Source organism: Oncorhynchus tshawytscha, linkage group LG07 (assembly GCF_018296145.1).
Source record: "Oncorhynchus tshawytscha isolate Ot180627B linkage group LG07, Otsh_v2.0, whole genome shotgun sequence".
NCBI lineage: Eukaryota > Metazoa > Chordata > Actinopteri > Salmoniformes > Salmonidae > Oncorhynchus > Oncorhynchus tshawytscha.
In genome coordinates this window covers 84,885-229,063 of record NC_056435.1, presented here as the reverse complement: position 1 = coordinate 229,063, position 144,179 = coordinate 84,885, and the positions used below count along the sequence as shown (strand labels likewise).

The 144,179-nt window shown below is 42.8% G+C and overlaps 3 protein-coding genes across 8 annotated transcripts in view; all 3 read left to right on the top strand.

Moving 5' to 3' along the window:
* Positions 1–35,089, top strand: part of LOC112236046 (collagen alpha-1(VIII) chain-like) — a 56,385-nt gene extending 21,296 nt beyond the window's left edge. Inside the window, exons 2-4 of one of the 2 annotated variants that reach the window (XM_042323749.1) lie at positions 24,617–24,819; positions 30,939–31,341; positions 32,784–35,089. In XM_042323749.1, coding sequence (XP_042179683.1) covers positions 30,942–31,341; positions 32,784–34,732 — 2,349 coding nt within the window. In that variant the 5' untranslated portion in view covers positions 24,617–24,819; positions 30,939–30,941 and the 3' untranslated portion in view covers positions 34,733–35,089. The remainder of the gene's footprint in view (positions 1–24,616; positions 24,820–30,938; positions 31,342–32,783) is intronic. The other variant, XM_042323750.1, reaches the window with a different exon arrangement.
* Positions 35,090–38,851: 3,762 nt separating this feature from the next.
* Positions 38,852–42,596, top strand: LOC112236045 (protein jagunal homolog 1-B). The gene is made up of 3 exons (XM_024404622.2): positions 38,852–38,983; positions 40,769–40,878; positions 41,430–42,596. The coding sequence occupies exons 2-3, from the start codon at positions 40,790–40,792 to the stop codon at positions 41,890–41,892; spliced, it is 552 nt and encodes a 183-aa protein (XP_024260390.1). The 5' UTR covers positions 38,852–38,983; positions 40,769–40,789; the 3' UTR covers positions 41,893–42,596.
* A 14,101-nt stretch (positions 42,597–56,697) lies between these two features.
* Positions 56,698–129,051, top strand: LOC112267660 (adhesion G-protein coupled receptor G7-like). Of its 5 annotated transcripts, none has more exons than XM_042323746.1 (17): positions 56,698–56,925; positions 58,026–58,775; positions 61,092–61,196; positions 61,311–61,420; positions 63,334–63,477; positions 63,614–63,699; positions 65,442–65,575; positions 65,915–66,028; positions 66,243–66,412; positions 66,738–66,890; positions 81,603–81,715; positions 81,904–82,235; positions 82,489–82,570; positions 83,134–83,292; positions 83,862–84,021; positions 84,248–84,391; positions 87,070–87,248. In XM_042323746.1, exons 1-17 carry the CDS (start codon positions 56,889–56,891, stop codon positions 87,073–87,075), a joined length of 2,799 nt encoding a protein of 932 aa, XP_042179680.1. In that variant the 5' UTR covers positions 56,698–56,888; the 3' UTR covers positions 87,076–87,248. The 5 variants fall into 5 exon arrangements, with proteins under 5 accessions (XP_042179680.1, XP_042179678.1, XP_042179679.1 ...); XM_024404621.2 differs by lacking the exons at positions 56,698–56,925; positions 58,026–58,775; positions 61,092–61,196; ... (12 more) ...; positions 84,248–84,391; positions 87,070–87,248 and adding exons at positions 101,361–101,979; positions 104,309–104,422; positions 107,001–107,297; ... (12 more) ...; positions 126,970–127,129; positions 127,357–129,040; XM_042323744.1 differs by lacking the exons at positions 84,248–84,391; positions 87,070–87,248 and adding an exon at positions 127,357–129,051.
* Positions 129,052–144,179: the final 15,128 nt, after the last annotated feature.

The following is a 144,179-nucleotide window of genomic DNA, read 5'->3' as shown; positions in this document are numbered from 1 at the left end:
CTACTGCTGTTCATATTGATAACACCTCCACTACTGTTCATAGTGATAACACCTCTACTACTGTCCATAGTGATAACAAATCTACTACTGTCCATAGTGATAACACGTCTACTACTGTTCATAGTGATAACACCTCTACTACTGGTCATAGTGATGACACCTCTACTACTGGTCATAGTGATAACACCTCTACTACTGTTCATAGTGATAGCACCTTTACTACTGTTCATATTGATAACACCTCTACTACTGTTCATAGTGATAACACCTCTACTACTGTAGAGTGATAACACCTCCACTACTGTTCATAGTGATAACACCTCTACTACTGTTCATAGTGATAACACCTTTACTACTGTTCATATTGATAACACCTCTACTACTGTTCATATTGATAACACCTCCACTACTGTTCATAGTGATAACACCTCTACTACTGTCCATAGTGATAACAAATCTACTACTGTCCATAGTGATAACACCTCTACTACTGTTCATAGTGATAACACCTCTACTGCTGTTCATATTGATAACACCTCTACTACTGTTCATAGTGATAACACCTCTACTACTGTACATAGTGATAACACCTCTAATACTGTCCAGAGTGATAACACCTCTACTACTGTTCATATTGATAACACCTCTACTACTATAGAGTGATAACACCTCTACTACTGTCCAGAGTGAAAACACCTCTACTATTGTCCAGAGTGATAACACCTCTACTACTGTACATAGTGATAACACCTCTAATACTGTCCAGAGTGATAACACCTCTACTGCTGTCCAGAGTGATAACACCTCTACTACTGTACATAGTGATAACACCTCTACTACTGTCCAGAGTGATAACACCTCTACTACTGTCCAGAGTGATAACACCTCTACCACTGTAGAGTGATAACACCTCTACTACTGTCCATAGTGATAACACCTCTACTACTATGGAGTGATAACACCTCTACTACTGTCCAGAGTGATAACACCTCTACTACTGTCCAGAGTGATAACACCTCTACTACTGTACATAGTGAGAACACCTCTACTACTGTCCAGAGTGATAACACCTCTACTACTGTAGAGTGATATCACCTCTACCACTGTAGAGTGATATCACCTCTACCACTGTAGAGTGATATCACCTCTACCACTGTAGAGTGATAACACCTCTACTACTGTCCATAGTGATAACACCTCTACTACTATAGAGTGATAACACCTCTACTACTGTACATAGTGATAACACCTCTACTACTATCCAGAGTGATAACACCTCTACTACTGTCCAGAGTGATAACACCTCTACTACTGTACATAGTGATAACACCTCTACTACTGTCCAGAGTGATAACACCTCTACTACTGTAGAGTGATATCACCTCTACTACTGTCCAGAGTGATAACACCTCTACTACTGTTCAGGTGATAACACCTCTACTACTGTAGCGTGATAACACCTCTACTACTGTTCATAGTGATAACACCTCTACTACTGTTCATAGTGATAACACCTCTACTATTGTTTGTAGTGATAACACCTCTACTACTGTACACAGTGATAACACCTCTACTACTGTTCAGGTGATAACGCCTCTACTACTGTAGAGTGATAACACCTCTACTACTGTTCATAGTGATAACACCTCTACTACTGTTCATAGTGATAACACCTCTACTATTGTCCAGAGTGATAACACCTTTACTACTGTTCAGGTGATAACACCTCCACTACTGTAAATAGTGATAACACCTCTGCTATTGTCCAGAGTGATAACACCTCTACTACTGTCCATAGTGATAACACCTCTACTACTGTCCATAGTGATAACACCTCTACTACTGTCCAGAGTGATAACACCTCTACTACTGTTCATAGTGATAACACCTCTACTACTGTTCATAGTGATAACACCTCTACTACTGTTCATAGTGATAACACCTCTACTACTGTACATACTGAAAACACCTCTACTACTGTTCAGGTGATAACACCTCTACTACTGTTCATAGTGATAACACCTCCACTACTGTTCATATTGATAACACCTCTACTACTGTAGAGTGATAACACCTCTACTACTGTACATAGTGATAACACCTCTACTGCTGTCCAGAGTGATAACACCTCTACTACTGTCCAGAGTGATAACACATCTACTACTGTTCACATTGATAACACCTCTACTACTGTTCATAGTGATAACACCTCTACTACTGTACATAGTGATAACACCTCTACTACTGTTCAGAGTGATAACACCTCTACTACTGTTCATAGTGATAACACCTCTACTACTGTCCAGAGTGATAACACCTCTACTACTGTACACAGTGATAACACCTCTACTACTGTCCATAGTGATAACACCTCTACTACTAGAGAGTGATAACACCTCTATTACTGTCCAGAGTGATAACACCTCTATTACTGTCCAGAGTGATAACACCTCTACTACTGTCCAGAGTGATAACACCTCTACTACTGTCCAGAGTGATAACACCTCTACTACTTTCCAGAGTGATAACACCTCTACTACTGTAGAGTGATATCACCTCTACCACTGTAGAGTGATAACACCTCTACTACTGTCCATAGTGATAACACCTCTACTACTATAGAGTGATAACACCTCTACTACTGTACATAGTGATAACACCTCTACTACTATCCAGAGTGATAACACCTCTACTACTGTCCAGAGTGATAACACCTCTACTACTGTACATAGTGATAACACCTCTACTACTGTCCAGAGTGATAACACCTCTACTACTGTAGAGTGATATCACCTCTACTACTGTCCAGAGTGATAACACCTCTACTACTGTTCAGGTGATAACACCTCTACTACTGTAGCGTGATAACACCTCTACTACTGTTCATAGTGATAACACCTCTACTACTGTTCATAGTGATAACACCTCTACTATTGTTTGTAGTGATAACACCTCTACTACTGTACACAGTGATAACACCTCTACTACTGTTCAGGTGATAACGCCTCTACTACTGTAGAGTGATAACACCTCTACTACTGTTCATAGTGATAACACCTCTACTACTGTTCATAGTGATAACACCTCTACTATTGTCCAGAGTGATAACACCTCTACTACTGTTCATAGTGATAACACCTCTACTACTGTTCATAGTGATAACACCTCTGCTATTGTCCATAGTGATAACACCTCTACTACTGTCCATAGTGATAACACCTCTACTACTGTCCATAGTGATAACACCTCTACTACTGTCCAGAGTGATAACACCTCTACTACTGTTCATAGTGATAACACCTCTACTACTGTTCATAGTGATAACACCTCTACTACTGTTCATAGTGATAACACCTCTACTACTGTACATACTGAAAACACCTCTACTACTCTTCAGGTGATAACACCTCTACTACTGTTCATAGTGATAACACCTCCACTACTGTTCATATTGATAACACCTCTACTACTGTAGAGTGATAACACCTCTACTACTGTACATAGTGATAACACCTCTACTGCTGTCCAGAGTGATAACACCTCTACTGCTGTCCAGAGTGATAACACATCTACTACTGTTCACATTGATAACACCTCTACTACTGTTCATAGTGATAACACCTCTACTACTGTACATAGTGATAACACCTCTACTACTGTTCAGGTGATAACACCTCTACTACTGTTCATAGTGATAACACCTCTACTACTGTACATTGTGATAACACCTCTACTACTGTCCAGAGTGATAACACCTCTACTACTGTAGAGTGATATCACCTCTACTACTGTCCAGAGTGATAACACCTCTACTACTGTTCATATTGATAACACCTCTACTACTATAGAGTGATAACACCTCTACTACTGTCCAGAGTGATAACACCTCTACTACTGTCCAGAGTGATAACACCTCTACTACTGTCCATAGTGATAACACCTCCACTACTGTCCATAGTGATAACACCTCTACTACTGTCCATAGTGATAACACCTCTACTACTGTTCAGGTGATAACACCTCTACTGCTGTAGCGTGATAACACCTCTACTACTGTTCATAGCGATAACACCTCTACTGCTGTTCATATTGATAACACCTCCACTACTGTTCATAGTGATAACACCTCTACTACTGTCCATAGTGATAACACCTCTACTACTGTCCATAGTGATAACACCTCTACTACTGTAGAGTGATAACACCTCTACTACTGTTCATAGTGATAACACCTCTACTGTTGTCCAGAGTGATAACACCTTTACTACTGTTCAGGTGATAACACCTCTACTACTGTAAATAGTGATAACACCTCTACTATTGTCCAGAATGATAACACCTCTACTAGTATCCAAAGTGATAACACCTCTACTACTGTCCATAGTGATAACACCTCTACTACTGTCCAGAGTGATAACACCTCCAATACTGTTCATAGTGATAACGCCTCTACTACTGTAGAGTGATAACACCTCTACTACTGTTCATAGTGATAACACCTCTACTACTGGTCATAGTGATAACACCTCTACTACTGTTCATAGTAATAGCACCTTTACTACTGTTCATAGTGATAACACCTCTACTGCTGTTCATATTGATAACACCTCTACTACTGTTCATAGAGATAACACCTCTACTACTGTTCAAAGTGATAACACCTCTACTACTGTTCATAGTGATAACACCTCTACTACTGTTCAGGTGATAACACCTCTACTACTGTTCAGGTGATAACACCTCTACTACTGTAGAGTGATAACACCTCTACTACTGTTCATAGTGATAACACCTCTACTACTGTTCATAGTGATAACACCTCTACTACTGTTCATAGTGATAACACCTCTACTATTGTCCAGAGTGAAAACACCTCTAATATTGTCCAGAGTGATAAAACCTCTACTACTGTAAATAGTGATAACACCTCTGCTATTGTCCAGAGTGATAACACCTCTACTACTGTCCATAGTGATAACACCTCTACTACTGTCCAGAGTGATAACACCTCTACTACTGCTCATAGTGATAACACCTCTACTACTGTTCATAGTGATAACACCTCTACTACTGTTCATAGTGATAACACCTCTACTAGTGTTCATAGTGATAACACCTCTACTACTGTACATACTGAAAACACCTCTACTACTGTTCAGGTGATAACACCTCTACTACTGTTCATAGTGATAACACCTCCACTACTGTTCATATTGATAACACCTCTACTACTGTACATAGTGATAACACCTCTACTACTGTACATAGTGATAACACCTCTACTACTGTCCAGAGTGATAACACCTCTACTACTGTCCAGAGTGATAACACCTCTACTACTGTTCACATTGATAACACCTCTACTACTGTTCATAGTGATAACACCTCTACTACTGTACATAGTGATAACACCTCTACTACTGTTCAGGTGATAAGACCTCTACTACTGTTCATAGTGATAACACCTCTACTACTGTCCAGAGTGATAACACCTCTAATTCTGTACACAGTGATAACACCTCTACTACTGTCCAGAGTGATAACACCTCTAATTCTGTACACAGTGATAACACCTCTACTACTGTCCATAGTGATAACACCTCTACTACTAGAGAGTGATAACACCTCTATTACTGTCCAGAGTGATAACACCTCTACTACTAGAGAGTGATAACACCTCTATTACTGTCCAGAGTGATAACACCTCTACTACTGTCCAGAGTGATAACACCTCTACTACTGCCCAGAGTGATAACACCTCTACTACTGTAGAGTGATATCACCTCTACCACTGTAGAGTGATAACACCTCTACTACTGTCCATAGTGATAACACCTCTACTACTATAGAGTGATAACACCTCTACTACTGTACATAGTGATAACACCTCTACTACTGTCCAGAGTGATAACACCGCTACTACTGTACATTGTGATAACACCTCTACTACTGTCCAGAGTGATAACACCTCTACTCCTGTAGAGTGATATCACCTCTACTACTGTCCAGAGTGATAACACCTCTACTACTGTTCATATTGATAACACCTCTACTACTATAGAGTGATAACACCTCTACTACTGTCCAGAGTGATAACACCTCTACTACTGTCCAGAGTGATAACACCTCTACTACTGTCCAGAGTGATAACACCTCTACTACTGTCCATAGTGATAACACCTCTACTACTGTCCATAGTGATAACACCTCTACTACTGTTCAGGTGATAACACCTCTACTACTGTAGCGTGATAACACCTCTACTACTGTTCATAGTGATAACACCTCTACTACTGTTCATAGTGATAACACCTCTACTATTGTTTGTAGTGATAACACCTCTACTACTGTACACAGTGATAACACCTCTACTACTGTTCAGGTGATAACGCCTCTACTACTGTAGAGTGATAACACCTCTACTACTGTTCATAGTGATAACACCTCTACTATTGTCCAGAGTGATAACACCTTTACTACTGTTCAGGCGATAACACCTCTACTACAGTAAATAGTGATAACACCTCTACTATTGTCCAGAGTGATAACACCTCTACTACTGTCCATGGTGATAACACCTCTACTACTGTCCATAGTGATAACACCTCTACTACTGTCCATAGTGATAGCACCTCTAATACTGTTCATAGTGATAACACCTCTACTACTGTACATAGTGATAACACCTCTACTACTGTTCAGGTGATAACACCTCTACTACTGTACATAGTGATAACACCTCTACTACTGTTCAGGTGATAACACCTCTACTACTGTTCATAGTGATAACACCTCTACTGCTGTTCATATTGATAACACCTCTACTACTGTTCATAGTGATAACACCTCTACTGCTGTTCATATTGATAACACCTCCACTACTGTTCATAGTGATAACACCTCTACTACTGTCCATAGTGATAACACCTCTACTATCAAATCAAATCAAATCAAATCAAATCAAATTCAAATCAAATCAAATCAATCAAATCAAATCAAATCAAATCAAATTTTATTTGTCACATACACATGGTTAGCAGATGTTAATGCGAGTGTAGCGAAATGCTTGTGCTTCTAGTTCCGACAATGCAGTAATAACGAGCAAGTAATCTAACTAACAATTCCAAAAAAACTACTGTCTTATACACAGTGTAAGGGTATAAAGAATATGTACATAAGGATATATGAATGAGTGATGGTACAGAGCAGCATAGGCAAGATACAGTAGATGATATCGAGTACAGTATATACATATGAGATAAGTATGTAAACCAAGTGGCATAGTTAAAGTGGCTAGTGATACATGTATTACATAAGGATGCAGTCGATGATATAGAGTACAGTATCAACGTATGCATATGAGATGAACAATGTAGGGTAAGTAACATTATATAAGGTAGCATTGTTTAAAGTGGCTAGTGATATATTTACATCATTTCCCATCAATTCCCATGATTAAAGTGGCTGGAGTAGAGTCAGTGTCATTGACAGTGTGTTGGCAGTAGCCACTCAATGTTAGTGGTGGCTGTTTAACAGTCTGATGGCCTTGAGATAGAAGCTGTTTTTCAGTCTCTCGGTCCCAGCTTTGATGCACCTGTACTGACCTCGCCTTCTGGATGACAGCGGGGTGAACAGGCAGTGGCTCGGGTGGTTGATGTCCTTGATGATCTTTATGGCCTTCCTGTAGCATCGGGTGGTGTAGGTGTCCTGGAGGGCAGGTAGTTTGCCCCCGGTGATGCGTTGTGCAGACCTCACTACCCTCTGGAGAGCCTTACGGTTGAGGGCGGTGCAGTTGCCATACCAGGCGGTGATACAGCCCGCCAGGATGCTCTCGATTGTGCATCTGTAGAAGTTTGTGAGTGCTTTTGGTGACAAGCCGAATTTCTTCAGCCTCCTGAGGTTGAAGAGGCGCTGCTGCGCCTTCCTCACGATGCTGTCTGTGTGAGTGGACCAATTCAGTTTGTCTGTGATGTGTATGCCGAGGAACTTAAAACTTGCTACCCTCTCCACTACTGTTCCATCGATGTGGATGGGGGGGTGTTCCCTCTGCTGTTTCCTGAAGTCCGCAATCATCTCCTTAGTTTTGTTGACGTTGAGTGTGAGGTTATTTTCCTGACACCACACTCCGAGGGCCCTCACCTCCTCCCTGTAGGCCGTCTCGTCGTTGTACTACTGTCCATAGTGATAACACCTCTACTACTGTAGAGTGATAACACCTCCACTACTGTTCATAGTGATAACACCTCTACTACTGTTCATAGTGATATCACCTCTACTACTGTTCATATTGATAACACCTCTACTACTGTACACAGTGAGAACACCTCTACTACTGTTCAGGTGATAACGCCTCTACTACTGTAGAGTGATAACACCTCTACTACTGTTCATAGTGATAACACCTCTACTACTGTTCATAGTGATAACACCTCTACTACTGTCCAGAGTGATAACACCTTTACTACTGTTCAGGTGATAACACCTCTACTACTGTTCATAGTGATAACACCTCTACTACTGTTCATAGTAATAGCACCTTTACTACTGTTCATAGTGATAACACCTCTACTGCTGTTCATATTGATAACACCTCTACTACTGTTCATAGAGATAACACCTCTACTACTGTTCAAAGTGATAACACCTCTACTACTGTTCATAGTGATAACACCTCTACTACTGTTCAGGTGATAACACCTCTACTACTGTTCAGGTGATAACACCTCTACTACTGTAGAGTGATAACACCTCTACTACTGTCCATAGTGATAACACCTCTACTACTGTTCATAGTGATAACACCTCTACTACTGTTCATAGTGATAACACCTCTACTATTGTCCAGAGTGAAAACACCTCTAATATTGTCCAGAGTGATAACACCTCTACTACTGTAAATAGTGATAACACCTCTGCTATTGTCCAGAGTGATAACACCTCTACTACTGTCCATAGTGATAACACCTCTACTACTGTCCATAGTGATAACACCTCTACTACTGTCCAGAGTGATAACATCTCTACTACTGTTCATAGTGATAACACCTCTACTACTGTTCATAGTGATAACACCTCTACTAGTGTTCATAGTGATAACACCTCTACTACTGTACATACTGAAAACACCTCTACTACTGTTCAGGTGATAACACCTCTACTACTGTTCATAGTGATAACACCTCCACTACTGTTCATATTGATAACACCTCTACTACTGTAGAGTGATAACACCTCTACTACTGTACATAGTGATAACACCTCTACTACTGTCCAGAGTGATAACACCTCTACTACTGTCCAGAGTGATAACACCTCTACTACTGTTCACATTGATAACACCTCTACTACTGTTCATAGTGATAACACCTCTACTACTGTACATAGTGATAACACCTCTACTACTGTTCAGGTGATAACACCTCTACTACTGTTCATAGTGATAACACCTCTACTACTGTCCAGAGTGATAACACCTCTAATTCTGTACACAGTGATAACACCTCTACTACTGTCCATAGTGATAACACCTCTACTACTAGAGAGTGATAACACCTCTATTACTGTCCAGAGTGATAACACCTCTACTACTGTCCAGAGTGATAACACCTCTACTACTGTCCAGAGTGATAACACCTCTACTACTGTAGAGTGATATCACCTCTACCACTGTAGAGTGATAACACCTCTACTACTGTCCATAGTGATAACACCTCTACTACTATAGAGTGATAACACCTCTACTACTGTACATAGTGATAACACCTCTACTACTGTCCAGAGTGATAACACCGCTACTACTGTACATTGTGATAACACCTCTACTACTGTCCAGAGTGATAACACCTCTACTACTGTAGAGTGATATCACCTCTACTACTGTCCAGAGTGATAACACCTCTACTACTGTTCATATTGATAACACCTCTACTACTATAGAGTGATAACACCTCTACTACTGTCCAGAGTGATAACACCTCTACTACTGTCCAGAGTGATAACACCTCTACTACTGTCCATAGTGATAACACCTCTACTACTGTCCATAGTGATAACACCTCTACTACTGTTCAGGTGATAACACCTCTACTACTGTAGCGTGATAACACCTCTACTACTGTTCATAGTGATAACACCTCTACTACTGTTCATAGTGATAACACCTCTACTATTGTTTGTAGTGATAACACCTCTACTACTGTACACAGTGATAACACCTCTACTACTGTTCAGGTGATAACACCTCTACTATTGTCCAGAGTGATAACACCTTTACTACTGTTCAGGCGATAACACCTCTACTACAGTAAATAGTGATAACACCTCTACTATTGTCCAGAGTGATAACACCTCTACTACTGTCCATAGTGATAACACCTCTACTACTGTCCATAGTGATAACACCTCTACTACTGTCCATAGTGATAACACCTCTAATACTGTTCATAGTGATAACACCTCTACTACTGTACATAGTGATAACACCTCTACTACTGTTCAGGTGATAACACCTCTACTACTGGTCATAGTGATAACACCTCTACTACTGTTCATAGTGATAGCACCTTTACTACTGTTCATAGTGATAACACCTCTACTGCTGTTCATATTGATAACACCTCTACTACTGTTCATAGTGATAACACCTCTACTGCTGTTCGTATTGATAACATCTCCACTACTGTTCATAGTGATAACACCTCTACTACTGTCCATAGTGATAACACCTCTACTACTGTACACAGTGATAACACCTCTACTACTGTTCAGGTGATAACGCCTCTACTACTGTAGAGTGATAACACCTCTACTACTGTTCATAGTGATAACACCTCTACTACTGTTCAAAGTGATAACACCTCTACTATTGTCCAGAGTGATAACACCTTTACTACTGTTCAGGTGATAACACCTCTACTACTGTAAATAGTGATAACACCTCTGCTATTGTCCATAGTGATAACACCTCTACTACTGTCCATAGTGATAACACCTCTACTACTGTCCATAGTGATAACACCTCTTCTACTGTCCAGAGTGATAACACCTCTACTGCTGTTCATATTGATAACACCTCTACTACTGTTCATAGTGATAACACCTCTACTGCTGTTCATATTGATAACACCTCCACTACTGTTCATAGTGATAACACCTCTACTACTGTCCATAGTGATAACACCTCTACTATCAAATCAAATCAAATCAAATCAAATCAAATCAAATCAAATCAAATCAATTCAAAAATCAAATCAAATCAAATCAAATCAAATCAAATTTTATTTGTCACATACACATGGTTAGCAGATGTTAATGCGAGTGTAGCGAAATGCTTGTGCTTCTAGTTCCGACAATGCAGTAATAACGAGCAAGTAATCTAACTAACAATTCCAAAAAAAAAAACTACTGTCTTATACACAGTGTAAGGGGATAAAGAATATGTACATAAGGATATATGAATGAGTGATGGTACAGAGCAGCATAGGCAAGATACAGTAGATGATATCGAGTACAGTATATACATATGAGATAAGTATGTAAACCAAGTGGCATAGTTAAAGTGGCTAGTGATACATGTATTACATAAGGATGCAGTCGATGATATAGAGTACAGTATCAACGTATGCATATGAGATGAACAATGTAGGGTAAGTAACATTATATAAGGTAGCATTGTTTAAAGTGGCTAGTGATATATTTACATCATTTCCCATCAATTCCCATGATTAAAGTGGCTGGAGTAGAGTCAGTGTCATTGACAGTGTGTTGGCAGTAGCCACTCAATGTTAGTGGTGGCTGTTTAACAGTCTGATGGCCTTGAGATAGAAGCTGTTTTTCAGTCTCTCGGTCCCAGCTTTGATGCACCTGTACTGACCTCGCCTTCTGGATGACAGCGGGGTGAACAGGCAGTGGCTCGGGTGGTTGATGTCCTTGATGATCTTTATGGCCTTCCTGTAGCATCGGGTGGTGTAGGTGTCCTGGAGGGCAGGTAGTTTGCCCCCGGTGATGCGTTGTGCAGACCTCACTACCCTCTGGAGAGCCTTACGGTTGAGGGCGGTGCAGTTGCCATACCAGGCGGTGATACAGCCCGCCAGGATGCTCTCGATTGTGCATCTGTAGAAGTTTGTGAGTGCTTTTGGTGACAAGCCGAATTTCTTCAGCCTCCTGAGGTTGAAGAGGCGCTGCTGCGCCTTCCTCACGATGCTGTCTGTGTGAGTGGACCAATTCAGTTTGTCTGTGATGTGTATGCCGAGGAACTTAAAACTTGCTACCCTCTCCACTACTGTTCCATCGATGTGGATGGGGGGGTGTTCCCTCTGCTGTTTCCTGAAGTCCGCAATCATCTCCTTAGTTTTGTTGACGTTGAGTGTGAGGTTATTTTCCTGACACCACACTCCGAGGGCCCTCACCTCCTCCCTGTAGGCCGTCTCGTCGTTGTACTACTGTCCATAGTGATAACACCTCTACTACTGTAGAGTGATAGCACCTTTACTACTGTTCATAGTGATAACACCTCTACTGCTGTTCATATTGATAACACCTCTACTACTGTTCATAGTGATAACACCTCTACTGCTGTTCGTATTGATAACATCTCCACTACTGTTCATAGTGATAACACCTCTACTACTGTCCATAGTGATAACACCTCTACTACTGTACACAGTGATAACACCTCTACTACTGTTCAGGTGATAACGCCTCTACTACTGTAGAGTGATAACACCTCTACTACTGTTCATAGTGATAACACCTCTACTACTGTTCAAAGTGATAACACCTCTACTATTGTCCAGAGTGATAACACCTTTACTACTGTTCAGGTGATAACACCTCTACTACTGTAAATAGTGATAACACCTCTGCTATTGTCCATAGTGATAACACCTCTACTACTGTCCATAGTGATAACACCTCTACTACTGTCCATAGTGATAACACCTCTTCTACTGTAGAGTGATAACACCTCCACTACTGTTCATAGTGATAACACCTCTACTACTGTTCATAGTGATATCACCTCTACTACTGTTCATATTGATAACACCTCTACTACTGTACACAGTGATAACACCTCTACTACTGTTCAGGTGATAACGCCTCTACTACTGTAGAGTGATAACACCTCTACTACTGTTCATAGTGATAACACCTCTACTACTGTTCAAAGTGATAACACCTCTACTATTGTCCAGAGTGATAACATCTTTACTACTGTTCAGGTGATAACACCTCTACTACTGGTCATAGTGATAACACCTCTACTACTGTTCATAGTAATAGCACCTTTACTACTGTTCATAGTGATAACACCTCTACTGCTGTTCATATTGATAACACCTCTACTACTGTTCATAGAGATAACACCTCTACTACTGTTCAAAGTGATAACACCTCTACTACTGTTCATAGTGATAACACCTCTACTACTGTTCAGGTGATAACACCTCTACTACTGTTCAGGTGATAACACCTCTACTACTGTAGAGTGATAACACCTCTACTACTGTTCATAGTGATAACACCTCTACTACTGTTCATAGTGATAACACCTCTACTACTGTTCATAGTGATAACACCTCTACTATTGTCCAGAGTGAAAACACCTCTAATATTGTCCAGAGTGATAACACCTCTACTACTGTAAATAGTGATAACACCTCTGCTATTGTCCAGAGTGATAACACCTCTACTACTGTCCATAGTGATAACACCTCTACTACTGTCCATAGTGATAACACCTCTACTACTGTCCAGAGTGATAAAATCTCTACTACTGTTCATAGTGATAACACCTCTACTACTGTTCATAGTGATAACACCTCTACTAGTGTTCATAGTGATAACACCTCTACTACTGTACATACTGAAAACACCTCTACTACTGTTCAGGTGATAACACCTCTACTACTGTTCATAGTGATAACACCTCCACTACTGTTCATATTGATAACACCTCTACTACTGTAGAGTGATAACACCTCTACTACTGTACATAGTGATAACACCTCTACTACTGTCCAGAGTGATAACACCTCTACTACTGTCCAGAGTGATAACACCTCTACTACTGTTCACATTGATAACACCTCTACTACTGTTCATAGTGATAACACCTCTACTACTGTACATAGTGATACCACCTCTACTACTGTTCAGGTGATAACACCTCTACTACTGTTCATAGTGATAACACCTCTACTACTGTCCAGAGTGATAACACCTCTAATTCTGTACACAGTGATAACACCTCTACTACTGTCCATAGTGATAACACCTCTACTACTAGAGAGTGATAACACCTCTATTACTGTCCAGAGTGATAACACCTCTACTACTGTCCAGAGTGATAACACCTCTACTACTGTCCAGAGTGATAACACCTCTACTACTGTAGAGTGATATCACCTCTACCACTGTAGAGTGATAACACCTCTACTACTGTCCATAGTGATAACACCTCTACTACTATAGAGTGATAACACCTCTACTACTGTACATAGTGATAACACCTCTACTACTGTCCAGAGTGATAACACCGCTACTACTGTACATTGTGATAACACCTCTACTACTGTCCAGAGTGATAACACCTCTACTACTGTAGAGTGATATCACCTCTACTACTGTCCAGAGTGATAACACCTCTACTACTGTTCATATTGATAACACCTCTACTACTATAGAGTGATAACACCTCTACTACTGTCCAGAGTGATAACACCTCTACTACTGTCCAGAGTGATAACACCTCTACTACTGTCCATAGTGATAACACCTCTACTACTGTCCATAGTGATAACACCTCTACTACTGTTCAGGTGATAACACCTCTACTACTGTAGCGTGATAACACCTCTACTACTGTTCATAGTGATAACACCTCTACTACTGTTCATAGTGATAACACCTCTACTATTGTTTGTAGTGATAACACCTCTACTACTGTACACAGTGATAACACCTCTACTACTGTTCAGGTGATAACACCTCTACTATTGTCCAGAGTGATAACACCTTTACTACTGTTCAGGCGATAACACCTCTACTACAGTAAATAGTGATAACACCTCTACTATTGTCCAGAGTGATAACACCTCTACTACTGTCCATAGTGATAACACCTCTACTACTGTCCATAGTGATAACACCTCTACTACTGTCCATAGTGATAACACCTCTAATACTGTTCATAGTGATAACACCTCTACTACTGTACATAGTGATAACACCTCTACTACTGTTCAGGTGATAACACCTCTACTACTGGTCATAGTGATAACACCTCTACTACTGTTCATAGTGATAGCACCTTTACTACTGTTCATAGTGATAACACCTCTACTGCTGTTCATATTGATAACACCTCTACTACTGTTCATAGTGATAACACCTCTACTGCTGTTCGTATTGATAACATCTCCACTACTGTTCATAGTGATAACACCTCTACTACTGTCCATAGTGATAACACCTCTACTACTGTACACAGTGATAACACCTCTACTACTGTTCAGGTGATAACGCCTCTACTACTGTAGAGTGATAACACCTCTACTACTGTTCATAGTGATAACACCTCTACTACTGTTCAAAGTGATAACACCTCTACTATTGTCCAGAGTGATAACACCTTTACTACTGTTCAGGTGATAACACCTCTACTACTGTAAATAGTGATAACACCTCTGCTATTGTCCATAGTGATAACACCTCTACTACTGTCCATAGTGATAACACCTCTACTACTGTCCATAGTGATAACACCTCTTCTACTGTCCAGAGTGATAACACCTCTACTACTGTTCATAGTGATAACACCTCTACTACTGTTCATAGTGATAACACCTCTACTACTGTTCATAGTGATAACACCTCTACTACTGTACATACTGAAAACACCTCTACTACTGTTCAGGTGATAACACCTCTACTACTGTCCAGAGTGATAACACATCTACTACTGTTCACATTGATAACACCTCTACTACTGTTCATAGTGATAACACCTCTACTACTGTACATAGTGATAACACCTCTACTACTGTTCAGGTGATAACACCTCTACTACTGTTCATAGTGATAACACCTCTACTACTGTCCAGAGTGATAACACCTCTACTACTGTACACAGTGATAACACCTCTACTACTGTCCATAGTGATAACACCTCTACTACTAGAGAGTGATAACACCTCTATTACTGTCCAGAGTGATAACACCTCTACTACTGTCCAGAGTGATAACACCTCCACTACTGTCCAGAGTGATAACACCTCTACTACTGTCCAGAGTGATAACACCTCTACTACTGTAGAGTGATATCACCTCTACCACTGTAGAGTGATAACACCTCTACTACTGTCCATAGTGATAACACCTCTACTACTATAGAGTGATAACACCTCTACTACTGTACATATGGATAACACCTCTACTACTGTCCAGAGTGATAACACCTCTACTACTGTACATTGTGATAACACCTCTACTACTGTCCAGAGTGATAACACCTCTACTACTGTAGAGTGATATCACCTCTACTACTGTCCAGAGTGATAACACCTCTACTACTGTTCATATTGATAACACCTCTACTACTATAGAGTGATAACACCTCCCACTACTGTCCAGAGTGATAACACCTCTACTACTGTCCAGAGTGATAACACCTCTACTACTGTCCAGAGTGATAACACCTCTACTACTGTCCATAGTGATAACACCTCTACTACTGTCCATAGTGATAACACCTCTACTACTGTCCATAGTGATAACACCTCTACTACTGTTCAGGTGATAACACCTCTACTACTGTAGCGTGATAACACCTCTACTACTGTTCATAGTGATAACACCTCTACTATTGTCCAGAGTGATAACACCTTTACTACTGTTCAGGTGATAACACCTCTACTACTGTAAATAGTGATAACACCTCTACTATTGTCCAGAATGATAACACCTCTACTAGTATCCAAAGTGATAACACCTCTACTACTGTCCATAGTGATAACACCTCCAATACTGTTCATAGTGATAACACCTCTACTACTGTACATAGTGATAACACCTCTACTACTGTTCAGGTGATAACACCTCTACTACTGTTCAGGTGATAACACCTCTACTACTGTAGAGTGATAACACCTCTACTACTGTTCATAGTGATAACACCTCTACTACTGTTCATATTGATAACACCTCTACTACTGTTCATAGAGATAACACCTCTACTACTGTTCAAAGTGATAACACCTCTACTACTGTTCATAGTGATAACACCTCTACTACTGTTCAGGTGATAACACCTCTACTACTGTTCAGGTGATAACACCTCTACTACTGTAGAGTGATAACACCTCTACTACTGTTCATAGTGATAACACCTCTACTACTGTTCATAGTGATAACACCTCTACTACTGTTCATAGTGATAACACCTCTACTATTGTCCAGAGTGAAAACACCTCTAATATTGTCCAGAGTGATAACACCTCTACTACTGTAAATAGTGATAACACCTCTGCTATTGTCCAGAGTGATAACATCTTTTCTACTGTCCATAGTGATAACACCTCTACTACTGTCCATAGTGATAACACCTCTACTACTGTCCAGAGTGATAACACCTCTACTACTGTTCATAGTGATAACACCTCTACTACTGTCCAGAGTGATAACACCTCTACTACTGTCCAGAGTGATAACGCCTCTGCTATTGTCCATAGTGATAACACCTCTACTACTGTCCATAGTGATAACACCTCTACTACTGTCCATAGTGATAACACCTCTACTACTGTCCAGAGTGATAACACCTCTACTACTGTAGCGTGATAACACCTCTACTACTGTTCATAGTGATAACACCTCTACTACTGTTCATAGTGATAACACCTCTGCTATTGTCCATAGTGATAACACCTCTACTACTGTCCATAGTGATAACACCTCTACTACTGTTCAGGTGATAACGCCTCTACTACTGTAGAGTGATAACACCTCTACTACTGTTCATAGTGATAACACCTCTACTATTGTCCAGAGTGATAACACCTTTACTACTGTTCAGGCGATAACACCTCTACTACAGTAAATAGTGATAACACCTCTACTATTGTCCAGAGTGATAACACCTCTACTACTGTACATAGTGATAACACCTCTACTACTGTTCAGGTGATAACACCTCTACTACTGTACATAGTGATAACACCTCTACTACTGTTCAGGTGATAACACCTCTACTACTGTTCATAGTGATAACACCTCTACTGCTGTTCATATTGATAACACCTCCACTACTGTTCATAGTGATAACACCTCTACTACTGTCCATAGTGATAACACCTCTACTACTGTCCATAGTGATAACACCTCTACTACTGTATAGTGATAACACCTCTACTACTGTTCATAGTGATATCACCTCTACTACTGTTCATATTGATAACACCTCTACTCCCGTTCATAGTGATAACACCTCTACTACTGGTCATAGTGATAACACCTCTACTACTGGTCATAGGGATAACACCTCTACTATTGTTTGTAGTGATAACACCTCTACTACTGTACACAGTGATAACACCTCTACTACTGTTCAGGTGATAACGCCTCTACTACTGTAGAGTGATAACACCTCTACTACTATTCATAGTGATAACACCTCTACTATTGTCCAGAGTGATAACACCTTTACTACTGTTCAGGTGATAACACCTCTACTACTGTAAATAGTGATAACACCTCTACTATTGTCCAGAGTGATAACACCTCTACTACTGTCCATAGTGATAACACCTCTACTACTGTCCATAGTGATAACACCTCTACTACTGTCCATAAATCAAATCAAATCAAATCAAATTTTATTTGTCACATACACATGGTTAGCAGATGTTAATGCGAGTGTAGCGAAATGCTTGTGCTTCTAGTTCCGACAATGCAGTAATAACGAGCAAGTAATCTAACTAACAATTCCAAAAAAAACTACTGTCTTATACACAGTGTAAGGGGATAAAGAATATGTACATAAGGATATATGAATGAGTGATGGTACAGAGCAGCATAGGCAAGATACAGTAGATGATATCGAGTACAGTATATACATATGAGATAAGTATGTAAACCAAGTGGCATAGTTAAAGTGGCTAGTGATACATGTATTACATAAGGATGCAGTCGATGATATAGAGTACAGTATCAACGTATGCATATGAGATGAACAATGTAGGGTAAGTAACATTATATAAGGTAGCATTGTTTAAAGTGGCTAGTGATATATTTACATCATTTCCCATCAATTCCCATGATTAAAGTGGCTGGAGTAGAGTCAGTGTCATTGACAGTGTGTTGGCAGTAGCCACTCAATGTTAGTGGTGGCTGTTTAACAGTCTGATGGCCTTGAGATAGAAGCTGTTTTTCAGTCTCTCGGTCCCAGCTTTGATGCACCTGTACTGACCTCGCCTTCTGGATGACAGCGGGGTGAACAGGCAGTGGCTCGGGTGGTTGATGTCCTTGATGATCTTTATGGCCTTCCTGTAGCATCGGGTGGTGTAGGTGTCCTGGAGGGCAGGTAGTTTGCCCCCGGTGATGCGTTGTGCAGACCTCACTACCCTCTGGAGAGCCTTACGGTTGAGGGCGGTGCAGTTGCCATACCAGGCGGTGATACAGCCCGCCAGGATGCTCTCGATTGTGCATCTGTAGAAGTTTGTGAGTGCTTTTGGTGACAAGCCGAATTTCTTCAGCCTCCTGAGGTTGAAGAGGCTCTGCTGCGCCTTCCTCACGATGCTGTCTGTGTGAGTGGACCAATTCAGTTTGTCTGTGATGTGTATGCCGAGGAACTTAAAACTTGCTACCCTCTCCACTACTGTTCCATCGATGTGGATGGGGGGGTGTTCCCTCTGCTGTTTCCTGAAGTCCACAATCATCTCCTTAGTTTTGTTGACGTTGAGTGTGAGGTTATTTTCCTGACACCACACTCAGAGGGCCCTCACCTCCTCCCTGTAGGCCGTCTCGTCGTTGTTGGTAATCAAGCCTACCACTGTTGTGTCGTCCGCAAACTTGATGATTGAGTTGGAGGCGTGCATGGCCACGCAGTCGTGGGTGAACAGGGAGTACAGGAGAGGGCTCAGAACGCACCCTTGTGGGGCCCCAGTGTTGAGGATCAGCGGGGAGGAGATGTTGTTGCCTACCCTCACCACCTGGGGGCGGCCCGTCAGGAAGTCCAGTACCCAGTTGCACAGGGCGGGGTCGAGACCCAGGGTCTCGAGCTTGATGACGAGCTTGGAGGGTACTATGGTGTTGAATGCCGAGCTGTAGTCGATGAACAGCATTCTCACATAGGTATTCCTCTTGTCCAGATGGGTTAGGACAGTGTGCAGTGTGGTTGAGATTGCATCGTCTGTGGACCTATTTGGGCGGTAAGCAAATTGGAGTGGGTCAAGGGTGTCAGGTAGGGTGGAGGTGATATGGTCCTTGACTAGTCTCTCAAAGCACTTCATGATGACGGATGTGAGTGCTACGGGCGGTAGTCGTTTAGCTCAGTTACCTTAGCTTTCTTGGGAACAGGAACAATGGTGGCCCTCTTGAAGCATGTGGGAACAGCAGACTGGTATAGGGATTGATTGAATATGTCCGTAAACACACCGGCCAGCTGGTCTGCGCATGCTCTGAGGGCGCGGCTGGGGATGCCGTCTGGGCCTGCAGCCTTGCGAGGGTTAACACGTTTAAATGTCTTACTCACTTCGGCTGCAGTGAAGGAGAGACCGCATGTTTCCGTTGCAGGCCGTGTCAGTGGCACTGTATTGTCCTCAAAGCGGGCAAAAAGTTATTTAGTCTGCCTGGGAGCAAGACATCCTGGTCCGTGACTGGGCTGGGTTTCTTCCTGTAGTCCGTGATTGACTGTAGACCCTGCCACATACCTCTTGTGTCTGAGCCGTTGAATTGAGATTCTACTTTGTCTCTGTACTGGCGCTTAGCTTGTTTGATAGCCTTGCGGAGGGAATAGCTGCACTGTTTGTATTCAGTCATGTTACCAGACACCTTGCCCTGATTAAAAGCAGTGGTTCGTGCCTTCAGTTTCACACGAATGCTGCCATCAATCCACGGTTTCTGGTTAGGGAATGTTTTAATCGTTGCTATGGGAACGACATCTTCAACGCACGTTCTAATGAACTCGCACACCGAATCAGCGTATTCGTCAATGTTGTTGTCTGACGCAATACGAAACATCTCCCAGTCCACGTGATGGAAGCAGTCTTGGAGTGTGGAGTCAGCTTGGTCGGACCAGCGTTGGACAGACCTCAGCGTGGGAGCTTCTTGTTTTAGTTTCTGTCTGTAGGCAGGGATCAACAAAATGGAGTCGTGGTCAGCTTTTCCGAAAGGGGGCGGGGCAGGGCCTTATATGCGTCGCGGAAGTTAGAGTAACAATGATCCAGGGTCTTTCCACCCCTGGTTGCGCAATCGATATGCTGATAAAATTTAGGGAGTCTTGTTTTCAGATTAGCCTTGTTAAAATCCCCAGCTACAATGAATGCAGCCTCCGGATAAATCGTTTCCAGTTTGCAGAGAGTTAAATAAAGTTCGTTCAGAGCCATCGATGTGTCTGCTTGGGGGGGGATATATACGGCTGTGATTATAATCGAAGAGAATTCCCTTGGTAGATAATACGGTCTACATTTGATTGTGAGGAATTCTAAATCAGGTGAACAGAAGGATTTGAGTTCCTGTATGTTTCTTTCATCACACCATGTCACGTTGGCCATAAGGCATACGCCCCCGCCCGTCTTCTTACCAGAAAGATGTTTGTTTCTGTCGGCGCGATGCGTGGAGAAACCCGCTGGCTGCACCGCTTCGGATTGCGTCTCTCCAGTTAGCCATGTTTCCGTGAAGCAGAGAACGTTACAGTCTCTGATGTCCTCTGGAATGCTACCCTTGCTCGGATTTCATCAACCTTGTTGTCAAGAGACTGGACATTGGCAAGAAGAATGCTAGGGAGTGGTGCACGATGTGCCCGTCTCCGGAGTCTGACCAGAAGACCGCTTCGTTTCCCTCTTTTTCTGAGTCGTTTTTTTTTTTGGTCGCTGCATGTGATCCACTCCGTTACACTGGTTGTAAGGCAGAACACAGGATCCGCATCGCGAAAAACATATTCTTGGTCGTACTGATGGTGAGTTGACGCTGATCTTATATTCAGTAGTTCTTCTCGGCTGTATGTAAAGAAACCTAAGATGACCTGGGGTACTAGTGTAAGAAATAACACGTAAAAAAACAAAAAACTGCATAGTTTCCTAGGAACGCGAAGCGAGGCGGCCATCTCTGTCGGCGCCGGAAGTACGACCCTAGTGATAACACCTCTAATACTGTTCATAGTGATAACACCTCTACTACTGTACATAGTGATAACACCTCTACTACTGTTCAGGTGATAACACCTCTACTACTGGTCATAGTGATAACACCTCTACTACTGTTCATAGTGATAGCACCTTTACTACTGTTCATAGTGATAACACCTCTACTGCTGTTCATATTGATAACACCTCTAATACTGTTCATAGTGATAACACCTCTACTGCTGTTCATATTGATAACACCTCCACTACTGTTCATAGTGATAACACCTCTACTACTGTCCATAGTGATAACACCTCTACTACTGTCCATAGTGATAACACCTCTACTACTGTAGAGTGATAACACCTCCACTACTGTTCATAGTGATAACACCTCTACTACTGTTCATAGTGATATCACCTCTACTACTGTTCATATTGATAACACCTCTACTCCCGTTCATAGTGATAACACCTCTACTACTGGTCATAGTGATAACACCTCTACTACTGGTCATAGGGATAACACCTCTACTATTGTTTGTAGTGATAACACCTCTACTACTGTACACAGTGATAACACCTCTACTACTGTTCAGGTGATAACGCCTCTACTACTGTAGAGTGATAACACCTCTACTACTGTTCATAGTGATAACACCTCTACTATTGTCCAGAGTGATAACACCTTTACTACTGTTCAGGTGATAACACCTCTACTACTGTAAATAGTGATAACACCTCTACTATTGTCCAGAGTGATAACACCTCTACTACTGTCCATAGTGATAACACCTCTACTACTGTCCACAGTGATAACACCTCTACTACTGTCCATAGTGATAACACCTCTAATACTGTTCATAGTGATAACACCTCTACTACTGTTCATAGTGATAACACCTCTACTCCCGTTCATAGTGATAACACCTCTACTCCCGTTCATAGTGATAACACCTCTACTACTGGTCATAGTGATAACACCTCTACTACTGGTCATAGGGATAACACCTCTACTACTGTTCATAGTGATAACACCTCTACTATTGTTCGTAGTGATAACACCTCTACTACTGTACACAGTGATAACACCTCTACTACTGTTCAGGTGATAACACCTCTACTACTGTAGAGTGATAACACCTCTACTACTGTTCATAGTGATAACACCTCTACTACTGGTCATAGTGATAACACCTCTACTACTGTTCATAGTGATAACACCTCTACTCCCGTTCATAGTGATAACACCTCTACTACTGGTCATAGTGATAACACCTCTACTACTGGTCATAGGGATAACACCTCTACTACTGTTCATAGTGATAACACCTCTACTATTGTTCGTAGTGATAACACCTCTACTACTGTACACAGTGATAACACCTCTACTACTGTTCAGGTGATAACACCTCTACTACTGTAGAGTGATAACACCTCTACTACTGTTCATAGTGATAACACCTCTACTACTGTACACAGTGATAACACCTCCACTACTGTACACAGTGATAACACCTCCACTACTGTCCAGAGTGATAACACCTCTACTGCTGTTTATAGTGATAACACCTCCACTACTATAGAGTGATAACACCTCCACTACTGTATACAGTGATAACACCTCCACTACTATAGAGTGATAACACCTCCACTACTATAGAGTGATAACACCTCCACTACTGTACACAGTGATAACACCTCCACTACTATAGAGTGATAACACCTCCACTACTATAGAGTGATAACACCTCCACTACTATAGAGTGATAACACCTCCACTACTATAGAGTGATAACACCTCCACTACTGTACACAGTGATAACACCTCCACTACTATAGAGTGATAACACCTCCACTACTATAGAGTGATAACACCTCCACTACTGTACACAGTGATAACACCTCCACTACTATAGAGTGATAACACCTCCACTACTATAGAGTGATAACACCTCCACTACTGTACACAGTGATAACACCTCCACTACTATAGAGTGATAACACCTCCACTACTATAGAGTGATAACACCTCCACTACTGTACACAGTGATAACACCTCCACTACTATAGAGTGATAACACCTCCACTACTATAGAGTGATAACACCTCCACTACTGTCCAGAGTGATAACACCTCCACTACTGTACAGTGCTGTATGATGGCCAAGTTGGGCAGGGCAGTGAGATGGAAATGGCAGCTCAGTGTTAAAACCCCAGCTGTCTGAGAAAAGTCATGGTGCTCCAGGATCGCTCATTCATCATGTTCTGTTGCAGGGCCCTAGACTGCACTGCACTGCACCGCAACTTATCGGACCTGTGGCCAGAGTCACATGCAGTCTCATGCCTCGGGAAGCCCCCAACTCCAACACCACCAAAAACAGAGGGAAAGTACAGAGACCTGCAGGCCAAAGGACAGAGTGAGAGGTTAGGTCGTCATCGCGACAGGCCCTTGGGTTTGAGGAGAGGAGACACTAAGGGTAAGAGGAGCAGGATTTTTCTGTTTGTCAGGTCATGAGGTTAGCAGGTCATGGAGGAAGGAAATGGACGTGCGTAATTGTTCAAAAAAAAAAGAGACAGTCACAGACAGACAGACACATTCGATGTCTGAAGGGTGTTATGTAGAGTACAGATTGTTCTCTGTACTAGTGCCTTTTCTCCTCACACCTGTAGCATGATGTTGATGGCAACAATATCTAAGCGTCACAGTTTTGCTTCCGTCCCTCTCCTTCCCCCAACCTGGGTTTAAATCATGGACCCTCTGCACACATCGACAACAGTCACCCTCGAAGCAACGTTACCTTTCCACAAAAGCTGCAGTCCTTGCAGAGCAAGGGGAACAACTACTTCAAGGTCTCAGAGTGAGTGACATCACTGATTGAAATGCCCCACAGCGCGCCCGGCTAACTAGCCAGTCATTTCACAACGGTTACACAAGTGTAACTAATCTTTCCACAATAGAACAACTTGGGAGGTTATTTCAGCAGGCAGAATAAACATCTTCTCTCCATAAGTCAATGCTTTGATCTCAGCGCTCAGCGCGGCTGAGAGAACAGTAAAGAATACCGTGAGGGAAGCTTACATACATTCACACCTTACGTTTATTATTGCACCGATCACCTGGCAGCATTGTACAAATCTCCTGAGACGTGGTCCATGTTTAAAGGAGTAGTGCGGCCCAGCGGAGTGCGGTGTTGGGTCCACACACACACACACACACAGAAACACACACACACACGCAGAAACACACACACACACACACAGAAAACACACACACACACACACAGAAACACACACAGAAACACACACACACACAGAAACACACACACACACACACACACAGAAACACAAACACACACAGAAACACACACACGCAGAAACACACACACACGCAGAAACACACACACGCAGAAACACACACACATACAGTCACGTCCTAGGTTCCTGTCTCTAATCATCTCCCATTTAGCAGCATGTGCTGTCTGTGTGGAACAACTCACTCTGAGGGGAAACGTGACTCTCTCTTCCTTACTCAGCAACGAGCCGGCGGAGAGAGGAAGGAGGAAAGGAGGGGATTGAGGGAAGGAGGGAAGGATGAGAAGGATGGGAAAGGTAAATAGAGGAAAGGAGGAATGTACACACATCCAGGGTGTGGAGGGCGTTTTGGTTTGGCCTTCTATGGAAGCGTGTGTGTATGTGTGTGTGTGTGTGTGTGTGTGTGAGCTTATTGGCCACAAATTGTTTTAAAAAAAAACAAATCCTAACAAATTCTCAATTCTCCATAATCACAACTTGCCATAACACAAGGTACAAATGCTGTTTTCTCATGATGTGTTCACCACGTCTGTAAGTGTGGTACTGATTTCTGCCCCCTCGTGGTGAATGTAGGATATTAGTTAAAGGGCGTGATATTGGTATCAGGGGTATCTTCTCCACTCCTGTAGATGTGTGGAGAGTGAAAGGATTGGGCGTAGCGCCCTCTTGTGGTCAAAGAGATTACATCAAATCAAATTTGATTTGTGACATTCATCGTAAACAACAGGTGCACACAAGCAGTGAAATGCTTACTTACCGGTCCTTTTAAAACAATGCAGAGTTTAAGATAAAGATAACAATTTCATTAAAACTTTGAAATAGTGACACAAGGAATAAATACACACAACCAAACATATTAGACACACACACACGCATGTACACACGCACACACACACACACACACACACACGGGCACACGCACACACACACGGGCGCACACACACACACACACACACACACACACACACACACACACACACACGGGCACACGCACACACACACACACACACACACGGGCACACACACGGGCGCACACACACACATGCACACACACGGGCAAACACACGGGCACACACACACACACACACACACACACACACACACACACACACACACACACACACACACACACAGTTGAACTTTCCATCATTTTGTAGAAAGAGCAGAAAGAGAGGAGAAGGACATATCAGACAACTTGTGTTTATGAGATCGTGCTGCAACCCAGAACCAGAGTGTTTTAGTTTAGGTTATTCTGACAGGAAAGACAAGTGAAAGACACAGTGCAGATCAAAACAAGTTAAGAGGTGTGCAGGTGAGTGACCACAGAGGTTACATATACAACACCTAACTGGACCCTGAATCTCACGTGATCACAAAAACACACCTTTGCATGTGATCACATGTGATCTTATGTTGATTTGATGTGAAATCCTGTTTTTTTCTGTGAGGGTAATCCACACCGTTTGTATTTTTGCTGTGCAGATCAGTGTTTCTCTTCACACAGCACAGTGTAATTACAGCGGATAGGAGGTCGTCGATGGAATGAAGCGAATGGACGTAGCTCCACTCATGTTGTTGCTCTGAGAATGAACAGAGTGAATATTACAGGCCATTCTTCCTCACAGTCTCTGGTCTGCTCTACACTGACATGTGGCACAGCCTCTTGATGCTTCCTCCATGGACTTATTGTAATTGTATTATTTTAATATTGGTGGTTGGAATAAGAGAGGTATTATTCCCATGACTTCTCGTGTGTTATTCATCAACCTAATGACTGCTATTCTGGCGAGGAGAATCCATCCAGCGCTGCTTTCCAAAACCAATTCCAAACTCTAACAAAATGGCTGATGTTGCTATAAAAACACTAAAGCAAAATTAGCATTAGCAGAGGGAAATAGAATAATTGAATAAGTAGTCACCAGCCTACAGCACACGTCCCCCCACAATGCAACAGGTTATGGATGTGGTGAGTTACTGTACACTATAGGCCTACAAATGTTACCCATTAATACAGTCTGGCAGTCTATAGAGTGATAACATCAACCATATTCATGTGTCTACAGATCCACTACTTACACTATACACAAAGAATTTGTAGCTGAAATTGGAATGTCTGCTGGCTGAGCCAATGTTAGCTGACACAACACTGACATTGCATTAACAGTAAGCGGGTGGACTGTGTAACACTGTCGGCAGCCCTCTGATTTGTGTGGCTCCAGCAGCCTACCCACATGAAAAACAACTATAGTGTATACCATGGTAGGAATACTGTTGTATTCACTGTATTGTTTCTGTGGACTTTATTGTAGCATTCACTGTAGTGTTTTTGCGACTGAAGTATACTCTAGTATTTACTATAGTGTTTTAGTTGAATTATCTTTGACAAAGAGCACATTTTCCATAGCATGTAGGTAGAATGGTTGGACTGGGGTCTGAACAGGTAATTCACAGTTTCTGCTCTTTTCAACAGCCATACGGAACACAATATAATTATGGTCTGTACTTGGCATGTAGGTTTCTCACTTATGGCTGGCACAAATTGGGATATGGGGGTGGGGAATGGGCAGGGTATATGCTAATTAAATACTGTGGTATCTACTATAGTTTTTAAAGTGTTTTTGCTGTCATTTCTATATTATTTACTATAGTATTTTTTTGCAGATAACACTAGTATTTACTATAGTATACTACAAAATTCTACACTAAGTGATAACTCTTTCATAGCTTGGTAGTTGGCAGTGTTAAGGAACAGTGTGGAGTGATCTTGGTGTTTATGTGTTTTTCTTATTTCGCACTGGCTCATGGGATACATCAATTCCATCAACAAGTTGTTCCTGGTATGCTCCTACAGTGGTTGTAAATGAGAAATTATGCTTAATTCTACCAGTAAACATTTTAAAGATGTTTGATCAACAGGACCGATGACATTAGTGAAATTTGGAAAACCCTGAAAGTCAAAGTGTTCCGTAGCTTTGATTAGGTCCAATGTGCCGACCTCCTGTTTCTATGCAGTCTGTCACAACCAAGACTTGATAAAGTCAGCATTGAAGCTTTTTTAGGGCATTTAATTTTGGCTGAGCATTAAACCAAATGTTATCCTGTTCCCTTGCTTCCTGCTTGTTTTCTGAGACATAATACATCTGGCATGTGGGCTATAAATTGATTCACTGCTGTTCTCTGCTGTTCACAGCCTGGCCAGACTGATTCTTATGAAAGCATGGAGAATCACAACCTTGACTTGGACAGAGTGAGGTCATTTTATCCAGTGTTGAGCACTTACAAATGGTTACTGCGTAGACAAACTGTGCATTAAATGGTTAGTGAAAGCAGAGATGTTTTTGCCAAGTCAAACCATAAATGACTTGATTCAGGTGGTATGGTAGTCTGTGGTCCATGCTGATGTCTACAAGAACCACACATGCCAATTGTCCATTTAGTCATTGCTTTTCCTTTGGTCTGAGGAGGTCCCTTAAATTCCATGTCAGTGTTGTACTGCATGTACTTAGCATATACTGACAACCCACTGTGCACAGACATCAGTTCAACAGTCTAGTTTTGATTTCCATTTGGTTGAGTTGTCAATTAACGGGAGTTCAACGTGAAATCCACAAACAGTGTCACCATGCCATTGGATTTAGGTACACATTTGGGTGAAAAAATGTAATTCCCTTACACTGATGAGCAAATCCAATCAGTTTTCCATGTTGCTTCAACGTCATCACATGATTTATTTGGTTGAAATTATGTGAAACAACGTTGATTCAACCCGTTTTTGCCCAGTGGAAATAGATGTGCTGTGAAGACTGTCATGTTTAGACTCTGCCATGTTGCATCTAACTCCTCACCTTTCACAGTTGTTTTGTCCAGGTGTCTGGAATGAGACTAATCATAATGTATGAACAGCACAGGAGGTTGGTGGAGAACGGGCTCGTGGTAATGCCTGGAGCCGAGTCAGTGGAATGGTACTGTATCAAATACATCAAACACATGGTTTCCATCTGTTTGATGCCGTTCCATTGGCTCCGTTCCAGCCACTATTAGGAGTCGTCATCCCCTCAGCAGCCTCCACTGATCAACAGTAATCTTACAGCTAGCTCAGTGTCCCTCCAAATGTACTCTAACACCTTGTTTGAACCAAATGTTCTCTTTAAAACCCAAACAAGCATACTGTAGTGTTAATACTCTTCTTTTGGTATTTCTTTCATTAGTCTGTGGTTGATATTATCCCAAAATGTTTTGCGTGTCAACAATCAGGTTTTCAAGATATATAACTTTCAAAATAGAGAAATAGAGTCGTATGATGAATCACCTCTTCCCTCGTTACACTGGGGTAGGCCCACTGGATCAATAACAACTGTACTGTGTGAAGCTTCAAAGTAATGCGTTGGATTATTTTCAGTTCGAATTTTTGCACATTCGCTTCTCAATGATGCAAAACACATCTCTTCATTAGAGCAGGAACTGACATCCACAACAACGAGCCCACTCTCTTTTCCTACACACCCAGTAACTCAAAACCCCACCTCTGATAAAGAGTGTTGTGGTTTCAGAGCAAAAAATGTCTGCCCTTGAAGAGTGGCCTGGCTGTCCACCCTGGCAGTATCAAACTCAAATCCATGTGATTTAACTTGTCAGAATTATTAATTATCTGTTCCACAAAAAGATGGCTTTTAAAATGTTTCAGAGTACAGTATGATCAGAAAATTTAGGAGTCCCTCGCTGTGTAGAGTCATATGGTTATAGTGCGCATCCTGAGTCCTCGCTACAAAATGTTAAATAGCACACTTATCTTAGCACTCAGGATTCCGAGAAACTTCGGCGAGGGGTTATTGTACTGCCATACATTTTCTCTAATGTATCTGTCAGAATACCTCTGTTTAACTCATTCTATGGTCTTGAAAATCTCATCTGTTTAACTCATTCTATGGTCTTGAAAATCTCATGTTTAACTCATTCTATGGTCTTGAAAATCTCATCTGTTTAACTCATTCTATGGTCTTGAAAATCTCATCTGTTTAACTCATTCTATGGTCTTGAAAATCTCATGTTTAACTCATTCTATGGTCTTGAAAATCTCATCTGTTTAACTCATTCTATGGTCTTGAAAATCTCATGTTTAACTCATTCTATGGTCTTGAAAATCTCATCTGTTTAACTCATTCTATGGTCTTGAAAATCTCATCTGTTTAACTCTTCTATGGTCTTGAAAATCTCATCTGCTTAACTCATTATATGGTCTTGAAAATCTCATTCTGCTGACCTGCCCTCTCTCTCTCTCCTATAGGACATGGCCAAGCCCCTCCCCTCTACTCATCTATTGGTGGTGGCACTCCAGCTGTGTCTAGTACTACGCCACCATGCCCGTACGGCGGCATATTACGGGCACAAGCAGCCGCAGCACCCACAGCAGCACCTTCCCCAGCAGCACCAGCCCATGCAACAGATACCTCACATGCCCCTAGGGAACGGGTATGGGAACGGGAACGGGAACGGGAATGGGAATGGGAACGGGAACGGGAATGGGGACGGGCTGCCCAAGCAACAGTACGGGAAGGAAATGCCACAACATATGCCATACGGCAAAGAGATGCCATATGTGCTGCCACAGTATGGGCAAGAACTTCCACAGATGCTTCCACAGATGCACGAACAACCCCAGATGCCACCCAATAAGGGCAAGGGAAAAGGTGAGATTTTAATAGATTGTCTACATCACAAAAATGTACACGCTTAGAAAAAAATAGGTTATTTGGTTGTCCCCATAGGAGAACCCTTTTGGTTCTACATGGAACCAAAAAGGTTCTACTTGGAACTAAAAAGGATTCTTTAAAGGGGTCTCCTGTGGGGACAGCTAGAGAACCATTTTTGGTTCTAGATAGCACCTTTTTTTCTAACAGTGTAGGCTAAACAATAGTATATTTGAACCATATTTAGATTTGAAATTGGATCATGGCCATGGCCACCAATGTGGGTTTGAAGGGAAAGCCAACATGGACAGTATGGTACAACCCGAGGTTCATGGTGCAGTGCTGACATGAAACCATTACCCCGTCTCTGACATGTTAGTTCCATTCAAAACACCTCTCAACTGGTTTTCCAAGATTCTTCTCATCTGTCCTAACATCCACAGGAAATCAGATCCAGCTCATGGGTTATAAAAGCATCATTGACAAATCACATGTTAAGCAGGCAAAATACACTGTTGTTTCCTCACTGTGTATGTCTGTACTGTGTTCTCCACATAGCTCATCCTAATATAGCTACTACTATACAAACCATTTTCCTTCCAAATGATATACTGTCTACAAACACCACGTATTTATTTTCTGGATTCTGACGCATGCTCATTCTAATATATCTACCACTGGATTGTTAATTGGACTCATTCTGCTATTTCTTGTTTAGATGTTTTATTATTTGTATTGTATTTGCGAGTCATTCTATTGCACTTTTGGAGCTAGCATCCTAACCATTTCGCAGCACCTGCTAGAACACTTGCAAATCTTTGTAGGTGACCAATACACTTTGATTTGAGATACGGCATATTGCAGATACTGTACACACTGAGAAAAAAGGTGCGATCTAGAACCTAAATGGGTCCTTTGGCTGTCCCTATAGGAGAACCCTTTGAAGAACCTTTTTGGTTCCAGGTATGAACCTTTTTGGGTTCCATGTAGGACCTTTTCTACAGAGGGTTCTACATGGAACCAGAAAGTGTTTTCCCTGGAACAAAAAAGGGTTCTCCTATGGGAACAGCCGAAGAACCCTTTTGGAAACCTTTTTTCTAAGAGTGTAAGACATTTCACATAAATGTGTATTTTGACTGTTTTAACAATCAAGCAAGGAATCAGAGAAGGCGGAAAGAAAGTATGTTCGATAACTAAGAAATGTAACATGCTTTTAACATCCACTATCAGCATCCTGTGTCCAAGGGGGACATTAAAGCCAGCTTTTGGCATTCATTTTCAAATATAATCATTTGGCCCATCATCTACGGATGAAGGTCCATTGGGCTTACCCCAATGTCCATGCATATTAATTGGTCATGTTCCTATGTGCTCGATGAGATACTCAAGTCACGAACTCCAGTCAGTAATTCATGATAAATGCTAATTGATGTCATCCACAGGTCAGTCATATCCCAGTAATGGGAAAGGCCTTGGAGGCCCACCACCTGATGATAGGGGACTACAGGGTCCTGGTCCCGAGGGGCCACCAGGAGCCCAAGGGCCTCCAGGACCACAGGGCCCTCCAGGGATGCTAGGTCAAGGGATGCCCGGCCCCCATGGAAAACCAGGCCCTCCTGGTCCCCAAGGGTATCCTGGGATAGGGAAACCCGGAATGCCGGGAATGCCCGGTAAACCTGGTGGAGGCGGCCAGCCAGGTCCGAAGGGCGACCTTGGTCCTGGTGGTGATGTAGGACCAATGGGGATGCCTGGGGGGCCAGGTCTTCCAGGGCCACCAGGCCTGCCAGGCATCGGGAAGCCAGGGGGTCAGGGACTGCCTGGGCAGCCTGGGCCTCGAGGGGAGCCTGGACACAAGGGCATACCTGGACTGCCTGGTCTTCCTGGGCCCAAGGGAGACAAAGGGATTGGCTTGCCAGGATTGCCAGGTTTGAAAGGACCTGGTGGACCACCTGGGCCTCCTGGTCAAGGGGGTTTGCCAGGGGTTGGAAAACCAGGTCTGAATGGACTACCAGGATTGCCCGGGGGGGCAGGAAAACCAGGCCCACCTGGAGAAGGAGGACTTGCTGGTCCACCAGGTGAAGGAGGAGAACCAGGACCACCAGGGCTACCAGGTATTGGCAAGCCCGGGCAAGATGGTTTGCCAGGACAACCAGGGTTCCCAGGTGGTAAAGGGGAATCAGGCCCACCAGGTTTGCCAGGGGGCCCAGGCCTACCTGGTTACGGAAAGCCAGGATATCCTGGACCAAAAGGAGACAAAGGACATGGAGGTTTTCCTGGAGCTCCAGGCCCAAAAGGTGACAAAGGTCATGGAGGTCTCCCAGGGCAGGAAGGCCTTCCTGGACCCAACGGGCCACCGGGCCTGCCCGGTTCCATTGGGCCACCTGGGGGTCTTGGTTTCCCAGGTCCGAAGGGAGAAGGTGGCAATGGAGGGCCAAAGGGGCTGCCAGGTCCTAAAGGTGAGCCAGGGCCTCCAGGGCTTCCTGGACAGGGTGGGTATCCTGGAGAGGGTGGTCAACCAGGACCGAGAGGTATACCAGGGCCACTGGGTCCGAAAGGGGATAACGGCCACAAAGGGTTACCTGGCCTCCCTGGAGCTCCTGGAATGCCCGGTTCAAGGGGAGAAGGTGGAATGCCCGGAGAAAAAGGTCACCAGGGACCCAAGGGAATCCCTGGAAATTTTGGTCCAGGTGGGCCACTTGGTCCTCCCGGTCTTCCCGGGCCAAAAGGCGAGCTTGGTCCTCCAGGGAAACCTGGCTACCCCGGCGAAGGTAAACCTGGTGTTCCAGGCGCTTTAGGGCCCCAAGGGAAACCTGGCAACGGTGGACCCCCTGGTCAACCTGGACAACCAGGACAACCTGGTCCCCCTGGCCCACCCGGACCCCCCACCCAACCACCTGGTCTTGGTGAAATCCTCCCTGAGCTGGGTCCTGGTCTGGACGGTCTTAAACAAGGCGGTTACAAGAAACCAAATAATGGAGGGGACAGGAACGGCCTGGAGATGCCAGCATTCACGGCTCAGCTCACCAATCCTTTCCCCCCCGTAGGCTCCCCTGTGGTCTTCGACAAGCTCCTGTACAATGGCCATCAGGACTACAATCCCCAAACCGGCATCTTCAGCTGTACGATACCGGGAATCTATTACTTTGCTTACCACGTCCACTGCAAAGGAGCTAATGTGTGGGTGGCGCTGGTCAAGAACAATGAGCCTGTGATGTACACATATGATGAGTACAAAAAGGGCAGCCTGGACCAGGCGTCAGGGAGCGCTGTGCTCCCCTTACAGCAAGGAGACACTGTGCATGTACAGCTTCCATCTGACCAGGCAGCAGGACTTTATGCCGGTCAATATGTCCACTCTTCATTCTCCGGATATTTATTGTACCCAATGTAAAGATCAACAACAAAAAGGGCATCCACACCACAACTCACTACATAGCTGTTTTATTAGTGTTTTATTCATTTTAAACTGTTGACCTCAATAGTGACACAATGATGACAACAGTGAAAACTACTACTCGGCTCGGAAGTATCCAATGACTGTGTGAGTGCTACAGCTATAGAATGTTTCTGCCTTTGTATTGCAGTATTAGATGGGTGAGAAAAAACAACATAAATCAATCTCTCTGCAATACATTTCATTTACCCCAGAAATTAATTTGGCAAAACCCTCAGATAAATTATTTGAGATGTCTGTATGTAGATATTCAGATAATTATGCAAATTACAATTTCTGTTGGTTAGTAGGGGGTGGAAATGTTGCAAATGATTGAGAATACTGACTATCCCAGTTGTAGCAATGTCATCCACCTCACGTGATTGACTGTGTTTATAGAGAAAACATGGTTGCTGACATGCTATGGCGCTACTGTGGATAGCAGCATATTACAATGGAAACAATGTGTTATTTTTTTATTAAAGAGAACTATTTTAGGATGTAATTATTACATTTGCCCAACATGTTCTTCTCCTTATGTGAATATATAGCATTTGTTTGTATTTTATATTTCCATATCAGATTTATGTTATGTGCACTCAGTATATCCGTTCTTTGCATTCCAACAGCCATATGACGCCACTAAAGGGCAAGCCGTCTACCGCAGCTTTCATAAGCAAGCATCAACGCATCTGCTTTATCTGTCATGCATACCTAATGTTAGTACACAATTATTCTTCAGAGGTCATTCTTCCATGTGTGGACTTTTCAGAAGACATTCTAACGTCTTTATTTCATGCCAGATTATACTTTTGGCATATAAGTAACACTGTTACATTCACAGTATGTTTTACCATACATTGTTCCCCTTTAACAACATGATTTTCCCGATCCCATAGTTCCTCCACGACAGATTGATTTCTTTTTTATCATCCACTTATTCACGTTGTTCCAGATTATGCAGAAGTGTCTACCATTTTATTTATTGATATCAGATTTGGAAATTAGATTGTTTCATGGTTTGGAACCTAAAATAAAATTCAATTGATATGCAACATAGTGAAGACATTTGGTTGTAAGCTGCCCATTTCATCTGTTGTGCATTAATAAATAAATGAGTTATGGGAGTTTGAAGGGGTGTATAGTCAACATTTCCAATATGCACATTAAGTTAAAAAGTCAACCACACTTCTCTAAGGTATGTGGCAGTATTCCTCTCTGTCATTTATTTGTTTAACTACTGATTTTGTCTGAAATTGTAAATGTGTATCCCTGTTGAGACTGCCTTGAAGGAAAAAATAAATGTTACCTGACAATGGTGCTAAACATATAACCAAATGAAGAACTTAGTATAATGTTTTTGGCACTATTGTTGTTTTTCTAAATAAAGATGAAGTGATTAAAACAATGTGTTGTCTTCTTTGATTGCTACTTGTTGCATTGGGCCTGCACACAAGCTGTGTTCACATTGGGCCTGCACACAAGCTGTGTTCACATTGGGCCTGCACACAAGCTGTGTTCACATTGGGCCTGCACACAAGCTGTGTTCACATTGGGCCTGCACACAAGCTGTGTTCACATTGGGCCTGCACACAAGCTGTGTTCACATTGGGCCTGCACACAAGCTGTGTTCACATTGGGCCTGCACACAAGCTGTGTTCACATTGGGCCTGCACACAAGCTGTGTTCACATTGGGCCTGCACACAAGCTGTGTTCACATTGGGCCTGCACACAAGCTGTGTTCACATTGGGCCTGCACACAAGCTGTGTTCACATTGGGCCTGCACACAAGCTGTGTTCACATTGGGCCTGCACACAAGCTGTGTTCACATTGGGCCTGCACACAAGCTGTGTTCACATTGGGCCTGCACACAAGCTGTGTTCACATTGGGCCTGCACACAAGCTGTGTTCACATTGGGCCTGCACACAAGCTGTGTTCACATTGGGCCTGCACACAAGCTGTGTTCACATTGGGCCTGCACACAAGCTGTGTTCACATTGGCAGTTTGAAATGACTCAAATACTATGTATTTGTATATCAGATTTTAATTGATTATTTTTCCTGCCAACTGAACTGCCAAAAAGCACATGGAATCAGATATATCAAGCCACATTTCAAATCATCTTCGTAGGTGGTATGAAATCAGATACAAATCTGAGTCATGGCCATGCGACTTGAGTCTGAGCTGTCTAATCTGACTTATTTTTAAACTTATTTGGCATATCTTGTTGCTTGCTGGCCACTCTGACAGTTTGACAAGAACATGTGGTAGCCAACTTGCTTGTTAATTGTTTACAAGCAAATTAGTGAATGTGCTACCTAGCGAGCTAGTTGACTGCTATGGCCATCCAAAAAGGACTTGTTTTTAAAGTTGAATCATCTTATCCTTTGAGTTCTTACACTATGATTTCGAACATTTAAAGCAACTAGTAAACGTCCATGGCAGGCATTGTTGTCACCTTAGCCTGTTACATAACTTTTGAGCGATAGGAACCAGGAGCACCACCACCAATCAGCCTACACCACAGCGCACACACCTGTCATTACTATGACAACTGCCATAGCCATGTCAGCAAATGACTGCTGTCTGAACATACACATATCCCATTTGGTTACTTGTAACTTGCTGTTTGTACAGCCAGTATTCCAAAACAGATTTCAAAAACAAAACTGATTTGAGCATTAAGGCCTGCAGTGTGAATGAGGGTCCAACACATGCTATTGTTGGTTACTCACTGTTTTCAAGAAGATCATCATCATAATTTTTGTCAATACCTGTACAACACTGCATACACTCACAAAATTCAATATAATGCATTTGTTGCAAATGTTTACATAAAGAATCATTTATATTTGACAGACCACTAATTATGCATCTCTCATATACCATAGAATACACTGCAGTGTTATAGGTGTCACATTTATGGGCAGGTTGCAGCAGTGTGTAGGAGGGATAATTCAAGATGTGGGAAGTGTGAAGGAGGATGTGGGAAGTGTGAAGGAGGACGTGGGAAGTGTGAAGGAGGACGTGGGAAGTGTGAAGGAGGACGTGGGAAGTGTGAAGGAGGACGTGGGAAGTGTGAAGGACGACGTGGGAAGTGTGAAGGAGGACGTGGGAAGTGTGAAGGAGGACGTGGGAAGTGTGAAGGAGGACATGGGAAGTGTGAAGGAGGACGTGGGAAGTGTGAAGGAGGACGTGGGAAGTGTGAAGGAGGACATGAGAAGTGTGAAGGAGGACATGGGAAGTGTGAAGGAGGACGTGGGAAGTGTGAAGGAGGACATGGGAAGTGTGAAGGAGGACATGGGAAGTGTGAAGGAGGACATGGGACAGAGCAATGTGTAGTTTCGATGGGAAAAAAATGTGTGTCAACTGTGCCCATGTTGCGGAGAATTGGAGGTGTCCGGTGTGAGAGAGGCAGGTTGAGGTGGCCAGGGTCATAGTGCAGAAGATGTCCTATTATGAGGCAGTAAAGAAAGTAGAGGAGGGTGGATCAAGGGTAAGGGATTCTGAGAGGATCCCTGTGAATAGTAGATCTGTGCCAGAACAGAGGGATAGGCCAATGAGTGATATATCGTATGTTTCAGTAAGGTTGGCTCCTTAGCAATGGTTATCAACTGTACCATGGTGATGGAATGTAAAGTCACAGAAAATATATGTTGTGGTGGCAGCTGCAGAAAAGTACTTGGGGGTACGAGATTTAACTTCAGAAGAGTTACAGGGTGTGTTGAGTGGTAGTGTCCCGTCCTCTCAGGTCGTTGGCCTGGGGTAGAATCATTTACGGTTAAAGTAGTGAAATAAGGTGGTGGGTTTTAATGAGTGTTAATGAGTTTTAATGAGTTTAATAAGGTTAGTTGGTAGGGTAATTAAAAATATTTTGTATTTTTCCCGTTTCCCCTTTTCCTATTTTGTATCACAACGTGTAATGGATTTATAATATTGTTCAATGGATTTATAAAAGTTCAATCAACAAACTTATTTCGAACCTCACGAAGAAGAAGATCATAGCCTGTCGCAATGAGCGTTTCTGTTTCCAACTGTTGTATAACTTTTTGGATTGTCCCTCACTACCCTCCGTTCAGTCATCTGTCCAATCACAGACTGAATAGTCAACACTTCCGTATTGCACATGTCTACGGGAGAAAGGAGGAATGTCCACCGAGTTTCGTCATTGAACGTGTAACAACTACTGTTGTACTGATCATACAGTAAGTATTACATTAACGTATGTCTAGCAAACTAAACTTTAGCTGCAGTTTGTTCTTGCAAGGTGTCTACGCCAATGAGACTTAAGCTAGCAGTACCACTAAGTTGGCAAGCTGGCTAGTTTAGTACAAACAGCTGGTCGATTTAGAAACTGCCTACTAATAGCTGATGATGCTAGCTAGCTTGGTAACTTTAAAATTGTCTGGGTGACTTTTTACATTTTGACTTGTAACGTTGCATTGTCATGCATTTCCCCATTCACAGTCCAGGATGAACTGTGAGCATGCTTGTTTAGTTTACAAGCAGCTGGTCGTTTTAAAAACTACATACTAATAGCTGATGACGCTTGCTAGCTAACTAACTCTGTCTTAAAAAAACTGTATTGGAATCAGGCCTGTTGATGAATGTTTTAACACAAGCGCCTTTGTGTTCTTTCTAAATAGCTCACCGGGGGGATTTAAATATTTTACTGGCTAACTAGAAATCATCCTCGCCTGGCCTGGCGTTATCTGATAAGCCAGCAGAAGGGGACAGGAAAGCAGAGGGTAGCCAAGCTAGTGTTAATCCACATGCCCATGATCCTCATGTGTCCACTGTCAAGTTCACTGGGTAACCTTTAGGAAAACTAGGAGGATCAGCTATGCTTTGGACAAGTCATTTCTGTATTTATGCCTCAACTAATCTATTAGCCTAATGCATAGACCTTATTCACCCAAGTCATAGACTGTTATCTGTACTACCGCACGGCAGGCGGTACCTACTGCCAACAGGACCCTGAACAGCATCTACCCCTTAGCCATAAGACTGTTATCTGTACTACCGCACGGCAGGCGGTACCTACTGCCAACAGGACCCTGAACAGCATCTACCCCTTAGCCATAAGACTGTTAAATAGTAAACAAATAGCTACCTTTTGAGTCATCACATACGCTGCTGATACTGCTTATTATCTATCCTGTTGCCTAATCACTTTACCCCTACCTATATTTAAATATCTACCTCAATTACATTGACTTGGTACTGGTACTCAGTTTATATAGTTTTACAGTTATACAGTTTATATATACTCAGTACTGGTACCCCATGTATTTTGTCATGTTATCATCGACTCAGTACTGGTACCCCGTGTATATGGTCATGTTATCATTGACTCGGTACTGGTACTCTGTGTGTATATATATATATATATATATATATATGTAACCGATGTGAAATGGCTAGCTAGTTAGCGGTGGTGCACGCTAATAGTGTTTCAATCGGTGACGTCACTCTCAGACCTTGAAGTAGTTGTTCCCCTTGCTCTGCAAGGGCCGAGGCTTTTGTGGAGCGATGGGTAATGATGCTTCGTGGGTGTCAGTTGTTGATGTGTGCAGAGGGTTCCTGGTTCGAGCCCGGGTAGAGGGGACGGACAAAATGTATACTGTTACATATAGCTAAGTATCGTTACTCATTGTGTATTTATTCTTTGTTATCATCTTTCTATTATTGTTCTATTTTTCTCTCTGCATTGTGGGAAGGGTCCGTAAGTAAGCATTTCACTGTTAGTCTACACCTGTTTACAGTGCATGTGACTAATGCAATTATTAATTCATTGGTATTGCTCATTTCATACAAATTGTATTAGTTGTGTTATTTTAAAGGCTAGTTGTCTAATGTAATTAGCCTGCCATTAGGTTTCAATGTCTTCGAGAGTGATAGCGAATGCTGTATACTTATCTGCAGTTGTGAAATAACTAATGAGCACCTTAGAAAGCTCTAACACAATGAATGACATGTTTTACTTTGAGTTTTTTGAACAGGCGGTAACCATGGCTTCCCGAGCTGGACCTCGAGCTACTGGCACAGATGGAAGTGACTTTCAGCACCGCGAGAGAGTGGCCTCACACTACCAGATGAGGTTCGCTCTCATTGCAAAAATCTCTGAACTTGGTGACTTTTATCTCCCTCACCAACTTTAAACATCTGCTATCTGAGCAGCTAACCGATCGCTGCAGCTGTACGTAGTCCATCGGTATATAGCCCACCCAATTTACCTACCTCATCCCCATACTGTTTTTATTTTATTTACTTTTCTGCTCTTTTGCACACCAGTATCTCTACCTGTACATGATCATCTGATCATTTATCACTCCAGTGTTAATCTGCTCAATTGTAATTATTCACTCCTATGGCCTATTTATTGCCTACCTCCTCACACTGCTATGCTTTATCTTGGCCAGGTCACAGTTGCAAATGAGAACTTGTTCTCAACTAGCCTACCTGGTGAAATAAAAATAACATTTGAATGTTTTTGCATTTTAGTCATTTAGCAGACACTCTTATCCAGACCGGCTTACAGGAGCGATTACGGTTAAGTGCCTACATAAAAACAAGATGACAGGTTTTGTTCACAGTGACCCATTTGAAACATCACATATTCTTGTCCTTCTCCTCTGTCTTTCTCATTAGTGTCGCCCTCAAGTCCGAGATCCGTAAACTGAACATCGTCCATGTTCTGATCTGGCTCCTCTTAGCTGCCCAGGTGACAGTGAGCCAGCTGAACCTAGTGTCCCACAGTGTGGTGGCTGCTCCCTACCAGTGGGAGTACCCCTACCTGCTGAGTATCATCCCTTCCCTCTTCAGCTTCATGGCCCTGCCCAAAAACAACATCAGCTACCTGGTGATCTCCATGATCAGTGCTGGCCTCTTCTGCATAGCACCGCTCATCTACGGGGGCATGGAGATGTTCCCAGTGGCCCAGCAGCTGTACCGCCACGGCAAGGCCTACCGCTTCATCTTCGGCTTCTCTGCCGTGTCCGTCATGTACCTGGTGATGGTGATCGCGGTGCAGGTGCACGGCTGGCAGATCTACTACAGCAAGAAGCTGCTGGACGCCTGGTTCACCTCCACACAAGACAAGAAGAAGAAATGAGGACAGAGGACTAAATTATTTAAACAACTGACAAGGAATGACTATTGCTGCCTGCCACTGTCTGACACCACTTCTAGGCCCATCTTCCATCTATATTTGAATTCTACATCCCCATCTCGCCATCCCTAATTGATAGTTGTAGGACTAATTGGAATACTCAGCAGGCTGTCCTGTCGTCTTCCTGGTAAACCCTCTAACCTCCATTATCTCATCTCCTGGCTCTGGAGCCTGTGGACAGATTAAGACTTGAGTTGTCTATCTGAGACTCCAGGGTTTAATGTTGACCTGTCCTGCTGCCTTTAGAAACCCATCCTCTTATATCTCATCCTGATCTATGGAGCTGGCTGCCATAAACTGTCCTGCAAGGGATAGTACGCTAGTTACTGTAACTCCAGTCTTAGCCATATGTTCTAATTACCGCTCCTTTCTCCACAAGTTTGCACTTGTTCACTGATTTGAAAGGGAATGACTGGAATAATAAATATGGTAGAAACTCCCACTAGACCAGGGATAGGCACCTTTGATGGGGTGGGGACCACAAAACATCTGAACTCATCATGCCGCAGTAGCTCGCGGGTCTACCTAACCTTGGGGCGGCAGGTAGCCTAGTGGTTAGAGCGTTGGATAAGTAACCGAAAGGTTGCAAGATCAAATCCCGAGCTGACAAGGTAAAAATCTGTTGTTCTGCCCCTGAACAAGGCAGTTGTTCAGGGGCACTGTTCCTACGCCGTCATTGAAAATAAGAATTTGTTCTTAACTGACTTGCCTGGTTAAATAAAGGTTAAATAATTAAACTCATCCATACCCACACATATAGTCAGAGCCAGCCCTAGCCTTTTGGGTGCCCCAAGTGGAATTTTGTGTGTGTCCCACCTTGCGAGCACAAAGTTTTAGCGCCCCCCCCCCAATGACAATGGAGAGGGAAAAAAGTATGTTTTAATTTCCTTTCCTTTCCTTAATATTCTACACAATTTGCCATGGCGAGGATAGATTTTGTAACCAAACTAATTTCATGGAATTCTAATAATTTGCAATTGGGTGGAGAGAAATGTGCAGTTTTTCAGCTAATTTCTTGAAATTTCTCACCCAACTATAGGATGGAGAGAAATGTTTGCAGTTTTTATTATGATATCTGAGTGAGAATGACCCTCCCCAGTTGGTAATTCGACCATGATTAAAACAAGTTTAGATCGCTGGCTAGACTATTTTACCAGTCTAAACAAATGTTTGCTGACATGGGCTAATTGAGTGACTCAAGTGACTGACATTACAAGAGAGAAACTGCTGATGCACTACCAAACATTGAAATTGCACCTTGTGTTTTCTACTATTCTAACTTTCAACAAGTTAGAGAACCTGACTGAGTTCCTCATTCTTTTCCTTTCATTTTTGGAAATGTTTTTGCGGGCCTACACCAGACCAGCAGTTCACCATCCCTGCTATGAACAGTGCCTCTGCGAATCCAATGTTTTTAGATTTGTGGGTGAAATAGTGAACGAGTGTACACTTCAGGAGGCAGGCGTTATAATTGGGACATACCCAAGACTAGATCAGGGCATGATATGGCCTTAAAGAGAGGAGCCATCCAGAGCTGAACGGAAAGGGTTAAGAGAAAGGCAAGAGCAGTGGTCAGATTGCATCCATATGGTTGTGTGCTGCTGTCAATGCACATTTTCATGTTGACCACTCAACAATTCAATTGTTTCTAAATGAGATGTACATTGTTAAATAACAATAAATGGCTATGCTGTAGCAGTTTTGTGTATTGGAGATTATTGAATGAATTACATGAATTAATAATGTCAATGTAAAGGCATCATTTGTCATTTCTGCAGTTGGGTTCATCTGTCTTCTTACCATGGTTACTTAAGGAACAACTTCCTTTCATTGGAACAGTTTTCTCTTAGTATATGATGAGTTTTGTGTTACATGTACTTCAGCATCGAACCCATGTTCTAGAGAAGTACACCTTATAGTGGCCTCAAATTCTAATCCAGACCTCCAAGACAATTATCACTTAAAAAAATAAAAAATAACCCTCAAATCTGGAGATCTAATTACACCTGCTCTAGTGGAAAAATGTTTTTCTGTTTACCAAAACATGTACTGTACCTTTCCAGCTGCAACAAATAATGTTTTGCAGAGAAGGGTAATGCTATTGGTTGACTGGTCCTCACAGTATTCATCCATGTGTATCTAATTTATTCATCCAGTCATGTCTGATCTATTTTCCAAAAAATGTACTTTGTTGTCTTTACTGATCCTGTTGACAACATGCGTTGTGTTGAAACCAATGTATAGTACTTTCCCCTTAATTTCAATACTAAATCATTATCTGGTACCTGCATGTTAATGCAGACTCTGTAATAATAATATATGACCTTACTGATTTTACAATTTGGTTTATGAATTTTAAAGTTTGGTTTATAGAATGATTGATGAATATTTTGTCTGTGCTGTGACGGATACAGTTGTCGTGTCTTTGGCTATGCCGGATTAGGTGATATGACATGCTGTTCTATAAAATCATTTCTCTGTAATTAATATTACCTGATTTAAGATAATCAGGTAAATAATTACCTAGAAAGTCGGGGCACCACGACATAATGTTTATAGAGCTGTTATCTTCCGAATAAACTCTTAAAGACCTGGTAATCATTTATATCAATAGCAGTCAATATTTAATCGTCGCCTTATTCAGTCTCATCTGAAAGTTGTAAATTCTTGGGTATCTTCACGAACCCAGGCTAACAAGCTTAATCAGCAATACAAAATTTGGTTTATTTATTTACTAAATACCTAAATAATCTCACAGAATTACATCTACACAGAATGGATCATATTACAAATTATGTCATAAAGGAAAATGTCCCTAGCGGACGGAACAGATATGACGGCTGGTTACACAAAGAAAGGGGGTTGGGTTGTGAATGAAAGAGCGGGAAGACTGTTATTTTGTCTATCGGGCTGTAGGCAGCTACTCTATCGTAAATACAGAATCTTATGCATTCTAAATAACCGCCCATTTGGAAAAGGAAAATGCAATAAATATTTACTCTGAGCTCCGCTTCGATCGGTTGGTGTCTGGTGGTAGAATGGATACTTGGCAGTACCGTCGTTGTGTGGTAGGAGTGATACTCTGTCCGTCCTCTCCTAGCCCACGTCTACAGTTTCTGCACTAACGCAATGGCTAGGAGGTATCACTTCTTTAGTGAATAAGAGTTCAAAGTTCATACCAAGTTGCCATACTTTAAGCTCTTGCTATATTCTGGCTGGTATAGTCGAAATTCATCCTTCTGGCGTATAGGTCGTGAACTTCACATTGAAATTCGATGCTAATTTCGTTAGGTTCTTGCTGATGTTGGCTTAGATCTGTAGGTGGTCTTTGTCATTTCAACATGGGGACCTCAAGTCCGCACGTCCTTGGAACAGAAAGTTACATTTTCGTAAAGGGGCTTATATAGGGTTGGGAGAGAGGGCCGTGTTTCATAGTTTACAACCGATGTCTGTTCACATGGGCGGGGCCACTGACTTGAGCATAGTTCACTCATGAAAACCAATTCTCTCATTTAGAAGCTAATAAATACATTTGCAAAAATGTCTAAAAACCTCTTCGCTTTGTCATTATGGGGTATTGTTTTTACATTGATGAGGAAACAATTGTATTTATTCCATTTTAGAATAAGACTAAGGTAACAAAATGTGTAAAAGGTCAGGGGTCTGAATACTTTCCCGAATACTCAATATGGCTGCATGCATGGGCTCCTGAGTGGCACAGAGGTCTAAGGCACTGCATTTCAGGTCTAGAGGCGTCACTACAGACCCTGGTTCGATTCCAGGCTGTCTTACATCGGGCTGTGATTGGGAGTCACATAGGCCAGCGTACAGTGTCGTCCGGGATTGGCTGGGGTAGACCGTCGTTAGAAATAAGAATTCATTTTTAACTCACTTGCCTAGTTAAATAAAATGCAAAACTACCAGGCAATAACAACATTCTCTCCTTTAGGACTGCCTGCGGTTGTGGTGGCCCTCACCTTAGGAATTAGTTACAGAGTGGATGATCCACTGGGATACAGGCAGGAGGAATTGAGTCAATACTGTACTATACTACTCTATACTATACCACTTCTCTGTATTATACTGTACTGCCCATAGGAAAACAATCTGTTGTTCACTCGGATATCCTCCAGATCTTGTGACTACCTAGAGCTTCTCAATTTGGAATCATTCTGTGACCATTTGTGTCTGGGTTATTGCTCCTAGGAGAAATATTGAGATGTTCGAGACTTCTATGATACATATATAGGACACATGAATTGAATTGAGATGATCGTTTTAGCATTATTCAAGAAGTATGATCAGCAGAGGTCTCATCATTGTACACCGTTGAGCTCATCCTTGCCTCTGTTATTTTAGAGGAGCAATAATGATAAGTTCCTGAGACAAGTTTGAGACTTTTATTAGTCTAATAATCTTTGTCTGAGGGGATCATTTCAGAAATGTCTAAGAAGTATGAGCCATAAAGGAGATCTCTACATTGTATGTGCAACGTCTCATTTATTTCTCTTAAAATTACTACAGAAGCTATACATCAGCTTGATTAATGAGATGAGACAATTGAGAATTAAATTTGTTAGCATTAATTTGCAGTATTAATGATTAGCTGTTCAAAACAAGAATGAAAACTGATACAGTTCAACAAATTTATTCAACAGTGCTTATTATATTAACAAAGCATCTCACTTTTCATTCCCATCAATCCTAATTTGCAGTAGGCAGTTAAGTAACAAAGTAACCTAGCTTTGAGAAAATACTTAGAATTCCGTTGACCTTCTTCCGGTCGAGGACTCTCTTCCTCTCTGGGATCTTGCCATGGTGTCCAAAGGCAAATGAATTGACACATTCTTCCACTGAGAAAAACTCGGTCAAAAAGGATATGAAACAGATGCAAGAAATCTTGCCTAGATGCCTGATGGATGGCAGCCAGGTGGAACAATGAGAGGAACATGCCACTGTCAGGAAACAACTCTTGCTCGCCGGACAGCACCGATGGCTTTCTCTCCTGTAGCTCACAGTGTTGCTCTCCAACGATGTCAATGAGAGCGTGCAGCTCTCGGATCTGGACTGGGTTTGAGATGAGACAATAGCACATACAGTACATTCATTATTATGTGTTCAAGGCCCAATCACTCTTCCAAATGTAAAAAAAAAAACAAAGACCAGAAATGGGGTTGGAGAAGTTTTTCAAAATTATTTACAATTCAACTTCACAAAATAAAGTTTGATAGGTGACATGATATTAATTACTTACCTATTCTCAAAATTACTTCCTCCACCCTTCCCTTGTCACACAGGATTTTTTTCAACCTCATCCCTGTCCAGGGGCTGGTGAATTCCATCCATTGGGGGCTGGTGAGTGCTGTCCCACTGGGGCTGGTGAGTGCTGTCCCACTGGGGCTGGTGAATTCCATCCATTTGGGGCTGGTGAGTGCTGTCCCACTGGGGCTGGTGAATTCCATCCATTGGGGGCTGGTGAGTGCTGTCCCACTGGGGCTGGTGAATTCCATCCAGTGAGGGCTGGTGCGTGCTGTCCCACTGGAGCTGGTGCGTGCTGTCCCACTGAGGCTGGTGCTTTCCATCCAGTGAGGGTGGGTGCGTGCTGTCCCACAGGGGTTGGTGAATTCCATCCATTGGGGGCTGGTGAGTGCTGTCCCACTGGGGCTGGTGAGTGCTGTCCCACTGGGGCTGGTGAGTGCTGTCCCACTGGGGCTGGTGAATTCCATCCATTGGGGGCTGGTGAGTGCTGTCCCACTGGGGCTAGGGGAAGATGTCCCTGCTCTGCTGGTGGATGCTGTTTCACCAGGGTGGGTGTGTCCTGTCCCATAGGGGTTGGGGAATGCTGTCCAACTGGGGTTGGTGCATGCTGTTCAATCGGGGCTGGTTGATGCTGTCTCACCAGGGCGAGTGCATTGCCACCATAGAGATGGACAGGCTGTGTTTTGTCTGCAGAGAGTAGGTATTGATCTGACATCTTCACCGTGTTCAGACAGTGGGCTCCTCAATTATTACAGTGTCACTTGAACACTGAGCTTAAATGTTCAGATGTGGGTGACTGACGTACTGTTGGTTGAGGTGGGAAGCCCTTCTCTTGCTTGTCCATATCTAAGAATCTGTCATTGTTTTTCTTTCAAACCTTTTTTTCAATCTGGTCTGGCCAACCAGTGTATTCAACAGTGGCCTTATAAAATGTGCCGTCTGACCACTTGGCTAGAATGGTTACTCCTGACCTAAGATCTTGCAGCTGTCTGATAGGAACTGCCTCTTCACCTAGAATATCAGATGTTTGGAAGAGTTTTGCAGTGCATCCATTCTCAAACCTCACAAAAGCAAAATGTCCTGAAAGAGAAATTGAATAGAAGGAGAGAAAATGTTAAAGCCCTATGTTACTCAAAAGATCACGTGAAAAGAGACACATAATTGCACATCATTTTCTCCTGGTGCTTATCCTACAGGTAACAGACATTCATATGATTTCAGATTAGTGCAGTACGTACCAGAATGCTCATTTGGGTCCAATTCTGGAGACATATCCTGCCCTTTCTTTGTGGAAAACCTTTGTCTCTATGGAGGAAAATTCTTCTTAGCTGCTAACCCGGTTATAGCTATATTACTGTAGCTACATGCAGCTGGCTGCTCAGAAATACAACAGCACGTTATCATTTTCCATTTTGATATAGCCCTGAAAATGATATACTACATATATCATTATTTCACCTTAGGGTACGAACATTTAATCGTTCACAGTGTATTCAGTTGATTATGATTCTTACCTTCTTTACTTAGCAAATTCAAACTATCTGCGGCAAGGATCTGCGTGGATCCGTGGATCACTCATCGTCAGCATCAGCAAAGCAATGACCTCAATCTTAATTCCAACCGTCTTTCACGTAGGTCTTTGACTGTCGTCCAATCACATTTCAAGTAAAGTCATCCAATGAGTTATATGTTCTTTGAAATAAATGTGAAACAGGGTTGGCTAGGAAAAACTCCCTAGAAAGGCCAAAACCTAGGAAGAAACCTAGAGAGGAACCAGGCTATGAGGGGTGGCCAGTCCTCTTCTAGCTGTGCCGGGTGGAGATTATAACAGAACATGGCCAAGATGTTCAAATATTCATAAATGACCAGCATGGTCAACTAATAATGATCACAGTAGTTGTCGAGGGTGCAGCAAGTCGGCACGTCAGGAGAAAATGTCAGTTGGCTTTTCATAGCTGATCGTTAAGAGTATCTCTACCGCTCCTGCTGTCTAGAGAGTTGAAAACAGCAGGTCTTGGACAGGTAGCACGTCCGGTGAAATAGGTCAGGGTTCCATAGCCGCAGGCAGAACAGTTGAAACTGGAGCAGCAGCACTGCCAGGTGGACTGGGGATAGCAAGGAGTCATCATGCCAGGTAGTCCTGAGGCATGGTCCTAGGGCTCAGGTCCTCCGAGAGAGAAAGAAAGAGAGAAAGAGAGAATTAGAGAGAGCAAACTTAAATTCACACAGGACACCGGATAAGACAGGAGAAGTACTCCAGATATATCAAACTGACCCTAGCCCCCCGACGCATAAACTACTGCAGCATAAATACTGGAGGCTGAGACAGGAGGGGTCAGGACACTGATGATACTACCCGGACAGGGCCAAACAAGAAGGATATAACCCCACCCACTTTGCCACAGCATCCACACCACTAGAGGGATATCTTCAACCACCAACTTACCATCCTGAGACAAGGCCGAGTATAGCCCTCAAAGATCTCCGCCACGGCACAACCCAAGGGGGGGCGCCAACCCAGACAGGAAGATCACGTCAGTGACTCAACCCACTCAAGTTATGCACCCCTCCCAGGGACGGCATGGAAGAGCACCAGTTAGCCAGTGACTCAGCCCCTGTAATAAGGTTAGAGGCAGAGAATCCCAGTGGAGAGAGGGGAACCGGCCAGGCAGAGACAGCAAGGGCGGTTCATTGCTCCAGAGTCTTTCCGTTCACCTTCACACTCCTGGGCCAGACTACACTCAATCATATGACCCACTGAAGAGATGAGTCTGCGTCTCTCACATGGGTAGGCAGACCATTCCATAAAAATGGAGCTCTATAGGAGAAAGCCCTGCCTCCAGCTGTTTGCTTAGAAATTCTAGGGACAATAAGGAGGCCTGCGTCTTGTGACAGTAGCGTAAGTGTAGGTATGTACTGCAGGACCAAATTGGAAAAATAGGTAGGAGCAAGCCCATGTAATGCTTTGTAGGTTAGCAGTAAAACCTTGACATCAGCCCTTGCCTTAACAGGAAGCCAGTGTAGGGAGGCTAGCACTGGAGTAATATGATCACATTTTTTGGTTCTAGTCAGGATTCTAGCAGCCGTATTTAGCACTAACTGAAATTTATTTTGTGCTTTATCTGGGTAGCCGGAAAGTAGAGCATTGCAGTAGTCTAACTTAGAAGTAACAAAAGCATGGATTAATTTTTCTGCATAATGTTTGGACAGAAAGTTTCGGATTTTTGCAATGTTACGTAGATGGAAAAAAGCTGTCCTTGAAACAGTCTTGATATGTTCGTCAAAAGAGAGATCAGGGTCCAGAGTAATGCCGAAGTCCTTCACAGTTTTATTTGAGACAACTGTACAACCATCAAGATTAATTGTCAGATTCAACAGAAGATCTTTGTTTCTTGGGACCTAGAACAAGCATCTCTGTTTTGTCCGAGTTTAAAAGTAGAAAGTTTGCAGCCATCCACTTCCTTATGTCTGAAACACAGCCTTCTAGAGAGGGCAATTTTGGGGCTTCACCATGTTTCATTGAAATATGAAATATTGTTATATGGTTTTGCCAGGGAGCTTGTACAAACTCACAGGGAAAAGTTGTGTCAGTGTTTGCAAGAACTAAAATATAGTTATCTTTTTGTATTAGTAATGCAAGTTTATCACATAATATACTTCAGTCGAGACCCCCATGCATATTGAATTACAATATAACGTTTGCCTAGCTGGTAGCCTTAGCATTTCAGCATATGTGTGTACTGTATATAAGGGACAAAATTCCTAACAATTTTATTTGGTAATGCATATTAGTGTTGCATCTTGAATCTTTATAAGATGTATTAGACCTACGTATCTTGATGATATTTTGTGAGTTGTGGCACTGGGCTAGCCGTAATTAATTGTATCTCTATTGAATAATATTGGAGACTCAAAATGACAAGACCAGAGCCTGGAAGCCGATGGAGAAGAAAGATGAATAAAGACAATTCTGGGCCACTTAAACGACCAAGACGGACTGCACATTTGGTGAGTGGCGTGGCATTGCTCAGCCATATTTTAACATAGCAGACAACCGCATGAATGGAATGCAAGCACCCCATCAGGATGGATCGACAAACCAGCCCCATCAGGACAACGCACAAGCCCCATCAGGACAACGCACCAGCCCCATCAGTACAGAATACACCTGCACCATCAGGACAGAATACACCTGCACCATCAGGACAGAATACACCTGCCCCATCAGGACAACGCACCAGCCCCATCAGGACAACGCACCAGCCCCATCAGTACAGAATACACCTGCACCATCAGGACAGAATACACCTGCACCATCAGGACAGAATACACCTTCCCCATCAGGACAGAATACACCTGCACCATCAGGACAGAATACACCTGCCCCATCAGGACAGAATACACCTGCACCATCAGGACATAATACACCTGCACCATCAGGACAGAATAAACCTGCACCATCAGGACAGAATACACCTGCACCATCAGGACAGAACACACCTGCACCATCAGGACAGAACACACCTGCACCATCAGGACAGAACACACCTGCCCCATCAGGACAGAATACACCTGCACCATCAGTACAGAATACACCTGCCCCATCAGGACAGAATACACCTGCACCATCAGGACAGAACCCACCCGCCCCATCAGGACAGAACACACCTGCCCCATCAGGACAGAACACACCTGCCCCATCAGGACAGAACACACCTGCCCCATCAGGACAGAACACACCTGCCCCATCAGGACAGAACACACATGCCCCATCAGGACAGAACACACCTGCCCCATCAGGACAGAACACACCTGCCCCATCAGGACAGAACACACCTGCCCCATCAGGACAGAACACACCTGCCCCATCAGGACAGAACACACCCACCCCATCAGGACAGAATACACCTGCTGCATTAGGACAGGACACACCCGCTTCATTAGGACAGCATGACGGATGAACAATATTTAAGTAAATTATATATTCTTATTCCACTTCCTATGTGTTATATTAGAACCCTATTGTACTAGAAACATATTTGCATAAACATCTCATTTGCTTTTATCAAGTCTGTGTGTGTTATCTTGCAGTTAATACTGATACACTTGAGAGAGCATGCAACGGAACTGACTGGCCAGTGTTGGGCTAGCTAGGAGCATCTGACCAATCACAGGATGCATGGTCAGTGCATGGGCAGAGTGTGGGGTGCATGTGGACAATCTGATTGGCTGAAGCCACGAGCTGGAGCTGATGATATCTCTCACATGAACTGTACTGTACTACCAATATCAATGTGGGGCAATTGCTGTATAAAATGTTATAACTAATACTGTAAAAGCTTTTCCCTATCAACGTTTGTATTGCATGCTTTTAACAATGGCAAAGAGCTATTTTAAAAGTTGTAAAAAACTAAAAGAATGATCCATTGTGTTGAAAGGTTTCTTGTTTACTTATGCCACCCGCCATGTTTACTTTATACCACAGAATTCAAATCAATGGCATCCTGTTTTGTCTGTCACATAGTCCCACTCTCTAACTCATTCATTTGACCTCTCAGTTGCGTGCTTGCTGCCAGCCTGGTGTTTCAAATCAAATCAAAGTTTATTTGTCATGTGTGCCAAATACAACAGGTGTACTTTACAGTGAAATGCTTACTTACAGGCTTTATCCAATAGTGCAAAAAAGGTATTAGGTGAACAATAGGTAAGTAAAGAAATAAAAACATCAGGAAAAAAACAGTGAAAAATAACAGCATCGAGGCTATATACAGTAGCAAGGCTATAAAAATAGCAAGGCTACATACAGACAGTTAGTGGGGCTGATTGAGGTAGTATGTACAATGTAGATATGGTTAAAGTGACTATGCATATATGATGAACAGAGAGTAGCAGTAGTGTAAAAGAGGGGTTGGTGGGTGGTGGGACACAATGCAGGTAGCCCGGTTAGCCAATGTGCGGGAGCACTGGTTGGTCGGGCCAATTGAGGTAGTATGTACATGAATGTATAGTTAAAGTGACTATGCATATATGGTAAACAGAGAGTAGCAGCAGCGTAAAAGAGGGGGACACACAATGAAAATAGTCAGGGTAGCCATTTGTTAACCTGTTCAGGAGTCTTATGGCTTGGGGGTAAAACTGTTGAGAAGCCTTTTTGTCCTAGACTTGGCACTCCGGGCCCCCTTTGCCATGCGGTAGTAGAGAGAACAGTCTATGACTGGGGTGGCTGGGGTCTTTGACAATTTTTAGGGCCTTCTTCAGACACCGCCTGTTGTAGAGGTCCAGGATGGCAGGCAGCTTATTCCCCAGTGATGTACTGGGCCGTACGCATTACACTCTGTAGTGCCTTGTGGTCGGAGGCCGAGCAATTGCCGTACCAGGCAGTGATGCAACAGCTGCAACATTGCTCTCAATGTTGCAGCTGCAGAACCTTTTGAGGATCTCAGAACCCATGCCAAATCTTTTTAGTTTCCTGAGGGGGAATAGGCTTTGTCGTGCCCTCTTCACAACTGTCTTGGTGTGTTTGGGCCATTCTAATTTGTTGGTGATGTGGACACCAAGGAACTTGAAGCTCTCAACCTGCTCCATTACATTCCTGCCGATGAAAATGGGGGCATGCTCAGGTCCTCCTTTTCCTGTAGTCCACAATCATCTCCTTAGTTTATAGTGCAGTCTGTACTTTTTATCTTGGTGTTTATAGTGTAGTCTGTAGTTTTTAGCCTAGTGTTTATTGTGTAGTCTGTAGTTTTTTAGCCTGCTGGTTATTGTGTAGTCTGTAGTTTTTATCTTGGTGTTTATAGTGTAGTTTGTAGTTTTTTAGCCTGGTCTATAGGCTAAATTAATTATGTGTCTATATACAGTATATATGTTTATTTGACTGGTACTGTGTGTATATGTATATACAGTGAGGCAAAAAAGTATTTAGTCAACCACCAATTGTGCAAGTTCTCCCACTTAAAAAAATGAGAGAGGCCTATAATTTTCATCGTAGGTACACTTCAACTATGACAGACAAAATGAAAAAGAAATCACACTGTAGGATTTTTAATTAATTTATTTGCAAATTATGGTGGAAAATAAGTATTTGGTCAATAACAAAAGTTTATCTCAATACTTTGTTATATACACTTTGATGGCAATGACAGAGGTTAAACGTTTTCTGTAAGTCTTCACAAGGTTTTCACACACTGTTGCTGGTATTTTGGCCCATTCCTCCATGCAGATCTCCTCTAGAGCAGTGATGTTTTGGGGCTGTTGCTGGGCAACACGGACTTTCAACTCCCTCCAAAGATTTTCTATGGGGTTGAGATCTGGAGACTGGCTAGGCCACTCCAGGACCTTGAAATGCTTCTTATGAAGCCACTCCTTCGTTGCCCGGGCGGTGTGTTTGGGATCATTGTCATGCTGAAAGACCCAGCCACGTTTCATCTTCAATGCCCTTGCTGATGGAAGGAGGTTTTCACTCAAAATCTCACGATACATGGCCCCATTCATTCTTTCCTTTACACGGATCAGTCGTCCTGGTCCCTTTGCAGAAAAACAGCCCCAAAGCATGATGTTTCCACCCCCATGCTTCACAGTAGGTATGGTGTTCTTTGGATGCAACTCAGCATTCTTTGTCCTCCAAACACGACGAGTTGAGTTTTTACCAAAAAGTTATATTTTGGTTTAATCTGACCATATGACATTCTCCCAATCTTCTTCTGGATCATCCAAATGCTCTCTAGCAAACTTCAGACGGGCCTGGACATGTACTGGCTTAAGCAGGGGGACACGTCTGGCACTGCAGGATTTGAGTCCCTGGCGGTGTAGTGTGTTACTGATGGTAGGCTTTGTTACTTTGGTCCCAGCTCTCTGCAGGTCATTCACTAGGTACCCCCGTGTGGTTCTGGGATTTTTGCTCACCGTTCTTGTGATCATTTTGACTCCACGGGGTGAGATCTTGTGTGGAGCCCCAGATCGAGGGAGATTATCAGTGGTCTTGTATGTCTTCCATTTCCTAATAATTTCTCCCACAGTTGATTTCTTCAAACCAAGCTGCTTCCCTATTGCAGATTCAGTCTTCCCAGCCTGGTACAGGTCTACAATTTTGTTTCTGGTGTCCTTTGACAGCTCTTTGGTCTTGGCCATAGTGGAGTTTGGAGTGTGACTGTTTGAGGTTGTGGACAGGTGTATTTTATACTGATAACAAGTTCAAACAGGTGTCATTAATACAGGTAACAGAGGAGGACAGAGGAGCCTCTTAAAGAAGAAGTTACAGGTCTGTGAGAGCCAGAAATCTTGCTTGTTTGTAGGTGACCAAATACTTATTTTCCACCATAATTTGCAAATAAATTCATAAAAAATCCTACAATGTGATTTTCTGGATTTTTTTTCTAATTTTGTCTGTCATAGTTGAAGTGTACCTATGATGAAAATTACAGGCCTCTCTCATCTTTTTAAGTGGGAGAACTTGCACAATTGCTGGCTGACTAAATACTTTTTTGCCCCACTGTATGTATTGTCCGTATATAATCTGTTTGTTTATTGTCTGTCTGTATATTCTGTTTATTGTGGCAGCACCATTTCACAGAGTCAAGTTCCTGTACATGCAAATGTATTTGGTGAATAAAGGTGATTCTGATTCTGAGTTCCTTGATGGAGGAAGAAGGAGTAGCGATTGCGGTACCATCCAGCTCCCAGAATACTCAGGGTGGAAAGTACCTGTCAGGTGACCCCAACAGCGATGACCCACATTTAGAGACTTCCTCGCAGTCAACATTTGCTCAAACTAGTCCAAACTAGGTCACAGTGGTGAGTAGTGTATGGGGCTTTGGTGGCAAAACGGATGGCACTGTAATAGACTACATGCAGTTTGTTGAGTAGAGTGTTGGAGGCTATTTTATAGATGACATCTCCCGAAGTCAAGGATCGGTAGGATAGTCAGTTTTACGAGGGTATGTTTGTAAGCATAAGTGAAGGAAGCTTTGTTTTGCGAAAAAGGAAGCCGATTCTAGATTTAATTTTGGATTGGAGATGCTTAATGTGAGTCTGGAAGGAGAGTTTACAGTCTAACCAGACACCTAGGTATTTGTAGACTATACTTGTAGGTCCATTATAATTTCAACACAGTCTTGATGTGGTTTAAGTCATTTCAATGTTGTTTGATTCAAATAATCAAATCTTGAGTTGGTTAATTTAATTTACTGTGTAGTGCTAGGGCGAAAAACAAAACCTGCACCCAGGAGGGCCCCAGGACTGAGTTTGGGAAACCCTGTTCTAAAGAAGTATACCTTCTAGTGTCCTCACATTATAATCCAGACCTCCATGACACTTCCATTATTTTGTTTAATTCTTCAACTCTAATCTGGAGATCTAATTACACCTGCTCTAGTGGAAAAAAAGTTGTTCTGTTTACCAAAACATGTACTGTACCTCCCAGGTGCAACCAAGAATGTTTTGCATAGAGAAGGGTAATGCTATTGGTTGACTGGTCCATTTTATTCATCCTGTCACATAGCTGACTTATTTGTGTGTCTTTACTGATCCTACAGTACTGCCTCCTTAATTTCAATAATAAATCATTAACTGGTACCTGAACGTTACTACAATCTCTGTGACAGGTGGAGAGCCCGCAACATAAGACCAACAGACGTCCTAATAATGTGCAGTCTGCTGACACTGGATCACTGGAAACAGCAGAGATGAAGGAGCTATGGGTTATAGCTGTCTTTGCTACAGGTAAGACTTGCTCTATATTTGATTCATTCAGGGTGATTTAAGATGTTCAGACTACACTGACTGTACAAAACATTAAGAACACCTGCTCTTTCCATGACATAGACTGGCCAGGTTATTCCAGGTGAAAGCTATGATGCTTTATTAATGTCACTTGTTAAATTTACTTCAATCAGTGTAGATGAAGGGGGGTGGGCAGTTTAAAGAAGGATTTTTAAGCCTTGAGACAATTGAGAAATGGATTGTGTCTGTGTTCCATTCAGTGGGTGAATGGGCAAGACAAAAGATTTAAGTGCCTTTGAACAGGTATGGGAATAGGTGCCTGGCCCACCATTTTTGTTCAAGAACTGCAACGCTGCTGGGTTTTTCATGCTCAACTGTTTCTTGTGTGTATTAAGAATGGTTCACCACCCAAAGGACATCCAGACAACTTGACATAGCTGTGGGAAGCATTGGAGTCAAAATGGGACAGCATCTCTTTCGATACCTTGTAGAGTCCATGCCCTGACGTGTTGAGGCTGTTCTGAGGGCAGAAGTGTGTGGAAGTGCAACTCAACATCAGGAAGGTGTTCCTACTGTTTGGTATACTCAGTGTATGATGCTGTTGTTAAGAGTCTTCTGTGATTGAGAATTATGTTGGAAAATTGCTTTCAATGAAGATGTGCAAAAATGTATGATGAATTTAACTTATCAATTGATTATTACCCTTATATAACCTTACTGTTTTTACAGTGTGGTTTATTTAATTTTAAAGTTTGATTTATAGGCAATGATTGATTGATGTTTTCTCTGTTTGCTGCAAGGGATACAGTAACATCAGTGAAGACATTGTTTCAGATTTTACTGTTAAGACATTGTTTACATACTGTGAATAGACTACTGTCAGGTCTCAGATACAGTTGATAACAGAGCAGCCTTTGCTATCAACCGTTTATTGGCAGTGATAATGACTTCTTTCTTTCATAAACTACAGTAGAAAACATTTCTACACTGCTGAAGGCACAATGAAACTGGAACAGCATGGATCATCTCCTATGTTTATAGCAACTGGCACTATGTTCCCTTGTTTATGTGGTTTACTGAGTTAATTCTCTTTTTTAAAGTGTCTTTATCACAGGGGGATCTCACCACATCATCTGCCATTCCAACCACCATTGACATAACTACCTCAACTACTACTGCTCCTATAACCTCTGACCCTCCAACTACTACTGCCCCTTTAACGCCTGACTCTCCAGCTAGTGCCCCTCCAACTAATGACATTCCAACTACTGATACGCCAACTACTGACCTTGCAACTACTGAAACTCCAACTACTGACACTCCAACTACCGACAGTCCAACTACCGACACGCCAACTACTGATAATCTAACTACTAACAGTTTAACTACTGACACGCCAAATACTGATAATCTAACTACTGACACTCCAACTACCGACACTCCAACTACTGAATACTCTGCAGCTACTACTGGTCATCCAACTACTGGTTACCTAACTACTACTGATCCTCCAGCTACTGGTTACATAAATACTACTGGTCTTCCAGCTACTGGTTACCCTACCTCTATCCCTATCACCAGTATCAGTCTCCCCACCATCTCTACCAACACCACCAACACCTTTTCCACAACCTCTACCAACACCTATCCTACCATCTCTAACACCACCTCCACCACCATGTCTAACACCACTTCTACCACCACCATCTTTCCTACCACCTCTACCACCACCATCTCCACCACCACCTCTACCACCACAATCCCTCATCTGGACTGTTTCAACGGTGGTGAGCTGCAGAGTGGAGTCTGTATCTGTCCTGATGAGTGGACTGGAGAGACCTGTGCAGAGGGTACATCCACACACTTACACTATACCTAACCCTGGATCTACCATTCAGACTCCTCCACAATACTACACTACTATACCTAACCCTGGATCTACCATTCAGACTCGTCCACAATACCACACTACTATACATAACCCTGGGTCTACCATTCAGACTTGTCCACAATACTACACTACTATACCTAACCCTGGATCTACCATTCAGACTCCTCCACAATACTACACTACTATACCTAACCCTGGATCTACCATTCAGACTCCTCCACAATACTACACTACTATACCTAACCCTGGATCTACCATTCAGACTCCTCCACAATACTACACTACTATACCTAACCCTGGATCTACCATTCAGACTCCACTCCACAATACTACATTACTATACCTAACCCTGGATCTACCATTTACAGTACACACCACTACAATACTATACATAACCCTGGATATCACATTCACAGTACACACCACTACAATACTATACATAACCCTGAATATCACATTCACAGTACACACCACTACAATACTATACCTACCCCTGGATCTCACATTCATAGTACACACCACTACAATACTATACCTAACCCTGGATCTCACATTCACAGTACACACCACTACAATACTATACCTAACCCTGGATCTCACATTCACAATACACACCACTACACTACTATACCTAACCCTGGATCTCACATTCACAATACACACCACTACACTACTATACCTAACCCTGGATCTCACATTCACAGTACACACCACTACACTACTATACCTAACCCTGGATCTCACATTCACAGTACACACCACTACACTACTATACCTAACCCTGGATCTCACATTCACAGTACACACCACTACACCACTATACCTAACCCTGGATCTCACATTCACAGTACACACCACTACAATACTATACCTAACCCTGGATCTCACATTCACAGTACACACCACTACACCTAACCCTGGATCTCACATTCACAGTACACACCACTACACTACTATACCTAACCCTGGATCTCACATTCACAGTACACACCACTACACCTAACCCTGGATCTCACATTCACAGTACACACCACTACACTACTATACCTAACCCTGGATCTCACATTCACAGTACACACCACTACACCTAACCCTGGATCTCACATTCACAGTACACACCACTACACTACTATACCTAACCCTGGATCTCACATTCACAGTACACACCACACCACTACACTACTATACCTAACCCTGGATCTCACATTCACAGTACACACCACTACACTACTATTCCTAACCCTGGATCTCACATTCACAGTACACACCACACCACTACACTACTATACCTAACCCTGGATCTCACATTCACAGTACACACCACTACACCACTATACCTAACCCTGGATCTCACATTCACAGTACACACCACTACAATACTATACCTAACCCTGGATCTCACATTCACAGTACACACCACTACACCTAACCCTGGATCTCACATTCACAGTACACACCACTACACTACTATACCTAACCCTGGATCTCACATTCACAGTACACACCACTACACCTAACCCTGGATCTCACATTCACAGTACACACCACTACACTACTATTCCTAACCCTGGATCTCACATTCACAGTACACACCACACCACTACACTACTATACCTAACCCTGGATCTCACATTCACAGTACACACCACTACACCACTATACCTAACCCTGGATCTCACATTCACAGTACACACCACTACACCTAACCCTGGATCTCACATTCACAGTACACACCACTACACTACTATACCTAACCCTGGATCTCACATTCACAGTACACACCACTACACCTAACCCTGGATCTCACATTCACAGTACACACCACTACACTACTATACCTAACCCTGGATCTCACATTCACAGTACACACCACTACACCTAACCCTGGATCTCACATTCACAGTACACACCACTACACTACTATAGCTAACCCTGGATCTCACATCCACAGTACACACCACTACACCTAACCCTGGATCTCACATTCACAGTACACACCACTACACTACTATACCTAACCCTGGATCTCACATCCACAGTACACACCACTACACCTAACCCTGGATCTCACATTCACAGTACACACCACTACACCACTATACCTAACCCTGGATCTCACATTCACAGTACACACCACACCACTACACTACTATACCTAACCCTGGATCTCACATTCTCAGTCCACACCACTTTTCCTTGGATCTCACATTCAGAATGTATATTTCATGTTCAGTCATACATTTGCTCCATGTTGAAATGTATTTTACTTCTATAGGGAATTTCTGCAATTCCACCATCATTGGTGATTTTTCCTTCCCAAGAACAACGGTTGGCTGGTCTGCTTATTCAGAAGAGTTGTGTGATGAGAAGACAACCAGTGGTATTACTTTTATTCACCTAAAATTAGAAAAATGTATTCGTCTGTTACAGTCCTAATTAATGTTGTGTTAGGTAACACAAAACCTTGAGTATCTTTTTGTCTTGGTTCCTCCAGCCGGTTTACCAAGAGCCTCAGCAAGATGTTTGAATGACACCGGCTCTCCGATGTTTGGTCCTCCTCACATTCTGCAGTGTGAAGTAACCCTCAGTGACATTCAAGGAAATGTAGGCCAATATGCATATTTTTTATGATCCTGATTGAAGTCTTGGTTTAGTGTTCTTCTTTCTTTGTATCAGTTACAGTCATCATTATGAGGAGTGGATCTTACAGTTTGAAGATCAGTAACAACTGGCTTTTACCTTCAGATCATGTATTCTGTTCCTTTATTCTGCTTAACAGTTGATGAGGAACATTTCATTTTTTTATTTCTTGTGTTTTACGTAACATTTTATTTTTTACATTTAGTAGACGCTATTATCCAGAGTGACTTACAGTAGTGAGTGTTTACATTTTCATACTTGTCCCCTGTGGGAATCGAACCCACAACCCTGTCGTTGCAAGTGCCATTCTCTACCAACTGAGCCACATGAACTCAGCAAAAAAAGAAATGTCCCTTTTTCAGGATCCTGTCTTCCAAAGATAATTCGTAAAAATCCAAATAACTTCACAGATCTTCATTGTAAAGGGTTTAAACACTGTTTCCCATGCTTGTTCAATGAACCATAAACAATTCGCGAACACGCACCTGTGGAACAGCTTACAGACGGTAGGAAATTAAGGTCACAGTTATAAAAACTTAGGACACTAAAGAGGCCTTTCTACTGACTCTGAAAAACACCAAAAGAAAGATGCCCAGGGTCCCTGCTCATCTGCGTGAACATGCCTTAGGCATGCTGCAAGGAGGCATGATAACTGCAGATGTGGCCAGGGCAATAAATTGCAATGTCTGTACTGTGAGACATCTAAGACAGTGCTACAGGGAGACAGGACGGACAGCTGATCGTCCTTGCAGTGGCAGACCACTTGTAACAACACCTGCACAGGATCGGTATATCCGAACATCACACCTGCGGGACAGGTACAGGATGTCAACAACAACTGCCCGAGTTACACCAGAAACGCACAATCCCTCCATCAGTGCTCAGACTGTCCGCAATAGGCTGAGAGAGGCTGGACTGAGGGCTTTGTAGGCCTGTTGTAAGGCATCACCGGAAACAACGTCGCCTATAGGCACAAACCCACCGTCGCTGGACCATACAGGACTGGCAAAAAGTGCTCTTCACTGACGAGTCGCGGTTTTGTCTCACCAGGGGTGATGATGGGATTTGCGTTTATCGTCGAAGGAATGAGCGTTACACCGAGGCCTGTACTCTGGAGTGGGATCGATTTGGAGGTGGAGGGTCCATCATGGTCTGGGGCGGTGTGTCACAGCATCATCGGACAGAGCTTGTTGTCATTGCAGGCAATCTCAATGCTGTGCGTTACAGGGAAGACATCCTCCTCCCTCATGTGGTACCCTTCCTGCAATCTCATCCTGACATGACTCTCCAGCATGACAATGCCACCAGCTATACTGCTCATTCTGTAAGGGATTTCCTGCAAGACAGGAATGTCAGTGTTCTGCCATGGCCAGCGAAGATCCCGGATCTCAATCCCATTGAGCACGTCTGGGACCTATTAGATCGGAGGGTGAGGGCTAGGGCCATTCCCCCCAGAAATGTTCGGGAAATTGCAGGTGCCTTGGTGGAAGACTGGGGTAACATCTCACAGCAAGTCCATGAGGAGGAGATGCACTGCAGTACTTAATGCAGCTGGTTGCCACACCAGATACTGACTGTTGCTTTTGATTTTGACATCCCCTTTGTCTAGGGACACATTATTCAATTTCTGTTAGTCACATGTCTCAGTTGATAAATCTCGTTATGTTCATACAAATATTTACACATGTTAAGTTTACTGAAAATAAACGCAGTTGACAGTGAGAGGATGTTTCTTTTTTTGCTGAGTTTATTTAGTACTGGCAATTTAATATCCAAATGTACTCACAGTTCAGCCTGTTGCTGCAACTTATTCAATGTTCTGTTGAAAAACATTACTAAAATATAATAAATAAAAACCCTTGTCTCTCTCTGTTCAGATCTCCAGCAGTTCAGGTGATTTACGACAGTTAGCCTTCAGTACTCAGATCCTGACCTCCCAACCAGAGCGGCTGTCAGCTGACAACATCACCACAGCAGCTCAGATCGCTAACACACTGCTTCTGTCTGCAAATATCACAGAGGTATAAGATGTTTTGAAATCGTGAACATTGAACATTGAAGTCGTGAACATTGACATGTTCTGGAGAGAAACGTGAGGTTGTTACTGCAGTGATTTGAACACTTGAGGTTCATCCCCTGGTTTTGATCATGTTGCAGGACATCGCAGTGGCAGCTGTAACCACCATCAGTCAGCTGCTCAATGCCAGTGAGGAGAGTACACAGGAGAGAGACGCTGTTCAGAGGTACTGGAGTGTGTGTGTTTGTCTGTGTGTGTGTGTGAGCGTGAACAGTGTGTATTTCTACATATGTTGGAGTATCCAGTGGGGCAAAAAAGTATTAGTAGTCAGCCACCAATTGTGCAAGTTCTCCCACTTAAAAAGATGAGAGAGGCCTGGGTACACTTCAACTATGACAGACAAAATTAGATTTTTTTTCTCCAGAAAATCACATTGTAGAATTTTGAATGAATTTATTTGCAAATTATGGTGGAAAATAAGTATTTGGTCAACAACAAAAGTTTATCTCAATAGTTTGTTATATACCCTTTGTTGGCAATGACAGAGGTCAAACGTTTTCTGTAAGTCTTCACAAGGTTTTCACACACTGTTGCTGGTATTTTGGCCCATTCCTCCATGCAGATCTCCTCTGATGTTGTGATGTTTTGGGGCTGTTGCTGGGCAACACGGACTTTCAACTCCCTCCAAAGATTGTCTATGGGGTTGAGATCTGGAGACTGGCTAAGCCACTCCAGGACCTTGAAATGCTTCTTACGAAGCCACTCCTTCATTGCCCGGGCGGTGTGTTTGGGATCATTGTCATGCTGAAAGACCCAGCCACGTTTCATCTTCAATGCCCTTGCTGATGGAAGGAGGTTTTCACTCAAAATCTCACGATACATGGCCCCATTCATTCTTTCCTTTACACAGATCAGTCGTCCTGGTCCCTTTGCAGAAAAACAGCCCCAAAGCATGATGTTTTCACCCCCATGCTTCACAGTGGGTATGGTGTTCTTTTGATACAACTCAGCATTCTTTGTCCTCCAAACACGACGAGTTGAGTTTTTACCAAAAAGTTATATTTTGGTTTAATCTGACCATATGACATTCTCCCAATCTTCTTCTGGATCATCCAAATGCTCTCTAGAAAACTTCAGACGGGCCTGGATATGTACTGGCTTAAGCAGGGGGACACGTCTGGCACTGCAGGATTTGAGTCACAGGTGGCATAGTGTGTTACTGATGGTAGGCTTTGTTACTTTGGTCCCAGCTCTCTGCAGGTCATTCACTAGGTCCCCCCGTGTGGTTCTGGGATTTTTGCTCACCGTTCTTGTGATCATTTTGACCCCACAGGGTGAGATCTTGCGTGGAGCCTCAGATTGAGGGAGATTATCAGTGGTCTTGTATGTCTTCCATTTCCTAATAATTGCTCCCACAGTTGATTTCTTCAAACCAAGCTGCTTACCTATTTCAGATTCAGTCTTCCCAGCCTGGTGCAGGTCTACAATTTTGTTTTGGGTGTCCTTTGACAGCTCTTTGGTCTTGGCCATAGTGGAGTTTGGAGTGTGACTGTTTGAGGTTGTGGACAGGTGTCTTTTATACTGATAACAAGTTCAAACAGGTGCCATTAATACAGGTAACGAGTGGAGGACAGAGGAGCCTCTTAAAGAAGAAGTTACAGGTCTGTGAGAGCCAGAAATCCTGCTTGTTTGTAGGTGACCAAATACTTATTTTACACCATAATTTGCAAATAAATTCATAAAAAATCCTACAATGTGATTTTCTGGATTTTTTTTCTAATTTTGTCTGTCATAGTTGAAGTGTACATATGATGGAAATTACAGTTCTCTCTCATCTTTTTAAGTGGGTGAACTTGCACAATTGGTGGCTGACTAAATACTTTTTTGCCCCACTGTATGTGTGTATGTGTGCCTCTGTGTGTGCTGCATGTGCATGTAAACTAATGTTTTTCTGTGTTTCTCTCCCAGCCTCACAGAGACCTTGGAGAACTTTTCCCTGGACCAGCACAGTAATGTGTCCTTGGTGGTTCAGCCCAACTTGGCAGTCCAGTCTGTCCAAGTACCAAGTGACTCAGTAGGGATCCAGTTTACTGCTCTGACTGGTGGGTGGGACTGCTAGTGAACCTACAAACTGGCATTTAAAGTGATAGTTTAAATCTGTGTTGACAGACTGAGTAAAACTTCTCAATTTTCAAATGTTTTTCCTCTGATGGTCAATAAGGTTTGGTATGGATTTGATTTGTTGTATTAATGGCTGGAACGGAGCGAATGGAATGGCATAAAACACATGGATGTATTTGATACAATTCCACTTATTCTGCTTCAGCCGTTACCATGAGCCCGTCCCCCCAAATGAATGTGCCACCCACCTACTGTGGTACAGAAGTAACACTATATTGTTCTGCTTTAAATTCCCAAATAAATTGAATCTCCTTCTCCAGGAAGATCTGGTAATTTTGTTGCCAACAGAATTCATCTCAACACCAATACCTCTGAACTGATAGCTGACAAAGGAGGTTCTACCGATGTCCAGATTGTCATGAAATTCCCACCAGGTGAGCGAATGTTGGTATGCAAACATAGTGTATAAACTCAAGCTTCAATTTCCTTGTACTGCTTTCACTGAGAGAGCTTAACTGCTGTTTGTGGTCTCCAAACGTTTAGATTTAGAGTCACTATCGAGATAAGCCCTCAAGGCAAGGTCAAGCTACTCATGTATATGATGTCCTGATATGAACAACAATCTCCCCTCTTTCTCACTCCACTCAGTTTTACGTAGTAAAAACACAAACTACTCCATTGGTTTTGTGCTCTACCAAAACGACCGGTTCTTCAGGTCCAGGGCTTTCAGAGCTTCTTCAGGAACCAGGAGAAGGGTCATCTCTGCTAACCTGGGACAAGTGTCTGGGTTACATGTTGAGATGCTCTTCAAGCCCACAGTAAGATTTATCTTGGAATCAATAAACACATAGTGGTCCAAATTCTCTGGGAAACGTATTGGGAAGTTATTCATTATCTAAGTCACATGTTTTTACACCCCTGATCGAAGTTCTCCATGGATGCTTATCCGCTACAGGGAACATATGTTGTCTTGTACATAATACAATCTATTATAATTGGTATTTCTTCTTTCCCACATTTACTTAAACCTGTTAGTCTTCACAATTGACTTAGATAAAAAAAATTAAAAAAAGATGAGTACTGTGAATGCATGTGTTTTTCTGAAGGATTTACAGTGAGATTGTTTCTGTTCTTACTTCTCAGGCTGTTCCCAACACCTCCCTCTATGACTTTGCCTGCGTGTGGTGGAACTACACGTTGAAAGACTGGAGCACCTTTGGCTGCTACAAAGTCAACCACTCAGAAGACGGCCTACAATGTTTCTGTAATCACACCACTAACTTCGCTGTGCTGATGGTGAGTAGCTAGCTGCCTTCATCTCCCTTTTACTGACCACACTCTGACCTATGGAGGGGTTCCTAGACTTTTTTGAAACATGACCCCATTTTGATAACTGAAGATTCTTGTGACCCAACCATTTTGTAGTGTCTTACCTCTTATTACTAATGGATATAATAAGAAAGTCTCCAAAACAAGGAAGTGAACTGGAGCTTCACATTTGCTAAAGCTAGTTAGTACAAATACGGTGCTCTGTTCTTAAAGGAGGCATCAGTAATTAACAGAACATGACTTTCCTTCTCTTATACAATCAGAGTTACTTTTACCAAACCACAACTGAAACATTTCCCAGAACTTGTTGTTGTTATTTTGCATCTTTTCATTTGAACTTGAACAGTTCATTTTTGTTTGTGTTTGTTTGTTTTTAAGTCCAGTCTGTCTTGTGTCTTCGTTCTGGGTAGCGCCTTGGATTGTCTGGTGTCTTCGTTCTGGGTAGCGCCTTGGATTGTCTGGAGGCTCCTGCACATCCGCAGTGTGTGCTTGGTCCATAATAGTTTCTGCTATAGCAGCACCTTCATCCACACGTTCTCTTCTTTCAGCCTGGGGTCTCTGTACCGTCCCACCGTCCTCTACAGTTCCCTGTGTGTCTCTCCCAGGATCTCTCTGTGCCTGTTCTCTCTACTGCCCCACCGTCCTCTACAGTTCCCTGTGTGTCTCTCCCAGGATCTCTCTGTGCCTGTTCTCTCTACTGCCCCACCGTCCTCTACAGTTCCCTGTGTGTCTGTAGTGGCAAATCGGTTCAAATATGACAACTAAGAACTTTGAATTCAATGATAGACTTTTAATACAACAGTATCTTAAGCCGGAGCGGTCCGCGGAACACACACACTTTTTCAGAGCCCTCCCTCTGAGTTATACACCTACCATATAAGTCCCTCCCATATGCAAATTAAGTTACATCCCAATCCTGCTTGTTCAGCCCAGTAACGCCCACATCTGCTTTCGGCAGATGACAAGACCCTTCCTGTTCCTGCACTTAGCTAAATGCATTATTTCGTTTGTGTACTATCTAGGATCAGCAGACTGTGTCTCCTCAGTTTCTAGCGTGTCCAGCTATACTAAAAATATTATACATTCCTCTATTTTACAGCCCTATGCTTTGGCTCTGTAATTAACTCTGTGTCCCTTTTGTATGTGTCTCTAGTTTTTAGTGTGTTCAGCTGCCCTGGTCGCCTTCACTTCATATGGTTGTCTAAGATCAAACAGACTTGTGTCCCCTGTGATGTGATTGATGCCTGCAATCCATCAGTTGGTCATTTGACTGACCCCGTCCTTAGGCAACCTCTTTGATCCTTGTATGCCCAGCTGGTCTTAAGCGTCTATGTGTCTGCATTTTTAGTGTCCCCTACCCCCATGGCCTTTAACTGCTTCCTGCCCTATACAATAGAAAATGCACTTTAACAGAACAGGAATGAACCCATAAATGTACCTTTTCTCTTTTGTTATCAAATCATGTATATAATTCTCCCACAGTCTCTCCCAGGATCTCTCTGTGCCTGTTCTCTCTACTGCCCCACCGTCCTCTACAGTTCCCTGTGTGTCTCTCCCAGGATCTCTCTGTGCCTGTTCTCTCTACTGCCCCACCGTCCTCTACAGTTCCCTGTGTGTCTCTCCCAGGATCTCTCTGTGCCTGTTCTCTCTACTGCCCCACCGTCCTCTACAGTTCCCTGTGTGTCTCTCCCAGGATCTCTCTGTGCCTGTTCTCTCTACTGCCCCACCGTCCTCTACAGTTCCCTGTGTGTCTCTCCCAGGATCTCTCTGTGCCTGTTCTCTCTACTGCCCCACCGTCCTCTACAGTTCCCTGTGTGTCTCTCCCAGGATCTCTCTGTGCCTGTTCTCTCTACTGCCCCACCGTCCTCTACAGTTCCCTGTGTGTCTCTCCCAGGATCTCTCTGTGCCTGTTCTCTCTACTGCCCCACCGTCCTCTACAGTTCCCTGTGTGTCTCTCCCAGGATCTCTCTGTGCCAGTTCTCTCTACTGCCCCACCGTCCTCTACAGTTCCCTGTGTGTCACTCTCAGGATCTCTCTGTGCCTGTTCTCTCTACTGCCCCACTGTCCTCTACAGTTCCCTGTGTGTCTCTCCCAGGATCTCTCTGTGCCTGTTCTCTCTACTGCCCCACCGTCCTCTACAGTTCCCTGTGTGTCTCTCCCAGGATCTCTCTGTGCCTGTTCTCTCTACTGCCCCACCGTCCTCTACAGTTCCCTGTGTGTCTCTCCCAGGATCTCTCTGTGCCTGTTCTCTCTACTGCCCCACCGTCCTCTACAGTTCCCTGTGTGTCTCTCCCAGGATCTCTCTGTGCCTGTTCTCTCTACTGCCCCACCGTCCTCTACAGTTCCCTGTGTGTCTCTCCCAGGATCTCTCTGTGCCTGTTCTCTCTACTGCCCCACCGTCCTCTACAGTTCCCTGTGTGTCTCTCCCAGGATCTCTCTGTGCCAGTTCTCTCTACTGCCCCACCGTCCTCTACAGTTCCCTGTGTGTCACTCTCAGGATCTCTCTGTGCCTGTTCTCTCTACTGCCCCACTGTCCTCTACAGTTCCCTGTGTGTCTCTCCCAGGATCTCTCTGTGCCTGTTCTCTCTACTGCCCCACCGTCCTCTACAGTTCCCTGTGTGTCTCTCCCAGGATCTCTCTGTGCCTGTTCTCTCTACTGCCCCACCGTCCTCTACAGTTCCCTGTGTGTCTCTCCCAGGATCTCTCTGTGCCTGTTCTCTCTACTGCCCCACCGTCCTCTACAGTTCCCTGTGTGTCTCTCCCAGGATCTCTCTGTGCCTGTTCTCTCTACTGCCCCACCGTCCTCTACAGTTCCCTGTGTGTCTCTCCCAGGATCTCTCTGTGCCTGTTCTCTCTACTGCCCCACTGTCCTCTACAGTTCCCTGTGTGTCTCTCCCAGGATCTCTCTGTGCCTGTTCTCTCTACTGCCCCACCGTCCTCTACAGTTCCCTGTGTGTCTCTCCCAGGATCTCTCTGTGCCTGTTCTCTCTACTGCCCCACCGTCCTCTACAGTTCCCTGTGTGTCACTCAGGATCTCTCTGTGCCTGTTCTCTCTACTGCCCCACCGTCCTCTACAGTTCCCTGTGTGTCTCTCCCAGGATCTCTCTGTGCCTGTTCTCTCTACTGCCCCACCGTCCTCTACAGTTCCCTGTGTGTCTCTCCCAGGATCTCTCTGTGCCTGTTCTCTCTACTGCCCCACCGTCCTCTACAGTTCCCTGTGTGTCACTCAGGATCTCTCTGTGCCTGTTCTCTCTACTGCCCCACCGTCCTCTACAGTTCCCTGTGTGTCTCTCCCAGGATCTCTCTGTGCCTGTTCTCTCTACTGCCCCACCGTCCTCTACAGTTCCCTGTGTGTCTCTCCCAGGATCTCTCTGTGCCTGTTCTCTCTACTGCCCCACTGTCCTCTACAGTTCCCTGTGTGTCTCTCCCAGGATCTCTCTGTGCCAGTTCTCTCTACTGCCCCACCGTTCTCTACAGTTCCCTGTGTGTCTCTCCCAGGATCTCTCTGTGCCAGTTCTCTCTACTGCCCCACCGTTCTCTACAGTTCTCTGTGTGTCACTCCCAGGATCTCTCTGTGCCTGTTCTCTCTACTGCCCCACCGTTCTCTACAGTTCCCTGTGTGTCTCTCCCAGGATCTCTCTGTGCCTGTTCTCTCTACTGCCCCACCGTCCTCTACAGTTCCCTGTGTGTCTCTCCCAGGATCTCTCTGTGCCTGTTCTCTCTACTGCCCCACCGTCCTCTACAGTTCCCTGTGTGTCTCTCCCAGGATCTCTCTGTGCCTGTTCTCTCTACTGCCCCACCGTTCTCTACAGTTCCCTGTGTGTCTCTCCCAGGATCTCTCTGTGCCAGTTCTCTCTACTGCCCCACCGTCCTCTACAGTTCCCTGTGTGTCTCTCCCAGGATCTCTCTGTGCCTGTTCTCTCTACTGCCCCACCGTCCTCTACAGTTCCCTGTGTGTCTCTCCCAGGATCTCTGTGCCTGTTCTCTCTACTGCCCCACCGTCCTCTACAGTTCCCTGTGTGTCTCTCTCAGGATCTCTGTGCCTGTTCTCTCTACTGCCCCACCGTCCTCTACAGTTCCCTGTGTGTCTCTCCCAGGATCTCTGTACCTGTTCTCTCTCGATTGTTGTGCTGTTTTCCGTGGAATTGCATTTGGTCAATGTGATGCCGCCACATTATGTCTGGGCTCACTTGAACCTGGTAAGTTCTGGATCCCATTTGTGCGTGTACATTTCCTTCCCCTTCTGTAATCTCGCACCATCACTTCCTGTACTATTCGGAGATGGCGCTCCCGGCCGACACGAATCTTGAAAACTCATCACTTACAAAAGCTTGCGCTTTGTAGCTTACCAGCTGCAGAGCCAATCCGAAGGGTGTAAAAGTTGTTCTGAGACACTATAGTCTGAGCTGAGGTGGAGGAGTCAGTGCAAAACACCTCTTTCCATTTGAATTGGCATCAACTATAACCAGAAACATGTGCTTTTCAAAGGGTCCGGAATCCACATGAATTGTCTGCAATGGGCTATTCCCATAAGTGGACTGGGACAGGAGCAGGCATGTGAAAGGTTTCCAAACATCCGCTACAGTTCTTCACCATGTTTTCTATCTGTTGATCCAGCCACCAGAAGTGGCTCCTCGTGAGCAGATTTATTTGGACAATTACAACATGCCTTTCATGTAGTTGCTGCAAAAGCTGATATTTGTATTTCTGGGGTATGATGACTCTCAATCCCCACATCAAACATTGAAAGTTACATATGAAACCACAGTTATGTGAGCTATATGGTTCACTCCAATATATTGGTGTCACTCTGTGGCAGAGGGACACATCCGAGGTGAGGATTTACAGATTTACTCCCGTGTACACCTGTCACGGCTGGGGTTCGCCCCTATGTATAGACCCCATGGCCGTGACACACGTTCTCTACATAATTTTTGAGGAGCCTCTAGCACAGTAGAGAATTGTAGTGATCTATATAGCTCACATACGTAACCTTTGTTGTGTTTCACTATATTGGATCACTCCAATATATTGGTATACCCGTACCAGATTTAGTCGGTGCTAGAGGGAGCTGGTCAGCCAGCGGCGAAGTCCCAGCGCGGGACCGAGATGCTGGGTCCGTCAATGAGGAAGGGGTCCCAGCGATGCCAAGGGCCGCTGAACCAACCGCAGAGGGAGGTGCCACATTTATCCGATAGTACATAGCAAAGGAGCAAGAGGAAGCCTAGCTGGCCGCAGCACAGATATCAGCGAGGGGCCGTGCCAGTCGGCTCTCAGTAGAGCCCAGGGCGCAGCCACACCTCGTGTTGAATGTGCCCCCACAGATCCCAGCACTGGCCTGCCAGCCAGGCAGGTATGCTGTCTTAGTCGTGTCCATGATCCAGTGAGAGAGCCTCTGCTTTGATAGTCCAGCCCTCAGGACTCTCTCACCATAGCAGACAAAGAGCTGGTCTGTTGTTCTCACTGACCGTGTCTGCTCCACATAGGCAGCCAGTGCCCTCACAGGGTACAGCATGCCCGGAGGGAGGCCCAGACTCCCCCTCACTGCCGGGGGGTTGTAAGCAGTCAGGATAAAAGGATGTTCGCATACCTGTCTGACAGAACCTTCGGGAGGAATGAAGGGTTGGGGGGGACCCCACCGGGGTCCATCCGGTAGCACTCAGAACTTACCGAAAGAGCATGGTGCTCACCCACCCTCTTCATGGAAGTAATAGCTACCAAGAAAGCCACCTTCATAGAGAGGTGTTTCAGGGAGGAAAACTCCAACAGTTTGAATGGTGGCTTTGCCAAAGCTGCCAAGACTACATCCAGATCCCAGCTCGCCATTGAGCGGGTCCTAGCTAGACGCAGGCGACGAACCTTCTTCATAAACCTGGAGACCAAGGGATGGCGCCCCACTGGCCTGTCCATCCACCCAACATGGCAGGCAGATATGGCAGCCAAATATCCTTTCAGTGTAGAGGCTGCCAAGCCCTCATCCAAGCGAGACTGCAGGTATTGGAGCAGCGTGTTAAAGCAATTCACAACACACACATAGAACAAGCCAGTCGACAAGTTGTGTAAGTTAAATTACAGTTTTTGGCAACAAGAGCCACCACACTAATGGATGTATACGGAGTCGTAGTGTAACGCTAACGAAACACAAGCAAGTACGACAAACCATGGGCGGAAAATACTGATCAACCGCGCGCAGCAAGTGGAGCACTTGTGAGGAGAGGCTGGCCACAGCTGCTCCAGGCTGCAAACAGCCAATGAGTACACTTCAACGCAAGATATTACAGTACACTAACCAGTGACTTACCAAGTGAACTTCATAAAGGTTGTACCTCAAACCATACGGACATCCGCCGAAGAAATGAAATAGAACGTGTGTCACAGCCTTGGGGTCTATATATAGGGGAGGACCCCAGCCATGACACAGTTGTTCACGGAGGTAAATCTGTAAATCCTCACCTCGGATGTGTCCCTCTACTATCATAGCACTCACATTGGTGGCCATGAAGTGCTTTGAAAGGCTGGCAGTGTGGTGCCAGGACAACAACCTCTCCCTCAATGTGAGCAAGACAAAGGAGCTGATCGTGCACTATAGGAAAAGGAGGGCCGAACATTAACATCAACGGGGCTGATTTGGAGCGGGTCGAGACTTTCAAGTTCCTTGGTGTCCACATCACCAATGAACTATTATGGTCCAAACACACCAAGACAGTTGTGAAGAGGGCAAGACAACACCATTTCCACCTCAGGAGAATGAAAGGATTTGGCATGGGTCCCCAGATCCTCAAAGTTCTACAGCTGCACCATCGAGAGCATGGTTGCATCACTGCCTGGTATTTGCCGCATGCAACAAATACAATTTGATTTGATTTGACAGGTACTGCCTCAAGCTGAGAGGTATGAAAAATGTTCACTGCATCCACACTCCTGTGTCTTTCTCTTGTACAGCACAGTCTGTGTAATCCATCTACATTTGTGTGGAGGGATGACTGCATAAACTCAGTGACATTACATATGACCGGCAAGGAACAAGGCGGATCGCTGTAACCTGGATGCTGTCATTGCCGGAATGCCTTTCTTTTGACTGAAAATCAACGGCTGGTGATCCGTAACCATTGTGAAACACTTGCCATATAGGTGTGGAATTTCTTGATGCCCCACACTAGTGCCAGTGCTTCTTTGTCGATTTGTGAGTTTTTCTCTGCATCATTCAACATTCATGACGCAAAGGCCACTAGCCTCTCTGACCCATCTTTCAGTGTGTGTGAAGGATGGCCCCTAAGCCATAAGGGGACGCATCACAAACCAACTTCACTGGCAGTTTGGGGTCGCAATGCATCTGGACATGTTCAGCTGTGATGAGCCGTTTTAAACGCGTTTCCACACTGCTGTCCACTGACATGTCCTATTCTTTTCCAGGAGCTGATTGAGAGGGTCTGGAGTACTGCTGAAAGGTTTGTGAGGAATCTTCTGTAGTAATTGATCAGTAATTGATCAGTCCAGTGAAAGATGTCACTGCAGTCGTGGTGCCTGTACCACTGCATTGATATTTGTCCTGTGTTTTGTGCAATCCATTGCGGTCAATTTCATGTCGACAGAAGACAATCTTGTCTTTGAAGAACTCACACTTCTGTAAGTTTGTCTTCTCAGGACCTCTTCCAGTTTAGCCAGGTGCTCGTAATCTGTGCGTCCTGCTACGATACAGGAACAATGGGTGTGGCCCATTCGCTTCTGTCCACTTTCGTCAGGATTCCTGTATCTTTCAAGCGTTCCATTTCCGCTTCCACCTTTGGTCTCAGGGAGTATGGAACAGATCTGGCTTTGCATAATTTTGGGTTGCGTCATCCCTCAGTACGAGTTTGGCTGTGAAGCCTTTTACTGTTCCCATCTGATCACTGAAAATGGTGACGTATTTCTTCAGCAAGTGTTCCAGTGTTTGAACTGTGCCTTTATTTTTAGGCTGGGATGTGTGGAGCATATTCAAGTCACACCAGTTCAGCTTTATTTTAGACAGCCATTCCCTGCGAACAAATAGGGGGTCAGTTCCAGGCTCCACATACAGCTGTAACTGCTCTGTTTGCTCCCCATAATTCACTCTGTCTTGCAACACCCCCATTGGGCTCAATGTCTCTCCTGAGTAGGGTTTCAACAACACATTTGTTTTCTTCAGCTTGATATCCTTGAAGTGCTCCTTGTAGACAGCCGTGGAAATTATAGACACTGCAGATCCTGTGTCCAGCTCCATTTTGAGGGGTTTGCCTTCAATTTCTGGTGTCACCGATATTGCGCTACTGCAATTGTACCAATGAATTGTTCAACAGAGGAGGTCAGTATTCATGCAACTCAATTGTATCTTTGGTCGCGATTTCCATAACTACAGCAATTTCAACAGCCTTTGCAAAAGTGAGAGCTGATTCTGTGAGCAAATGTTTCTGAATGTGTTTCTTGTTTCAGTCCATAAACAAATCTTTCCCTTAATGTGTCATTTAGGTTCTCTCCAAACTGGCAATGCTCAGACAGTTTCTTCAACTCTGCTAACATATGTACAAACACACTCCCCTCATTCTGGGGTGTCTCTTGAGGAAATGAGAACTTTCTGCGATCAGGAGTGATTTTGCTATATCTCCACAATCTCTGTGAATGTTTTGTTGGAGGGCTTCAGAGAGGCAGTCAGATCTCTTAGCAAACTGTATGTTTTGGGGCCAATAAAACTCAACAGCACTGATACAATGTTGTTTGCAATGAAGTACTGTTCCAGACGTTCAATGTAAGTTGCCTCCTTTTCTTGCGTGTCATCAAACTCGATGCTATATATTCCCTTTACCTCCGGCTCTGCGGGTCTTTGATCTGCAGCCTCATGATCGTCAGCACTCCCCTCGTCATCACTGGTTGCTGGCTGCTGCGCTACATCGTTGAAATGTTCCTCTCTTTCTACGAGCCCCATCTGCATTCGTGATGCACAATGTAGGTAATCATCCTTGTCGCCATTGTAGTGTCTTAGGTCTCATTACTAATGAATATAATAAGAAAGACTGAAAACAAGGAAGTGAACTGGAGCTTCACATTTACTAAAGCTAGTTAGTACAAGTATCAATCATATTTATATATAAAGCCCTTTTTACATCAGCCGATGTCACAAAGTGCTATACAGAAACCCAGCCTAAAACCCCAAACAGAAGGCAATGCAGATGTAGAAGCATGGCGGCTAGTAAAAAAATCTCTAAAAAGTCAGGAACCTAGGAAGAAACCTAGAGAGGAACCAGGCTCTGAGGGGTGGCTAGTCCTCTTCTGGCTGTGCCAGGTGGAGATTATAACAGTACGTGGCCAAGATGTTCAAACGTTCATAGATGATCAGCAGGGTCAAATAATAATAATCACAGTGGTTGTAGAGGGTGCAACAGGTCAGCACCTCAGGAGTAAATGTCAGTTGGCTTTTCATAGCCGATCTTTCAGAGTTCGAGACAGCAGGTGTGGTAGAGAGAGAGAGAGTCAAACAGCAGGTCCGGTGAACAAGTCAGGGTTCCATAGCCACAGGCAGAACAGTTTAAACTGGAGCAGCAGCATGTCCAGGTGGACTGTGGACAAGAAGTCATCAGGCCAGGTAGTTCTGAGGCATGGTCCTAGGGCTCAAGGCCCCCAAGAGAAGAAAAAGAGAGAGACAATGAGAGGGAGCATACTTCACACAGAACACCAGATAAGACAGGAGAAATATTCCAGATATAACAGACTGACCCTAGCTCCCTGACACAAACTATTGCAGGACAGGAGGGGTCGGGAGACACTATGGCCCCATCCGACGATACCCCCGGACAGGGCCAAACAGGCAGGATATAACCCCACCCACTTTGCCAAAGCACAGCCCCAACACTACTAGAGGGATATCTTCAACCACCAACTTCTGTCACGTTCTGGCCCTAGTTCTTGTGTTATTTGTTTGTTTTAGTTGGTCAGGATGTGAGTTGGGTGGGCATTCTATGTTTTGTGTTTCTAGGTCGGTTTTCTGTGCTCGGCCTAGTATGGTTCTCAATCAGAGGCAGGTGTCGTTAGTTGTTTCTGATTGAGAATCAGTTGGGGCGCCACCCAACGTCTTACCTGGGCGAACCCGGCCGAGACATGGGCGCTGGGCAAGCCGGTTGAGGCGTGGAAGCCCTACGAACCGGCAGGTGCATGAGAGCCTGGTGAGCCGGCTGAGGCATGGAAGCCTGACGATCCGGCTGAGGCAAGATGCTGTCGATCCCGCTGCAGAGAGGGAGCCCGAAGATCCGGTGGAGTGTGACGTGGGATGGGAAACCGCTGAGCCAATCGAGGCAAGGCGACCTCTCGAGCCAGCCAGGGCGTGAAAGCCCGACGGGCTGGCTTAGCCACCCCGGGTTCTCTCGGCAGCGGAATCCACCCCGACGTCACCAAAAAAAAAAAAAACTCCTGGACCGGCTGGGCAAACAAGAACTTACGATCCGGCTGAGGCCCAACGTGGGATGGGCGCCATCCGAGCTAACCGGGGCAAGGAAACCTCTCGAGCCAGCTAGGGTGTGGAAGCACGACGAGCTGGCTAGGCACCCCCAGTTCCATCGATGGCGACCCAGAGCGAATGCCACCATACCAACTGGAACACCAGTGCTCCCCGATGCTTCGTGTGTTGACTTCTGCATTCTGTCACATGGAATGATGCTGGAGAGACGAAGCAGGTACGGAGAGGAAAACATTTAATAAATAACAGACATGGAACGAGACAGGAACAGGGACAGCCAACAGGTAACACAAATAAAAGACAATCAATGTGTAAGGGATTTCTTCCATTGACGGAGAGGCGGGCCAAAGCGCAGCGTGGTTATTTTGATTCATGTTTTAATAAATCACTTCACATGAACAAACTAACAAAAACAGGAAACGTGAAAACCCAAAACAGCCCTATCTGGTGCAAAACACAGAGACAGGAACAATCACCCACAAACACACAGTGAAACCCAAGCTACCTAAGTATGATTCTCAATCAGAGACAACTAATGACACCTGCCTCTGATTGAGAACCATACTAGGCCGAAACACAGAAATACCCAAATCATAGAAAAACAAACATAGACTGCCCACCCCAACTCACGCCCTGACCATACTAAATAATGACAAAACAAAGGAAATAAAGGTCAGAACGTGACACAATGCAGAAGCGGGGAACAGAGCTTTGGAACTGACATATATAGGGGAGGTAATAGCAGGTGATGAGTGAGTCCAGGTGAGTCCAATATCGCTGATGCGCGTGACGAGGAATGGCAGGTGTGCATAATGGATAATAGGAGTGCGTGATGCAGGGCAGCCTGGCGCTCTCAAGCGCCGGGGGGGAAGAGTGGGAGCAGACGTGACAAGCAAGCCCATGTAATGCTTTGTAGGTTAGCAGTAAAACCTTGAAATCAGCCCTAGGCTTAACAGGAAGCCAGTATATACGGCCACTAGCGCTGCCGTAATATGAGCACATTTTTTGGTTCTAGTCAGGATTCTAGCAGCCGTATTTAGCACTAACTGAAGTTTATTTACAAGAATAACATAGAGCAACACTGCGCATGACCAAGGGTGCTCCGTTCTTTAAGGGGACATCAGTAATTAGCAGAACATAACACATTAATGTTTTGTAGTAAAATTAAGAGCCAATGTTGACTTTTTTATTTGGAGCTTTGGCAGTCAATTGCAAAACATTCTAACAGTCTTTCTGCTTGTCTTCTCAACTCACCATCACATACATTTGATGTGGGGCTATGAGATCAGAAACATACTATACTTGATGCATGTTGCTTTGGAGCTACTCAAAATCAGGTGGTGTGGTTGCCAGTGTTCACCTCATGTCTGCTGTCACTTCCAACCTGGATCGACATTTGGTTTTAATGCAGATGAGTGCACTAAATCCAGCCTCACACAGTATGAGCTGTCAAGGGGTACCATGAGTTTTAATACTCAGAGGGAGACGGCTGGGTATTTATTCCCTTTGGGTCAGGAACCAAAATGCGTTATCTGCAGCATTCGGTCATATGACGGCTCGATCAGCTTTTCGATGTCACTTCCAGGCATGTCAACTAAGTCAGAATCACACTCAAACGGATTTCTCTCCAGTAAGACATTGTTTCCTCTGAATCTACAGATCCAGTCACTCATCTGCAGAATGTTAGAATATTTTTGTATTTCTCCTGCATGCTTGCGTTCAGTTCGTTCAGTTTCCCTAATATGACAGTTACATAGGCAGTGAGACACATTTATTTTCATTACACAGAAAGTCAACTAAGTCTGTTTTTCTGCCCACCATTCAAATCCTATGGAATATGTTTTCGTCAGTATAGTCACGCAGCACGCTGAGCATCCTTTGTGCTGTTTCATGCTCGAGAATCGTAAGACAGAACAATATGTCCTTGTGAATAGCATCCCCGACATGTAGCAAACAAAAGTAAATGAACGGGCATCTCGGCCCTCACAACAAATGTCCATTTGGAATGCTGAGGAGTTTTTTAGTGGTTCAGTCAGTTTCCTATTGATTGCTAGCTATAGCATCAATTCCTAGTTTTACAGTGTTATCTGACAAAGGTATTGATGTGAGTTTCTGTGTCTCCCCACACCTTGTTTTCACCATATCTATTGTTGCGGTAATATATCTGAAATAGTGTGCGGTTTCATACAGTAGTGGGCCTTGCCATTCACCATGGGAATAGGTTGACCACATGTCCCAGATTGTGCGGGACAGTCCTGCATTTTGGACCAACCAAACAATCCTGCATTTTGGACCAACCAAACAATCACGTCCCACATTTTATCAACAAATTCAAACACCACCACCAATTTAGAAAAAACCCCGTCTTTGTCCCGTATTTCAGTCAGACATTCCAACCTGTCTCTTGCAGTCCTGTTGCGCTATGATATACCTGTATATCATAAGGATGTGGTAGCCTACAGCCATGGTGATGTCAAAGACTTTTCTCCAATCAGTGTTGAGATCTGATAATCTGCTCAGCACAAGATGAGACCTAGCCTATCATCAACCAATATTTCTCAAAATCTTTCGGACTAAATTCCAGCAAACTTGGAGAGGACATTTAGACCTCTTAACTACTTCAAAAAGTTTCTGATGAAGAGCTAGAAAAGTAAGTAAATAGCCATATTAGACTGAAAGATATAAGCATAGCAGTGGGAAGTAGGGTGCTGAGGGTGCAGCACCTACTGAAAAATTTGAGAATAATAATAAATATTTTCACAACAATAGTGCATTGGGCCTTTACTAGTCTTGTATTAGTAACTTACAGTCACGTCAAAAAATTGCAGCCGAAACAACAGAAAAGTAGCTGCATTTGCATTTGTTTAAGCTGTTTTCTAGTGATATTTATTTGGATGCAATTTCGCCTGGCATAGAAAATGTGCTCACTAGTCAGGACACTGTTACTTAAAGGAGCTAGCCAACAACAACACAGCTAACACAATCACTTCAAACTGAAGCTGGAAAGACTGCAAATTAGCTGCCCTTTGTTTTGTTTGACCTTTTATCAATTGGCATTTATTGGTATATATCCCAAAAAAATGATGTCATCTGATTCATGATTTCAACTGGCTGAGAAACGTCGCCTCCCTGTCAAATCTACAATGTAGAAAACAAAATGTTACCATAAAAGAAATGTGAGATAAAATCTAGATGCTTATATAGTGGAGATCAAGTTTATACATTAACTGGCTGGGCTGATGAGATAGTGGATTGAGATGTCAGATGGAACAGAATAAATAGGCATTTTAACGTCATAGATTTAGTTGGTGATAACTTGTGGAATAGACACCGACTGGAAGGCAGTTTTAACCAATCAGCATCCATTGTATAAAAAAGCTGAATCAATGTCTTGGAAGATCACATATTTATTACTTAGTGTTCTACATAACAGAATCAAATATAATAGCGTAGTATAACGTTACTGTTACAGTGAAAACACCACCTCATGAGATTTAGGATGGTTAGCTGAATAGTCCCCCAAAATGATCATGCAGCCAAACCTCAACAGAGCACACGCCACTAGGCAGAATGTGCTTTGATTGAAAAAAATTCAGGAAGGCTATATAGTTTAACACCATCTGCTCTAGTTTGTGCATGAAACAGTAACTCAATAAGATCTAAATGCATATTCTCATGAATCTGATTGAGATCAAACGATTGGCAGTCAGACACAGTTTGGACATTTCACTGGCAAAACATGAAGAATTATCATTTTGAAGTTAGGTACAGGATAGGTAACACTGTCCCGCAAATCCTCCTGTTGGCCTTCATTTTTGTATTTTAAATGTGGTCACCTTAAGTGGGAATGATTCAAGTGCAGCGGTCAAGTGCGGCCTTTTCCCACGATCTAAGGGCGCTCCCTGGTTGAATTTTATATTTTAGATTTGAATCATTTTCTTTTTGATTTTTAAGGTTATCCACATGACAGTGATTTTGAGAAACAAAGACACTCATTTTTAAATATATATATATATTTTTTGCAGGATTTTGGATATTCTCCTGCGACTCCATTTTCATATTAGGTGACCCCACATGGGGTTGTGACCCCTAGTGTTGGAACTGCTGACGTATGGTTTACCACAGCATATCCAGGTCAGATGAGGGTGATGACTTTATACAGTATGACTGTGACAGAAACTTAGTGTTGAAATGTATTTTTTCTTTTCTTTCTACAGTCGTTCAGGAAGGATTTTAAATACACTGAAGCGCTAAACTGGATCACCATATTGGGATGCTCCATGTCCACCATAGGGTTGAGTTTAACAATAACATTCCAGATCGCAACCAGGTAAGATCCTACAGGGTTCCAGAACCAATTCATAATATTGGGTGCTTCTCAACAGTGTAAAGAAGCCCTTTGTCTGATCCAACAGGACTTGATAGGTGAAATCATTATAAAACCCACTATTAATGAACCAATACATCCACATATACTGTAACTTACCTAACATATTGTTGTCTGTCTCCTGTCCCCAGGAAATCACGCAAAACCAACCCAACGGTCCTCTTAGTGAGTGTCTGCATGTGTCTCCTGATCTTCACCCTGCTCTTCATGTTGGGAGTGGACAACCCTCATAAACAGCTGGACAAACCTGAAATACAGGAGGACAACGTTCTCCCCCCGTCCGACAAACACACAGAGCAGGACAGGGGGCCCTGTACTGCAGTGGCAGTCCTGCTGCAGTACTTCCTGTTGGGGACATTCACCTGGAACACGCTGTACGCCACACATGTCTTCCTGATGATCAGAAACAGCCTGGCCACCAGCCCGTCACACTTCACAGCCTATACCATGGCCATCGGATGGGGTAGGACAGCATGGAGAAAAATACATTATTTTGTTGTTTCAGAAGCTATGACTGGCATTAGCCCTGGGCTCCTTGGACCAAAACTAATGCTAGGTGATATTTTCAGGCTCTAATATGCCTGAAATAGTACTTAAAAGCAACTTGTATAGTGATGTTATGTCTTTAGAGGATGTACTGTATGTGTAGTGTCTATACTCTGTATATGGCTGCATGCAAATCTACAAGACAATAACAACATCATTCTCTCCTTTAGGACTGCCTGCGGTTGTGGTGGCCGTCACCTTAGGAATTAGTTACAGAGTGGATGATCCACTGGGTTACAGGCAGGAGGAATTGTGAGTCAATACTACTACTGTACTACTACTGGACTACTTCTCTGTACTGTATTGTACTATACTATGCTGTACTATATTATACTGCACTGTTGTGTACTGTGCTGTGCTGTTCTATACTATACCTTACTGTACTGTACTATACTACCAGTATTACACCTACTGTGTACTGTGTACTGTGCTGTGCTGTTCTATACTATACCTTACTCTACTGTGCTATACTACCAGTATTACACCTGAGTACTGTGCTGTACTGCAATTTACTTCCTCTTCAGTGGTTATTGTATAATAGGTTCAATTTAAATGAAAGTGGGGCAATTGCTTCATAACATGTTATAACTCATGCTGTTAAAGGTTATCCCTCTCAATGTTCGTATGCATGTTTGTAATGCATGCTAATAATTGGCCAACAGCAATATAAAAAGTTCAAACATAAGTTATAAAAAGAATGTTCTATTTTGTTCAAAGGTTTCGTGTTTACTTTATACCACGTTACTCAAATAACAGGTGTTCTGTTTTGTCTGTCACATTGTCCCACTCTCTAACTCATTAATTTGACCTCTCAGCTGCTGGCTTGCTGCCCTCGATCCAACGGGGAACTTTGACTTCAAGCTGCCAATGTTTTGGGGGTTCCTGATACCTGTGGCATTCATGCTTATGTTCAACACAGTGGTGTTGATATGTTTTGCAGTTACAACGTGCAAGACCAACCCACATTTAACCAGGTAACATTAATTGGGGCATTTTGGAGGCACAAAGTATAAAGTTGTAGTCATTAAGATGTCTTGATTTAAATGCCTACTAATGAGCCTATTGATGTTTTATTGTCTTTCCATTAAAAGCTTGTAATAAATAAATAATAAATTATTCTTTATTATTAATTGTCGTTAGTAAGCAAATCATTAATTGTAGTGGTCACCACGGCTCTAACCCACTCAGTCAATGTAAGCATACTGTTCTTCTACCACATCATTACAGCAGTCTATTACAGCAGTCTATTACAGCAGTCTATTACAGCACTCTATTACAGCAGTCTATTACAGCAGTCTATTACAGCAGTCTATTACAGCAGTCTATTACAGCATTCTAGTACAGCAGTCTATTACAGCAGTCTATTACAGCACTCTATTACAGCAGTCTATTACAGCAGTCTATTACAGCAGTCTATTACAGCAGTCTATTACAGCAGTCTATTACAGCAGTCTATTACAGCAGTATATTACAGCAGTCTATTACAGCAGTCTATTACAGCAGTCTATTATAGCACTCTAAGTATGTTGGTTATGTTTCCCAGTACAAGACACACATCGATGAAGAAGAAGTTCCTCAGTAGCTTCTCTCTGGCTGTGGTGCTCGGTCTCTCCTGGATCCTGGGCTATCTGTTGCTCATTACACAGAACCAGACCATGTACACCATACTCAACATCTCCTTCTGTGTTCTCACCACCACTCAGGTAGTAAATGTATGCACTCACTACTGTAAGTCTGCTAAATGACTCAAATGTAAACTAGAAATACTTGTGTCTATTGTACCACAGAACCAGACATGATTTACAATTAGACACCTACTAAACATAAATAAATTGAGCTGGTCTTTATGGAAACGCTACCTTTTGTTTGTCCTTGTGTGTTCCTGAAAATACTTGTTAATGTCTTTGTGTTTGTGTTTTCGCTTCACAGGGCTTGCAGATTTTCATTCTGTTCACAGCAAGAACATCAATTGTCAAGAAAATGATGGCAGATGCTTTGAAATCTGTCTCTAGTGTTGAGATCCCACTTCACATCAAGAGGTTCAGTCTATGGCAAGACGAGCACAGAGAAAAGGTTGAATCATACACACAGCTGGACACTGATCTGTCAACACATTAACCCTTTAACTGCCACATCATTTTTCTTCTGAAAAATATGTGTATTTAGCCTTAATATAGGCCATAAATAATTTGTTTTTGATTGCTAACATCTCAACCAGCCTGTTCAGTTGCCCAACTAGGTTAAACTAGTTATGTATTGGATTTTACATATGCTTTTTAAATCATCTGAAAATGGTACGTTAATTAAAGTCATGTCTGCTTCAGTTACTTATAATGGAAGACAGGCCAAGATAAAGGATGACTGATATCAAATATGAATACAATATGATATATTTGTGTCAATATGTGAGTATTCAAATATATATACATTCATATTTACTGTTTATATGTTCATAATACCTGTAAAGTTACATGTCCTGAAAACATTTGTGAAACAAATTGAACAGGCAGATTGTAAATACTGATATGAATATTAAAAAATATTTATATTTGCACAGACAAAAAAATCCCACAACAATATTTCTCCATTCTCCATATTAGCTAGCGTTGTCTAAATAGCATTCCTTTAATGGGCAAATCAACCGCCTGGTAGAGCATATTTTTCAAGAGTTCCTCAAATTAATAAATAACATAAAATATTAGTAATTTTATGATTCCAAAAATTATATTTTAGAGTTCACCAACATTGTAGAGTCATGTAATATGTAAAGGAGTGCGTGACTGGCTGCAGAGAAGTCAGGCGCAGGAGAGCGGATGGGTAGCAAATGGAGCCCCTTATTGAGGCAAACAAAACACGGTACTCAGAAAACTAAACACACACGGGTTACAATAACCCGGCGCAAACCAGCCTGGAGTACACATACATTTACATATAACAATTCCACACACAGACATGGGGGGAAACAGAGGGTTATATGCAATATGAGTGATGAGGGGATGCAAACCAGGTGTGTGGGAAAACAAGACAAAACAAATGGAAAATTAAAGGTGGATCAGCGATGGCTAGAAGACCAGTGACGTCGACTGCCGAACGCCGCCCGAACAAGGAGAGGGACCGACCTCGGCGGAAGTCGTGACAATATATCCCATTTTATACACAATTAGTACTGGAAATGTGTGATTAATCAGGTTCAGTTTTGCTCACGTTCACGTCTTGGTTTTTAACCATATTTGAATGTATGTGTAAAAATCTATAGGAGTCCAATAATGAAAACCACATGATCATTTTACTAAATGGCATGACAAAATATGGTAAACAAAAGTGATATTTATTTGAATTTACATTTGGTTGTCAGCCACTCAGTTGAGCTGCCGCTTAAAGGGTTCATTTCCAACTTGTTACTCACAGATTGATTGGCTGCAAGTTCAACCTCTGTCAATGTCTCATAGACCTCCATTATTGCCTATAGTAATACACACATCATTTATATATATCAAAAGTGTTATTGCCCAATAATGTTTTGGCTATGTACATGTTGGTAAATTGACATTGTTGGGTTGGGAAACCAAGACAGGCTGAGTCTGGGATGCACAACCAGGTCAAGCTGGAAGAAAGCAGATCCAAAGGAGTGATGTGGTGCAGAGGGAGATATGAAACACTGAGGAAGAAAGCAAGCGTGTCAGAGGGAGGTATGAATGGCTGAGGAAGAAAGCAGGGAGGTATGAAACACTGAAGAAGAAAGCAAGCGGGTCAGACGGAGGTATGAAAGGCTAAGGAAGAAAGCAGGCATGTCAGAGGGAGGGATGAAACACTGAGGAAGAAAGCAAGCGTGTCAGAGGGAGGTATGAAAGGCTGAGGAAGAAAGCAGGGAGGTATGAAACACTGAGGAAGAAAGCAAGTGTGTCAGAGGGAGGTATGAAAGGCTAAGGAAGAAAGCAGGCATGTCAGAGGAAGGGATGAAAGGCTGAGGAAGAAAGCAGGCATGTCAGAGGGAGGTATGAATGGCTGAGGAAGAAGCAGGGAGGTATGAAACACTGAAGAAGAAAGCAAGCGGGTCAGAGGGAGGTATGAATGGCTGAGGAAGAAAGCAGGGAGGTATGAAACACTGAGGAAGAAAGCAAGCGTGTCAGAGGGAGGTATGAATGGCTGAGGAAGCAAGCAGGGAGGTATGAAACACTGAAGAAGAAAGCAAGCGTGTCAGAGGGAGGTATGAAAGGCTGAGGAAGAAAGCAGGCATGTCAGAGGGAGGTATGAAAGGCTGAGGAAGAAAGCAGGGAGGTATGAAACACTTAGGAGGAAAGCAAGCGTGTCAGAGGGAGGTATGAAAGGCTGAGGAAGAAAGCAGACATGTCAGAGGGAGGTATGAAAGGCTGAGGAAGAAAGCAGGCATGTCAGAGGGAGGTATGAAAGGCTGAGGAAGAAAGCAGGCATGTCAGAGGGAGGTATGAAAGGCTGAGGAAGAAAGCAAGCATGTCAGAGGGAGGTATGAAAGGCTGAGGAAGAAAGCAGGCATGTCAAGGTTGTAGCCATAAAAAAACACAGCAGCTGGACATGCTGGGGGAGCGTGAGAGAGTGGTCACTCACCTGGAACATGGAAGGGCAGTGGATTAAGTTTCTGCTTTGCTCTGTGTACAATGTTTTTCCCACACCAACAAACTTTCACACGTGGGGGTTGGCAGACAGCCCAGACAGCTGCACGCTATGTGGACAACCAGCCGATCTGAAGCATATGCTTTCCTTCTTCCGCGCAGGTCTGACCAATGGAAAATGCAGGTGGCGGCATGACCAAATACTGACACAACTGGCCAGGGGACTGAAGCAAGCAAGGAGAAAGCTGAAACATCTGACCCAGTTCTCCTCGTCGTGTTTGGAGGACAAAGAATGCTGAGTTGCATCCAAAGAACACCATACCTACTGTGAAGCATGGGGGTGGAAACATCAAACTTTTGGGCTGTTTTTCTGCAAAGGGACCAGGACGACTGATCCGTGTAAAGGAAAGAATGAATGGGGCCATGTATCGTGAGATTTTGAGTGAAAACCTCCTTCCATCAGCAAGGGCATTGAAGATGAAACGTGGCTGGGTCTTTCAGCATGACAATGATCCCAAACACACCGCCCAGGCAACGAAGGAGTGGCTTCGTAAGAAGCATTTCAAGGTCCTGGAGTGGCCTAGCCAGTCTCCAGATCTCAACCCCATAGAAAATCTTTGGAGGGAGTTGAAAGTCCGTGTTGCCCAGCAACTGCCCCAAAACATCACTGCTCTAGAGGAGATCTGCGTGGAGAAATGGGCCAAAATACCAGCAACAGTGTGTGAAAACATTGTGAAGACTTACAGAAAATGTTTGACATCTGTCATTGCCAACAAAGGGTATATAACAAAGTATTGCGATAAACTTTTGTTATTGACCAAATAGTTATTTTCCACCATAATTTGCAAATAAATTCATTAAAAATCCTACAATGTGATTTTCTGGATTTTTTTTCTCATTTTGTCTGTCATAGTTGAAGTGTACCTATGATGAAAATTACAGGCCTCTCTCGTCTTTTTAAGTGGGAGACCTTGCATAATTGGTTGCTGACTAAATACTTTTTTGCCCCACTGTATATTTGAACGGGGTATGGTAATAGGTGCCAGGCAAGAACTGCAATGCTGCTGGGTTTTTCATGCTCAACGGTTTCCTGTGGGTAAAGAATGGTTCACCACACAAAGGACATACAGCCAACTTGACATAGCTGTGGGAAGCATTGGAGTCAACATGGACCAGCATCCCTTTCGACACCTTGTAGAGTCCATGCCCTGACGAGTTGAGGCTGTTCTGAGGGCAGAAGTGTGTGGAAGTGCAACTCAACATCAGGAAGGTGTTCCTAATGATTGGTATACTCAGTGTATGATGCTGTTGTTAAGAGTCTTCTGTGATTGAGAATTATGTTGGAAAATTGCTTTCAATTCAGATGTGCAAAAATCTATGATGCATTTAACTTATCAAATGATTATTACCAATATATGACCTTACTTTTTTAGTTTGGTTTATAATCAATGATTGACTGATGTTTTCTCTGTTTGCTGCGAGGGATAAAATCACATCAATCAAATCAAATTTATTTATATAGCCCTTCGTACATCAGCCGATATCTCAAAGTGCTGTACAGAAACCCAGCCTAAAACCCCAAACAGCAAGCAATGCAGGTGTAGAAGCACGGTGGCTAGGAAAAACTCCCTAGAAAGGCCAAAACCTAGGAAGAAACCTAGAGAGGAACCAGGCTATGTGGGGTGGCCAGTCCTCTTCTGGCTGTGCCGGGTGGAGATTATAACAGAACATGGCCAAGATGTTCAAATGTTCATAAATGACCAGCATGGTCGTATAATAATAAGGCAGAACAGTTGAAACTGGAGCAGCAGCACGGTCAGATGGACTGGGGACAGCAAGGAGTCATCATGTCAGGTAGTCCTGGGGCATGGTCCTAGAGCTCAGGTCCTCTGAGAGAGAGAAAGAAAGAGAGAATTAGAGAGAGCATATGTGGGGTGGCCAGTCCTCTTCTGGCTGTGCCGGGTGGAGATTATAAGAGAACATGGCCAAGATGTTCAAATGTTCATAAATGACCAGCATGGTTGAATAATAATAAGGCAGAACAGTTGAAACTGGAGCAGCAGCACGGCCAGGTGGACTGTGGACAGCAAGGAGTCATCATGTCAGGTAGTCCTGGGGCATGGTCCTAGGGCTCAGGTCCTCCGAGAGAGAGAAAGAAAGAGAGAAGGAGAGAATTAGAGAACGCACACTTAGATTCACACAGGACACCGAACAGGACAGGAGAAGTACTCCAGATATAACAAACTGACCCTAGCCCCCCGAGACATAAACTACTGCAGCATAAATACTGGAGGCTGAGACAGGAAGACATTGTTTCAGACTTTTATCCAAACACGTTCGATTTACTGTTAAGCCATTGTTTACACACTGTGAATAGACTGTCAGGTCTCAGACACAGTTGATAACAGAGTAGCCTTTGCTATCAACCGTTTATTGGCAGTGATAATGACTTCTTTCTCTCATAAACGACAGTAGAAAACATTTCTACACTGATGCAGACACAATGAAACTGGAACAGCATGGGTCATCTCCTATGTTTATAGCAACTGGCACTATGTTCCCTTGTTTATGTGGTTAACTGAGTTAATTCTCTTTTTTAAAGTCTCTTTATCACAGGGGAATCTCACCACATCCTCTGCTATTCCAACCACCATTGACATAACTACCCCAACTACTACTGCTCCTATAACCTCTGACACTCCAACTAGTGCTCCTCCAACTAATGACACTCCAACTACTGATACGCCAACTACTGACCTTCCAACTACTGCAACTACCGGCACTCCAACTACCGGCACACCAACTACGACACACCAACTACCAACACTCCAACTATTGACACTCCAACTGCTGACACGCCGATTACTTCCATTCCAACTACTGAATACCCTAACAGAGAGAATACAGTAGACGGCATCTGTCAAAGCAGTGATTTAGGACCTATTTTATGGGTCACGTGGTTACGCCCATATACGTACATCCTGTCCTTCCGTTCTCACGGTATCGAGTGAGTGTTTATTTAACCAGATAGTGCATCTGTTTATGTTAAAGCTTAAAGCTGTTATGATGATTGATGTGTAGTGACCTCGTTGAACTGTGGAATGTGTTTGAACATTTCAAAGAGTATGGCCCCCTGTTGTAGTTAACTTAGGGCCTGGCTGTTGTATATGAAACAGTAATGTCCGGGGTATTGGGCAGCTGGAGTATTAGTAAGTGCTGTGAACACTACGAGCGACCTCGATAAACCCCAGAACACTAAAAAAGAAATTAAAATTAACCCCAGAACACTAAATAAGAAGTTAAAATAAACCCAGAACACCAAAGAAGAAATTAAACATGTTTCCTAGACAAATTGTAGGTGTACTGTGTTCCTCGTGTCAAGAACACAATGACAAAACCATCAAAGACATTGTTTGGGATGCCCCTGATTGTTTTAATGGAGTGTTAGATATGAGTGACGACCATATGGGTTACGTTTTCCAACCGGACGATTCAACTGTGAAGATTTTCACAAACAGCGGCCACAGCACCTTTTTCAGACAAAAGCCTGTAGTTTTACTCCTGCACTGCGGATGAGAGAATGGCTTAAGATACGGCTTGCGCTATGCCAGATCGAACAGGTTCTGAGTGGGACAATCCTGCCTGGGTACGCACTGGAAGAGGAAGTCTGCGAGCAAGATGATTTGAAAGCCATAAGAATCTTTTTAGTGTCGTATCGTCCCGACTCCAAAGTGACAATTTTAGGTTGTTCCGAATTCAATAGTTCCAATGCAACCAAATCAGTTAGTTCATATGTATTTTCAAAAGCCTGCACGGAGGTCAACTACTAACTGTCTTTAGCTTTAGGTGTGAGGTTATCATACGTTCCTTAACATGATGAAACAACTGGAACATATTTTCCAACATCGTGAACAATTACGCCAATGGGCGCTTCTATCCTTAAGACAGACCCAGGGCCTAATGGCAAGACGGTTGATCTATCCAGGGAAAGAAAACATCCGGAACCTGGGCCTAAAGACAAGACGGTTGATCTATCCAGGGAAAGAAAACATCCGGAACCTGGATGGAGCGGGATATCGTGCGGGGAAGAGACCTTGTCTGAACCGGTCAGACGCTGAAGATGGAGATTTAGAGACGGATGGATGTGTTGGTTGACCACAGAGCCTCCCCTTTTTCTGTAAGAAAGGGATAGTAAAATTGTTTAACTAATTATAACATGTTTAAAAGGTCTGTACGTGTTAAAAGGTATGTGTGTGTGTCTCTGCAATTGTGTTTGAAACAATTCGACATTAGGGGGTCATTTGCACATAGGGTTCTCAAAACAAAACATTTTTCCCGAGCATCTCATTTACCTTCAAGGAGGTTGAAATATCAGGCTCTCTCTGTCTGTGTACCTCAAAAGGTGTGTTAGTATGTATTTTGTGTGTGTGTGTGTGTGTGTGTCTGCATTTGTTGGAAATAATATATTATATTCGATTGTGTGTGCGTTAGGTAGTTTGTGGGAATTGTTTGATATTAAATGTTAGATATTACTGCACTGTTGGAACTCTCTCTCTCTCTCCCCCTCTCCCCTCCCTCCTCCTAATAAGGTTTCCTCAAACATTAGACAGTTGGTATATTTGGTTTTTGCAGATATTCTAAAAGTGGAGGACATCGAATTTTCCTGTATGTTTTTATGTCAAATGTATGTATTTTTTAAAGTTAAAATGTATCTATTTTGTATAACTATATTTTTAATATTATTTATACCAGCTATAGGATACCCGACATTTACCCAGCTGCTACCGGGAATAATTGATTTGGATCATCCAACATTAGATGTTATAACTGTTCCAGATGGATATTCTGAGGAACAAACGAAGGCTGTTTTTTCTTTACGCAGCCCTATGCCCTCAAGCTATTTTTGACGTAAGTCCAAAAATAAAATGCGTAATAATCTTTATACATTAAGCATTAAACAAAAGTGTGTACAATATTTTCAAAAGCTAATCTTGAGTTTACAGCTGACAGCCCCACAACAATAATACCTGAGGCATTGGACTCCACCTGTGACTGACTATGGGGGCGCTGAAACCGACAATAGATGTTATATATATCTGTGGACACAGATCCTGAAACAGATCATCATGATAGGTTTCTCACAGCCTTTTACAGGGCTCTAAAAGCCAGAGAGGTTCAGCTACACACACGTATGGTTGCTTTACTAAGGCGTCAATACAGTCAAGATCTATACTTCTGGCATAGAACAATGACCCGCTTGTTAAGCAACAATCTGAAAAAAAAGCCAAACAAGCGATAAAAATTGTATGTAACATGAATACTTCTAGAATACCTACAGACCTCACATCCTTAATTAACCAATTATCCTTAATTAACCAAATGAATGAGACAGGGCCAACCTCCCCATCAATAACTCAGACACATGAACACCCATTATCACAGGTCCCCACGGAACTCACATCCTTAATTAACCAAATGAATGAGAGCACAACATCTTCAACAACAAGGCACTACAAGGCATGTAAATCTGTAAGCAGTTGTGACATTAACAAAAAAATATCCAAAATGCCATTGCAATTACAACCTTAAAATAGTCAACCCCGAACCTCACGTGTGTGGGATCATACATTGCCCAATCTGTAAAGGGCATTTGAAAAGCAGAGACACTGAAGTGGTTCAAGAAGTGCCACACGAGTGCTTTATTCAGCCCTTGGCTGAAGATGAACATTCAGAGAAATATGTGTTTTATGACTTTGAGACTAATCAGCAATCCGGGATTCATTTGCCTATTTTTGTATCTACCATGACTTTCAAGGTTGAAAAGTGGTGGGCAGAGGGACCCAATTGTGCACTACTCTTTCTAAAACACATCAGAAAACCCCAGTACAGTAACTTCACGTTTGTAGCTCACAATTCTAGAGCCTATGATTCCTATCTTCTTTTGAACCCCTTGATACAACAAGGCATTGCACCCAGGGTAATAGCGCAAGGTAGTAAAATCTTGTGTTTTGTAGACCCCGACTTCAACCAGAGATACGTTGACAGTTCAAGTCTCTTACCCATGAGATTGGCTCAAATGCCTGAGGCCTTGGGTTTTGAAAACTCTGTGAATCTACATTATATTGGATCTTATCCCAGCCCCGAAATGTACAGGTGTGATCAAATGTCTCCCAAAGAGCGAGAGAGATTCATGACATGGTATGAGACAGTATGTCATATTACCTTGGATTTCAATAAAGAGATGGAGTCATACTGTGACAATGATGTGGTTATACTACGTGACGGGTGCCTCAGATTCAGAGAAGAGGTAATCAAAGATGTCGGCATTGACCCCTGGAGTTGTACAACTATTGCATCGGCATGCATGAAAACCTATCGTACACACTTTTTACCCCCAGCATCTATAGCCATTACATCACATGACAACTACCGCCGACAATTCAAGTCATACTCTAGGGGGTCCATTCAATGGTTGGAGTACTTGGCCCAGGATAAAAACATTTTTATTCAACATGCTTGGAATAGAGGGGAGATGGCTATTGGGCCGTATCACGTAGATGGATACACAGAGATTGACGGTGTTGAGACAGTGTTTGAGTACAACGGTTGTTTCTTCCACGGTTGTACATCTTTGTTTGTGCCCCATGCCATGTGTGTCTTAACCCAAAGGACTTCTGGGAATATGTACCAGGAGTTCCAAGACAAATTGGAATCTTTACAGGCTACTTATGGGTTGAAAGTGAATGTGATGTGGGAGCACGAGTGGACAGAACTCAAAAAGTCTGATCCTCATGTTTGAGCTTTCCTTTCCACCTTTGACATACCAGAACCCTTGAAACCCCGCCAGGCCTTGCATGGAGGTCGTACCAGTGCTTTGACATTACGGTATGTAGCGCAACCCGATGAGACAATTGGATATGTAGATTTTACATCCCTTTATCCTCATGTAATGAAGTTCCTCTTGTTATCCTATGGGTCATCCTGAAATTATTCACTGTAACTTTGACTTACCACAAAACTAGTTTGGTCTGATAAAAGCAACTGTTTACCCTCCCCGGGGTTTGTTTCTGCCAGTGTTGCCTTACAAGGGACCTCAAGGAAAACTTTTCCTTCCCCTTTCTCGCACTTGCAGTGAAAACAACAACCAGGAAAAACCTTGTGATCAAGAAAGAGCCCTGACAGGTACAGTGCCTTGCGAAAGTATTCGGCCCCCTTGAACTTTGCGACCTTTTGCCACATTTCAGGCTTCAAACATAAAGATATAAAACTGTATTTTTTTGTGAAGAATCAACAACAAGTGGGACACAATCATGAAGTGGAACGACATTTATTGGATATTTCAAACTTTTTTAACAAATCAAAAACTGAAAAATTGGGCGTGCAAAATTATTCAGCCCCCTTAAGTTAATACTTTGTAGCGCCACCTTTTGCTGCGATTACAGCTGTAAGTCGCTTGGGGTATGTCTCTATCAGTTTTGCACATCGAGAGACTGACATTTTTTCCCATTCCTCCTTGCAAAACAGCTCGAGCTCAGTGAGGTTGGATGGAGAGCATTTGTGAACAGCAGTTTTCAGTTCTTTCCACAGATTCTCGATTGGATTCAGGTCTGGACTTTGACTTGGCCATTCTAACACCTGGATATGTTTATTTTTGAACCATTCCATTGTAGATTTTGCTTTATGTTTTGGATCATTGTCTTGTTGGAAGACAAATCTCCGTCCCAGTCTCAGGTCTTTTGCAGACTCCATCAGGTTTTCTTCCAGAATGGTCCTGTATTTGGCTCCATCCATCTTCCCATCAATTTTAACCATCTTCCCTGTCCCTGCTGAAGAAAAGCAGGCCCAAACCATGATGCTGCCACCACCATATTTGACAGTGGGGATGGTGTGTTCAGGGTGATGGGCTGTGTTGCTTTTACGCCAAACATAACATTTTGCATTGTTGCCAAAAGGTTCAATTTTGGTTTCATCTGACCAGAGCACCTTCTTCCACATGTTTGGTGTGTCTCCCAGGTGGCTTGTGGCAAACTTTAAACAACACTTTTATGGATATCTTTAAGAAATGGCTTTCTTCTTGCCACTCTTCCATAAAGGCCAGATTTGTGCAATATACAACTGATTGTTGTCCTATGGACAGAGTCTCCCACCTCAGCTGTAGATCTCTGCAGTTCATCCAGAGTGATCATGGGCCTCTTGGCTGCATCTCTGATCAGTCTTCTCCTTGTATGAGCTGAAAGTTTAGAGGGACGGCCAGGTCTTGGTAGATTTGCAGTGGTCTGATACTCCTTCCATTTCAATATTATCGCTTGCACAGTGCTCCTTGGGATGTTTAAAGCTTGGGAAATCTTTTTGTATCCAAATCCGGCTTTAAACTTCTTCACAACAGTATCTCGGACCTGCCTGGTGTGTTCCTTGTTCTTCATGATGCTCTCTGCGCTTTTAACGGACCTCTGAGACTATCACAGTGCAGGTGCATTTATACGGAGACTTGATTACACACAGGTGGATTGTATTTATCATCATTAGTCATTTAGGTCAACATTGGATCATTCAGAGATCCTCACTGAACTTCTGGAGAGAGTTTGCTGCACTGAAAGTAAAGGGGCTGAATAATTTTGCACGCCCAATTTTTCAGTTTTTGATTTGTTAAAAAAGTTTGAAATATCCAATAAATGTCGTTCCACTTCATGATTGTGTCCCACTTGTTGTTGATTCTTCACAAAAAAATACAGTTTTATATCTTTATGTTTGAAGCCTGAAATGTGGCAAAAGGTCGCAAAGTTCAAGGGGGCCGAATACTTTCGCAAGGCACTGTATATGGGTCACCATTGAATTCTCGAAGGCTCTAGAGAAGGGGTATTGTGTGGCCAAAATATTTGAAGTGTGGAACTTTTCCAGGAAATCAGACACTCTTTTTAAAGAGTACATCAAGACCTTCTTGAGATGCAAGCAAATGGCTTTAGGGTATCCTGCATCGGTCACAGATCAAGAGAGCAAAGACAGGTACATTCAAGACTATCACGACAGACAAGGTATACGTCTTGACCCTGACAGAATAGAGGTCAACAAAACCTGTCGAAATTGTATTTAAACTCACTTTGGGGTAAACTATCCCAGAGAAGCTATATGCTAACAACATCGATCATTAAAGATCCTGAAGAATTTATGGAATTTGTTTTTCCGGACCAATACGAAATTTCTCATTTTTTATTCTTGAGTCAAGACATTGCCCTGGTGCAATGGAGACCTAACAAGAACTGGGTTCTACCCCTGGGTAATGTAAATGTGTTTCTTGCCGCATTTACCATGGCCTGTGGTCGACTTGAACTGTACACACTCATGGAACAGTTGCAGAGGCAAGTTATGTATCATGACACAGACTCTGTAAGCAAACCAAGTGATTGGAATCCCCCTCTTAGCAACTATCTGGGTGGTTTAACGAGTGAACTCTAAGATGGTGACCATATCACAGAATGGTCCTCCTGTGGTCCCAAAAGCTATGATTTTAGGACTAAAGACAATCACGTGGTGTTGAAAGCCAAAGGCGTGACTCAAAACTATGAAAATGCCCCGCGTGTAAACTTGGAATCAATCACACGCTTGGTCGAGGGGTTCATAAATGACAGGAATAGTGACTTGGAGATTTTGAGCTCCTACAAAAAGATTGTTAGGGATAAAAAGGGCTTCCATCTGAGGAATGCCCCACTCACTAAAAGATTCAGGGTTGTCTATGACAAGAGACTGCGTTTACCTGACGGGACCACCTTGCCCTTTGGCTACTGACTTATGCTACAAGCCCTGTGTGTCTTAAGCCTTAAGATATAATGGCTGCTGTAGAAGGTTTTGATCCCAGGTTGCAACTACCATTTTCGGCCTTAATCGCAGGCCCATCCAATAGCGGTAAAACTTGTTTTGTAAAAAGTATTTTAGAAAATTCTGAACATGTATTATCTCAGAAACCTGACAATATTGTGTGGTGTTAGTCATGTTATCAACCTTTGTATGATAAGTTGTTGAAGAAAATAAAAATCAGGTTAGTTGAAGGAATACCCGCATCCCTGTCTGATGATGAACTTTTACCCCATAAAAACAATCTGCTGGTTTTGGACGATATGCTATTTGCCGGTAGCGAACATCCTGATATTGCACAAACTTTTACACAATATACTCATCATCGAAACCTGTCCGTGCTTTACTTGGTGCAGACTGTCTTTCACCAAGGTAAAAATAGCCGTACCATTAGTTTGAAAGCCAATTACATGGTATTGTTCAAAAACCCCAGAGACAAACTACAAATAACCACTCTAGATCAGCAGATGTACCCTGGAAGGAAATCCTACTTTAAGGACACATTCCACTGACCCTGACCCGATTAAAAAAAATAAAAAAATGAAAGAGAAAATTGAAGAGACAAAAGACCGCGATCAAACTCAATAAAAGGGCCAGTCTTCAAAAGAAAAGACATACCATACAACAGTCTGGGGGGTTTCTTCTACCATCACTAAGTATAGCCGTGTGCTTCATCACCAGCCTTATTGCTGCCAGACGTGGGGGTTGAACACAGTGTGCGATGGCCAATAAAATGTACTTGGTGCCTCAACAAGAGTTGGATAGACTTAAACAGCAATTACAGGGTCCTGTAAATATCAGACAAACAGCGGAAAATGATTTGGACATGGTCATGAAGGATCTTTTGAACAGAAAAGGATTGAATCTCTATGATAAGGTCCAAAAATACACAAACCTCTTGCAAAGGTATTTGGCCTTGGTAAAACAAGGTGAGAGAGAGAAACCAAGCATTTATCGCTTTCCCTACCGGACCCCTTAAAAGATGACGTGCACAAAGAGAGCCATGCCCTTGTAATGCCTGGACCGGTGATCTTACCGGTTGAAGATCAAATGCATGTTGAGATAAGGTTATGCATGACATGTTGACACATGTTCCGGCACGTAACAGGAAAAATGTTAGATACATTATGAACAAGATAAAAGACTCAAAGGGGGCCGCTACTTGGACTGACAAAGGAGAGTGTATCTTTCAGGGGGATGTTGTCAAGGGTTCTCTTATGATGGACTTGCTTAAAAGTACCACAGCAGCCCACAAGATTTCTGATGACAGAAGACCTTGTCACGTTCTGACCCTAGTTCTTGTGTTATTTGTTTGTTTTAGTTGGTCAGGATGTGAGTTGGGTGGGCATTCTATGTTTTGTGTTTCTAGGTTGGTTTTCTGTGTTCGGCCTAGTATGATTCTCAATCAGAGGCAGGTGTCGTTAGTTGTCTCTGATTGAGAATCATACTTAGGTAGCCTGGGTTTCACTGTTGTTTTGTGGGTGAATGTTTCCGTGTCTGTGTGTTCGCCACACGGTACTGTTTCGGTTTTGTTCACGTTTATTGTTTTGTATTCATTGAGTGTTCAGTTTATGTTTTTAAATAAACAACCATGGACACTTACCACGCCGCATCTTGGTCCGATCCGATTCAGACGAAGAGGAGGAAAATCCTTACACTCCTGGGTGGCATCAGTTTCTTAAAGCCCTGGCAGTCCTCAACATTCCACTCTCGGGTACCAAACTATAAGCTTCACCAACAGATTGCTGATGACAGAAGACCTCCTCGGTGGAGTCAGTTTCTTAAAGCCCTGGCAGTCCTCAACATTCCCCTCTCGGGTACCAAACTATAAGCTTCACCAACAGATTGCTGATGACAGAAGACCTCCTCGGTGGAGTCAGTTTCTTAAAGCCCTGGCAGTCCTCAACATTCCCCTCTCGGGTACCAAACTATAAGCTTCACCAACAGATTGCTGATGACAGAAGACCTCCTCGGTGGAGTCAGCCCTGGCAGTCCTCAACATTCCACTCTCGGGTACCAAACTATAAGCTTCGTCAACAGATTCAAACTTTAAAACAAAACCCTTCAAAGAGCTCCAGCACCCCTGAAGATGTTCTAGCAACCCCTACCCCTTTTGAACGTGCTGATAACTCATTTATGGTTCAGTCCTCAACCCTGAACACCTCTGCACCTTTTTCTAATCCTGATCTCTCAAGGTGGTTAGACTTTTGAATGACTTTTGATTAAATGAAATCAATTTTATTTGAAAAAATGATACAATTTAACATTTGTGACATTCTTTAAACATTTGACGTGAGCATACGGCTTGATTACAGGGTCTTAAAGGACACAGACTTGAACACTTTTGATATTTTCTAACAAAACACTCTACAGTGCTATCATTACTTCTTAAATCATCATTATAAAGAGACATAACATCTTCAAAAGAAACTCCACAAACTCTTTGGCATAGGTACAATACACAGTGTTGACCACATGTAGTGGAAAGGTTATCTTGTACTTGTTTGATGCTGTAGTAGATCTTTGATCCATTTTTGGTCAAAAACGTTTTAATAGATGGGGGAAATATGAAAATCCGGGGGTTAAGCCGTAGGAATCAAAAAAAGTTAAATTGTCTTCCTCCTTCATCTTCTAATGTCACAACTAGCCAATGTTCACCCGGCATGTGTTTAGGATGGGTATTGACAATAAACATGACCGGTCGCTCCTTCCATTTCTCAATAGGTAGTTATCACAAGCCCATACTCCACTTTTTTACAATCAAGCGGCTCATTTGACCTTCTAGCTATTGGGAATTCATGTTTTGCTCAACGGTCCTTAATATCTTAATAATAATCCACTAAGACTTGTCTTCGGGCATTCACTTCCAAGATTGAATCAGAGCATGCATAAACAATCATACTTACTGTACAGGCTAAAGGTGTACGGAAATGCATTTCTTGCCTGAGGTTACCTTGGGTCACCACAGACAGATTTCCTGAGGTGTCATCATCCGGTGATAAATTGAACACATACAATGTGTAACCCTCTGCAAAATAATTTCTGTCAATAGGTAAAGAGAGATCTTTTAGATGCCTCCCGGTAGCCAGAAATAGATTACTACATGTTTCCCATCAATGGAGCCAAGACAGTTGGGGAAATTCCACCTCTCCAGGAACTCGGCAACGATGGCCCTCCAGTCTTCCTCCTTGGGGACAGGCATGTATTCACCAACCAGACAGTCCCAAATGGCTTGTGCCACAGAGGGGACAATGCCTGCCACCGTGGACCGTCCAACTCGGAAGCTGAATCCAATGGTCCTGTAGGAGTCCCCTGTCGCCAAGAATCTAAAATATAATTCAAAATAATTATCAATAGTGTGTATAACTTGAATTCCACCCACATATTATATCTACCTCATTACTGTTTATTATGCTCTACTAATTATATTGTAATACTCATCAACCATCATTAACAATGCCTTGAAACAGTACAATTCAGTCTATGACTATATCAATAAACTGTAGCCCAGGCCAACTCTACTCTTAGAAAGAATAGTACTGTCTACTTAAAACGGTTCTCCGGCTATCCCCATAGGAGATCCCTTTTTGGTTCCAGGTAGTACCCCTTTTGGTTCCAAGTAGAACCCTATTGGGTTCCATGTATAACATTTTCCCCAAAGGGTTATACCTGGAACCAAAAATGGTTATCCTATGGGGAAAGCAGGACACTTTTGGAACCTTTTTCTCTATGAGTGTATGAGTCCAATAAGAATGTAATGAATGAATGTAACTGTCTTGAACAACAATGGGTCCTGGAGAAGACTAGCCTACCTTCATCAGGGCAGAAGGCACCTCAACTTTCTTTTCATTTGTTAACATTGCATAATTAAAAAATAATTATAAACCAACTTTGGAAAAAGTTATAGTCATAATGAACATTCTGTAAAAGTACATCTGATATCAAATAGGGACTATTAACTAGAGAGCCATTTAGCTAGCTAGGTTGCACATAAAAACAATGTAGCAATCAATTATGGTATCAATGGCTTTAAAAATGTACTAGAATGTAGCTTACCGGAGACAAATTGCCAGGCGTTCAACTGGGCTGATGGACTCCTGGTAGATGGTATCCTTCGGGGCGATCCTGGCTCCAACCATCTGGAGCAGGTGATCGAACTGGCTTCGGTCCACAAGAAAGTAACTTCGGAATTCCTCTCCAAACATTCGAAGCTGTTGAATGAGACGGTGGAACTCCCCTGCCTGTTTTCGGGACTTTAACCATCTCTGGACCCACACAGACCTGCGCTTTCGGCGGGGCTGGTCCCGGCCCAACAGCGCGATCAAGACCACCTTCCTCAACGTTGGTCTCAGTGTTGAAAGAGCCTACTCTGCTGTCTTGATGATTTATTATTGCATTTCTTTCCAAAACTGCATTTGAGGGAAATTATATTATAGGCTCTCACAATTAATTTGTGGATGTCATCGAATAAATAATATACTTGGCAAATACATTTATAAAAAATGTAAAGAAATTCTCCAGTCAAACTGTTTTTATTATGTAATCCCACTTTTTTTTACTGAATATGTGTGCAACAAAAAAATCTACATTCATATTTTGCTACTTTCTGTCAAGTCTACGCATACAACTTGATGCAGCGTTCCATTGGAAATGAATGTACTTCTGGTGTTTCGAAACGCAAACACAGTCGGTGTGTTCGAAGCGTAACGATGTGTACGTTAAACCTTTTGGCAGCTATCTGACTCACAAAAAAAGCAAGCTTGGCTTTTGGCGTCACTCCTTTCAAATTCCATTGAGAGCATACATCATTGACAGATAAACTTGAATTGTTGCTTCTCGTTGTGTTGTTGTCCCCCGGTGGCTAGCTAACAAAACAAATGCCCTTTCCTAAATTAGCCATGGTTGGAGATAGTGATTTGGACTTGTGGTTGTATTTAACCTCCGTAATGGCCAATGATAATGGCGATTCTGATCCAACCATTAATTCATACATTGCTGTGCCTCTTGCCTGAGGATGGAAGTTCAATATGTAGCTACAGTAACGTTAGATGTAGAAGGCTAATGTTACCTCGATTGGAAGTTAGGCTAGCGAACAAGCATTTTAGCCAGGTAGCCTAGGACAACAAACAAATAAAAGCGTGGACTGCTGAATGACCGAGTGATAAGACCGTGTCCTCAACATGAAAGAGAGGAGGATGGCATTGGCGTTTCTCTACAAGTAGGGTGAGTCAACATGTTTTTCTACTTGCACACAGAAATCAAACCAGGACAGCCACCTCATATTTAGCGTACGTTGATTAGCCTTTGTTTTTGGTATCTTTTTGTTTTGACTGTATTAGACAAAGCAGATGTGATTTAATGATCAAATGTTGAAGTTGAAATGGTGCTGGAATTAGTGGAAGCAGCTCCTGTTTTCTTTGCGACTTGCGGTAACACTGGTTCTAATTCAATAGTCGTTTAGTGGTCATACACTGTCGAAACATTAACTTGACAACGCTGTAGGTCATGTAACTAACTCTGTTACTGTACACGCAATATGCTCTGGACTTCATTGGACAGAGCTATCTGGTTTTGTGATAAAACAAAGGTGTGGTTGAATTTATTCTGCCACTTTTGTCTTATTGTCTCGGCCTTTAGACCTATATATCACGGTCGCAAAGCATATGAATTAGGTTATAGCACAATTATCACAACACAGGTTGTAATATGGCGTTTTCGTTGTTGTTGTTGGGGGCTTGGCTTTACCAAGGCACGGCTGCTGATCACCTGTTGATTACGAAGCATGTGACAAAGGACAATTTAATTTGATTTTGACGCAGCCTCTCTTTCTACCTTCAACTGCCATGTGGTGGCGCCAAACTCTTCCTCTAAATGGGGATTTATTATGGCTGTGGAACGTTCCATCCAAACTGTTCACCAGTCTTCTCATTATTTTGCAGATAAATAGAGATGTTTATGAAAACACTATTAGCATATTCACTTATGTATGTCTAATTTCAAGAATGTCAAGGTTCATTTGTTTCATAAGGTTAATTTAGGGGTACATTCTTAGAGAACTGCTATACATTTTGCCCACTATTTTAGGGAAAAAAGTGACAGTTCAATAAAGTGTTGTTTAAAAAAACCCAATGAGTTCAGCCTTTGAGCCTTCATTAGGGCCAATAGGCTGTCCTGTCGTCTTCCTGGTAAACCCTCTAACCTTCATTAGGGCCAATAGGCTGTCCTGTCATCTACCTGGTAAACCCTCTAACCTCCATTAGGATCAATAGGCTGTCCTGTCATCTACCTGGTAAACCCTCTAACCTCCATTAGGATCAATAGGCTGTCCTGTCATCTACCTGGTAAACCCTCTAACCTCCATTAGGATCAATAGGCTGTCCTGTCATCTACCTGGTAAACCCTCTAACCTCCATTAGGATCAATAGGCTGTCCTGTCATCTACCTGGTAAACCCTCTAACCTCCATTAGGATCAATAGGCTGTCCTGTCGTCTTCCTGGTAAACCCTCTAACCTCCATTAGGATCAATAGGCTGTCCTGTCGTCTTCCTGGTAAACCCTCTAACCTCCATTAGGATCAATAGGCTGTCCTGTTGTCTTCCTGGTAAACCCTCTAACCTCCATTATCTCATCTCCTGGCTCTGGAGCCTGTGGACAGATTAAGACTTGAGTTGTCTGAGACTCCAGGGTTTAATGTTGACCCGTCCTGCTGCCTTTAGAAACCCATCCTCTTATATCTCATCCTGATCTATGGAGCTGGCTGCCATAATCTGTCCTGCTGCCTTTAGAAACCCATCCTCTTATATCTCATCCTGATCTATGGAGCTGGCTGCCATAATCTGTCCTGCAAGGGATAGTGCGCTAGTTACTGTACCTCCAGTCTTAGCCATATGTTCCAATTATCTCTCCTTTCTCCACAAGTTTGCACTTGTTCACTGATTTGAAAGGAAATGACTGGAATAATAAATATGGTAGAAATTCACACTAGAACAGTGATGGACAACTTTGATGGGGGTGGGGACCACAACAAAAAATCAGAATCAGGAGGGAAGTGGCTCCCACACATGCAGTCAGAGCCAGCCCTAACCTTTTGGGGGCCTTAAGTGGAATTTTCTACCCCCACCCAGTTTGGGAAACTCACTTCTTACCCCTGGAACGAGTTTGGGAAACCCTGTTCTAGAGAAGTACACCCTCAAGTGTCCTGACATTCTAATCCAGACCTCCAAGACAGTTCCATCATTTCTTTTACACATGCTCTAGTTCAAAAAAGGTCTGTTTACCAAAACATGTACTTTACCTCCCAGCTGCAACCAAGGATGTTTTGCATAGAGAAGGGTAATGCTATTGGTTGACTGGTCCTCACAGTATCCATCCATGTGTATCTAATTTATTTATCCAGTAATGTCTGATCTATTTTCAAAAAATATGTGTCATTGTCTTTACTGATCCTGTTGACAACATTGATTGTGTTGGAGCCAATGTACAGTACTTTTCCCTTAATTTCAACACTAAATCATTAACTGGTACCTGTACGTCAATGTGGACTCTGTAATAGGTGGAGCGCAGCATAAGACCAACAGACGTCCTAATAATGTGCAGTCTGCTGACACTGGATGACTGGAAACAGCAGAGATGAAGGAGCTATGGGTTATAGCTGTCTTTGCTACAGGTAAGACTTGCTCTATATTGGATTCATTCAGGGTGATTTAAGATGTTCAGACTACACTGACTGTACAAAACATTAAGAACACCTGCTCTTTTCCCTTATTGATGTCTCTTGTTAAATTCACTCCAATCAGTGTAGATGAAGGGGAGGAGACGGGTTAACTAACGATTTTTAAGCCTTGAGACAATTGAGACATGGGTTGTTTGTGTGCCATTTAGAGGGTGAATGGGCAAGACAAAATATGTAAGTGCCTTTGAACAGGGTATGGTAGTAGGTGCCAAGCGCACCAGTTTGTGTCAAGAACTGCAACGCTGCTGTGTTTTTCACGCTCAACTATTTCTGTGTGTATCAGAAATGATCCACCACTCAAAGGACATCCAGCCAACTTGACACAACTGTGGGAAGCATTGGAGTCAACATGGTCCAGCATCCTTGTGGAATACTTTTGACACCTTGTATTGTCCATGCCCTGATGAGCTGAGGCTATTCTGAGGGCTAAGAGGGGGTGGGGGGTGGGGGGTGTTCCTAATGTTTGGTATACTCAGTGTATGATGTTGTTAAGTTTCTTGTATGATGCAGAGCTGTATTGGAAAGTTGCTTTCCCTTCTGATGTGCAAAGATGTATGATACATTTAACTTATCAATTGATTATAACCGAAGGATATACAGTTGAAGTCGGAAGTTTACATACACCTTAGCCAAATACATTTAAACTCAGTTTTTCACAATTCCTGACATTTAATCCTAGAAAATATTTTCTGTCTTAGGTCAGTTAGGATCACCACTTTATTTTAAGAATGTGAAATGTTAGAATAATAGTAGAGAGAATTATTTATTTAATCTTTTATTTCTTTCATCACATTCCCAGTGGGTCAGAAGTTAATATACACTCAATTAGTATTTGGTAGCATTGCCTTTACATTGTTTAACTTGGGTCAAACGTTTTGGGTAGCCTTCCACAAGCTTCCTACAATAAGTTAGGTGCATTTTAGCCCATTCCTCCTGACAGAGCTGGTGTAACTGAGTCAGGTTTGTGGGCCTCCTTGCTCGCACACGCTTTTTCAGTTCTGCCCACAAATTTTCTATGGGATTGAGGTCAGGACTTTGTTATGGCCACTCCAATACCTTGATTTGTTGTTCTTAAGCCATTTTGCCACAACTTTGGAAGTATAGTTGTGGTCATTGTCCATTTGGAAGACCCATTTGCGACCAACCTTTAACTTCCTGACTGATGTCTTGAGATGTTGCTTCAACATATCCACATAATTTTCCTGCCTCATGATGCCATCTATTTTGTGAAGTGCACCAATCCCTCCTGCAGCAAAGCACCCCCACAAACATGATGCTTCTACTCCCGTGCTTCACAGTTGGGATGTTGTTCTTCGGCTTGCAAGCGTCCCCCTTTTTCCTCCTAACATAACGATGGTCATTATGGCCAAACAGTTCTATTTTTGTTTCATCAGACCAGAGGACATTTCTCCAAAAAGTACAATCTTTGTCCCCATGTGCAGTTGCAAACCGTAGTCTGGCTGTTTAATGGCGGTTTTGGAGCGGTGGCTTTTTCCTTGCTAAGCGGCCTTTCATGTTATGTCGTTATAGGACTCGTTTTACTGTGGATATAGATACTTTTGTACACGTTTCCTCCAGCATCTTCACAAGGTCCTTTGCTGTTGTTCTGGGATTGATTTGTACTTTTTGCAAAAAAAGTATGTTCATTTCTAGGAGACAGAATGCGTCTCCTTCCTGAGCGGTATGACGGCTGCGTGTTTCCATGGTGTTTAAACTTGCGTCCTATTGTTTGTACAGATGAACGTGGTACCTTCAGGCGTTTGGAAATTGCTCCCAAGGATAAACCAGACTTGTGGTCTACAATTTTTTTCTGCGGTCTTGGCTGATTTCTTTTGATTTTCCCATGATGTCAAACAAAGAGGCACTGCGTTTGAAGGTAGGCCTTGAAATTCATCCACAGAAACACCTCCAAATTAACTGAAATGATGTGATTTAGCCTATCAGAAGCTTCTGAAGCCATGACATCATTTTCTGGAATTTTCCAAGCTGTTTAAAGGCACAGTCAACTTAGTGTATGTAAACTTCCGGCCCACTGGAATTGTGATACAGTGAAATAATCTGTCTGTAAATAATTGTTGGAAAAATTACTTGTGTATTGCACAAAGTAGATGTCCTAACCGACTTGCCAAATCTATAGTTTGTTAACAAGAAATTTGTGGAGTGGTTGAAAAACAAGTTTTAATGACTCCAACCTAAGTGGATGTAAACTTCCGACTTCAAATGTATTAGTGTCTATGAAGAAATTGTTTCAGATGTATTTTTTATGCAGACACTGACTGTATATCGACTACTGGCAGGTCTTAGATTCAGTTGATAACAGAGTAGCCTTTGCTGTCAACCGTTTATTGGCAGTGATAAAGACTTCTTTCTCTCATAAACTACAGTAGAAAACATTTCTACACTGATGCAGACACAATGAAACTGGAACAGCATGGATCATCTCCAATGATTATAGGAACTGACACTATGTTCCCTTGTTTGTGGTTAACTGAGTTAATTCTCTTTTTTAAAGTCTCTTTTCCACAGGGGAATCTCACCAAATCATCTGCCATTCCAACCACCATTGACATAACTACCTCAACTACTACTGCCCCTTTAACCCCTGACCCTCCAACTACTGACACTCCAATTACTGGCTACCTAAATACTACTGGTCTTCCAACTACTGGTTACCCTACCTCTATCCCTGTTACCAGTATTAGTCTCTACTCTCCCACCACAACCCCTCTGGACTGTATCAACGGTGGTGAGCTGCAGAGTGGAGTCTGTATCTGTCCTGATGAGTGGACTGGAGAGACCTGTTCAGACGGTACATCCACACACTTACACTATACCTAACCCTGGATCTACCATTCAGACTCCTCCACAATACTACACTACTATACCTAACCCTGGATCTACCATTCAGACTCCTCCACAATACTACACTACTATACCTAACCCTGGATCTACCATTCAGACTCCTCCACATTACTACACTACTATACCTAACCCTGGATCTACCATTCAGACTCCTCCACAATACTACACTACTATACCTAACCCTGGATCTACCATTCAGACTCCTCCACAATACTACACTACTATACCTAATAGAGGTCTACCAATTAATCGTAATTGCCAATTAATTAGGGCCGATTTCAAGTTTTCATAACAATCAGTAATCGGCATTTTTGGACTCCGATTATGGCCGATTACATTGCATTCCACAAGGAGACTGCGTGGCAGGCTGACTACCTGTTACGCAAGGAGCCAAGGTAAGTTGCTAGCTAGCATTAAACTTATTGTATAAAAAACAATCAATCAACATAATCACTAGTTAACTACACATGGTTAATGATATTACTAGGTTATCTAGCTTGTCCTGCGTTGCATATAATCAATGCAGTGCCTGTTAATTCATCATTGAATCACAGCCTACTTTGCCAAACGGGTGATGATTTAACAAGCGCATTCGCAAAAAAAGCACTGTCGTTGCACCAATGTGTACCTAACCATAAACATCAATGCCTTTTCTTAAAATCAAAACACAAGTATATATTTTTTTAACCTGAATATTTAGTTAATATTGCCTGCTAACATGAATTTCTTTTAACTATGGTAATTTTGTCACTCCTCTTGCGTTCCGTGGAAGCAGAGTCAGGGTATATGCAGCAGTTTGGGCCGCCTGGCTCGTTGCGAACTGTGTGAAGACCATTTCTTCCTAACAAAGACCGTAATTAATTTGCCAGAATTGTACATAATTATGACATAACATTGAAGGTTGTGCAATGTAACAGCAATATTTAGACTTAGGGATGCCACCCATTAGATAAAATACAGAACGGTTCAGTATTTCACTGAAAAAAATTAACGTTTTGTTTTCGAAATGATAGTTTACGGATTTGACCATATTAATGACGTAAGGCTTGTATTCCTGTGTGTTTATTATAATTAAGTCTATTATTTGATAGAGCAGTCTGACTGGGCGGTGGCAGGCAGCAGTAGGCTTGTTAGCATTCATTCAAAGAGCACTTTCCTGCATTTGCCAGCAGGTCTTCGCTGTGCTTCAAGCACTGCGCTGTTTATGACTTCAAGCCTATCAACTCCCGAGATTAGGCTGACAATACTATAGTGCCTATAAGAACATTCAATAGTCAAAGGTATATGAAATACAAATGGTATAGAGAGAAATAGTCCTATAATTCCTATAATAACTACAACCTAAAACGTCTTACTTGGGAATATTGAAGACTCATGTTAAAAGGAACCACCAGCTTTCATATGTTCTCATGTTCTGAGCAAGGAACTTAAACGTTAGCTTTCTTACATGGCAAATATTGCACTTTTACTTTCTTCTCCAACACTTTGTTTTTGCATTATTTTAAACCAAATTGAACATGTTTCATTATTTATTTGAGACTAAATTGATTTTATTTCTGTATTATATTAAGTTAAAATAAGTGTTCATTCAGTATTGTTGTAATTGTCATTATTCCAAATATATATATTAAAAATCGGCCAATTAATCGGCAGATGCTTTTCTTTTTTGTGTCCTATAATCGGTATCGGCGTTGAAAAATCATAATCGGACGACCTCTAATACCTAATCCTGGATCTACCATTGACTCCACTCAACACCACTACACTACTATACTGTACAGTTATGGCTAAAAGTTTTGAGAATGACACACATATTAATTTCCACAAAGTTTGCTGCTTCATTGTCTTTAGATATTTTTGTCAGATGTTACTATGGAATACTGAAGTATAATTACAAGCATTTCATAAGTGTCAGTTGATGCAAAGAGTCAATATTTGCAGTGTGGACCCTTCTTTTTCAAGACCTCTGCAATCCGCCCTGGCATGCTGTCAATTAACTTCTGGGCCACATCCTGACTGATGGCATCCCATTCTTGCATAATCAATGCTTGGAGTTTGTCAGAATTTGTGTGTTTTTGTTTGTCCACCAGCCTCTTGACGGTTGACCACAAGTTCTCAATGGGATTAAGGTCTGGGAAGTTTCCTGGCCATGGACCCAAAATATCAATGTTTTGTTCCCCGAGCCACTTAGTTATCATTTTTGCCTTATGGCAAGGTGCTCCATCATGCTGGAAAAGGCATTGTTCGTCACCAAACTGTTCCTGAATGGTTGGGAGAAGTTGCTCTTGGAGGATGTGTTGGTACCATTCTTTATTCATCGCTGTGTTCTTAGGTAAAATTGTGAGGGAGCCCACTCCCTTGGCTGAGAAGCAACCCCACACATGAATGGTCTCAGGATGCTTTACTGTTGGCATAACACAGGACTGATGGTAGCGCTCACCTGGTCTTCTCCGGACAAGTTTTTCTCCGGATGCCCCAAACAATCGGAAAGGGGATTCATCAGAGAAAATGACTTTAACCCCGTGTCCTCAGCAGTCCAATCCCTGTACCTTTTGCAGAATATCAGTCTGTCCCTGATGTTTTTCCTGGAGAGAAATGGCTTCTTTACTGCCCTTCATGACACCAGGCCATCTTCCAAAAGTCTTAGCCTCACTGTGTGTGCAGATGCACTCACACCTGCCTGCTGCCATTCCTGCGCAAGCTCTGTACTGGTGGTGCCCCGATCCCGCAGCTGAATCAACTTTAGGAGGCGGTCCTGGCGCTTGCTGGACTTTCTTTGGTGGTCTGAAGCCTTCTTCACAACAATTGAACCGCTCTCCTTGAAGTTCTTGATGATCTGATAAATGGTTGATTTAGGTGCAATCTTACTGGCAGCAATATCCTTGCCTGTGAAGCCCGTTTTGTGCAAAGCAATGATAACGGAATGTGTTTCCTTACAGGTATCCATGGTTGACAGAGGAAGAACAATCATTCCAAGCACCACCCTCCTTTTGAAGCTTCCAGTCTGTTATTCAAACTCTATCAGCATGACAGAGTGATCTCCAGCCTTCTCCTCGTCAACACTCACACCTGTGTTAACGAGAGAATCACTGACATGTCAGCTGGTCCTTTTGTGGCAGGGCTGAAATGCAATGGAAATGTTTTTTTGGAATTCCGTTAATTTGTATGGCAAAGAGGGACTTTGCAATTCATCTGATCACTCTTCATAACATTCTGGAGTATATGCAAATTGCCATCATACAAACTGAGGCAGCAGACTTTGTGAAAATGAATATTTTTGTAATTCTCAACTTTTGGCCACGACTGTACATAACCCTGGGTCTCACGTTCTCAGTCCACAACACTATTCCTTGGATCTCACATTCAGAATGTATATTTCATGTTTGCAGTCACACATTTGGTCCATGTTGAAATATATTTTATTTCGATAGAGAATTTCTGCAATTCCACCAGCAAGGATGGATTCTCCTTCCCAAGAACAGTGGTTGGCTGGTCTGCTTATTCAGAAGAGTTATGTGATGAGAAGACAACCAGTGGTATGTTACTTTTATTCACCTAAAATGAAACCATTTTTTTATTTGTTACAATCCTAATGCTTTATTAGGTAACACAAATCTTGATTCTATTTTTTATTTAATAATATTTTTTTTCTCATCCAATTTTGTGGTATCCAATTGGTAGTTGGATACCGCTGCAACCTGATACCGCTGATACCGCTGTACGGGAGATGCGAAGGTCGAGAGCCGTGCATCCTCCGAAACACAACTCAGCCAAGCCGCACTGCTTCTTGACACAATGCCCTCTTAACCCGGAAGCCAGCCACACCAATGTGTCGGAGGAAACACTGTGCCAGCTCGCACTGTGCCCGGCCCGCCAGTATATGGGACAAGAACATCCCTGCCGGGCACACCCGGGCGACGCTGGGCCAATTGTGCACTGCCCCATGGGTCTCCCGGTCGCAGAGACAGAGCCTGGACTCAAACCAGGATCACTAGTGGCACAGCTAGCACTGCGATGCAGTGCCTTAGACCACTGCACCACTCTGGAGGCCCTTGATGACCTTTTTGTCTTGTTTCCTCCAGCTGGTTTACCAGAAGCTTCAGCAAGATGTTTGAATGACACCGGCTCTCCGATGTTTGGTCCTCCTCACATTCTGCAGTGTGAATTTACCCTCGGTGACATTCAAGGAAATGTACGTCAATAGGTATACTTTTTTAATTATCTTGATTTATGACCAGTCTCAACATAGCTTTCTTCTTTCTTTGGGTCAGTTACTTAGGTCATCATTATGAGGAGTGGATCTTACAGTTTGAAGATCAGTAACAACTGGCTTTTACCATGTTTATCATGTATTCTGTTCCTTTATTCTGCTTAACAGTTGATGAGGAACATTCTTTTTTTATTTGTGTTTTACATTACTTTTTATTGAGTCATTCAGCAGATGCTCTTATCCACAGTGAGTGCATACATTTTCATACTGTTGCCCTGTGGGAATAGAACCCACAACCCTGATGTTGCAAGTGCCGTTCTCTACCAACTGAACCACGTAGTTAATACAGCATGTTGCTGTCACTTATTCAATGTTCTGTTGAAAAACTCAAATTAATCAAAATAATTCTGTCTCTATTCAGATCTCCAGCAGTTTAGGTGATTTACTACAGTTAGCCTTCAGTACTCAGATCCTGACCTCCCAACCAGAGCAGCTGTCAGCTGACAACATCACCACAGCAGCTCAGATCGCTAACACACTGCTTCTGTCTGCAAATATCACAGAGGTATAAGATGTTTTGAAATCGTGAACATTGAACATTGAAGTCGTGAACATTGACATGTTCTGGAGAGAAACGTGAGGTTGTTACTGCAGTGATTTGAACACTTGAGGTTCATCCCCTGGTTTTGATCATGTTGCAGGACATCGCAGTGGCAGCTGTAACCACCATCAGTCAGCTGCTGAATGCCAGTGAGGAGAGTACACAGGAGAGAGACGCTGTTCAGAGGTACTGGAGTGTGTGTGTGTGCGCATGGGTGTGTGTTTATGTGTGTACGTGTGCCTCTGTTTGTGTGTATGGGGGGATGTACACTAATGTTTTTCTGTGTTTCCCTCCCAGCCTCACAGAGACCTTGGAGAACTTTTCCCTGGACCAGCACAATAATGTGTCCTTGGTGGTTCAGCCCAACCTGGCAGTCCAGTCTGTCCAAGTACCAAGTGACTCAGTAGGGATCCAGTTCACTGCTCTGACTGGTGAGTGAGACTGCTAGTGAACCTACACACTGGCATTTAAAGTGATGGTTTATATCTGTATTGACAGACTGGGTAAAACTTCTCAATGTTGGTCAGTAAGGTCTGGTATGGATTACAGACAAATACAGAAGTAACACTATATTGCTCTGCTTTAAATTGCTGAATCAAATTAATCTCCTTCTCCAGGAAGTTCTGGCAATTTTGTGGCAAATGGAATAAATCTCAACATCAATACCTCTGAACTGATAGCTGACAAAGGAGGTTCTACCGATGTCCAGATTGTTATCAAATTCCCTCCAGGTGAGCCAATGTTTTATGCAAACATAGTGTATGAACTCAAGCTTCAATTTCCTTAAATTTATATCAGAGAGAGAGAGAGAGCTTAACTGCTCTTTGTGGTCTCAGAAATCAGGTCAGCAGTGACTAAATGTAGATTGTCCAATTAAGTTGAGTTACATGATATTTATGGTTGTTTGTAATTTAGTTTAGCCTTTTTAATCATTATATATATTTTTATTTTATTTAACTAGGCAAGTCAGTTAAGAACATTCTTCTTTACAATGATGGCCTCGGAACAGTGGGATAACTGCCTTGTTCAGGGGCAAAACGACAGCTCAGGGATTCGATCCACCAACCTTTCGGTTACTGGCCCAACGCTCTAACCACCAGGCTACCTGCCGCCCCGTGTTATTGTTTTTACCATCCAGGACCACTTTGGAAACAAACCTTTTAATTAATATCCTCTGGGTCCACATTGTACATTTTGGTGTATGTCTGTTACCCAAAATAAATTCCATTCAATATGGATAAGTAAACTAATGAGAAGTCATTTGGCTTCCACGATAAGCCTACAAGGTAAGGTCAAGCTACTCACGTATATGAACAACAATCTCTCTCTCTTTCTCTCCGTCCTGCTCTCTTTCTCTTCACCCCTTTGCTCTCCTTCTCCCCTCTTTCAATTTTACTCCACTCAGTTTTGCATAGTAAAAACACAAACCACTCCATTGGTTTTGTACTCTACCAAAACGACCGGTTCTTCAGGTCCAGTGCTTTCAGTGCTTCTTCAGGGACCAGCAGAACGGTCATCTCTGCTAACCTTGGACAAGTGTCTGGGTTACATGTTGAGATGCTCTTCAAGCCCACAGTAAGATTTCTCTTGGAATCAATAAACACAGTGGTCCAAATTCTCTGGGAAACGTATTGGGAAGTTATTCATGATCTAAGTCACATGTGTCAAACTCATTCCATGGAGGGTCGAGTGGCTGTGGGTTTTTGTTTCTCCCATGTATGTGATTGATAATTGTCACTGATTAGTATGGAACTCCCCTCATCTGATTGTCTTGAAAGGAAAAAACTAAAACCAGCAGACACTAGGCCCTACATGGAATGAGTTTGACACTCCTGATCTAAGTTATCCATTGACGCTTATGTGCCACAAGAAAGCATATGTTGTATTTGGTATATAATCTGATATACAGTGGGGCTAAAAAGTATTTAGCACCAGCCTGCAGCAGGTCTACAATTTTGTTTCTGGTGACCTTTGACAGCTCTTTGGTCTTGGCCTGTCGTGGAAGGATCAGAATTTGTTGGTAACATTTGTAAGATGTTTAATATTCATCAAATGTGTGTAAGTTACTTCTCATCAGAATGGTATTTTTCTATAATACTGTGGCGAGGTTGCAGTTATCTGTTCTATGTCAAAACTAAGTTGCATGGGCCACTGAGAGGGGAGAGGTCAAAGGGTCATCATGTGTAAACATATATTTTACTCCCTACCTTTTTCTTGTGGGGAAAGAAGGGTGGCAGTGTCTGGAATCATTCTATGCTCCCTCTTATGTTGTTTCTATCTTAACCTATAGCCTCATTCTCCTCTCTGTGAGTTTGTCCAGGAGGTTGTATTTTGAGTTGGTTGTATCTAAATGACAATTTGATATATGCCTGTTGATATGGAGGATTGGTTTATGGTTCTGGGGTTTGAGTAAGGAGACAAAGCTGAACGATGAATTATGTCTATGCTGTCTGACTATGTGTGTCTTTGCTATTAAAGGAACTTAGTTGCATTGTAAGGGGGCTCTCAGAGAATTCACTGAGAGACACTGAATTTATCTGAGAGTCACAGGATTGTGATAGAGCTCATATAATTAAAGATGGACTTTTATAACTAACTCTGACGTGTGTGTGTGGTTTGCTCCCATGATTTGGTAAATAGAGGAAATTTCCACGACAGGCCATAGTGGAGTTTGGAGTGTGACTGTTTGAGGTTGTGGACAGGTGTCTTTTATACTGATAACAAGTGCTGGTTTGTAGGTGACCAAATACTTATTTTCCACCATAATTAGCAAATAAATTCATAAAAAATCTTACAATGTGTTTTTCTGGATTTTTTTTCTTCTCATTTTGTCTGTCATAGTTGAAGTGTACCTATGATGAAAATTACAGGCCTCTCTCACCTTTATGTGGGAGATCTTGCACAATTGGTGGCTGACTAAATACTTTTTTGCCCCACTGTATAATTGGAACTACTTCTTTCCCACATGTATTTAATGACCTGTTATGCTTCATATTTGACTTGCATACTGTGAATGCATGTGTTTTTCTGAAGGATTTACAGTGAGATTGTTTCTGTTCTTACTTCTCAGACTGTCCCCAACGCCTCCCTCTATGACTTTGCCTGCGTGTGGTGGAACTACACGTTGAAAGACTGGAGCACCTTTGGCTGCTCCAAAGTCAACCACTCAGAAGACGGCCTGCGATGTTTCTGTAATCACACCACTAACTTTGCTGTGCTGATGGTGAGTAGCTAGCTGCCTTCATCTCCCTTTTACTGACCACACCTATGGAGGGGTTCCCAAACTTTTTTGGCCCATGACCCCGTTTTGATATCTGATAATTCTCGTGACCCCAAACATGTAGATTTTTTTGTAGTAATTAAGATGGGCTATGGCAGTCAGTTGCAAAACATTCTAACAGTATTTCTGATTGTCTTCTCAACTCACCATCACATCATTTTAATGTGGGGCTATGATAGTCAGGGGACATTATGTCAGACCAATTTGCTACTATCTCACCACCACTACTGAGATAGTGAGATAGGAGACATGATTCATGTTGTGTCGGTGGTTCTCAAAGTCAGGGGGTGTGGTTGACAATGCGCACCTCATCTCTGCTGTCACTTCCAACCTGGATCGATATTTGGTTTTAATGTAGTAAATCCACAAAATCCAGGCTCACACAGATATGAGCTGTCAAGAGTTACCATGAGTTTTAATACTCAGAGGGAGACGGCAGGATATTTATTCCCTTTGGGTCAGGAACCAAAATGCGTTATCTGCAGCATTCGGTCATATGACAGCACATTCTGTTTTCGATTTCACTTACCGGCATATCAACAGAGGCAGGATAACAGTCAAACAGATTTCTCTCCAGTAATAAATATTTTCTCTGAATCCACTGAATCGGTCACTCATCTGTAGAATGTTTTTGTATTTCCCCTGCATGCTTGCGTTCAGTTCATTCAGTTTCCCAAATATATCATTTACATAGGCAACGAGACGTATTTTCTTTTCATTACAAAGAAAGTCAACAAAGTTTTTGTTTTTTTGCACGCTATTCGATCCCATGGATTCTGTTTTTGGACAATCTAGTCACGCAGCGCATTCTTTGTGCAGTTTCATGCTCGAGAATTGTGAGACAGAACAATTTGTCTTTGTGAATAACATCCCCGACATGTAGCGAACAAAAAAAGTAAATTAATGGGCATCTTGGCCCTCACTGCTAACGCCCATTTTGAAAGCTGGGGAGTTTGAGAGGTTCAGTCAGTTTCCTATTGATCACTAGCTATAGCATAAATGCTTAATTTGATTTAGTTATTATTTTGTGTACTTTTTACCCCTTTTTCTCCCCAATTGGTAGTTACTGTCTTGTCCCATCGCTGCAACTTCCGTACGGACTCGGGAGAGGGGAAGGTCAAGAGCCATGCCTCCCCTGAAACACGACCCCGCCAAGCCGCACTGCTTACTGCTTCTTGACACACTGCTCACTTAACCCGAAGCATCAATGTGTCGGAGGAAACACTGTACAGCTGGCGACCAAAGTCAGCGTGCGTGCGCCCGGCCCACCATAAGGAGGGCCGGGCACGATGGGACAAGGACATCCCAGACGGCCAAACCCACAGACGACGCTGGGCCAATTGTGCGCCGCCTCATGGGTCTCTGGCCACTGCGACACAGCCTGGGATCGAACCCGGGTCTTAAACCGCTACGCCACTCGGGAGGCCAATGAATTCTTATTTTTGCTGTGTTATCTGACCAAGGTATTAATGTTTCTGTGCCTCAGCCTCCCCACATCTTGTTTTCACCATATCTATTGTTGCTGTAATATATCTGAAATAGTGTGTGGTTTCATGCAGTAGTGTGCCTTGCCATTCAGTCAGAGTGACCATAAGTCCCGGATGTTATCCGGACAATCCTGATTTTTGGCCCTTTACTCTGCAACCAAACAGTCATGTCCCGCATTTTGTCCAGAAGTTGAAACACCTCCAATTTTTGCATTTTTTGGGGGGGATTTGTCCAGTATTTCAGTCAGGCATTCCAACCTGTCTCTTGCAGTCACGTTGCGCTTATGAAAGAATATAAACTACCATTCAAAAGTTTGGGGTCACTTACAAATTTCCTTGTTTTTGAAAGAAAAGCACATGTTTTTTTGTCAATGAATATATCATCAAATTGATCAAAAAACAGAGGCCCATTATCAGCAACCATCACTCCTGTGTTCCAATGGCACATTGAGTTAGCTAATCATTTTAAAAGGCTAATTGATCATTAGAAAACCCTTTTGCAATTATGTTAGCACAGCTGAAAACTGTTTGATGCTGATTGATTAAATTCAACAATAAAACTGGCCTTCTTTAGACTAATTGAGTATCTGGACCATCAGCATTTGTGGGTTTGATTACAGGGTCAAAATGGCCTGAAACGAAGAACTTTCTTCTGAAACTTGTCAGTCTATTCTTGTTCTGAGTAATGAAGGCTATTCCATGCGAGAAATTGCCAAGAAACTGAAGATCTCGTACAACGCTTTGTACTACCCCTTCACAGAACAGCGCAAACTGGACAACTGAGCAAGAGGACAAGTACATTAGAGTGTCTAGTTTGAGAAACAGACGCCTCACCCGTCCTCAACTGGCAGCTTCATTAAATGGTACCCGCAAAACACCAGTCTCAATATCAACAGTGAAGAGGTGACTCCGGGATGCTGCAAAGAGAAGGCCATATGTCAGACTGGCCAATAAAAAGAGAAGATTAAGATTGACAAAAGAACACACAATGGACAGAGATACTGCTTTTTCTTTGCAACTCTGCCTAGAAGGCCAGCATCCTGGAGTCACTTATTCACTGTTGACATTGAGACTATTGAGATTATCGTTATTGATATCTGATATTTTTGCAGCTCAAGACGAGACATAGGCCTTTCGTCAACAAATACTACTTAAATCCTTTCAGCCTAAATTTCTGCTAAACTTGGAGAGGATCGTCAAGCCTCCTTACTACTTACAAAAAACATGCTTCTGATGAAGAGCTAGAAAAGTAAGTAAATAGCCATATTAGACTGAAAGATCTCAACATAACAGTGGGAAGTAGGGTGCTGAGGGTGCTGCACCCCCTGAAAAATCTGAAATACAAAATAATATTAATTCATATTTTCACAAAAGTAGTGCCTTGGGCTTTTACTAGTCCTGTATTAGCAGACTGATATAGCCGTTTGTAGCACAGGCACAGAAAAATAAAATTCAGCAAAAAAAATGTCAATTATCGTTCACAAATTGACAGTGATGATGCATTGGCCTATTTTGAAGTTAGGTACAGGATAGGTAACACTGTCCCATAAATCCTTCTGTTGTACCGCATTTTTTGTATTTTAAATGTGGTCACCTTAAGTGGAAATTATTCAAGTGCAGCCTTTTCCCACTAAGGGCGCTTTCTGGTTGAATTTTATATTTGAATAATTTTCATTTAGCTTTTTTAAGGTTAACCACATTACAATGATTTTGAGATACAAAGACAATATTATAATATTTTATACAACTTAATAATAAAACTATTTAAATCTTTAGCAGGATTTAGGAAATTCTCCTGCGATCCCATTTTCATATCAGGCGACCCCACATGGGGTCGTGACCACTATTTTGGGAACCTATGGTTTACCGCAGCATAATCCAGACACATGAGGGTGATGACTTTATACAGTATGACTGTGACAGAAACTTTGTGTTGAAATGTATTTTTTATTTTCTTTCTACAGTCGTTCAGGAAGGATTTTAAATACGCTGAAGCGCTAAACTGGATCACCATATTGGGATGCTCCATGTCCATCATAGGGTTGAGTTTAACAATAACATTCCAGATCTCAACCAGGTAAGATCCTACAGGGTTCCAGAACCAATTCATAATATTGGGTGCTTCTCAACAGTGTAAAGAAGCCCTTTGTCTGATCCAACAGGACTTGATAGGTGAAACCATTATAAAAAAAAACAATTAATGAACCAACACATCCATAACTACACATCTAACTTCCCTAACATAGACAACACTATCACCTGTCCCTAGGAAATCACGCAAAACCAACCCAACGGTCCTCTTAGTGAGTGTCTGCGTGTGTCTCCTGATCTTCACCCTCCTCTTCATGTTGGGAGTGGACAACCCTCATAAACAGCTGGACAAACCTGAAATACTCGAGGACAACGTTCTCCCCCCGTCCGACACACACACAGAGCAGGACAGGGGGCCCTGTACTGCAGTGGCAGTCCTGCTGCAGTACTTCCTGTTGGGGACGTTCACCTGGAACACGATGTACGCCACAAATGTCTTCCTGATGATCAGAAACAGCCTGGCCACCAGCCCGTCACACTTCACAGCCTATACCATGGCCATCGGATGGGGTAGGACAGCATGGAGAAAAATACATTATTTTGTTGTTTCAGAAGCTATGGCTGACATTAGCCCTGGGCTCCTTGGACCAAAACTAATGCTAGGTGATATTTTCAGGCTCTAATAAGCCTGAACTATAACATAAAAGCTACTTGTATAGTGATGTTATGTCTTTAGATTATATATGTGTAGTATATTACTCTGTACAGTGCATTCGGAAAGTATTCAGACCCCTTGACCTTTTCAATGTTTTGTTACGTTACAGCCTTATTCTAAAATGGATTCAATTGTCCCCCCCCCCTCAATCTACACACACTACTCAATGACAAAGCAAAAACAGGTTTTTCCATTTTTTTTTGAACATTTATTAAAAATAAAAGTTATCACATGTACACAGGTTGAAAATGTCAGTGAAGGCACTTGCCAGTTGGTCAGCGCATGCTTGGAGTATATGTCCTGGTAATATATCTGTCACTGGGCAGCTCCTGGCTGGGTTTCCTTTTGTATTCCGTAAGTGTCGAAGCCGGTGTAGCAGGATTCAATCTTAGACCTGTATTTACTCTTTGCCTGTGTGATGGTTTGTCTGAGGTTATAGCGGGATTTCTTACGTCCTGGTTAGTGTCCCGCTCCTTGAAAGCGGCAGCTCCAGCCTTTAGCTCAGTGCGGATGTTGCCTGTAATCCATGGCTTCTGGTTGGGGTATGTACATACGGTCACTGTGGGGACAACGTCATCATTGCACTTATTGATAAAGCTGGTGACTGATGTGGTATACTCCTTAATGCCATCGGATGAGTCTCGTAACATATTCCAGTCTGTGCTAGAAAAACAGTCCTGTAGCTTAGCATATGCGTCATCTGACCACTTCCGTATTGAGTGAGTCACTGGTACTTCCTGCTTTAGTTTATGCTTGTAAGTAGGAATCAGGAGAATAGAATGACTTCCTGCGCCGACAGAGATGGCCGACTCGCTTCGCGTTCCTAGGAAACTATGCAGTATTTTGTTGTTATTTCTTACATTGGTACCCCAGGTAATCTTAGGTTTCATTACATACAGTCGGGAGGAACTACTGAATATAAGAGCAACGTCAACTCACCATCATTACGACCAGGAATACGACTTTCCCGAAGCAGATCCTGTGTTTTGCCCACCACCCAGGACAATGGATCGGATCCCAGCCGGCGAACCTAAACAACGTCGCCGTAAAAGGGGCAAACGAAGCGGTCTTCTGGTCAGGCTCCGGAGACGGGCACATCGTGCACCACTCCTTAGCATACTACTCGCCAATGTCCAGTCTCTTGACAACAAGGTTGATGAAATCCGAGCAAGGGTAGCATTCCAGAGAGACCTCTGAGACTGTAACGTTCTTTGCTTCACGGAAACATGGCTCACTCGAGACACGCTATCGGAGTCGGTGCAGCCAGCTGGTTTCTTCACGCATCGCGCCGACAGAAACGAGCATCTTTCTGGTAAGAAGAGGGGCGGGGGGGTATGCCTTATGATTAACGAGGAGTAGTGTGATCATAACAACATACAGCCCCATCGCGGACCAGGATGTCTTGCTCCCAGACAGACTAAATAACTTCTTTGCTTGCTTTGAGGACAATACAGTGCCACTGACACGGCCCACTACCAAAACCTGCGGACTCTCCTTCACTACAGCCGACGTGTGTAAAACATTTAAATGTGTTAACCCTCACAAGGCTGCAGGCCCAGACAGCATCCCCAGCTGCGTCCTCAGAGCATGCGCAGACCAGCTGGCTGGTGTGTTTACGGACATATTCAATCAATCAAAGGTAACTGAGCTAAACGACTACCGCCCCGTAGCACTCACTTTCGTCATCATGAAGTGCTTTGAGAGACTCGTCAAGGACCATATCACCACCCTACCTGACACCCTAGACCCACTCCAATTTGCTTACCGCCCCATTAGGTCCACAGACGACACAACCACACTGCCCTAAACCATCTGGACAAGAGGAATACCTATGTGAGAATGCTGTTCATCGACTACAACTCATCATTTAACACCATAGTACCCTCCAAAATCGTTATCAAGCTCGAGACCCTGGGCCTCGACCCCGCCCTGTGCAACTGGGTACTGGACTTCCTGACGGGCCGCCCCCAGGTGGTGAGGGCAGGTAACATCTCCACCCCGCTTATCCTCAACACTGGGGCCCCACAAGGGTGCGTTCTGAGCCCTCTCCTGTACTCCCTGTTCACCCACGACTGCGAGGCCATGCACACCTCCAACTCAATCATCAAGTTTGCAGACGACACTACAGTGGTAGGCTTGATTACCAACAACGATGAGACGGCCTACGGGGAGGAGGTGCGGGCCCTCGGAGTGTGGTGTCAGGAAAATAACGTCACACTCAATGTCAACAAAACAAAGGCGATGATTGTGGACTTCAGGAAACAGCAGAGGGAACACCCTCCTGTCCACATCGACGGGACAGTAGTGGAGAGGGTATTAAGTTTTTTGTTCCTCGGCGTACACATCACGGACAAACTGAATTGTTCCACCCACACAGACAGCGCAGCAGCGCCTCTTCAAGCTCAGGAGGATGAAGAAATTCAGCTTGTCACCAAAAGCACTCATATAAACTTTTACAGACGCACAATCGAGAGCGTATGGTTCTCCAGAGGGTAGTGATGTCTGCACAACGCATCACCAGGGGCAAACTACCTGCCCTCCAGGACACCTACACCACCCGATGTCACAGGAAGGCCATAAAGATCATCAAGGACAACAACCACCCGAGCCACTGCCTGTTCACCCCGCTATCATCCAGAAGGCGAGGTCAGTACAGGTGCATCAAAGCAGGGGCCGAGAGACTGAAAAACAGCTTCTATCTCAAGGCCATCAGACTGTTAAACAGCCACCACTAACATTGAGTGGCTGCTGCCAACATACTGACTTAACTCCAGCCACTTTAATAATGGAAATTGATGTAAAACATGTATCACTAACCACTTTAAACAATGCCACTTAATATAATTGTTACATATCCTACATTACTCATCTCATATGTGTATGTACTGTACTCGATACCATCTACTGCATCTTGCCTATGCCGTTCTGTACCATCACTCGTTCATATATCTTTATGTACATATTCTTTATCCCTTTACACTTGTGTGTATAAGGTAGTAGTTGTGAAATTGTTAGGTTAGATTACTCGTTGGTTATTACTGCATTGTCGGAACTAGAAGCACAAGCATTTCGCTACACTCGCAATAACATCTGCTAACCATGTGTATGTGACAAATTTGATTAGAATTATGGTCAGATTTGTCAAATGGAGGGTGAGGGAGAGCTTTGTACGCATCTCTGTGTGTGGAGTGAAGGTTGTCTTTTTATTTTTTTCCCCATTCCTCTGGTTGCACATGTTGCTGGTAGAAAATAGGTAAACGGGTTTGAAATTTCCCAGCATTAAGGTCTCTGGCCACTAGGAGGGCAATTTCTTGTTTACTTATGGCTTTATACAGCTCGTTGAGTGCGGTCTTAGTGCCAGCATCGGTTTGTGGTGGTAAATAGACAGTTACGAAAAGTATAGATAAATTCTCTAGGTAAATAGTGTGGTCTACAGCTTATCATGAGATACTCAATGTCAGGGGGGGGCAAAACCTCAAGACTTCCTTAACCTCTTGAGCTTATGGCTGAATACTGCCCCCTTTGGAGGAAGTGCGTGCCCATAGTAAACTGAAAATATTTTTTTCCAAAATTGCTAATATATGCATATAATAATAATTATTGAATAGAAAACACTCTAAAGTTTCTAAAACCGTTTAAATTATGTCTGTATGTAAAGCAGAACTCTCAGGGCAGCCTTTCTCCCAAACTCTCTCTTGTCAAGAGAAAAGTTGGGTCAACTTTGACGTCATCGCCCCCACCCTTCCCAGGCAGCTACCGATCTGGGAACAGTATGTATTTGTTCAGCGCGATGTCTGCTTTCAATTGGCACGTTCATTGTTTGAATTTCGCGCTCCCTCATCCTTTGGCGGGCAAAAATGCCCGGGTCACTCTCAAATACATGCACTCTATTGCGCGCGGCCGATTTGGGGAACGTTCTTTTCCAATAGACACCAGTTGAAGCCGGTTCGTTTGTTTGCGATTTATCATTGTTTTACATGATAAAAACATAATTTTGCTCGATTCTGCACTTAGTTTGACCAGTTTAGTCGACATATAATATGTAATTTTGAAGTTTTGATGCGCAAGAGTGCGGGACCAGAAGGAGCAGAAGTTATTTTGGGTGCATTTCAGCTGAAGCTGTTAGCATATGCTAATACAAAGACGCACAACTTGAAACCAAACGATGTATTGGGTAAGTATGACTCCTTCTACGTCTTCTGATCGAAGAACATCAAAGGTAAGGGAATATTTATGTGGTTATTTTGGGTTTCTGTGGACTCCAAACGTAGAGGAGACACTGCTAATATCTGAGCGCCGACTCATAGCATAGACTAGTGAACGAATTGTGTAACGTTAAAAATAAATGTAACACAGCGGTTGTATTAAGAAGAAGTGTATCTTTGTAACTATATGTAGAACATGTATATTTAGTCATGTTTATTGCTTGTTATCTGACGTTATCTGTCGGAGCTATCATAATTTCTCCGGACATTTTGAGTAGCATTTTTTGAAATGTCGTCATTGTAAACAGAGATTTATGGATATTAATGGCATATTATTGAAAAATAATGTACTGTGTAACATGTAATATTACTGTCATCTGATGAAGATTTTCAAAAGGTTCGTGAATTATTTATTTTTTAATCCTACTTTTAAATTTTATATTTTCTGGGACAAAATGGCCGCCGCTTGCCTTTTGTTTCGGTGGTGGTCTAATATAAATGTGTGCTATGTTTTCGCCGTAAAACATTTTAGAAATCTGACTTGCTGGGTAGATGAACAAGGTGTTTATCTTTCATTTGAGCTATTGGACTTGTGTAGGTGTGGAGGTTAAATATGTCTAAGAATATTTTTTCGCATTTTGCGTTATGCTAATGAGCTTGAGCCGTAGTCACGATCCCGGATCCGGGATGGGTAGCATCAAGAGGTTTAATATTTGATTTCTCACACCAGCTGTTAGACATAGACTACCACCCTTGTCTTACTGTAGACAGCTGTTCTGTCTTGCCGACGCACTGAAAAACCAGCCAACTGTATATTATCCATGTCGTTGTTCAGCCACGACTCGGTGAAGCATAAGATAATACAGTTTAATGTCTCATTGGTAGGATAGTCTTGAACGGAGCTCATCCAGTTTATTCTCCAAGTCCGGCTGGGCTACTCAAGGACACTCAGAGATTGTTCCCAAGCCACTCCTGTGCTTAGGGTTGTTGTCCTGTTGGAAGGATCCTGAGCGCTCTGGAGCAGGTTTTCATCAAACATCTCTCTGTACTTTGCTCCGTTCCTCTCTCCCTTGTTACTGACTAGTCTCCCAATCTCTGACGCTGAAAAACATCTCCACAGCATGATGCTGCCACCACCCTGCTTCACCGTAGAGATTGTGCCAGGTTTCCTCCAGACGTGACACTTGGCATTCAGGCCAAATAGTTCAATCTTGGTTCAATTTTGGCAAACTCTAAGCGGGCTGTAATGTGCCTTTTACTGAAGAGTGACTTACGTCTGGCCACTCAACTATAAAGGCCTGATTGGTGGAGTGCTGCAGAGACCGTTGTCCTTCTAGAAGGTTCTCCCATTTCCAAAGAGGAACTCTGGAGCTCTGTCAGAGTGACCATCGGGTTCTTGGTCACCTCCCTGACCAAGGCCCTTCTCCACCGATTGCTCGATTTGGCCAGGAGGCCAGCTCTAGGAAGAGTCTTGGTGGCTCCGAACTTATTACCTTTAAGAATGTTGGAGGCCACTGTGTTCCTGGACTTTCAATGCTGCATTGTTTTTGTACCCTTCCCAAGAGCTGTGCCTCGACAACAATCCTGTCTCGGAGCGCTACGGACAATTATTTCGACCTCATGGCTTGGTTTTTGCTAAGGTATAAGGTATTTCTGTTTTTTTGTTTTCAATAAATTTGCAACAATTTCTCAATCTGTTTTTGGTTTGTCATTATGGGGTACTGTGTGTAGAGTGATGAGGAAAACAACATTTATTTAATCAATTTCAGAATAAGGCTGTAACAAAATGTGGAAAAAGTCAAGGGGTGTGAATACTTTTTAGAATACTCTATATATGGCTGCATGCAAAACTACCAGGAAATAACATCATTCTCTGTCTTTTAGGACTGCCTGCGGTTGTGGTGGCCCTCACCTTAGGAATTACTTACAGAGTGGATGATCCACTGGGTTACAGGCAGGAGGAATTGTGAGTCATTACTGTACTATACTACTACTACTACTACTACTACCGTACTGAATTGTACTATACTACTTCTCTATACTGTACTGAGAGCGGCCCGCCTCAACGTATTTACTAGTCTATGACCCACTGACACCGACCCCGGTTAGAGAGTCCAAGAGTTAACTCACACAGGAACTTTTTTCACACACAGGAAAAGATGCACATGGGGAAGATTTTTTTGTAGTCACTCATCCCATACATATATGTTTACCCAGGCTCTGACACTGGAAACAACACAGTTCAGGACCTGCTAATACTGACACACTTGAGAGAGCACGCAATGGACCTGATGGGCTAGCTAGGAGCATCTGACCAGTCACAGGATGCATGGTTAGAGCATTGGCAGAGTGTAGGGTGCATGGGGACAGTGATTGGCTGAAGTTCTCATTTGAACTGTATTGTACTGTACTATCAATATAACTAATACTGTAAACGCTTTTCCCTATCAATGATCGTATTACATGCTTTTAACGATGGTAAAGAGCAATTTTAAAAGTTGTAAAAAAACTAAAAGAATGATCCATTGTGTTGAAAGGTTTCTTGTTTACTTATGCCACCCACCATGTTTACTTTATACCACGTTATACAAATCACTGCCTGTTTTGTCTGTCCCACTCTCTAACTCATTCATTTGACCTCTCAGTTGCTGGCTTGCTGCCCTCGATCCAAAGGGGAACTTTGACTTCAAGCTGCCAATGTTTTGGGGGTTCCTGATACCTGTGGCATTCATGCTTATGTTCAACACAGTGATGTTGGTATATTTTGCAGTTACAACGTGCAAGACCAACCCACATTTAACTAGGTAACATTAATCAGTCTTGATTTTAAATGCTTACTAACAAGCTTAATTGTTAATTGTCTTTCAATGAAAAGCTTGTTATAAATCCAATGTTTTTTATTATTATTAATTCAGTCATTAGTAAGCAAATCATCAAATTGAATTAGCACTGTGCTCTAACCCACTCACCCACTGGAAGTCAAATGTTCTTCTACCACAGCATTACAGCAGTCTATTACAGCAGTCTATTACAGCAGTCTATTACAGCAGTCTATTACAGCACTCTAAGTATGTTGGTTATGTTTCCCAGTACAAGACACACATCGATGAAGAAGAAGTTCCTCAGTAGCTTCTCTCTGGCTGTGGTGCTCGGTCTCTCCTGGATCCTGGGCTATCTGTTGCTCATTCCACAGAACCAGACCATGTACACCATACTCAACATCTCCTTCTGTGTACTCACCACCACTCAGGTAGTAAATGTATGCACTCACTACTGTAAGTCCCCCTGGATAAGAGTGTCTGCTAAATGACTCAAATGGAAACTATGAATACTATTATTTGACAGAATCCAGACATGATTTGAAAATTAGACACCTACTAAACATAAATAAATGGAGCTGCTCCTTATGGAAACACTACCTTTTGTCCTTGTGTGTTCCTGAAAATACTTGATAATGTCCTTGTTTTTGCTCCACAGGGCTTGCAGATTTTCATTCTGTTCACAGCAAGAACAGCAATTGTCAAGAAAAAGATGTCAAGTACTTTGAATTCTGTCTCTAGTGCTGGGATCCCTCTTCACACTAGGAAGTTCAGTCTATGGCGAGGCGAGCACAGTGATAAAGTAGAATCATACACACAGCAGGACACTGTGTTATTTCCAACTTGTTCCTCACAGACATCTAACTGATGGGCTGCAAGTTCTAACCTAGTTTGTAAAACTTCTCCTCTTGTACTATAATATACAATATACTGCACACAATTTTGTATCCACGTAGAGTATATTTACTGTGAAGACTAGTCCCTCAGAAGTTGTTGTCCAATGATTTTTTTTTGAATAAAAGTGTTTAATAATTATGTGATTGTCTTTTAAGCTAATGTTTGTTTAAGTTTTCTTATAGTGAGAAAAACCACTATTTTACACAATCTCAGAAAATAGCTTAAGACAGTGTAGCCCAGGGGTGTCAAACAAATTTTCCCCTCGGGCCACATTTGGTCATTAGCGAGGTCAGATGGGACGCACTTAAAATTGATTAAGAAGCTTCTGCTCCAACTGCCTGTACAGCACAAGCTGCAGCTGCCAGTTACAGTTATGATAGCATGAGGAAGAAAACAGGCATGTCATAACCATGACAAAAACAGGGCATCTGGATATTCTGGGGCAGTTTGAGAGCGAGGGCACTCACCTGGCAAGACATCTGCGTCATGGAAGGGCAGCGGATTAAGCTTCTGCATTGTTTACAGAGCAATGTTTTTTTCCACATCAACAAACCTTCACACGTGGGGATTGGCAGTGTCAAGACATGGACCTCTTTGGGTATAGCGAGCACCATCTCTCACTCACTCACTCACTCACTCACTCACTCACACTCTCACACACAACCCCTTCCACATCAAAGAGCTTGAGAACTGAACAATGTCCATGTTTTGGAGAATGTGTACACGGTCTGGGAATCCAGCTACGAACTGGTCCATTTTGTGAAACTCATGAGAGACAATACAGCGACATTACCATAACTCTGATTATACAAGAGTCTCCGTTGTGAGTCTTGCATCTGATTGTTGTATAAAATGAATGAGGAAAGATTAAACTATTTGTGAAATTATGTAATGTGATTTTAAACTGTTTAATGAAAGAGAATCAAATTCCCTTTTTAAAGTTGAACTAAATCATTGGCCTGCACCATGAGCACAGACATTGAACTGGCGCCATGGGACAGCCCCTTTCTGCTGTTACGAATATAACCCCCACCTGGAGGAATTCCCTTCAGACCAGCTTACCACGATTACCACGAGAGGGCTAAGGTTTGAGACCAGACCAGTACCCCATCACAGAGGGAAACATTTCTGAATGGGACTCTGAACTATCCATTCTAACCACGGAAGAGAGAGAGTGAGGACAAACTCTCCAACAGAAACAAACTTTCCAACAGAGATCACAACGACACACTGAGCGTAAATATATATATTGATTGCAATTATTCCCGAATGAGTGAGCATTCATGTTCAAAGGATTCGCATTTCAATTGTTAGAATTATCAACTGTGTAGTGTCTTTTGAATTTCGCGCCCTTCTTAGTCCCTTTGTCTACCAAACCACCATACCGGTTTAGCCCACTAGGGCACATCCCCTATAGTTTCCTTGTAACCACATCTACTTTGTTTGTGTGTGCATTTCTGTGATTATTTAGTTAGTTAATAAATAAATGATTGAGACAATTGATGTATGAATGATTCTTAGTGAAGACTGGGTTCGTAAAGATTAGAGGTCGACCGATTATGGTTTTTCAACGCCGATACCGATTATTGGAGGACCAAAAAAGCCGATACCGATTTTACCGAACATTTTTTAACATTTGTAATGACAATCACAACAATACTGAATGAACACTTATTTTAACTTAATATAATACATCAATAAAATCAATTTAGCCTCAAGTAAATAATGAAACATGTTCAATTTGGTTTAAATAATGCAAAAACAAAGTGTTGGAGAAGAAAGTAAAAGTGCAATATGTGCTATGTAAGAAAGCTAACGTTTCAGTTCCTTGCTCAGAACATGAGAACATATGAAAGCTGGTGGTTCCTTTTAACATGAGTCTTCAATATTCCCAGGTAAGAAGTTTTAGGTTGTAGTTATTATAGGAATTATAGGACTATTTCCCTCTATACCAATTGTTTTTCATTAACCTTTGACTATTGGATGTTCTTATAGGCACTATAGTATTGCCAGTGTAACAGCCTAGCTTCCGTCCCTCACCTCGCTCGAACCAGCAACACAACGACAACAGCCACCATCGAAGCAGCGTTACCCATGCAGAGCAAGGGGAACAACTACTAGAAGGCTTAGAGCGAGTGATGTTTGAAACGCTATTAGCGCGCGCTAACTAGCTAGCCATTTCACTTCGGTTACACCAGCCTCATTTTGGGAGTTGATAGGCTTGAAGTCATAAACAGCAAAGCTGCTGGCAAAATGCACGAAAGTGCAGTTTGAATGAATGTTTACGTGCCTGCTTCTGCCTACCCACCGCTCAGTCAGATGCTTAGGTACTTGTATGCTTGTATGCTCAGTCAGATTATATGCAACGCAGGACACACTAGATAATATCTAGTAATATCAGCAACCATGTGTAGTTAACTAGTGATTATGATTGATTGTTTTTTATAAGATAAGTTTAATGCTAGCTAGCAACTTACCTTGGCTTACTGCATTCGCGTAACAGGCAGTTAGTCTCCTTGTGGAGTGCAACGAGAGAGAGGCAGGTTGTTATTGCGTTGGACTAGTTAACTGTAAGGTTGCAAGATTGGATCCCCCTAGCTGACAAAGTGAAAATCTGTCGTTCTACCCCTGAACGAGACAGTTAACCCACCGTTCGTTCCTTGGCCGTCATTGAAAATAAGAATGTGTTCTTAACTGACTTGCCTAGTTAAATAAAGGTATCAAATAAAATATATATATATTATGAAAACTTGAAATCGGCTCTAATTAATCGGCCATTTCGATTAATGGGTCGACCTCTAGTACAGATAACCAACAATTTACGACGTTTGGAATGAGACAAACGTGAGGTAAAGAATAATTAATTAATTAGAAGACAAATTGATCAGATATTAAAATATCTGAAAGTTATATTAGGAAAATTATAACTTCCGCAACTGGGTACTGGACTTCCTGACCGGCCGCCCCCAGGTGGTGAGGGTAGGCAACAACATCTCCTCCCCGCTGATCCTCAACACTGGGGCCCCACAAGGGTGCGTTCTGAGCCCTCTCCTGTACTCCCTGTTCACCCACGACTGCGTGGCCACGCACGCCTCCAACTCAATCATCAAGTTTGCGGACGACACAACAGTGGTAGGCTTGATTACCAATAACGACGAGACGGCCTACAGGGAGGAGGTGGGGCCCTCGGAGTGTGGTGTCAGGAAAATAACCTCACACTCAACGTCAACAAAACTAAGGAGATGATTGTGGACTTCAGGAAACAGCAGAGGGAACACCCCCCTATCCACATCGATGGAACAGTAGTGGAGAGGGTAGCAAGTTAAGTTCCTCGGCATACACATCACAGACAAACTGAATTGGTCCACTCACACAGACAGCATCGTGAAGAAGGCGCAGCAGCGCCTCTTCAACCTCAGGAGGCTGAAGAAATTCGGCTTGTCACCAAAAGCACTCACAAACTTCTACAGATGCACAATCGAGAGCATCCTGGCGGGCTGTATACGCCTGGTACGGGAACTGCTCCGCCCTCAACCGTAAGGCTCTCCAGAGGGTAGTGAGGTCTGCACAACGCATCACCGGGGGCAAACTACCTGCCCTCCAGGACACCTACACCACCCGATGTTACAGGAAGGCCATAAAGATCATCAAGGACATCAACCACCCGAGCCACTGCCTGTTCACCCCGCTATCATCCAGAAGGCGAGGTCAGTACAGGTGCATCAAAGCTGGGACCGAGAGACTGAAAAACAGCTTCTATCTCAAGGCCATCAGACTGTTAAACAGCCACCACTAACATTGAGTGGCTTCTGCCAACACACTGACACTGACTCAACTCCAGCCACTTTAATAATGGGAATTGATGGGAAATTATGTAAATATATCACTAGCCACTTTAAACAATGCTACCTTATATAATGTTTACATACCCTACATTATTCATCTCATATGCATACGTATATACTGTACTCTATATCATCGACTGCATCCTTATGTAATACATGTATCACTAGCCACTTTAACTATGCCACTTTGTTTACATTCTCATATGTATATACTGTACTCGATATCAGCTACTGTATCTTGCCTATGCTGCTCTGTACCATCACTCATTCATATATCCTTATGTACATATTCTTTATCCCCTTACACTGTGTATAAGACAGTAGTTTTGGAATTGTTAGTTAGATTACTTGTTGGTTATTACTGCATTGTCGGAACTAGAAGCACAAGCATTTCGCTACACTCGCATTAACATCTGCTAACCATGTGTATGTGACAAATACAATTTGATTTGATTTGATTTGACTTTGTAATCTGAATATTTTCCTTGGTGCCCCGACTTCCTAGTTAATTACATTTACATGTTTAGAATAATCACGTAATAATAATTACAGGGAATTGATTTGATAAAATAACAGTCTTCAGTTTTTTGTAACAGTATTTTTATTGGAATTTCACCATTTCCACCCATATTAAGAGATACAACAACAGAGACAAAGCAAAAGAAAACAGCACTCACTTACACATACCTACGCATATATATATATACACACACACACACACACACATACATACATACATACATACACACCCATACATACGTACACCATTTTCCTCTTCCTGCTTCTCTCACCCCATCCCCATCATTGCGTCTCTCAATACAGACATTTTAAACAAACTTACAAACAGAAATTTAAACAAAAAAGCTCAGTTTAAACCAAGAAGTTAGGTTCCACACATGGAATGTACAGTGTAGTTCTGAAATACATAGATCACCACCATTCTAAGAGAATCCTTGCAGCATAATAGCTGATACCTCAGGTTCTAGGTAATTTAGATAAGGTTCCCATACTTTGTAGAACTGATCTGTTTTAGAATGCAATGTACATGTCAGATATTCCAGAGGCACCCATTCAAATAGTATCTTATGCCAACCTTTAAATAGAAGGAACCTTATCACTAATCCACTGTAAAAGGATGTTTTTCCTCGCTGCGAAGGTAAGGATGTTGTAAAGCCTCCTTTTACCGATAGAAGTAACATGCCTACTAGGGAGACCCAACAGTAAAGAAACTGGGTCCAATTCTAGAATTCCCTAGGATCTTTTCAATTTCTTGAAGAACACCAGACCAGTATCTTTGTATTTTGGTACATGACCATAAACAATGTGTTAGGGTGCCTGTATCAGTTTTGCATTTAAGACACTGAGGGGAAGAGGAAGTGGGGCTAAAAGCATGTCTGCGATTTGGGGATATATGCAATCTGTGTATTATTCTTAATTGGATTGCTCTAGTACGATTACATATAGATATTGTTTTTGCATATCTCCAAATTGTCTCCCACATCTCTTCATCAATAGTAACAGACAATTCTTTCTCCCACACTTGTTTCACCCTCTGTGTGTTGACAGCAGAAAAGGACCTTAAAGCATCATAAAACAGACTTTCAGACAGGGTTACCAATTAAGGTGGTGCTCTTCAGAATATAATGTCTTTACTTGTAGGAAGTGGAAAAAGTCCTGCTTTGGGAGTTGATATTTCTCGACCATCTGCTCAAATGACAGCAAATCAGCAAATAAGTAATTTAGTCTGCGTATGCCCTTATTAAGCCAAAGGTTAAAGCCAGCATCCAGCAACCCTGGTCCAAAATCTGGGTTGTTAAAGAATTGGGGTAAGAGCAGAGGTTGGTTTGGACCTTCCCAGGAAGCGTTGAACTGGCCTCCATACTTTGAGTGTGTTAAGTGTAATGGGATTATTGCAGTGATCTTCTACAGACTTGAAACTTCTGAAAAATAAAAGATCCTGTAAGGGGTATTTTGAAAGAGAAGTCTCAATGTCTAACCAAATAGAGGAGTCATCGTTTGTGATCCAGTCAGAAATATAACATAGGTGGGCACACCACTGATAGAACCTGATATTTGGCAGATCCAAGCCACCCATAGAACTTGGCAGCTGCAATATTGCCATCTTAAGTCTTGGCTTGCGTTTACTCCATATAAAGGAACTTTGCCATCCATTTACATCCTTTATTACCTTATTGGAGAGTAATACTGGGATAATTTGGATTGGGTAAAATAGTCTAGGTAAAATGTTCATTTTCAAGAGGGATATTCTACCCAACCAAGAAATCGGGAGAGAGTTCCAGCGCTCCAGATCCTGTCTTATTGTATCAAACAAGGGAACAAAATTGGCTTTGTACATTTGCTGGAATTTAGGAGTTACAAATATACCCAGATACATAAAACATGAGGGAGACCATTTAAAAGGGAAGGGGGAGAAGTATTAGGTACAGAGTGAAGGTTACCAAGTGGCATAGCCTCTGATTTAGTTAAGTTAATCTTGTAACCTGAGAATTTGCTGAATAATTCAATAATATTAATAAGAGATGTAATTGAAGTCTCGGGACTAGAGATGAATATCAGGACATCATCAGCATACAAGCTTTTTATGGTGAACATCACCAATGAGCAGCCCCTGTATAGCAGGCGTTACCCTGATGGCCTCGGCCAGTGGTTCCATAACGAGTGCAAATACGAGAGGGGACAAAGGACAGCCCTGTCTGGTACCTCTGTATATAGAGCTATTTGACCTTAGCCCATTAGTAAGGACAGCAGCCTGAGGATCATCATATAAAACTTTCACCCATTTTATAAAGTTGTCCCCTAGACCAAATGTATTTAGAGCAAAGAATAGGTAATACCACTCCACACAATCAAATGCTTTCTCAGCATCTAGGGAGAGCACAATACCATCCATAGCACTTTGTTGGTAGGCTTGAATTACATTAAGAGGCCGTCTGACATTGTTGCATGACTTACGGACCTTAATGAAGCCAGTTTGGTCTCCATTCACAATTAGTGGCAGTGAGTCCTCTAATCTTGTGGCTAGAATTTTAGAAAGCAATTTTCTATCCACATTCAGAAGGGAAATTGGTCTGTGCGAGGAACAAGACTCTGGACATTTTCCCTTTTTGGGAATCAGTGATATGTTGGCTTCTCTCAGCGTTTGAGGGAGCTGGTCATTTGAAACTGAGTGGTTAAACATATCACGCAATGGCTCAAGGATCAGGCCATGGAACTCTTTATAGAACTCACTACAAACCCCGTCTGGTCCTGGGGCCTTACCATTTTGCAGATTCTTAATTGCGAACATTATCTCTTCCTCGGTAATGGGGGCATTAAGGAGAGAACTCTGTTCTTCGGAGATAGTAAGGAGCTCAATCTTAGAAAATAAGTTCTCCATTAATTTGGGTGCATCATTTGACAGTTCTGAGGCATAAAGGTTTGCATAAAATTTCTTAAATTAGTCATTTATCAATTTATTTTCATATAAATGATTGCCATCAGAATCAGTAATAGTAGCAATTGACTGAGAGTCAGCTCTCTTTTTAGCTAGGTATGCCAAGTACTTTCCTGGTTTATCGCCATGTTCATATAGCTTTTGCCTTTCAGCGTTCTGTGTTAGGAGAGAGTCCAACGTTGATCTAATGACTGATATTTCCTTTAATAGGGCAGGAGTGGGAGTTTTAATGTAGTCCTTCTCTTTAGTTCCTAATTCACCCTCTAACGTTTTTTGCTTTTCACCCTTTTTCCGTCTCTTAGTGGCTGTGTATGACATAATCAGACCCCTGGCATACGCTTTACAGGTCTCTTATTGGCTGTGTATGACATAATCAGACCCCTGGCGTACGCTTTACAGGTTTCCCAATGGAGCGAGAGTTGAGAGTTAATAGAGAAAAATGCTTTAAACTCTGTAATAAAATATGATGTGAATGTATGGTCTTTAAGAATGGTCGTATTCAACCTCCAATGTCTTGACCGATTGAATGCCCCGTTGAGTTTTATGTCCAGGATCACCTCCGCATGATTAGATATGACTATGCTTCCTATCCTAGCGGATAAAACAGACTGCAAAGACATCCTGGGCATAAAAAAGTAATCTATTCTAGTCTGATATCCATGAGGTGCGGAGAAAAAAGTGAACTCTCTGTTGGAGGGATGAAAAGTTCTCCAAACATCAGCATACCCCAGATCATCACAAATAGCTTTAAGTGAGAGTGAAGCTATACCGCTGGGAAACTTATCAATAAGGGGGTTCAACAAACAATAATTAAAATCTCCTACATTACAGTGTCTGAGTTTAATACCTTAGTGAGGAAATCAGGGGGGTGGGCAGGGGGGGAAGTAAATATGCATTATGGAAATGTTCTGCCCTTGTAAAGTACCATTAATTATAACAAAGCTACCAAATGTATCTTTCACACAATTCAAGACCTTAAGTGGTAAGTTATTTTTCACGAGAATTGCTCTACTTCTGGATGTAAATGATGAGAAAAACACTTGACCAAACCCCCCTTGTTGTAATTTCAGATGCTACTTATCATCCAAATGAGTTTCTTGCAACAGGGTGATATCAATATATATATATATATTTTTTTTAAAGACAGTACCTTCTCCCTTTTAATGGGGTTATGGCTCCCTCTAATGTTCCATGTACATACAAGCAGTCTGTTACCTGCCATTGCACTTTGACCATTCAATATCCAGACTGAATCCTACTGTAAAAGTGGGGTGGTACCTTTTTCCATGTGTTGAACTCTCCTCTATCTCACCGAGCATAAACAAACGATATGAACCCTGAACTTGAACTATACTAAACCCCAAAATTAAACATGTAAAGATCCAAAAGGGGGTTTTCCCACTAGCTAACATGCAGGGACTTTCCAATGTAGACTCTTAAGTCAGCATTGCCACTCAATAGCCTCGTCCTTTATATATATGGAAATGAAAATCAATAGAAGAAGATTGAGGCTCTTCCACCTAAAACCAAGCCTGGGCACCAATATGGATTCACACATATCTCAGCCTGAGCTATAGCGGCAGTTCCTTTAGCAAGAAAAATAATAAAGATACGAATATTACTGAACCGGAGTACGTGAGAACTCACCACTGTATCATGATCAGATTCAAATAAAAAATAAAAAGTTATCCAATGCTGTGGAGGTGCAGCTTAAAGTTATTTACCCAAGAGAGTCAATAAACGCAGTAGCCTCTTCAGGTGTGTAGAGTTTTTTTTTAGGCGATCTGTTGACCATAATCTTCAATGTGGCCGGGTCTAGCAGTGCATAGTCCATCTTCATTCTCTTGAGTCAAGCCTTCGCCTCATCAAACGCTTTGCGTCTTCGTACAACCGCAGTGGAATATTCATTGAAGAATGAGACCTTTGGACCTTTACGTTGACTACCGTCAGAGCCAAGGTTTCTAGCCGCATCCATGACGCGCTGCTTGTCGGTGAAGTTGTGGAACTTTAAAACCACTGGCCGTGGGCGCTGGTTGGGAACGTGTATCGATGCTTGAGAGCGACGGGCTCTGCTTTACACGACCAGCCTTAGTGTCCATTTGTAGGTAGCCAGGGATCCATTCCATTTTTTTACTGAACGTGTCCCTTCAGAATTTTCCGGGAGTCCCACAACACGAACATTGCATCTGCGTCCTCGATTATTCAAGTCGTCAATGTGCTCCGCCATTTCGCACACCTGTTACTCAAGTGGTTTTATCTTAGTGTCCATAGATGGAGTTGAAGTTTCCACTGTAGCAATTCTTCCTTCCGTGGCATCAACACGTTTGACAACGCTCTGTAGTTCAGCTGAATGGCCTGCTATTGCTTCCAAGACCGTTCTTATCTTAACATCGATCACTTTAGTAATGTTATCAGTCATCTTTTGAATCACCAGGTCCATTGTGCCTGGATCCGCAATGGTGTTAGCTTCGCTAACGTTAGCTATCTCCTCCTGCACATCTACAGGGATGGTGGTTTTGGTCAACTTCTTAGTAGTTCTGTTGGGCATGTTGTCTGAGATTTTTGAGAAATAGCCATCAAGACACATTGTAGGATAACTTATTTAGCAAATTCTATCACTTTTTCAAGCTAGGAGATGAATGTAAAAATATAAATTCACGAATGCCACGGGAGCTCGCTGAAACACAGTGTTCTCTCTATGGCGCCATTTTGTCCCCCCAACAGTCTTCAGTTTTTATGATGCCAAAGACACGACAGCAGACCTCCCAGACAGCTGCACACTGTGTGGACGACCAGCCAATCTGGCGCATGTGCTCTCCTCCTGCCACGCAGGTCTGACTGATAGCAAATTCAAGTGGTAGCATGGCCAAATACTGACTCAATTAGCCACGGGACTGGAGCATGCAAGGAGAAAGCTGAAACATCTCACCCAGTGCTCTTGTTTCATCCACTTCCTCAGGTCAGGAGAGAGCGAAGAGAACAGGGAGCAAAGGGATCTTTACCACAGCAGGGGACTGGGAGATGCAGGCAGACCTCAAGAAGCAGCTCAGATTCCCAGAGATAGCCAGCACAAGCTTCAGACCACATATCGTTCTCTGACCCCGTCCGACGATAACCCCGGACAGTGTCAAACAGGCAGGATATAACCCCACCCACTTTGCCAAAGCACAGCCCCCACACCACTAGAAGGATATCTTCAACCACCAAATGACATTCCTGAGACAAGGCCGAGTATATCCCACAAAGATCTCCCCCACGGCACGAACTCAAGGGGGGGTGCCAGCCCGGACAGGAAGATCACGTCAGTGACTCAACCCACTCAAGTGACGCACCTCTCCTAGGGACAGCATGGAAGAGCACCAGTCAGCCAGTGACTCAGCCCCTTTGGGGTTTGAGGCAGAGAATCCCAGTAGAAAGAGGGGAACCGGCCAGGCAGAAACATCAAGGGCGGTTCGTTGCTCGTGCCTTTCTGTGGGTTGTGTTGGAGCCAATGTACAGTACCTTCCCCTAATTTCAATAGTAAATCATTAACTGATACCTGCATGTCAATGCAGACTCTGTAATAGGTAGAGCACAGCATTAGACCTACCAATCCTCTAATAATGTGCAGTCTGCTTACACTGGATGCCTGCAAACACTAGAGATGAAGGAGCTATGGGTTATGGCTGTCTTTGCTACAGGTAAGACTTGCTCTATATTTGATTTATTCAGGGTGTTTTAAGATGTTCAGATGTATGATGCTGTTAAGTTTGCTTTATGATTGAGAATTGCGTAAGAATTGGGGCAGCAGGTAGCCTAGTGGTTAGAGCGTTGGGCCAGTAACTGAAAGGTTGCTGTATTGAATCCCGAGCTGACAAGGTAAAATCTGTCGTTCTGCCCCTGAGCAAGGCAGTTAACCCACTGTTCCCCGGTAGGCCGTCATTGTAAATAAGATGTAGTTCTTAACCGACATGCCTAGTTAAATAAACATTACATTTAAAAAGAGAATTGGTGTCACTCTCCAGATGTTCAAAAATGAATGATGCTTATTAATGAATTATTACCCATATATAACCTTACTGTTTTTACAGTGTGGTTTATGTGTTTTAAAGTTTAGTTTATATTCAATGATTGATTGATGTTTTGTCTGTTTTCTGCAAGGGATACAATAGCATCAATGAAGACATTGTTTCAGACTTTATTTTTTATCCAAACACTTCTTAGATTTTTTTGTTAATCTGCGGTTTACAAGCTGTGAATAGACTACTGTCAGGTCTCGGATACAGTTGATAACAGAATAGCTTTTGCTATCAACTGTCAACCGTTTATCGGCAGTGACTTATTTCTCCCATAAAGTACAGTAGAAAACATGTCTACACAATGAAACTGGAACAGCATGGATCATCTCCTATGTTTATAGGAACTGACACTATGTTCCCTTGTTTATGTGGTTAACTGAGTTAATTATCTTTTTAAAAATCTCTTTATCACAGGGGGATCTCACCACATCCTCTGCCATTCTAATCACCATTGACATAACTACCGACCCTCAAACAACCGACACTCCAATAACAGACACTCCAGCTACCGACACTCCAGCTACGAACAGTCCAACTACCAACCCTCCAACTACCAACCCTCCAACAACCGACCCTCCAGCTACCAACCCTCCAACTACCGACCCTCCAACTACCGACCCTCCAACTTCTTACCATCCAATTATCGACTTTCCAACTACTGACACTCCAACTGCCTGCACTCCAACCACTGACACTCCAACTATTGCACATCCTTCACTTCCAAGCACAAGAGTGGGTGGAACCAGTACCACACTCCCCACCACCCACACTATTGCCTCTCCCCACCATCACTTCCACCACCAACCCTTCAACCACCTCTGCCACCACCTCTACCACTCCCACCACCTCCACCACCACCTCTCCCACCACAACGCCTTCTCTGGTCTGTATCAATGGTGGTGAGCTGAAGAGAGGAGTCTGTATCTGTCCTGATGAGTGGACTGGAGAGACCTGTTCAAATGGTAGTCTACACGCTTACACTATAACTAACCCTGGATCTCACATTCACAGTACACACCACTACAATACTATACCTAACCCTGGATCTCACATTCACAGTACACACCACTACACTACTATACCTAACCCTGGATCTCACATTCACAGTACACACCACTACACTTAACCCTATCTACCATTCACAGTACACACCACTACACTACTATTCCTAACCCTGGATCTCACATTCACAGTACACACCACACCACTACACACTATACCTAACCCTGGATCTCACATTCACAGTACACACCACTACACTACTATACCTGGATCTCACATTCACAGTACACACCACCCTACACACTAACCCTGGATCTCACATTCACAGTACACACCACCACTAACATCTACATTCACAGTACACACCACTACACCTATAACCCTGGATCTACCATTCACAGTACACACCACTACAATACTATACCCAACCCTGCATCTCACATTCACAGTACACACCACTACACTACTATACCTAACCCTGGATCTACCATTCACAGTACACACCACTACAATACTATACCCAACCCTGCATCTCACATTCACAGTACACACCACTACACTACTATACCTAACCCTGGATCTCACATTCAGAATGTATATTTCATGTTTGCAGTCATACACTTGGTCCATGTTGAGATGCATTTTATGTCAATAGGGAATTTCTGCAATTCAACCATCAAGGATGGATTCTCCTTCCCAAGAACAACGGTTGGCTGGTCTGCTTATTCAGAAGAGTCATGTGATGAGAGACAACCAGTGGTATGTTACTTTTATTCACCTAAAATGAAACCATTTTATTCATCTGTTACAGTCCTAATTAATGTTGTATTAGGTAAAACAAAACCTTGACTCTCTTTTTGTCTTGGTTCCTCCATCCGGTTTACCAGAAGCCTCAGCAAGATGTTTGAATGACACCGGCTCTCCAATGTTTGGTCCTCCTCACATTCTGCAGTGTGAATTAACCCTCAGTAACATTCAAGGAAATGTAAGTCAATAGGCATATTTTTTATGACCCTGATTTATGACCAGTCTTGATTTAGTGTTCTTCAGGTCAGTTACTTAGGTCATCATTATGAGGAGTGGATCTTACAGTTTGAAGATCAGTAACAACTGGCTTTTACCATGTTTATCATGTATTCTGTTCCTTTATTCTGCTTAACAGTTGATGAGGAACATTCTTTTTTATGTGTTTTACATTACTTTTTATTGAGTCATTCAGCAGATGCTCTTATCCACAGTGAGTGCATACATTTTCATACTGTTGCCATGTGGGGAAACAAACCCACAACCCTGATGTTGCTCGTGCCTTTCTGTGGGTTGTGTTGGAGCCAATGTACAGTACCTTCCCTAATTTCAATAGTAAATCATTAACTGATACCTGCATGTCAATGCAGACTCTGTAATAGGTAGAGCACAGCATTAGACCTACCAATCCTCTAATAATGTGCAGTCTGCTTACACTGGATGCCTGCAAACACTAGAGATGAAGGAGCTATGGGTTATGGCTGTCTTTGCTACAGGTAAGACTTGCTCTATATTTGATTTATTCAGGGTGTTTTAAGATGTTCAGATGTATGATGCTGTTAAGTTTGCTTTATGATTGAGAATTGCGTAAGAATTGGGGCAGCAGGTAGCCTAGTGGTTAGAGCGTTGGGCCAGTAACTGAAAGGTTGCTGTATTGAATCCCCGAGCTGACAAGGTAAAAATCTGTCGTTCTGCCCCTGAGCAAGGCAGTTAACCCACTGTTCCCCGGTAGGCCGTCATTGTAAATAAGATGTAGTTCTTAACCGACATGCCTAGTTAAATAAACATTACATTTAAAAAGAGAATTGGTGTCACTCTCCAGATGTTCAAAAATGAATGATGCTTATTAATGAATTATTACCCATATATAACCTTACTGTTTTTACAGTGTGGTTTATGTGTTTTAAAGTTTAGTTTATATTCAATGATTGATTGATGTTTTGTCTGTTTTCTGCAAGGGATACAATAGCATCAATGAAGACATTGTTTCAGACTTTATTTTTTATCCAAACACTTCTTAGATTTTTTTGTTAATCTGCGGTTTACAAGCTGTGAATAGACTACTGTCAGGTCTCGGATACAGTTGATAACAGAATAGCTTTTGCTATCAACTGTCAACCGTTTATCGGCAGTGACTTATTTCTCCCATAAAGTACAGTAGAAAACATGTCTACACAATGAAACTGGAACAGCATGGATCATCTCCTATGTTTATAGGAACTGACACTATGTTCCCTTGTTTATGTGGTTAACTGAGTTAATTATCTTTTTAAAAATCTCTTTATCACAGGGGGATCTCACCACATCCTCTGCCATTCTAATCACCATTGACATAACTACCGACCCTCAAACAACCGACACTCCAATAACAGACACTCCAGCTACCGACACTCCAGCTACGAACAGTCCAACTACCAACCCTCCAACTACCAACCCTCCAACAACCGACCCTCCAGCTACCAACCCTCCAACTACCGACCCTCCAACTACCGACCCTCCAACTTCTTACCATCCAATTATCGACTTTCCAACTACCGACACTCCAACTGCCTGCACTCCAACCACTGACACTCCAACTATTGCACATCCTTCACTTCCAAGCACAAGAGTGGGTGGAACCAGTACCACACTCCCCACCACCCACACTATTGCCTCTCCCCACCATCACTTCCACCACCAACCCTTCAACCACCTCTGCCACCACCTCTACCACTCCCACCACCTCCACCACCACCTCTCCCACCACAACGCCTTCTCTGGTCTGTATCAATGGTGGTGAGCTGAAGAGAAGAGTCTGTATCTGTCCTGATGAGTGGACTGGAGAGACCTGTTCAAATGGTAGTCTACACGCTTACACTATAACTAACCCTGGATCTCACATTCACAGTACACACCACTACAATACTATACCTAACCCTGGATCTCACATTCACAGTACACACCACTACACTACTATACCTAACCCTGGATCTCACATTCACAGTACACACCACTACACTTAACCCTGGATCTACCATTCACAGTACACACCACTACACTACTATTCCTAACCCTGGATCTCACATTCACAGTACACACCACACCACTACACTACTATACCTAACCCTGGATCTCACATTCACAGTACACACCACTACACTACTATACCTAACCCTGGATCTCACATTCACAGTACACACCATTACACCTAACCCTGGATCTCACATTCACAGTACACACCACTACAATACTATACCTAACTCTGGATCTCACATTCACAGTACACACCACTACACCTAACCCTGGATCTCACATTCACAGTACACACCACTACACTACTATACCTAACCCTGGATCTACCATTCACAGTACACACCACTACAATACTATACCCAACCCTGCATCTCACATTCACAGTACACACCACTACACTACTATACCTAACCCTGGATCTCACATTCAGAATGTATATTTCATGTTTGCAGTCATACACTTGGTCCATGTTGAGATGCATTTTATGTCAATAGGGAATTTCTGCAATTCAACCATCAAGGATGGATTCTCCTTCCCAAGAACAACGGTTGGCTGGTCTGCTTATTCAGAAGAGTCATGTGATGAGAGACAACCAGTGGTATGTTACTTTTATTCACCTAAAATGAAACCATTTTATTCATCTGTTACAGTCCTAATTAATGTTGTATTAGGTAAAACAAAACCTTGACTCTCTTTTTGTCTTGGTTCCTCCATCCGGTTTACCAGAAGCCTCAGCAAGATGTTTGAATGACACCGGCTCTCCAATGTTTGGTCCTCCTCACATTCTGCAGTGTGAATTAACCCTCAGTAACATTCAAGGAAATGTAAGTCAATAGGAATATTTTTATGACCCTGATTTATGACCAGTCTTGATTTAGTGTTCTTCAGGTCAGTTACTTAGGTCATCATTATGAGGAGGATCTTACAGTTTGAAGATCAGTAACAACTGGCTTTTACCATGTTTATCATGTATTCTGTTCCTTTATTCTGCTTAACAGTTGATGAGGAACATTCTTTTTATGTGTTTTACATTACTTTTTATTGAGTCATTCAGCAGATGCTCTTATCCACAGTGAGTGCATACATTTTCATACTGTTGCCATGTGGGAAACAAACCCACAACCCTGATGTTGCTCGTGCCTTTCTGTGGGTTGTGTTGGAGCCAATGTACAGTACCTTCCCCTAATTT

Bases quoted from the DNA above. Each gene is read 5' to 3' on its own strand.
- LOC112236045 (XM_024404622.2), top strand. From the start codon at position 40,790: ATGGCTTCCCGAGCTGGACCTCGAGCTACTGGCACAGATGGAAGTGAC. The intron at 40,879-41,429 runs GTTCGCTCTCAT...CTTTCTCATTAG, and splicing joins GCCTCACACTACCAGATGAG to TGTCGCCCTCAAGTCCGAGA.
- LOC112267660 (XM_042323744.1), top strand. From the start codon at position 56,889: ATGAAGGAGCTATGGGTTATAGCTGTCTTTGCTACAG. The intron at 63,700-65,441 runs GTACTGGAGTGT...TTTCTCTCCCAG, and splicing joins GAGAGAGACGCTGTTCAGAG to CCTCACAGAGACCTTGGAGA. The intron at 65,576-65,914 runs GTGGGTGGGACT...CTCCTTCTCCAG, and splicing joins CCAGTTTACTGCTCTGACTG to GAAGATCTGGTAATTTTGTT.